At 37.2% G+C, this 134,886-nt stretch overlaps 2 protein-coding genes across 3 annotated transcripts; both read right to left on the bottom strand.

The window, feature by feature from the left end:
- Positions 1–46,820: 46,820 nt before the first annotated feature.
- Positions 46,821–64,164, bottom strand: TMPRSS5 (transmembrane serine protease 5). Its single transcript, XM_074304223.1, has 13 exons — positions 63,641–64,164; positions 60,540–60,669; positions 58,897–59,004; positions 58,250–58,348; positions 57,447–57,579; positions 56,967–57,080; positions 55,470–55,513; positions 54,440–54,602; positions 52,697–52,875; positions 51,966–52,064; positions 51,397–51,539; positions 50,840–50,993; positions 46,821–46,946 (listed from the first exon to the last, which is right to left on the bottom strand). The coding sequence occupies exons 1-13, from the start codon at positions 63,641–63,643 to the stop codon at positions 46,888–46,890; spliced, it is 1,428 nt and encodes a 475-aa protein (XP_074160324.1). The 5' UTR covers positions 63,644–64,164; the 3' UTR covers positions 46,821–46,887.
- A 31,412-nt stretch (positions 64,165–95,576) lies between these two features.
- ZW10 (zw10 kinetochore protein) lies at positions 95,577–134,139 on the bottom strand. Of its 2 annotated transcripts, XM_074304221.1 has the most exons (17): positions 133,960–134,066; positions 131,659–131,747; positions 128,004–128,138; positions 121,862–121,963; positions 121,627–121,704; positions 121,340–121,499; positions 116,628–116,777; positions 115,617–115,808; positions 109,455–109,618; positions 108,751–108,933; positions 106,919–107,157; positions 105,015–105,086; positions 100,543–100,712; positions 99,559–99,689; positions 98,750–98,881; positions 97,950–98,152; positions 95,577–96,182 (listed from the first exon to the last, which is right to left on the bottom strand). In XM_074304221.1, the coding sequence occupies exons 3-17, from the start codon at positions 128,121–128,123 to the stop codon at positions 96,062–96,064; spliced, it is 2,217 nt and encodes a 738-aa protein (XP_074160322.1). In that variant the 5' UTR covers positions 128,124–128,138; positions 131,659–131,747; positions 133,960–134,066; the 3' UTR covers positions 95,577–96,061. The 2 variants fall into 2 exon arrangements, with proteins under 2 accessions (XP_074160322.1, XP_074160321.1); XM_074304220.1 differs by lacking the exon at positions 131,659–131,747 and having other exon boundaries at positions 133,960–134,139.
- Positions 134,140–134,886: the final 747 nt, after the last annotated feature.

The raw sequence follows: 134,886 nt of genomic DNA, 5'->3' as shown, positions 1-134,886 counted from the left end.
GTCATCAGATTCAGCAAATAGGAGATTGTTAATAATTTTGGAGAGAATAGCTTCAATTGAATGACAAGGTCGGAAACCAGAGGTCAAAGATTAAGCAAAGTGAGAGGAAAGGAAGTAGAAGCATCTATTATAGATGACCTTCTCAAGGAGTTTAGCCACAAAAGAGAAACGAAATAAAGGAGGATGATAGTGGAGATGGATGGGTAAAAGGAAACTGGGTGGAAAATTGTTTGGGACTAAATATCTTAGACTGTAAAATGAAAAGCTTGCAATAGATGACCTCTAAAATCTCTTCTAAATAATAAAAGTCTCATTTTTGTCTCAGAAAGAGAAAGGGTCATTAGATTCAGCAAATAGAAAAATTGTTAGTAATTTTAAAAGAATAATTTCAGTTGAATGATAAGGTTGGAAACCAGAGGTTAAAAAGCTAAGAAGAGAGTGAAAGAAAAGGAAGTAGAAGCATCTATTATAGATGACCTTCTCAAGGAGTTTATCCACAAAAGAGAGAAGAGATAAAGGAAGATAATAGTGGATTTGGATGGGTCAAGTGAAGATTGTTGAGAAAAAGGGAGTAATTTGGGCATGTTTGTAGGCAGTAGAAACAACCAGTCTACAAGGAGAGAATGAAAATGTATTTTATATATGTATATAATTATTTTATTTATCAAGAGAGGAGATGATGAAGGGTGCAATCTGCTGGGAAGTTGAGATGGAAGGGGACCACTTGAATATTGCTTTAGCAATGAAAATTCATTATGTGAGATGGAGGAAGATCTTGGCCAAAGGTGAAAAGAAGAGGAAGCACTTAAAGAACACTGGAAAACGAATGTAGACTACTTGCACTTTTGTTTTATTCCCAGATTATTTTTACCTTCTGAATTTGATTTTTCTTCTGCAACAAGAAAACTGTACAAATCTGTATACATATATTGTATTTACGATATACTTTAACACGTTTAACATGTATAAGACTACCTGCCATCTAGGGCAGGGGGTAGAAGGAAGGGAAAAGTTGGAACAGAAGTGAGTGCAAGGGACAATGTTGAAAAATTACCCATGCATATATTCTGTCAATAAAAAGCTATAATAAAAAAGAAGAAGAGGAAGCTCTTGATGGATCATTTTAATTTTTACAGTGAAACATGAGATGAGGTTCTCAGTTGATAGAGAGAGTGAGGGAGAACTGTGGGAGGTTTGAAGATGGATGAAATATAGAAAATATATAGTGACCTGATATAAAAAGATTGCCTTGCCACAGTGAGGGTCCTGTTAAGATTATGTTACATCACCTTGCAGGGAATACCATCAGGGTCTCATAAATTTCTCTATACCTTTGTTCACAACAGATAAGTATGGTCATCCAACAGCAAGAATAATAATAATGCCTGTTTTCAGGGTTGTTCCCCTTTCTCCTTCATTCAGGGATGAAGTTAGGAAAGTTCCCTCTCCCACCATTATGGAACCTAAAGCCAGGCTGTTGTCTCACCACCCATCATGCACCTGTACATCTGTTCTCATTCCATTTGAAAATATTCCTGGTCACATCTGTGCTCTCAGATCTATAACCTCACAAACCCAACTCCATACCAAACAATTCTATCTGGATGTCAAACTGAGGCTCATCTCCCATTATTCTTCTTTATACTTATAGCTACTTGATTCTATTTTCCATCTCCCCACTCACATCCACTGTGCTTTTCTCCCCTATGTCTTTGCCTATTCTGTCTGGAACTCCAGTTTCCCACTATCAAAATCCTGTCCATCCATAAAGACAGTTTTCAGTGATTCAGTGGATAGAGAATTGGACTCTAATCAAGAAGACTCATTCAAATCTAGTCTCAAACACTTCCTAGCTATGTGACCCTGAGCAAGTCACTTCAACTCTGCCTGACTCCATTTCCTTGATTATAATAATATCACCTACCTCCCCGGGTTGTTTTGAGGCTAAAATGAAATAATACTTGTAAAGTGCACAACACAGGGCCTAGTACATAATAGATGCATAGTAAATACTAATTTGCTTCTTGTTTACCATCCTTCAAGATCTGGTTCAAAGCCCACCTCTTTCCTTAAAGTCATTCATAATCATCACATTTTAGAAATAATGCTTCTCTCCTTTGGTAGTTGTAGAACATTTAGTATATATAGCTCATAATAAATTCAATAAACAATTACTTGGGGCAGAGAAAAAGTTTGGCTGAATGGATAAGGGGTCAATCTTGGGGTCTTGCCTAATACTGGCCTAATATTAGGCCATATGGTCGTGAGGGAGTCACTCAACCTCTCTGAAAAGCCCTGGCAACCTTTTAAGTCTCTAGATTAGTTGCAGAAAATTGAAGGGAATTACATTACTGGAAGTTCTCTATGCTAAAAAAAATTCTAGATCCAAACAAAAAAAAAAAAAAAGAAAAAGAAAAAGAAAAGGGAGGGGGGGAGAAGGGGTAAGGCAACGTGCTAGGAATAGAGTAAAAAATAAGCAAAAAAGTAGCCTACCTTAAAGAAATGTGAATTCTTCTGGGAATGTGGTGTTTATTATGCTTCTTCTTGTATATTAATCAACTGGTTTTAATTTTCCCTACTAGATCATAATCTCCTTGAGGGAGGACTCACATTTTATAAGCCTTTGTATCCTACATAGCAACTAGCCCAGAGTTGTTGTTGTTGTTGTTGTTGTTGTTTTGTTTTGTTTTGTTTTGTTTTAATCAAGCTCTTCTTTTCTTCAAAAACAAAGTATCTTAGTATTTTTTCCAATTACATGTAAAGACAATTTTAACATTCTTTTTTTATAAAATTTTGAGTTTATGGGGACTGAATGTGGACTACAACATAGTATTTTCACCTTTTTTATTGTTTGCTTGCTTTTTTCTTTATCATTTTTTCCCTTTTTGATGCTTTTTGTGCAGTATGATAAATGTGGAAATATGATTAGAAGAATTGCACATCTTTAATCTATATTAGATTACTTGGTGTTTTGGGGAGGATGGGAAAGAGAAGGAGAAAAATTTGGAACACAAGGTTTTTTACAACGGTAAATGTTGAAAACTATCTTTGCATGTATTTTGAAAATAATAAGCTATTATTTAAAAAAAATAAATTCCTCAAGTTCTATCTCAGCAAAATAAAATGAAATAAAATTTTGAGTTCCAAATTTAGCTCAGTGTTTCAGAGTAGGTGCCTAATAGCTTAATTGCTGAATGAATGAGCGTCCCTTGAAAGACAATAATTACACAGTCACAGGTTGGTAGGAGTGAATTCCTAGCAGTAGTCTCCTTAGGGATCTTCACTATATTTGGATTTGTAGGATCCTAGAACTGGAAGTGACCTGAGAGATCAACTCAGTCTGAATACCTCTTTTTATAGATGGGAAAACTGAGGCACAAAGAGGTCATTCTGCTTTTCAAAAGTCATATAGTCCATTGGTAACAGAGCCTTGACTTCCTTTTCTTACTCCTTCCGTGTTCTGGCACTGACTAAGACTCAGTTCTCTCTATATGACAGTGATTCCCTCAATGTTTTTTCTAGTAGTAGATGTACCTTCTATCAAATCCCTCAAATGAATAGTCCTTTGGAATGAATTGGAATATTCCTTTCTCCCTATCACCCTTAACAACTTCCCCTTTTTGGCCACCCAGTTTTATCACCAAATCCAGATTCTGGTTTTCACTCTATACTAGGACATCCTCCCCTCCTTGCTCCAGGACCTACCCCTCCTTTATCTCGGCTCCTAACTTCATACTAGGGGACTTCGACATACCTGTTGATACTCCCTTAAATACTCAAACTCCTAGTTCTTCAATTTATTCAACGCTCATAAACTGTCACCCATTTCCACATCTTTGTATTCTGTGTCCTTCATACCTAGAATGCTTTCCTTCCAAATCTCTCGTTTTCCTTCAAAACTCATTTCAGCTATACCCAAAGGGCTATCAAACTGTGCATACCCTTTGACCCAGCAGTGTCTTTACTGGGCTTATATACCAAAGAGATCTTAAAGGAGGAAAGGGACCCGTATGTGCAGAAATGTTTGTGGAAGCCCTCTTTGTAATGTCAATGAACTGAAAAATGAGTAGATATCCATCAACTGGGGAATGGCTGAATAAGTTATGGTATATGAAAGTAATGGAATATTATTGTTCTATAAAAATTGATGAGCAGGCAGTTTTTAGAAAGGCCTGGAAAGGTTTGCATGAACTGATGTTGAGTGAAGCAAGCAGAACCAGGACAACATTGTTCAAAGCAATGATTGTGCAATGATCAACTATGATAGACTTGGTTCTTCTCAGTGGTTCAGTGATTGGAAGCAATCTCAATGAACTTCAGATGGAAAATGTCATTCACATCCAGAGACAGAAGTGAGGAGACTGAATGTAAATCAACACATGCCATGTTTACTCTTTTTTTGCTTTTTCTTCTGTTTTTTTCTTTTTTCTCTCATGATTTTTCTTTTGTTCTGATTTTTCTCTCTCAACATGATTCATAAGGAAATATAAAAAATGAATTACATGTAAAACCCCCCCAAAGTGTTGTTTTTACATGTAACTGGGAAAATATATATTTTTAATTTTTTAAAAATTAAAACAAAAACTCAGTTCAGACACCATCTTCTCTCCTGGTACTTCCAGCTCCTAGTACCTTCTCTTCTAAGGTTTGTTGTTATTCAGTCATTTTCAGTCATTTCCTATCTGGTATTTTCTTGGCAGAGAGTGCTTTGCCATTTCTTTTTCCAGCTTATTTTATAATCAGGAAACTGAGGCAAACAGGGTAAGTGACTCACCCAACATCACACAGCTAAGTGTCTGAGGCTAGATTTGAATATGGGAAATTAGTCTTCCTCACGCCAGGTCCAGCACTCTATGCACCATAGTGGTCCTTCTTTCTCAAGGACTTCATTAACCCCTAAGTTTACCTTATAGCTACTTTGTATGCATTTTATATAAACTTATATGTGGGCAGATTAGCTCTCCATTTGGAATGTACTATTCCAAAGGACAGACTGACCGGCAAACTATAGCACTTAATAAATACTTGGTGATTGATTGATGAATTAAAATGCTCTTTCCTGCTTTTCCTGGCCCTGTTCCCAGGCCCTGTTCCTCTCCAGAGGAAAGTCTCCTGGGGGCTACTCAAATCTCTGGTTAATGAATTATTTTGTAACATGTCTGGAAATGCATGAACTAGAAATCTTACACATGTCGAAGCATTTTGCCATTTCCATTAAATATGCCATTCATTTGGTGGGTAATTAAATGTGCAATAATGGGCTTTAATTTCCATCTTAAATGACTTCCTAAGAGTAGCAGAAAGGGAGATACAGGGTGTAATTTTCTGGGAGAGTCATTTTTTTTCTCCTGAAGCCTCTTAGCAAGTTGGGGAGGGGGAAATGAGTAAAATAAAGTTGTTTTTCTATAATTCTCTGTATGTGAGTCATTTTTCAATTACTTCTCACAGGGATAGGGAATAAAGGCGAGTAGGAGACAATGGAAGGATATCAGAGGCAGCCTCTAAAGTGCCATTTGCAGGAGACTCTGGCAAAGGAGAAAAGGAGCGGAATGTGAATTAACTAAGCTGCCAATATAGCCTCCTAGCAGGTAGAAGAGAACCACATAGAAGATTGAGATTCCCTGTCTTCTTTCCTTTGCTTCCACTTCCCTTTCCCTCTTGGCATTCTGTCAACATGCAGTATGGTGGTAGGAAGCCTATGGATTCCTGGTTATCTGAAACAGGCTGAAAAAGGGATTGGGGGAAGGGACAGATAGAAGAGGTTCCTTTTAGCACCAGTCTTCCCTAGAAAACAATATAATTTTAGGAACCCCAAGAAGACCATGTGACCTCAAACTGATTCTTGAAATTCTACTTTTAGTCTTTCATTTTTTTAACATTAAGTCCTTGTTCTGGTTGACATGGAAAGACCCTCCAGTCATCCTGAATAATATCATTGAGTAAAAGACTCTTAAATTGTGAATACACTGTACAGCTGGTACAAGGGATAGAGCATTGGGCCTAGAGTCACGAGAGCTGAGTTCAGATTTTCTTCCGACACGTACTAGCTGTGTGATCCTGGACAAGTCACTTTACTCTGTTTCCCTCAGGTTCCTCATCTGCAAAGTGAGCTGGCCAACGACTCCAATGTCTTTGCCAAGAAAATCCCAAATGGAATCATGAAAACTCAGATGTGACTAAACAACAGCAAAAACAACACTTGATGTAAGACATGGATGGGTTCCAACTTCGCTCTTTTCTATGTGACTTTGGGTAAACAGATTTTCTTCTCTAGACCTTCATATACAAAATGAGGGCATCGGACTAAAGCATCATTAAAGTATCCTCCAGGTCTTGGAAGTTTTTTATCTATGATGTAGGAAGGGACCTCAGAGATTATTGGTAAGGACTTCCTCACCCTCACCATCACTACAGTAAAAGGCAGGGGTTCCTAATCTGGTCTCCATGAGACCCTTGAACTTGGATTGAAAAGGTTACATCTTTATCTTCATTGATCTCTAACTGAAACTTGGCATTTTCTTTGATTTTGAATGCAGGCAACAAACCACAATAATATTGAAAACACCTAGGACTTTGTCACCAATAGAAATTACAGATATTTTCAGTTGTTAATATCTTGAATTCATTTTTACTTTTAAATTACTGTAGTCATTAGGACTATCACTAAAAGACATATTACCTCAGACTTCTATATACAAACTATATTTCAGTATAATTGGTTTCCTTTGTAATCCCATATATTTTATTTTGTGTTTAAAAATATTATCCTGAGAAGAGGTCCATAGGCTTCATTAGACCCAAGTGGTCCATGGCACAAAAAACATCCCTGATGTAGTGAGCAAAGTCCTGGGTCTGCAATCAGAAAGACTGGAATTTTCAGATTACACTTTTGACATTAAATGTGATGGGCAAGTCACTTAAACTATCTGAGTTTCAGATAAATATATCTGTACTACTACCTCAGCAGGTCATTATCTTGACACCAAAAGGAGTTAATATAAAGTCCTTTATGTGAGATATTCTTTTTATTCGCCTTGCTAACAAGGGAAAGGCATAAAAACAATCACCTTGTCCACCCAACTCCCAAACCTTCCTATGGTGCAGACACTGGTCCTCAAAATGTCCCAGACATTGCTAAAGGAAATTACCCAGACACTCCCAACTTCATTATTATGGCTGTGTGTACCAACAGAAAACCAAGGTCAGCTATATTTCAAATAGTCTTCCCTGTTCCTCAGACTCTTCTCTGTTCTGGGAAGCTGGTAAGGAGATAAGTGAAATACAAGGAGAAATCACCCTTTGTTATCTCAGACCAGGAAATGGACTGCTTACTAGCTAAAGGAACCAGGACTGTGGGGGTTATGGGGAAGAAACTTTCTAAGGCAAAATAAACATTCAAGCTGAGTCATAGCAAAACTTTAAGCAAAGTCCCCAGGAAAAAGAAGTTCAAAGGCAGGAGGAGAGTGAAAGGGATAGAAAAGAGATTGTGGGGAAAGTTTAAGGGGAAAACTGATAAGGTAAGCCAGTGTTGGAAGGGTACAGAAAGGGGACCAGATCTCTTGGAGGAAAAATGACAGTAAAATAACTTTCTTAGAGGGTTTTTATGTCTTCTTTTTTGCTATTTTTGTAGATGATCAGGTGAAAAAACTTGCCCAGATTCACATAGCTAGTGCAGGTCAAGTGCCTGAAATCAAATTTGACTTTGGGTCCTCCTGACTTCAGAACTGGTGCTCTAAACACTACTCCTCACTACAACATCACTCAGTTGTCCCATAAATTAACTTTTTTAGATCATTTCACATCTTCAGCATATTCCACAAGTCCAGTTCTTAGAGATTTTGTGACTTTTGGGGACAATCCTCTGCCCATCCCCACCCCGGAGCAACAGGATGACTTCTTGATCATTGACACAGAAAAGTTTTTCTTATTCACCCAGAAATAGATAAATAAGTAAACAAACAAATAATAGATAGATAAAAATTGTCAGGATCAAAAAGATGGCTTCTTTGGCATGATGATCCTTTCCCCCATGCAGCCTAGAACCAGTGACTTATAAAATAAGATCTTGGACTTTGCTCTTCACCATCTCTATCACACACACCACAGACCAGGTAAGCTGGCCATATTCCTGCTTCTCACACATGATGTTTTCCCATCTCCATGCCTCTACAGACCTCTGTGCCTGGAATGAACCTCCATCCTTATCTCATAGAATTCCCTATTTTCTTTCAAGTTTTACTTATGCACCATCTTCCCTAGGAAGCCTTTCCTGATCTCCTCAGCTGTTAATGCTTTTTCCTAAAAAATAATTATCTTCTTTATATTTTGAATATACAAAATGGAATAGCCTATATGGGTTTTGGGTGTGTGCATTATTTGACAACTACATTAACTTTCATGCTTTCTACCTGCTACTGGCTCATTTCCTAATTAATTCGCATCCTAGGTTCTAAGGCAATTCAAGGGTACACTTTGATAGTTCCTCTAAATTAGTAGAAATATCTGATCTTTTTCATTAATTACTCAATCATCTCTGAACCCTCAGGCCAGTTAATTATTACACTAAAGAAACTTCTTTTTCCATTTGTGCCGTGCCCAGTGTCATAGGCTTAAATAAACATTAAAGTTACTAGCAATAAATTTATTAATAGCATAACAAACAATACAAAAATGTCCTTAAATATTTCAACAACTTATCAGGCATGAGAAAGGTTACACACTACCTCTAACCATTAGCTGATTCTTCCACAGAAACTTGAACCATATTTCTATCATAGATAGAAGTCAGCATGCTTCAAGAATTTATTTTCAGAAAATCTTTTCCACATCATATCTTCTTCACAGAATAAGAATTGAGACTCCATTTTCTCCAAAAATTTCCTTTAGTTTTTCTCAAAAATGACATTTCATTCAAAATTTCCAGTAAGAAGTCCTTTTAGTCCTTTCTGTGATTCACGAAGTTGTCTCATAGCCATGTCATTTAATTCACTCCATATGGCAGTTAAAATCTGTGTTTTTTCTAAGATTCTATTTCTTCTCTCTTAAAAATAAAGTAACAATATCCAAGACTTTGTGGGAGGGACTATTGAAACTGCTGTTACATATGGATGTTCTCCTTGACCTAGATTATAAATTCTTCCAATGCAAGGGCTAGTTCACTTTTGTTTTCAAATCTCCAGTATCTAACACAGTGCCTGACACAAAATGGGCATTTAATAAATGCATGTTGACTGATTGTCTCTGACAGTTAACAATTAATTGCAAGGTTACAAAGGGAGTAAAATGTGAAGGCTAGATTTAAATTCATCTTCCCAATTCCAAGCCCAGCTTTCCAGTCACTACTTCTATGAGTTACTTCAATCCAGAGGTAATAAGGATTAATTGTAATGATAAGAATGGTTGTGTTCTTAAAGGATGTTAAACTAAGAGTTAGTAATCTGAGGAAGAATCTTGGTGAAAAAGTAAAGTTTATCTATATCAGAGTCAGATTCAATAAACATTAATTAAGTATTTTCTAAGTGCCAGATACTAAGAGGGCTAAGAGTTCCTGCCTTCAAAGAGCTCAGAGTGGGGGGGGGGCATAACACATAAAGTGAAGAGGAAGAGAGAATTGACAATATGTAAGAATAATGGTCATATCGCCAAGGTGGGAAATAATTTCAATTCCAACTTGATTTCATTTTGTAGAATTATGAATTTCTAGGGATAATGAAGTCCAGGAAAGTAACTGCATGGGAAATGAGGAGTAGAATTTTTTAAACGCCATCCATAAATGGAGGAGGATCAAAGAAGAGCAACCATAGGTCCATCTCCCACTCTCCCGATTTCATTTTTGTAGGGATTTCATGAATAAGAAAACTCCTTCTATCAGAAAGGGACACTGAGTGGATGCCCATCAGTTGGAGAATGACTTATAAATTATGGTATATGAATGCTATGGAATATTATTGTTCTGTAATAAATGACCAGCAGGATGATTTCAGAGAGGCCTGGAGAGACTTACACGCACTGATGCTGAGTGAAATGAGCAGGACCAGGAAATCATTATACACGGCAACAACAAAACTGTTCAATGATCAATTCTGATGGACATGGCTCTCTTCAACAATGAGATGATTCAAACCAGTTCCGATTGTTCAGTGAAGAAGAAAGCTTTCTACACTCAGAGAGAGAAGTGTGGGAACTGAGTGTGGACCACAACATAGCAATTTCACTCTTTTTGTTGTTGTTGCTTGCCTTTTGTTTTCTTTCTCATTGTTTTCTTTTTGATCTGATTTTTTTTTTGTGTGCAGCAAGATAATTGTATAAATATATATACAAAATTTTTAACAAGTCTAACAAATATTGGATTACTTGCTATCTAAGGGAAGGGGGAAATTAGAACACAAAGTTTTACAAGGGTCAATGTTGAAAAATTATCCATGCATATATTTTGAAAATAAAAACCTTTAATAAAAAAAAGAAAATTCCTATCAATCAATGCAAAATTCCTGGAGCAGTGGTGTTCAAACTTTTGTTCTCTGTATCTTTATATTATTAAATATTATTGAGATCTATCCAAAGAACTTTTGTTTATGTAGAATTATATCTATAGATATTTACCATATTAGAAATAAAATCTAATTTTGAATTTGTAGCTCCTCCAAAAGAGTTTCAGAGATCTCCAGGATTCTCTGGACCATATTTGGAGAATATACTAGCCATATGAACCTGCTCAGATGATTTAACTTTTTACTGTATTAAAAGTTAAATCATTTGAGCAGGTTCATATGGTTAGTATGTGTCACAGGAAGGAGTAATTCCTAAATTTTGGTTGGGAAACCAAACTAGAATCCCCAAACTAGAAGTGGACACAAGACTACTATATCAAAGTAAGTGATGTTGTCTCTAGCCTTATGAAAGGATCTGGAAAAATAGATAGTAATCTGGGATTATAGATTCCCACCTTTTAAAGGTCAGAACAATCAGGACGTCTGGAATAATACATAGCTTGTTCATGAGTTGGCTGGGAAAGATTATGTGCTCTTCTCTATGTTTCTCAGTTTTTTCAACTACCACAATGAACAGACCTTTTCCTCTCCTCCCTTCCTTTTTCATTTTTTTTTTGAGACAATGGGATTAAGTGACTTACCTAAAATCACACTGTTAGTAAGTATCAAGCCATTTTTGAATCAGATCTTTCTGATGTTAGAGCCAGTGCTCTATCCACTGTACTACCCTTCTTCCCCTTCTTCAAAAGAAACTATTCAATTTTAAACCTACTTCATTTTCTTGAGTCCTCAATCACATGGATATCATCTTTCATGCTTTCTGACCCTGTATGATTCTTGAATGTGTCTTTCCATCAATCTTCCATAAAGGAGACAGCCAACACAATGAAGGGACCATTCTCTGGTTCTTTTATTATCTTGAGGAAACCAGTACAGTACACAAGCAATCTATCACTCTCTCTACACATCCTTTTGGGTCATAAATATCCTTTGTGTCTTTTAGATCACTTCTTACATGTAAATCATCATTGATAATCTGTCATGGCCATTCACAGAAACAAGCAAGTTTTATACCCAGTGAGACGGAAAATTCTAATATGGGCAGAAACCCCAAACACTAAGCAGTTACAGGATTGAAAAAAGGGCAAAGATGAAAAGAGTGGACTAAGGAGGCCAGAAAGAATTCATATTTTATAATCATCTATTTTAATTAATTCTTTTTTGTAAAAAAAAGTGCTAAACTCTGTTATTTCTCATTACCAATACTTTCAAGTCTTCTAAATTTGGTGACATGAGACAAAAATGCTTTTACCATACCCAAGTTAGGATTCTGACGCTATTTCTGATTTTTCCTCTGGGTCTATCATCTGTGATTCACAACCCCATGTGGGATTTTGTAACTGAATGTGGAGATCATGAAATTATGATTTGTTATCAGTAAATGTTTTGTTTATATACCTTTTTTTAATATGCTTATATACCTAGGGTCATGTAAAATTTTTTCAGGTGAAAAAGGGTCACTAGTAGAAAAAGTTCAAGAAGCCTTGATTTAAAGGATAATATTAGTGATTGGTGAATTAGTGATCTAAACAACACTAATGTTTTCAAAATTTAGGTTTGGGAAGCAAACTATTCATCTAAAACCATTTAAATTAATAGGGAAGCAACAGATTCTTATCTGGCTCAATGAGGAACCATAGCCAGAAAGTATAAATCTTATAAAGATCATAGGTTTACACAAATTTATGACCATAAAGTGGCTTTTTAAAAGGGAATTAAGAAATTGCTCCTATATTTTCAAGTCATTCTCATGAGGGTAGTAACCAGGCTTTCCTCCAACATATTCCTTGATTCTCCTCCCTCCTCTAGAGGCAATCCTGGGTTAGATGGAGGCCAAGAAAGCTCAAAAGGGAGCTGTTTGTTATCTGTTATCTGATCTCTTCATAAAGGCCTAGGATACAGTTTCACATACACTTCCATGTAGTTTTTTAATTTTGATTTTATAATGGTAATGATTGGTGTCCCATAAAAGACTCACAGAACTGGAGAGTTGGAAAGGCCGTCGGTAACCATCTTGTAGGACTCATACCAGAAAATTAACCCCCACTACAATGCATTGAACAAATAGTTATCCAGCTTCTGCTTGAACACTTTTTCAATCAGTACATTCTTCTTCTGTGCAGCCTAATAGTGGGGAAGCTTTCCTTGAGCCCACATTAGTCTTGTAGCAACTTCCGTGGTTCTTTCCTCTCTGGAGGCAAACAGAAAGCCTAATCCCTCTTTCACATGACAGTTCTGCTAATGATTGAAGACAACCATCTTCCTTTCCTCCTGCCAAGCCTTCTTTTCTCCAGGGTAAATTTGCCAAGTTCCTTTACCCAGTCCTCACATGAGATAGCCTCAAGGGCTTTCACCAGTCTGGTTTCTCTACACACTTATTGATGTCTAACTTAAACTATGGCACTCAGAACTCAAGGCGGTATTGCACATGTGATCTAACCAAGGAAGAGCACAATTGGACTATCACTTTATTACTGGATGCCATGTCTCTCTTAAAACAATCCAAGATTGCAGTCACTTCTTTTGGCTACCACATCACACTTAAGACTCATTTTCAATTTGAAGCCCTTTTCAGAAAAACTGCTATCTAACCATCCCTCTGCATTTTATCATTGTGATGTTGAGTTTTGTACCTAAGTTTAACATTTTTCCCTACTGAGCTTCATCTTATTAGATTCAACTAGTTTGTTATATTTCTGTCAAAATCCTTTTGAATCCTAACTCTGTCATTCAATATCCTAGCTATCTCTTCCTAGCTCTATAAATCTGATGAGCATGGTATCTATGCTTTATCCAAATCACTGATAATAATGCTAAATAGCATAGGACCAACACAGACCTCTGGTGTACTGTACTGAAGACTTCCTGCTACATTTACACTGGACCATTAACAGCTACTCTTCCAGTCAGTTTTGAACTCATCTGACCACAGTATCATCTAGTCCACATAATTCTATTTTCTTCATAAAAATAACATTAACTGCTTTATCAAAAGCTTTTCTCAAAAATCTGATTAAATCTTGTCTATGTCATTCCTTTCATCTACAAGTTTAATAGTCCTTGGCAAAAATGGAAATGAGATTAGTTTGGCGTGACTTGTTCCTGATAAAGTCATTTTAACTCTTTGTGATCAGTTTTCCCAAGTAGATATATTAACAAATCACTTCTTTAGTGATCTGTACATACACATATCATATCTATACACAGATATAGTTGGTGTATATATATACACAGACACAAATATGGTTTATATATTTATCAAGATATAGTTAGTATAGATATAATTGGTATATAAATAGATATAGTTGATATAAACACAGATATAGCTGGAATATATGTAATACAGATATAGTTAGTGTATATATATATATATATATACACACAGATATAGTTGGTATATCTACCTATAGATATGTGTGTATATATACATATATATATATATATATACACATACAGATATAGAATTTACACTCAAGAGAGAGGCTCAATCTGAATAAATGGGCCTGTGAGTCAGTCATCAGCACAAAAATAATAATCAAAACTATATGAATTAATGAATTCATAGAGAAAATAGCAAGAAAAGATAAGCCAGAATAGTATTTGAGACAACATTCACCGTAAGAGTGCATGATATGGAGGATGACCCCACAGAGGAAACTAAGGAGAGATCAGACAATTAGAAGGAAAACCAGGAAAGAACCATGTCACGAAATTCCAGAAAGAATCTTCAGGAGGAGAGTGTCAAATGCAATAGAGAAGATGAGGATTGAGAAAATCCCATCAGATTTAGCAGCTGAGAGATTGTCGACAACTTTATAGAAAATAGTTTTAGCCCAGAGATGAGACCAGAAGGGTTGGAAGCCAAATTATGAAAAATTGGGGGGAGGCGAGAAGGGGATGGCTGCCATGAATCCTGAGGCCATTCTTTTCAATTGGCTGTCAGTGAATCCAAAGAGATTACTAGGGCTGGCTGACAAAGTTTTAGTTTAGAGAGATAGAATTTACAGGTGAAATTTGCCCCAGGGCCAGAAATACAAAGAGCATCTGTATGGAGAGTGTTTGAACTGTACAAAGGAAGACAAAAGTAGAGCAATGGACCAATGGAACTGGTAACTACTCTTAAGAGTCCTGAAGGGGAAAGTAGTTCAATTGGATCACAAGAATCTGGTCAAAGGGAGCAAGAGAGCAGAAGCTTGGTTCCCAGACTAGAGTTGGAAAGGGAGAACCCAGCCCTGACCCACTGAGCCCCTCTCTATACTATGAGCGCAGTAATAAACCTTCAGTAGCTCCCCCCTCCCCAAATGCTTCTCACTGTCTAAGGATAGAGGACAGCACAATAGCCAGTCAGGTGAGCTAGTGTTGGGCTGGTAAGTGTACCCCTCCCCACGGTGATTCACAGATAGGAGGTCCCTCAGGCTAGACAAGGTGAGAGAAGGTAGACAGCCCAATCCCAGGGTGAGGGATTTATCATTCTAACAATGTCTCTGCCTCCCTGATGCTGTGAACCTTTTTTCCTCTTCTTTGATTTTTCCCCCTTTCCAAATTTTCCCAAAATTGAAACAAAGAAGTAGAAAGAAATGGGTGATAAACTTGGGAAGCTCTAAGGAATACCCTCTCTATTCTTCCAGAAGAACTAGCTTCCTCATGTCTCCGTCTTTTCCCGAAAGAGAAGCAAATTTCACCACCCAGACTTAAAAAGCAAGACCTGGAAGACAGCACTGTGTTCTAGTTCTGCTCTGACCCTAAACGTGGATCTCTCTTTCCTCTATAAAATGGTATCATTGGGCAAAATAATCTCTTAAGTCCCTTCCAACTCAAACAGTCCTAGACATTTGGGTTTCAATATATAGTGCACTTCTGCTCATTATAAATTTCAGTGAAAATTGAAAGTTTTCTTTCAATTGAGCAGCTAGAGGGTACAATGAATATAGCTCGGGGCCTAGGATTAGGAAGACCCAGTTCAAATTCTAAATGCAAACAGGTTTTGCTCCCTGGGCATGTGACTCTGGACAAGTCACTTAACCTATATCTATTTCAGTTTGCTCATCTGTAATGTGGAGCTAATAATAGCTCCTACTTCTTAGTGCTGTTGTGAGGATAAAATGAGGAAAATATTCATAAAGCATTTTGCAAACCTTAAATCTTTATACAAATGAGATCCTTATTATTATTCTGAGGCCTTGACCATTTCCCCTATTTGAGACCTTAGTTTCTTTCTCTGTGAAATCAAGGGATAAATGGACTATCCGAGGTCTTTTAACCTTTCTGAAAATCTGGATAAGTCTGTGGACCCCTTCTTATTATATTTGTTGCCTATATTCACAATTGAAGGAAATGCTAGATTACATTAAAAGATCAGTAAAAATAAAGATGTAATTTTTTTTTCATCCAAGTTCATGGACCCCTTGAAATTTATCCAAAGAACACCTTCCCTGTAAGGTTTTAAATTTGTGAGCATCCCTAAGGTCCCATCCAGCTCTAACATGATGCTGTAAAGACTGGCTTCATTTTGGAGGGAGGCATTGACTTCAAGCTCTTTTTCAGCCCCCACTCCCATAATACCTTTTTGCTACAATGAGTTAGTATCCTCATCCCCTCCCACAATCCTTTAACTCACAATTATAAGAAAAAAATCTGATTTTAGCACCTAGTTATCAATAATAATTAGTTGTAATAGGAAGCCATCAAAGGCTTGATTGTTGGAGTGAAGGAGAGCAGCTTCTGCACAAGTGGCCTCCAGGTGTTCCTTCTCTCCACCCATCCCCCTTGGTGTCTACCATTATAATCCCCTTTAACAGTGATTTTCAGACATTTACCTCTTCATGGTACATGGCTCAGATGCAAAAATGTTTCATTTATAGGTTCTGATCTTTGCAAAATGTCAACTAATACTTAAGGCATTTGCTGGTTGGAAGATATTAGTCAATAACCTTTTAAGCTGAACCCTCCCATGGGTATCTGTAAAACTTGTAACTCTCCTCGTGTCTCCTGACGTTTGAATCTTTTGCCTTCCCCTAAAATGCAAATCTTTATCCATGTCTTGGATTCTGTGGTCTTATTTATGCACATTTCTACTCCAAATCCCACTCCCTGCCTCTTGTCTCTGTGCCTAGGGACCCATATATAGAGTGAGCACCCCTTAGCATGTCTTACCCAGCACTTTTGGCCCCTCTCTGATTGGACACCTCCCCTCTCCCCACTCCTACACCTTAAGAACCCTTAAAAACATAGTAGGTCTGTATTGTTTGTCCTCCATTCTCCAAGAGGACCAATGATATCAGGAAGAGGATATCTTGACTTGCAAGTGAATTGGATTTAAGTGAGTCAGGGATGGGCAAAGTCTCAGCTTCCTTCCTCCAGAGAGGTCTCATAGGCTGCCTTAGAAGAAGACTACTTTGATAATGAAACCCCCATCTGGCCAGGAAAGGGAACTGAACACTGGGAATTCAGCCAAGGTTACTAACCTGGGACACTTAGACAAAATGCACCTGACTATACAGTCTGGATTATATGAGCTCCCAGGTTCCAAGGTTGTTCCTTAAGTAAAGTCACCTTCTACAAGGAAATGAGTCTCAGGACAGCCCCAAACCAGTCACCCGTCCTGCAGCCTGTTCCTCCACCCTAGTTTTAAGGTTTTGTCTTCCAAATAATAGTTTTTTCCCCTCTGCACCTCTCCTGTGGAACATCTATGTCTCCTCAGTACTGCTCAATCACCCACTTAAAATGCATTACCCAGGTTCCTGCCTGTGAAGGAGACTCAGGGTACAGACTGCAGGTGGAATAGGCAATTAGAAACTGCTGGCTTCTCTCGAGTTTAACAAATGACCACTTAGAAGGCCTTTTTACAATCACTTACAGAGAGTTTTACTTCAATTTTCATTTTAAAAAATGTGTTAGTGCCCATTCTGTACAAGATATTAAGTTAAGTGCAGAGATATAAAAGTAGATGGACCCTAGTCCTGCTCTCCAAGAGCTTATCTTCTACTGGCAGGGAGGAAAGCAGGTGCATTAATAACAAGACAAAATGAGATAAATGGAAAAGAGAGGACCAGGCAAAGAAAATCAAAAAAAGAAATTCATGGCTTTCATCTGGGTATTCCAAGAAGTCACCAACAGGTCACCTAACTTTTCTGGGCCCCAGTTACTCAACTATAAAATAAGAGGTTTGGACCAGATGGCTTATAAAATATTATGATCCCACAGGCTGCCAAGAGAGCCACTGAGCTCTGGGCTGGTAAAGAACACACTACTGTGGAAAGTAACCTAGACATATTTGAGGTTCAGCACCAAATGATGAGATTGATGTAGACACACCAAATGTTGAGGGTTTGGTCATGGGAAGAATCCATAAAGGCCCTTCTCTTTGCCAAAAGGGACATTTATTTAGGAGAAGAGTTTATAGACAAAATGAAGAAATAAAATAGACACCAGGAGTAGTAAATTTGAAATAGATTTGGAAGAGCATATAGTTAGCAAGGAAAAGGATTTTAACAATAACAGAAAGGATAAATTCCCTAGGGGAAATCACAATTAACCAGGAGAAAGGGAATACACATGAGGTGAGAGTACTCCACTGAGTGAAAGGCTAAATCCATAGGGGAGTTTCGCATCCTAAAAGAGTTAGGGAGCCACAAGAAGGAGCCATGGTGGGAGAATGAGAGGAAAGACACCCCAAGGCAGAACACCATGGTAGGCCAACCTAAAAAACAATTAGCAAAAATGTTGCAGGCCATAGGCAGATTTATGAGGAAATTTAACCTCAGGAGTTTGACATAACTTGGATTTCTGACTGAATACAGCAAGGTGGGGTTGCCAAGACCTCCACAGAGGGAGGTGAACTGATCCCCCATCAGTACCCTTCTCCATTTGTCTTATCAGTTTTCTTACCAGTACTTTCTGGCTTTCTCTGCCAACCCTACCTGACTCTGCTTTTCATTACCCACATGCTCTTGGGCAAGATATTTAACTTCTCAGGGCCTCAGTGAATTAATGCTAAGTGAAGTATATAGAACCAAGAGAACATTGTACATGGCAACAGCAAGATTATATGATCAATTGTGATGGACGTGGCTCTTCTCAACAGCGTTCTCATAAGAGAATGAAGGGAGAGATAAATGGTCTGTTAGGACCATGTGATCCTATGTCCTCTGGTTTTACCCTCAGGAGACTTGGTTTGGAGTTTGAGCTGTGACATTTTCTAGCTGTGTGACTCAACTTCTCCAAACTTGTTTCTTCTTCTAGAAATTCAATTCAAATAAACATTTATCAAGGTCCTGTCCAAAGTAGAATGCAAGACACGGAGTGATTGTCTGTAAAAAGGAACTACTCACCCTCAAACTGAGAGATAACATGGTTAAGTGGTTGGAGTTGTCCTTGGAGTCAGAAAGGCTTGACTTTGAGTCCAAGTCTGACATGTAACTCTCTAACCCTGGGAAATCACTTCTCTTCGCAATGTCCCCAGATGACACTCAAAACCAACCAGCTCTAAAACTACCAAGTCAAGTTTCAGAAAAGGTGGGTGTCTGCCCTTCTAGAGAAAGTTCCTTAGCCAGGATGTGACTGACTTGCTCCAAAAAAAATCCTTCAGAAGATTGCTCTGAGGAAAATATTGAGGCAGTCAACTATGATGGACAAAGTACTGGACGGGGAGTCAGAAACTTGAACTCAAACCCCCTCTCAGATGCCAGTGATCTTGAGCAAATTTTCACAACGTTAGTTTCCTCATCTGTAAAATGGGGATGAAAATAATAGCAACAACCTCACAAGGTTTAAGGATAAATGAAGTAAAGAAAATAAAGTTCTTGATCCAATCTTTATGGAGAGCAATATAAAGCTATGCTCAATGGGCTATCAAACTGTGGATACTATTTGATCCAGCAGTGTTTCTACTGGGCTTATATCCCAAAGAAATCTTAAAGGAAGGAAAGGGACCCACATATGCAAAAAATGTTTGGGGAAGCCCTTTTTGTAGTGGCCAGAAACTGGAAACTGAGTGGATGCCCATCAGTTGGAGAATGGCTGAATAAGTTGTGGTTTATGAATGTTATGGAATATTATTGTTCTGTAAGAAATGATCAGGAGGATTTCAGAAAGGCCTGGAGAGACTCACATGAACTGATGCTGAATGAAATGGGCAGAACAGGTGTCATTATACAAGACTATATGATGATGGCTCTTTTCAACAATGAGATGATTCAGGAGGGTTCCATCAGTCTTGTGATGGAGAACCATCTACACCCAGAGAGAGGATCATGGGAACTGAGTGTGGATCACAACATAGTTTTTCACTTTTTTGTTATTTGCTTGCATTTTGTTTTCTTTCTCATTTTCCCCCTTTTGACCTGATTTTTCTTGTGCAGTGTAATAATTGTCAGTGTAATAATTGTGGAAATATGTATGGAAGAGTTGCACATGTTTAATATATATTGGATTACTTCCCCTCCAGGAGAGAGGATGGGGAGAAGAGAAAGAAAAATTTGGAACACAAGGTTTAGCAGGCTGAATTTTGAAGATTATCTATGCATATGTTTTGAAAAGAAATGGCTTTAATAAAACAAAAAGAGAAGAAAAAGCTTTAAAAATAAATAAAAAATATAAAACCAAAAAAAAGGTAAAATTCTTTGAACATTCTAAAGCATCATGTAAATGTTAGCTATGGACATTATTTTATTATGACTTCACCTTACTTCCACCTTACACTTTGAACTCTGGTCTATGTCAAAGGTATTTCTCTCAGTTCTTTGATCTCTGGGAAAACAGGATCCTTTCTAGCTTGAAGTTTACAAATCAAAACTTTGCTGCCTTCTGAAATCTAACTCAATAGCAACTTTTACATAAAAACGACTTTGAAGTACTCTTCTTTCTGTATGTACATTGTGCTTTAGAGATCCTTTTGAAAGTTTGTTGAAATCTATAGAATCCTCCTCAGAATCATATTTTTAAATATATAAGCTAAAATGAATAGAATTACAAAGGAACTCTATTTATTGATATACTGCTATCAAAGTATTTTTAAAAAAAGCAAACAACTTCATGGACTGAAAGTTAAAAATCTCTGCTCTAAAGGCTGCCTTCCTCCGCTGTTCATGCTCTAAAAGCTTCCATCTAGCCATCTATCTATCTATCTGTATATGTATCAATCTATCTGTATATATATATATATATCTGTATAACTATCTATCTATATGTCTGTTTATCTATCTGATGTGAACTTTGAAACCAGTTTATTCTCTTCCCTTATCAGGAAGGAGCCCACCCCACAATTATCAACCATAATAAAATCTCATATTGACCTCTTTGTATAGCTTTAGCCTAGAACTCCAATCTCTGAGATTGTCTAGTTAGCATCTTTAAACAACTTTTGAGATATTGATTAGCATATTTTAGATAGGTCTGGGTTCTGGTCAGTTAGGTAGATTTCAACTGGCTCCTCCTAGATTCTGTCTTTATCTCTCCTAATTCCTGGTTTCTCCCTTTACTTGTATATTCTAAATTTCGAACTTCTCATTCATTTATGACTATTTTGTAATTGCTTGATCCCATGAAGCTATTTTCACATAAAATAAATAGCACCCCTTTCTAACCTGTGATAGGATACCTGACTTGATTTCTTCAGTTGATTAAACTATAACCAAATCTCTATTATACTATTTTTACATAATATTCTTTTGCAAACTATTGCCCTTCCAAATCTATTTCATATTACCACTCCTGGTACCACTTCATATCTATTTCACCTACCTATCAAATTTATCTTTCTGTCTGAATCAGTAGTTTTCTTTTTTGAAGGTCCATTCTTTCATTCTATTATTATATTCAGGATCATTAACAATCCCACTAATCCCTGATTTGTAGAATCCACCTTTTTCTTCCTTTAGAAAATCAGGCCGTTATGGTCAGTCAGCTTAATAAAGGTGTTTTGATTTAATTTGACTTAAAGGCAGGAATAGATAGTATCTCCTCTCCCCCCAATCCCCTTTCACAAAGGGAGTTTTTAATTCCTGCCAGGAGAAGTAGGAAGTTGGAACCAGAGGTTACTCTGGTCTCTCCTAGGAAAGGAAGTAACAGGCTAGAATTATATCTGCTTCCTTAAGTATTATTGATCTAGATCAGGGCTTCTTAAACTTTTTCCACTCACAATCCCTTTTTGCCCAAGAAATTTTTATATGACCCTGAGTCACATAGGCACACATGAGGCATATAAAATAGGGACGCAAATCAAAAATTTACTGATAATAATCATGATTTTGCCATCCCCACATTCAGTTATAAGACTCCATATGGGGTTGTAATCCACAGTTTAAAAAAGCTTGCAGTCTAAGGAGTAAAACTTTAAAGTACAAACTAAACCCTTAATGGAGAAATTGGGGAGTGGGGACAACAAGTTCAATATTCAAGATTTAACCCTTTCCCACCAGACACCAGATCTACAATGGACACACATAGCACATAACAAATAAATCCATTTATCCAAATCAGAGACACCTCTCTCTCTCTCTCTCTCTCTCTCTCTCTCTCTCTCTCTCTCTCTCTCTCTCTCTCTCTCTCTCTCTCACTTTCTCTGTGTGTGTGTGTGTCTATTTCTGTCTCTGTCTCTGTCTCTCTCTCCCCCCTCTCTCTCTCTCTTTCTCTTTCTCTTTCTCGCTCTCTCTCTCTCTTTCTCTCTCTTTCTCTCTTTCTCTGTGTGTGTGTCTATTTCTGTCTCTGTCTCTGTCTCTCTCCCCCCCTCTCTCTTTCTCTTTCTCTCTTTCTTTCTCTCTCTCTTTTCTCTCTCTCTCTCTTTCTCTCTCTCTCTCTACATATATATATATATATATATACATATATATATATATATGATAGATAGATAGATAGGTAGGTAGGTAGATAATATATATTACAGCTCAAAGGAGCTCTTCATTGGAAGTAAAATCTGTCAGCTCAACCAAGAGAGTCCCACACCAAGAGAAAATGTCTTCAAAGTCTGAAGTTTTTAGTATAGCAATCTGGGGATAGAGACAAGATAGAATTATTTTCCTATCTTTATCTTACTACACTAGAGACTACCAACCTCTCTTATGTTGGCTTCTTCCCATAATTTTTCTCTCTTTTCAGAGGCTTGAAGGATGGATTGGGTCCATCCTTTCTCTTGAAGCTAGAAGAAAGTGTCAACCATATCTTTCTTCTCTTATTCTCTATTCTATCCTCACATGATCATGGGCATTGATTTCTACCAATAATTCCATACCAGTGAGCTTTGGGAGTTAGATTACATAATGTTCACTAGTTTCTAAGGTGTATAGTTCAAGCTAGTTCCAGTACAAACCTGGAATTTCCCCTTCGCTTGTTGTATCCTGACAAGGGTCAGGTGATTATTGCACATCTCTCACATATGGGAAAATGAGTTACAATTTTATGGGGGGAATGTTCTGTTTTTACTTTTATTACTATGTTATTTCATAAAAATATTTTTGCTTTGAACTACATGTGAATTCTAGATGTCTCATAAAAGTAAATACACAAATATGATATATTATAAGGGGAGGTTCTATGGGAGAGGAGGAAAAGAGATATTGAGGAAAACTGATGGTATTAAAAAGAGGCATCCATAAATTGGGGGGAAAGTTTATACATTGGCAAAGACTCTGGATTCTGACATCTCTTCCAGATTAGTAATCCTATGATATAACAACTCCTGAGCTATGATTTGGAGAAGATTCTGATCCACCAAGTACCAAGAATATGGGACACCTTACTGGAGGCTCATGGGTAAGATAGTCAGTATTTTTGATACCTCACTAGCCTCTGTTAGTCATTTTCCCTTTTAGAATATCAAAGCATAAAATCATGGCTATCCTTTTCCTGAAATGTTTAAAAAATACCTTTTTAAAGTGTTACATGCATCCCTACCCACAGCCAAAATCCCGCTTTTTCTATCCAGAATTCTAATATGATAGGGTCAGTTTTTCCCAAGATTCTTGTTACTTTCACTTCAATGATTAATTGTTTCTTTGGTCAAAGTTGGGTCTAAGGTAGTAGTGTTTCTTTATTGTTTATTTGACATTCTCAGAGACAAAATTGCCAGCAAAGAAGCAGTGAATTTGTCAGATGGTCTGCATTTTGGAGAATGACTCTTCCAGCAGATGTCCAGGTAACTGAAGTCCCTCATCACTCCTATTTGTCTGTCTCTGTGTCATTTTTATGATTTGAATCAGAAAGTCATCATGCATTTACTCAGATAATTGGTAGTATTTTCTCACAAAGAGGTCATTCTCCCCAAAGGTAGTATAATTCAGTCAAAAGACCATTGGTTTTAGAGTCAAAAAACAAAGTTACATTTTGGCTTTGCCACTTATTGGACATAGTACTTCAGTTTCCTCATCTATAAAATGGGACCACACTTGTGCTGCTTATTTCATCAGGTTCTTGGGAGGAAAGCACTTTCCCAACCCTAAGCCCTGAGTGCCTCAACTCATGCATTTCCTCTAAGTCTAGATGCATCACTCTCTTAAAGTTCATTGACCTAGGCTAAGGGAAGGATCACAAGGTAGAAAAGATCTTAAGGCCCTAAGAGTCAGTTTTGGTCTCATCCAACAATAACAAGTACTTTATCTGCCATGTGTTCATAAATACCATAAGATCAAATTCAGAGTAAGAAGGATTCCTCTCCTAGCCCCTCACAGGAGAGGTTAAAATAATCTTTATATATTATACAGGTGGGGAAAAGGAAGAAAATAAAGATGAATCACTCTTTTACAGTGAATTACTCTTTTACTTCTGTCCCTATTCTGTGGCCAAGAAGGCATAGCTCTAGAACCCCCCAAAGACCCCAACCCTTTGGTATGGCCAAAAGCAGGAAGAGCAACTCTTCAAATGCCTTTTGGCCCCTGTTTTCTCAGTAAAACATCAATAACATTGCCCAACCACTTGGGATGGTTATTGGGAAAAATTCTTTTGACATGTCCCCATCTCTAAGAACTCTTCCCTACCCTCAGCTCAGGCTGGAAAACATGGTATGATGCAAATAGAAGAATCAGGTTTAAATATGAATTCTACTTATTACTGATGTAACTGTGGGCAGGCTAATTAGCCTTTTTTAGGTTAAGGTTTCCTTATCCGTAAAATGGATGGATAAAATGAAAAGATACTAGATGATTTTTAAGTTCCTTTTCTACTCTAACATCCATTCTCTTCTTCCTTTCCCTCTCTTCTCCCCCAGTTCCTTCCCATATCAAACCTAAAGAATAGAAAGACTACATTAATAAAGTAGACACACACACAAATATATACACATATATATACATATATTTGTATGTATAAACAATATATGTATATATTTATACATAATATATGTGTATATATACATTACATATATAAATATACAGTATATTTATGTTATACAATATATGCAAATGTAAATACACACACATATATGTATATATAATCCCCATCTATAAAGAGAACAAGTTAACCAGTATGTGTATATGTATATAGAAAGAATTTAGATGGATAGATAAATAGATATAGTTACATATACAGTATAGCACACATATATAATATATATGTATATTGTGTACATAATTATATAACTGTATCGTTCTGCTTGCTGATCCTCTTATATCCCATCCCCTGTATTTACATTTTGATCCTTCTCTAAATGGAATAAAAAGCATATGAGTATAACAGAATGCAATAATATCATACAAAATTATGAATTGGACAGTTTCAAAGAAATTGAGGGAAACTTTATGAAACATTGCAGAGTAAAAGTAAGCAGAATCAGAAGAACAATTTAAACAATAAAAAATTACTTTAAAAACTTTAAAAGACATGAAGATTCTGATCAATGTAATGAATAATCTCAATTTCAGAAAACTGATGATAAAGAATGTTACGCGTATCCTGACAAAGAAGTGGTGTATTCAAGATAGAGAATGAGACAAATTTTTGGGACATGTTCAATATGGCAATTTATTTTTCTTGACAATGAATATTTATTATATGAATTTTCTTTTCCTTTTTTGCTTCATTTGGGGATGGAAAAAAGTAAAAGGGAGAGAAAATAAAGCTTATCATTGAAAAAATAAAAAAAAAAAGTTTTTTTTAAACATCATTTCCTACTATCCCATGTCTCCCCCACCTCACTGAAATAATCTCTCAGAATTTGAAAAAGACTTGCAAATTACTTTCTGCTTATAGTGAAAGGAACTTAGAGTCTTATCAAACCAAGCTGAGAATATTTAAGGCAATGTTTTTATCGAGAGGAAAGTAGTGGAATCCACTTAGTTTTGGTATAAAAGCTCTTTGTCTGGAAGGATCTTTTTGGAACTCAACAAGTCCTTGAGTAGGGCTGAGACAAGAAGGAGCCAAGAAGGAAATAAGAAAGGTGACACTCACTGAAGATTTATAATTCAGAGGAGTGGATTAAGGAAGAGGGGTAGATGCTTAGGAATAGTTTGTTTTGAATGGCTTTTATTTTGAAATTCATCAGTTTTTGTTGCAGTAGGGTAGAGAGGAACTGGGGGCAAATTGTGGAATAATTCAATTCAATTTAGTAAACATTTATTAAATCCCAGCTTAATAAATGTATTAGGCACCTGACAGATACCATATGAAGCACTGGGGAAACAAAAAGAGGTAAAAGATAGTACCAGCACTCAAACAGCTTATAATCTAATGGATTTTAATCAATAAGACAAATAAACCCCTAAATGAGAATTTTTCAGTTGAACAAACATGCATTAAGAACAAGGCACCAAGGTTATTCACCTTGACAAACTTTAAAGGAAACCCAAAGTGCAGGTTTTAAATTTTCACATCTTAAAGCACTATAGGGTATCTAAGGATATTCTTCAATAGAATATAAGTTTATCAAGGATGGGAATGGTTTAAATTTTTTCCTGGTATCCATAGAGGACGAGAAAGTTGTCTATTACTTAGTAAATAAATTCTAGAAAGTTACCTGAAGCTCTTAGAGGCTAGCAACTTGATTAGTCACTGACTCAATAAATATGAGAGATGGTATGTTAGCTTGAATCTTCCTAATTCCAGATCCAGCCGGCTATGTACTATACAGATACTTTGATGCCCTGTATATAGTAAAGACTTGATAAATTATTGAAGATAATTTAATTCCCAAGGGCTTATTTGTATCAATTTTCTCACCTTTTGGGAGGAAAAGGAAAGTAAAGAATATGTGAAAAGATGCATCATACAAATTTAGAGGGAAGCTCAGATGCCATTTATACTATCATTCATTTGAACTCTTATCCTTAATATCCCCGTAAATAGTTACCCAATTTCTATTTGAACACATCCAGTGATAAGTCATTACTTTACCAAGCAATCTATCTCATTGTTGAACAGCTCTAATTATTAGAAAGTTCTTCCTGTATTGAGCTGAAAATTTCCTCCTCTTAAATCACACATAGCATTAGTTCTTCTCATCCAAAAACAACTCTGACAGAGAGGTTATTTCTTAAGCTGGATCTTCCATCATCAAGATGGTCTGTTTTTAAAGGAAGAAAATGGTAATAGCTACTATCACAAAATCTATAATCCGCTTATTTCTTTCAGGTGTCCAGAGAATGACTGAGATAGAGAACATGAGAAATTCTAATAGAGATTTACAAAAAGAGATAGAGACAGAGATAGAAATCAAGAAATAGAGAAAGACCGGGAAGAGATAAAGAGAAGGAATACATGATTCTAGATGCTTTCTGGACCTGCTGTCTGGAGGAAAGACATATAATGGTATAGAAGAAAGGTTACTTTCAAATGAGATTTTGATTTCAAAATGGTTTTAATTGAGAGGACATGGATTCAAATCTGAGCTCTAATACTTAATGTGTGACCTTGGGCAGAGTACTTATCTGTAAAATAAGGATTTTAAAGGAGATGATCTTTAACATTTCTTCTATCTCTTACAATCTTATAGATGCCAGAGAGAAGTAATGTCTCTACATTGCAACACCCTTAGAGAATATGAAGATGCACCCTGAGTCCTAAGAGAGGCAAGACAAGAACCAGAGAAAAGAGATAAAGTGGTAGGTAAGAACATGCTCCATCCCAAGATAATTGTTCAAAGCTTTGAACAAGTTCTTTTGAACAAGTACTGATCTATACTTTAGGGAAAGCTAAAAGACTTTGACTTGCAGTGAGCTGTCCTCGAGGGATGGTGCTGAAAGAACATACTTTATCTCTTAAGTTATATGATAATGGTGAAATCTTCTGGGGACTTGAGACACTTCTGTCATTTGGGAGCTCTCTGCTAGCCCATTGTTGCTAGCCCTTCGTTCTCCTTACTAGAAACTTGATGGAGCTGGGAGGCCCAGAAAAGCCAAAGAGGGGAAGAGAAAGACAAGAGGAAGAAGAAGGAACTGTCAATTTTAGAAATACAAACAACAGCTCAGTCCTTATATTCCCAGCCCAGAGAAGAAGAATTAATCACACCTGTATCTACACTCATATTTATAGGATCTAGAGCCTGACCACTGGGAAGGGCAAGGGACAACATTCAAGTACTGCTGAGAAGCCTCATTTCTTTTCACTGGACTTTAAACAAACATATGCTGGATGGCTGTGTCCTCTGAGCATTTCCGCTATAAATATTTACTTCTGGTAGAACACCTTACTGATATAGCAAATAAGAGATGGTATGCTAGAAAGGTACACCTTAGGTAAATTTTAGACAGGGGGATAAGGGGAAGGGTTAGTGTTGAGGTTCTAGGAGACAGGGAAAATTCACATACTTGATGATAATGTCATTAGCAGGAAGGAATTCAAATTAGTTCAACAAGTATTTATTATACATCTGCTATGTGAAAAGCATTGTGCTCACTGCTGAGGGAAATATCCAGTTCGGATAAGATCAGGTCATCCAGTCATGATCCTGTCTCTGGCAAAGATACCAAAAGAGATGACAGGGTATTGTTCTCCTCTATGATGTTGACCTCAAAGGATTAGAAATCTCTCTCAAACTTCTTTACCTTCTTTAAATTACTCATCATGGATGTTTCCTTCAAAAATGTTTTTTTAGTTGAATGTTCTCAGTTTGTCAGAGAGAATAAGAGCTTACATTTGTTTAAATCTTTGAAAAGACCATTTCAAAACACTTTCATTTCAATTATTTAATTTGAGCTTTGTGACTATGACCTTAAGAAGTATATACCCATTTTACAGGTGAAAAAGGATCTGTTTAAGTTTATATAACTGTCAGGGTTTCCTGCCATTTATTTATAAAGTCTCACACACTGGTGACAGTGGGTCAATCACAGCTTTTCACATGCCAGTTCACAGTTGATTTAAAATGGCGTTAGGGTAGATTTAATCAATTGTTTCAAGGTAATTTGCTTGTCATGAGATATGAAACCCATTTGTCACTTTTTCAAGGTGCAAAATCAAATTGGCAGCTTTGTCAGAAGGAAAATAAAAGTCTGACCCAAAAAAGGAACAGATAAAGTTTGTTTTTTCTAGCTCAATGCTTGCAACTTTACATCTTTTCTTTGTCTCTCATATTCACTTCATTGTCAATATTGATACACTTAAGAGTCAATAATACTCAATTCACATTTTCCTAAAATATATATCTAAAAATTAACAAAGAAATGTCTTTGAATATTCATAAAGAATGTTATCAATGACTTAAATCTAGTACACTATCCATTTGTATTCACTAATATTTTGCAGGTTTAACTTCAACAATTATATAAAACCAATTAAAGTACTTCTAGAAGAGAAAAAGGTAAAGCTTATTTATGAGGCAGAGGATGAATCATTCCAATCTGTGCTTTAAAAGGTTTAAATCCTGACACCAATAACAATTGTGGGGGTGCTGAGAATATGGTGATATGAGAGCTGTAGCTATAGAATAACCACTTTCTACATAGGTACTCACCTGATGGAAACAGGAATTTAGATCAGAGCCACTACTTCATTCCCCAGTATTTTATCCCCTATATATAAGATTGAGATCTAGGAACCTGAGTTTTGAACATATCCTGACTCATTCTCTGGTCTAGAAGAGGGAAGTGAGGATTGACCTTAGTTTCATTGATAAGATTTCTTTCAATCCTAAACTTCCTATAGGAAGGAAGGAGGAAGGCACCAGGAAGTCTGTTTTTGAGTTAAAGAGAAACTGTGCAGAACTTACACCATAGAATTTACCCTTTCTTTCCCCAGCCTCCTTTTCCTGCAGATGGTTTTCTCTCCCTCTCCAGCAACAAACTGATCCATAAATCAGTCTGTCTGCCTTGGCATCCATTACCTCATCCCTCACCTTGGGCTCCAAGTCTCCCCATGCTTCCTTCACTTCTCCTAATTTTTATCCCTATGGGCATTTTGCCCAAAAAGTGACACAAACAGGTCCCTATGGTGATATATTCATTGTCCCAAGAGTTAGTATAATCTGTAATCATTTTCAGATCTATGTGGGGTTTTAAGAGACTTCGATTTCCATATTGTTCCAGTTATTATGAAGGATAAATGATAGGTCAAGATTAGATACCTTCTACCCTTTGATCCAACAGTGCTACTACTGGGCTTATATCCCAAGGAACTACTAAAGAAGGGAAAGGGACCTGTATGTGCCAAAATGTTTGTGGCAGCTCTTTTCATAGTGGCTAGAAGCTGGAAGATGAATGGATGTCCATCAATTGGAGAATGGTTGGGTAAATTATGGAATATGAATGTTATGGAATATTATTGTTCTGTAAGAAATGACCAACAGGATGAATACAGAGAGGCTTGTAGAGACTTACATCAACTGATGCTGAGTGAAACGAGCAAACTAGGGGATCATTATACACTTCAACAATGATATTGTATGAGGATGTATTCTGATGGAAGTGGATATCTTCAACATAGAGAAGAGTTAATCCAGTTCCAATTGAACAATGATGGACAGAATCAGCTACACCCAGAGAAGGAACACTGGGAAATGAGTGTAAACTGTGAGCATTTTTTTGTTTTTCTCCCCAGATTATTTTTACCTTCCGAATCCAATTCTTCCTTTGCAACAACAACAAAATTCAGTTCTGCACATATATATTGTACCTAGGATATACTATAAGATATTTAATATGTATGGGAATGCCTGCCATCTAGGGGAGGGGGTGAAGGGAAGGAGGGGAAAAATTCAGAACAGAAGTGAGTACAAGGGATAATGTTGTAAAAAAAATTACCTATGCATATTTACTGTCAAAAAATGTTATAATTATAAAATTAATTTTAAAAAAAGGAAAAAAAAAGACCAAAAAAAAAAAAAAAAAGATTAGATACCTTCTTTCTCTAGATTCTTCAGACATTGTCATTTGATTCTTGGTCTTATTATTTGGGGGGAATCATTGTCATTCTATCATAAATAAATATGTATCAATAATTAATCAATAAACATTCTATATTTTCAAATATCTCAATTTGTCTAATGCCTTGAAAGGATCAGGGAGAAGAATTATAGACCTTCTATCATAAAAAGTAGAACTATTTCCACTTATTACTATGGATGGGGAAAATCCCAGATCCCCCTTCTTCCATGTAATCATTGTTGAAATCATGAATTTAGAACAAGACGGGACCTTAGCAGAAATGTGTTGGCAAATGATCAACAACCAGGTCCCTGAGAGAAAAAAAAATACATTACTTTTACATTTAATCTACACTCTTAACAGCTTCACGTTTTTAAATCCAGAAATTAACAAAGCAATAAATCAACCCCTGATTTTTGCAATGTTTGCTGTTTTCCAGGGTATAAAATTAACAATCAGCTCTTCTAAGCTAGTCAAAACTGGGTGCAGCCCATCTTTGGATTTTAAAGATCATATAGTACCACTTGTTCTTGTTCCTTATGTTATAGATGTTGAAACTGAGATCATAGAGATTGTTGTTTTCCTCAGTAACAACAATAATATATACTTCTATCTAGTGCTTTAATCTTTCTTCACAAAACTGTGAAATGGGTAGTAAAAGTATTACCCCCATTTCACAGAAGAACTAACTGAGGCTCAGAGAGTTTAAAGGACTTGACTAAGATTATATAGTAGGCAATCACTGGAACAAGCTATAACTGGAATCCAGATCTTTAATGTGGATTTGAATCTCATCTATGCTACTTACAAGCTGCGTGACCCTGCTCATCTCTAGGGCTCCCCCAGGAACGACAGACACCCACTCCCCAGCTATTGCATACTTCTTCTACAAAGTCTCCCTACCTGTCATTTTCCACCATACCATGTAACTAGAGGAACAGTAAATCTCCCCTATTTTATTCCTAGCTTTACCTCTGCCTTATCACCTTCAATAGTAAATAAAAATAAAAATAAAATAAACCTGCATCTCTCATAAACCTGCAGCTCTCCTTTCTCCCGATTACAACCCAATCGGAGAGATTCACCAGGTTGCCTCTAGATGTGAGACCCATAAGAATGACAATAACCCAAGTCATATTCCTAGGAAATAGGAAGCAAAAGTGCATAGCCTCATAGGGCAACCTGATCTGCAGGGCCTCTCACACTTCACAAAGTTTCTTTCAGTCTCCATGATTATTTGTCAGTACCTAACTACTGGCAAGCACTCCTTCAGTTAAAGTGCAAAATAATCTAATGGCTAACTGGGGAAACAATTGCAGGCTGGAAGAAGAAGAGGTCAAGACAGCTGACATTAGGTAAGAGAAAACTTTTCTGGGATCTGAAAACTAGAGAAGCTCCTGCTGACTTAGCATCCTCCATCAAGAGGTCAGATCTGTCTGCATCACATATTCACAACCATCTTTTGTTTAGGATGAATGCTATCAGGGAAGACTCTTAAATCAAGGATCAGTCTTGGGGTTCAATCAGGTGGAAGAAGACGAAGTGGGAGTAAAGTTACAATTGACTTTGTAGTCTACATTTAAACACTATGTCTGAAGGTAAAAAAAAAAAAATCCTTATTCTTACTTGTGCATGTAGAAGGTGCTAAGGAAATCATATGAACTGAACCTAACCAACCCTTCCTAGATGACTTAAAGGCTGTTATACAAAATATTGCTGAAGACAAGAGAGAGAGAAAACTGTGTATAATAGTATCTGAGATGAGGTTACTGATGAAGAAGGGATACACAAAGAAAATGTCCTGGTTTTGCCAGGATCAGCTTCAAATGTCAGAGGCATTAAATGAATGAAAAAGAAGAATAAGTAGAATTTGCCAGTGGTTCTGAAAGAGCCGAAGAATCTAAGTCTGATGACAACTGTTTCCCAGGACTAATGGAAAAGGAACCAGGCCCATGGGACATCCCTAGAGAAAAGGCATTTTTAAAAATCCTCTTCCTGATTCCTCTAGCAAAAAATTTCAAGTGCCCCAGGGAAACAATAGCCTGAGACTTCCAGCATTTTCTGAAGTCTAGAAAAGCAAAAAGCAAAGGCTTCATTAGGTAAGTCCCCAAGGGCCTGACTCTAGTCCCCAATGTGTGAACTAGATGAGCCCTGAGGCTCTGAAGTCAGCCTGGAATTGGGAGGAAGCAAGTTCAAATAAGGTCTTACTAGTTATGTGACCTTGGCAGGCCATTTAATTAACCTCTTTTTGCCTCCATTTCCTCTTCTCTAAAATGGGGATAATAATACTTTCCAAGGTTGTCTAAGGATCAAATGAGATAATATTTGCAACATGCCTGGTACAGATCAGAAATTATATAAATGCTAGTTATTGTTATTTGTTAACCTCAGTGTGGTAGGACTGAAGAGGCAGTGTTGCATAGTGGATGGATGGTGAGCCAAACTTGGGGCCATATTGGATGAGTGAACAAGGCATTTTACCTCTACATGTACTGGGCAACTCTCAACTGGAAGGTCCCCAGTCAAGGAAATCACAAGCACAATCAAAAAAGAAAAGTCAGGATCACAGATCCTTAGAAACACTGCGAGACTTATAATTTAGAGCAAAGTTTCCACCACCATCACCACCACCAATTTTACAGATCATTGTAGCACAAGTCTAGGACTAAAGGGGACTTTGGAGGGGACTTTGGAGTCTAATCCTCTCATTTTGCATATAAGGAAACTGAAGCCCAAAAAAATAAATGAAGTTGATCAATCTGTTCACATGAATTTCTCATAGAGCAATTCAGTGGCAGAAGCAGAACTAAAGTCCAGGTTTCCTGTATCCCGAGCAAGAATTCTTTCTGCCCTAGAATTAAGAATACAAGAGAAAGCAGTTTCCAAAAGGCAGATAATCTAGCCATAGTGCATTTGGGGCAGTTCTGTGATACTGCTCATAAAACAGAATCAGAAAATCCTGAGTTCAAATCCAGCCTCAGACACTTACTAGCTGTATGGCTCTGGGACAAGTCCCTAATGTTTACTTCAGTTTCCTCATCTGTAAAGTAGAAACGATAATAGCAGCTAATCCCCAGGGTTGTGTTGAGGATTAAATGGCATAACTATAATTACTGGCACACAATGCTATTTAAATGTTATTATTGTTCTGGGCAAGCTAAAGGAATGTCAAAGAAGCTTGGCATGGGCATAAGGGATCCTGACCACCAAACCCCTTGAAAGAAGGGGAGGAAAAAAGAAAGTTTTCAAGATAAAAGATCCCAGATCAGAGGATGCACTTTGGTGAAAACTACCACCTTGTTAGGGCTCATCTATTTTTCAGAGAGAGTTCTTATATTAACGAAGGGGAGAGCTTCATCTTTCTCATCCTGTGGTTTTTTTTCTCTTGATATCATTTGATTCTCCTGCTTAGTTCCCTCTGGGCCTTGATTCCAGGTTAAAAATCCTCTGGTAGCTTCTGTTTCTTTTCTTTGCTGCAGTGTATGAAATGATGCCAAAAATCTCTGAAAAGGATGTCCTGTTCCACGAAACTCCCACAAGGTATTATAAAACAAGCCTAGCTTGTCCCTTTCTTTTGCCAAAAAGAATCTACAAGGACAGTTTCAAGGAGTGAGGTCTCTTCAAAGGATAGATACTTTTTCCTTTGCAATGTCTTTTATTTAAATTAGTTTTAGTTAACAAGCACTTCTTTTTTCCCCTTGCCTATCTTCCTTCCCCAAATGAACAAAAAAAAATCCCACCTTTGTAACAAATAAGCATAGTCAAGCAAAGCTAATTTCCACTCTGGCCATGTCCAAACTCTATGTATTATTCTAAATCTTGAGTTCATCACTTTTCTTTCAGAAAGTGAGTAGCAAACTTCCTTATCAGTCCTCAGAAATACTGCTTTGTCATCAAGTCTTTCCAAATTGTTTTTCTATTTATTATTATAGCTTTTTATTTACAAGATATATGCATGGGTAATTTTTCAGCATTGACAGTTGCAAAACCTTTTGTTATAATTTTTTTCCTTTCTTCCCCCACCCCCTCCCCTAGATGGCAGGTTGACTGATACATGTTAAATATGTTAAAGTATAAGTTAAATACAATATGTGTATACATGTCCATAGTTATTTTGCTGTACAAAAAGAATCAGACTTTGAAATAGTGTGCAATTAGCCTGTGAAGGAAATCCAAAAATGCAGGTGGACAAAATTAGATGGATTGGGAATTCTATGTAGTGGTTCATAGTCACCTCTCAGAGTTATTTCACTGGGTGTAGCTGGTTCCGTTCATTACTGCTCTATTGGAGCTGATTTGGTTCATCTCATTGTTGAAGAGGGCCACATCCATCAGAATTGATCATCATATATTACTACTATTGAAGTATATAATGTCAAATTGTTTTTCTTTATATTTTTGTTATTGTCTGTCTTCCAGTTCTTCTGACTTCACTCTGCGTCAGTTCTTTTTTTCTCATGGGGCACTATACACATAGATCAGGAATGGATAAGTGGTTCAGCACTGACTGAAGGAATATCCATAATGAAATCATTGGAAAATTGGAGTATTATTAATACTACTAATACTATTAATCTACTATTTGTACTATTTCTAAGACAGGCAGTTAGGTGTTACAATGGACAGAGAGCTGGGCTGAATCCAGGAAGACTCATCTTCCTGAGTTTATATACAACCTCGTAGCAATTCCTATCTCTGTAACTCTGGGCAAGTCACTTAATCCTGTGTGCCTCAATTTCCTCATCTGTAAAATGATCTGGAGAAAGAAATGGCAAGCTACTGCAATATCATTGACGAGAAAACCCCAAATGAGGTTATGATTAGTTGGACATGACTGAATAACAGCAGCAGTTTGTAAGAGATGAAGCCTTCTCTGACTTAGCATCATACACTTACAGCTAGAAAAGGATCTGTGAAGTCATCTAGTTCAGTGATGTCAAACTCCAATAGAAATGGACCTATGGAAAATTGAGGGAATATCCATCAAATGGGAAATAGCTGAATAAGTTGTGATAAATGATTATGATGGAATATTATTGTGCTATAAGAAATGACAAGCAGAATGATTTCAGAAAAAACCTGCAAGGACTTTCATGAACTGATGCAAAGTAAAGTGATAAGAACTAAAAAGAATATTGTACACAGTAATGGCAGTTCTCAGCAATACAATGAATCCCAAAAGATTCATGATGGAAAATGCTATACACCTCCAGAGAAAAAACTTATGGGGTCCCAATACAGAAAGAAGCACACTGTCTTTCACTTTCTTTTTTGTTGTTAGAATCTATACAAAAAGAATAATGTGGAAATGTTATATATGATTAGATATGTATAACCTATATCAGATTACTAACCATTTCAAAGAAAGGGAAGGAGAGGGAAAGAATAGAATTTGGAAATCAAAACTTTTTAAAAAGTTAAAAATTGTAACAAGTAATTGGAAAAATAAAGTATTATTTAAAAAATAAATGGATTTCTGCAGACTATATATTGACTTTTAAAAACACAAATTGACATCTATATTGCATTACATTTTTAAAAATGAAACATTTCCCAATTACATCTTATTCTGATTCTGGCTTTGCCTCTGGTCTAGTTCAGTTTCCTCAGAGTAATTAAGTGACTTACCCAAGATCATACACAGAGTAAAGGAACAGAGCTAGAATTTGAACCTAGGAAAAGTATATACTGGTAAATCTTTAACAACCAATTTTTTAAAAAATGCAATACACATTTTTGTTTTTATCTACATTATTAGCATTTTCTTCATCACTTTCATAATTCTAGACAATAAATAGATCAATCAGATTTTAATTTGTCAGATTTATTGATTTCCAAGATGTAAATACTCACACTGAAAATTTTAAAATTTGGTTTTTGTTGTTTTAGCTGCCCAAAACATCCTGAAATTTAGGTATTGTGATTCATAATCCAACTTTTGCCAACTAAGTACATAGTACTTAATGATGGCACATAAGTACTTACTTGATGGCAGAAAGTGAAGAACTAAATGAAAAAATTAAAGAGGAATTAAGAAGATGCATAAGAATGAAAGAGAAAAGTGTAAAATCTGGCTTGAAGTTCAACATCAAACAACAACAACAACAACAACAACAAAAAAGATGCTGGCACACGTGGTCCCATCACTTCCCAGAAAATAAAGGGAGTACTTCTGGACAGAATACTAAAAAGCAGAAATATCACCTTGCCAACAAATGTCCATATAATCAAAGATATGGTTTTTCCAGTAGCAATGTATGGCTTTGGGAGTTTAAGGAAAGCTGAACACCACAAAATCAATATTTTTTAATTGTGAATATGGAGAAGACTTTTGAGAGTCCCTTGGACAGCAAGGAGGTCAAATCAATCAGTACTAAAAGAAATTAATTCAAGTTACTCACGGGAAGGTCAAATATTGAAGCTGAAACTTAAATACATGGGATCATGAAGAATTGTCCACAACAGAACAACTCAACAAAAAAGTATTTTAAAAACCTTGAACTAACTTGGACCACAGCCTGCGTATTCCACCAACTACTGAAAAGGTCGGGCAAATTCTGAAATGAATTATTCAAAAAGTGGATTTCTGAGCAATTTAGAAAAGGAAGTAGCAGTTACTACAAGCTTGCCTGGGTTTATTAAGATCCTCAGTTTTCTCCTTTGTAAAGCGAAAAAGCTAGGATAGATAAATGGTGTCAAACTCAAACAGAAATGAGGACCCCCAAACTAGACACAGGGGTCCCTCTGAGCTTCATGTTGTCTTAGAAAAACCACACACGTTTGCATATTTAATGTTTTGTTAATATATTAAAATCAAATAGGAATTACATTTTTGGACTGTTCAGGCCACACTTGGGAGAAGCCAATGAGGCCTATTTTCAACATCTTTTAACGAAATAAATTCCTATGTTCCTTATGTCTCTTAAATCTGAGGATTCTGATAAGTCTTATATGTTTCTCGTTAATTTTATGCAAAGATCAATAAATGGGTAATTCAGGGAATCTATTAAAACCAGATTTAAACAAAGCATTTTTCATAATATCCTTGTAAACAAGATGGAGAGAAGAGGATGGAATGATAACATAATTAAGTGTACCACTTGAATGAACAGACTAGATGTAGAAGGAGTTTTTAAGGACAGCAGTTTAGCATAGTGGATAAAAGATTAAACTTGAAGCCAAACAGACCTAGGTCTTAAACACATCTCTGAAATTTACTAGACTCTATGAGTATTTCCACATCCATAAAATGGGTATAATAACATCTGTAATTCTACCTCTAATCTCTCAGAATAAAGGAAAAATAACAATAAACATCAAAAAAAAACAATCACTGAAAAGTCTGTGGAGGACAGATATACATCAATGCACTATTGGTGGAACGGTGAATGAGTTCAAATAGCATATAATATCAAGGCAGTCAAGAACAGAGAAACCATATATACTAAAATGTGAATAGCAGTATTACTTGTTAAAGCATAAAATGGGAAAGAAATAGATGCCTATCAGTTGAAGGATGATAGAAAAAATATGATTTATGAATGTGATGCCATTTGACGTTCAGAGAAATAGGGAAAGATTTGCATGAACTGATGAAGACTGAAATAAGCAGAACCAGAATATGCTATAACCACAATAATAATGTAAAGGGAAACAACTTTAAAAGATCTAAAACATCTAACATGGCCAATATGCGCATGTTTTTCTTGACTATACATATTTATTACAAGAGAGGGCTTCTACTTGGCGTGAAAGGTAATGAGTTGACATAGTGATAGTCATGAAAAAAGAGAATCAATAAAACATTGCACAAAAGAAAATGTACATAATAGGATTCAAATAGAACAATTTTATTATTACCTTGTTAAATGTATTTTATATGTTATATATACATTTGTATAAATATATAAAATATGTATGTGATATAAATACACACAAATGACTTTTGGAACACCCTGTATTAGTTGGTTGATTGTTTTTTGTCTTTTATGCTCAAAGACCACCAAAATATTCATCACTATGTCAAGGTCAAGGTATAGTGTGTCTGACCGATCAGCCCAAGATGAGCTTGGAAGACACTATCACAGGTCGGACACAAACAGTACATATGAATATTTTAAGTGGATATGTCTAAAAAAAGCACACCTCATATTTCCTTTGAGCTACTGCTCAAAATTTTGCTTTGCTCATAGAGCATAGTGCCTTTGATGCAGACATGCTGGGCTATCCTGTGCCAGTGTCTCCCATGTCTCCCAATCATTTCCAAAGCTCTTCAGAGACACTCCAAGAGTATCGTTAATATTGATTCTTCTGACCTGTGTGAGTGCTTGCCTTGTGAGAGTTCTCTGTAAAATAGCCTTTTAGGAAAGCACACATTTGTCATTCGAACAGCATGGCCAACCCATCAGAATTCTATTCTCTGCATTAGAGTTCAAATGCTTGATAGTTCAGTTCAAGAAAGGATCTCAATTTCCAGTTCCTTATCTTGCCACGTGATCTTCAGAATCTTATTAAGACAATCTAAATGGAAGCAATTTAGTCTCCCAGCATGATGTGGATATATTGTCCGGATTTCACAGGTATACAGCGGATCTATAGATCTTCAGTTTCGTACATAATACTTCTCTCCCACACTTCCTTCAGAGCCCCTCAAATGCTGAGATAGTTCTGGAAATGTGTGCACATATAAATATATAGATATAAATACAGATGAATAATAAAGGCATCCTTGAACTCCTGGGGAATAATTCCTTGACATATAACGGGGAAGATTTCAATCAGCTTTGGTATGAGCAATGGACCTCTTAGCTTGTAAATTTCAGTTGGGATAAAATCAGTACCTGGTCTTTTGCCTCAAGATTAGGAGTTAATAGCATCCAAAAACTACTTTCATTTGGAAGTTTGGCTAGAGGGACTGACTTCAACCTTAGGTAAACTGTCAATGGCTTCAGCATTAATTGATGACAGTCTGTAAAGAACACTATGGAAGAGCTAACCCCATCTCTCTAGGATCACATCCTTATCACTGGTCAATGTGGCTCCATCAGCACTGAGTAATAGGGATGCACAAAATCTTTTTGGTCCATAAATGGTCTCCAGGACATCATAAATTCTTTGGATTGTTACTCTCAATATGAAGCTAAAAGCTTCCTTTTTAACTGAGTTGAGAATCCTGCATGCCTTACTTACTGCATTCACTTACCCTTTACTTTTGATGGAGTTAAATACTGCCTTCTTAGAGACAGTGACCTATTGGTGAACCTTGTGACGATCTCATTTTTCATTTAGCAGTTTCTGAGTTTGCCCACCATTATAATCAAGCCAGTCTTGATGTTTGGGAGTATTCAGGCCCAGGTGAGTAAATGTAATGCTGTATACCAAATCTCTGATTCTCCTCCATTATTGTCAACTGTGTGTTGGCTCAACTTTCCCTCCAAATTAGCAACAAACTCTTCACATAACAGAGAATCACTTTAATCTATTAACATTGTCTTCTGGTTATTTGTCTTGCCTTAGAACCATTGCTTTTGTTGAATATGAATCTTGGAGAGGCTAAGTCTATGATTAGTCCAGCATTCTGCACCACACATCCTGTTTATCATTCTTACATCCTTTCTGTCTCTTTTTGTAATTACATAATTAAATGTCAATGTTTCCTGCAAGAGTACATCCATGAAATTTTTACTGCATTTAGGTAAATAGAAGACAATGCTGGTGATGATGGTCATGAGATGCACAAGTGCTCAGTACTAAGTGACCATTGCTGTGGCTATTTCCAACTCCTTTCCTCCCAAGGCCTTCCTGCCACATTTGATAGTCTCTGCCTATTCTGTCATTAAAATCACCCAGGATTAAAAGCTTGTCATCCTTTGGTACATTGATGATGAGGGTCTCCAGGTTTTTTTTTTTAATTTTTCTTTGGCACTTTTCTGAAAATGGCAATCACATTGTTATGAACTTGTCACTCCTTTTGTTAAGCAAAAAGCTTATTGACTAGAATCATCTTCACAAATGTTTTGCACATTTTTTATGTTGCAATTGCTGAATAGAATCCCTGCCTGCCACAGTAAGCAGACAAGGATTAGGGAAGGTGAATCAGACAATTCTTAGGTCATTTTTTTCTAGTCCCTTCCTCACAGTGGGAAATAATTCTTTAAAAAGGCTTGCGGTCCTTTAAGAAAGGCTGCTCAGATACCCCGTGGCTGCCAAATGCACTGCTACTTCAGTCCAATAAGATGATGATCCTATGTCCTAGATCACCAGTATGTAGAGTTTGATTAAAGATCCCAGTGTATCTGTATCTGCTGCTTTGCCACTTACCTATCATCACAGGAATCTGCGGTAGGTAAAAATGGTAAAATGGTATGAGTGCTATCTTTTGATTTGCATATAAACTGCAGAGTTGCAGAGTTCAGAGACAATATAAAAGCCAAGACTACAGATGACAACTGAAGATGCAGTGTATGAACTTAGTGTCTGATTTTAACCTAGCTCTAAGTGTTTTATAGCACCAGCCTGCACTGCCTCCATGGCCTGTTAGAACAAATTGTTTACATTCATCTATTCCTCTGCGGAAATCTTCACCTGCTTGGTGTAAACACCTCAGCCCAACTTAAAGACTTCCTTTAACTCACTGAGGGGCTTGAGACCACTTAGTTACTCTCAGAGTGGTTTAGTCCATCTACTGAAAGTTTACTGTGCATGCTACAGCTTCTAGGAGCCACAGATGGGAGTTGGGAGGTAAGGGGACACTAAGGATGGAAAGCATCCCTAAAAAGGATTTAGCAATCCTCACATTAGAAGTGCTGATCTTTCTGGGACACCTGTACATCCTAGAATAGCATATGCATATACATATATATGTATATGTACACATCTACCCACATATTTATATTTTATATAATCCATATACATACATGACATATTTAACATACATAAAGTCTGTTTCTTATACATTCTTTTCCTAGGTTCTATGTATCTTGAAATGTTTATTATGTTGATAATTATATTCAGAATAAAAAAGAAAAAAATTAAAGTGACTACAGTCACTTAGCCCCACCCCTTTCTTGCAAGAGTCAAAGGAAATAATCCCTGTTTTACAAATCTTAGTTATGTAAATGTCAACTATTATCATTAAGAGCCACAGAGTTCTGTCCTTGGCCCTCTAAATAGTTTGTTTTTTGGTTTTTGTTTTTTTTGTGTGTGTGTGTGTGTACGTGTGTGTATGTGTGTGTAGGGATGTATTTGTGTGTATTGCCCATATAGGTTATATGTATGTCCATATGCATTTGTTTAGATGTGGTTTGAAGAAAGATGTAAATAAAATATCTCTAGAATCTCCTTTTTCCAAGGGAGATTTTGATTCCTTCCAGGAGGGAGTAATAAATTGGGGCCACAAAGTTGCCCTCCATATTTTTTCAGAAAAAAAATAGGGTAGAATTACAACTATTCATCCTCAGGATTATATCTAGAGAGAATAATTTTTAAGTTCAAGCTATACTCCTGGGGAAGGAATACCCCAAGCCATATATCCAAAGACTTGGCATCAAATTCCAATTACACAAAAACCATCACACATAGTAGATGCAACCTTGTTTTTAAAAATAACTGTGAACTATTATTCTGAGTATTACCAATCTTCAAATCAACTACAAAGAACCTATGAAGGAAGATGCTATTTGCCTTGGGAGAAAGAATCGATAAATAGATGCATGCATAGTATGGTATATAAATGTGGTGTGTGTGTTTGTGTGTGTGTGTGTTAAATTCTAAGTTATCTTCCTCCCTCCATGCTCCTTACCCTTACACACAAGTAGAATGGATGAAATATTTGTGCTACTTACCTCACAGGGAGACTATGAAGTAACAGTTCTTTAGATTTCAGTGAAATTCTCCATCTAGGTAAGAACTCTAATTCTGGAACAATATGGCCTAAGAGTGGTCCTTCAAAGGTAGGTAGATCAAACACAAGAGCAAGGAAGGCATTTCATATTAACAGACAATGATGAAGAGAAAAAATTCCCGCTTAAAGCATGGGTGGGGGTCAGAGACATCATTGATATATTTGAAGAGTTCCTCCAATTAACCAAATAAAATGGCAGGGCATGAAACTTTGTGCACAAGCAGCTGAGAGGTGTTCCCTTGAAAAATGGGAGCCTCCCCAATATGGGGCTTCTGAGGTTACTTCCTTGCTGATTAGCTGACTAAAAATCAGCCAGTCTGTAACAGGGAACTGGTCAGCCTCTTGAGGACTTCATTTCTGCATGCTTTTTGGAATACAGCAAGTTAGGGGGGAAGACAGAAATTCCCTCCCAAAATGCAGTTGATGGCTACCCGTAATCAAGACACATGACAATAATGCATGTGGGCTTTCACTCTGCCTGAGAGGAGAGAAACTAAGAGTGGGCTTTTCCAGATTAATTTTTAACTGCGGCACTGAAAGATTTCTTCAGCACATGACAAAAGCAAAATTGTACATTTCTACTTAGCCTAAGAGGGCAGTTCCAGCTTTGGGAGGTACAAGAGTTTCTGCATTTGAGATCAGAATGAGAGGGATGGAAGGAAAAGGCAGACAGAGACGGAGTCAGAGAGAGTGTGTTAGAAACAGAGACAGAAAATTACGGAAACAGTATAGTTCCTAATGAAAGTAGTTCTTTGTTCAGCAGTCCCCAAACTGTGTTTGTCTTTTGGAGGACAGCTAAACCACAGGCTAACATCCACAGTAGATACCTATATTTTTCCAGTCAATGAGATAACACTGATAGCTGCTTATGGAACAGCAAAGAGAGGGGAGAATCTTCTAGTAATGATAATGCATTTGCTGCTCCCTCCCCCATAACTGAAAAAAAATGCTGATAAACTTAAAAGATTGTATTCCAGAAATTCTAATTGCATTTCCTTGTGTAAGCACCATAAAAAATTCATGTGGTTTTTAGCAACAACATGCCAATTATATTTTAAGAGCCTAGAAACAAAAAATGAGGTCTCAGAGGTACATAGGCTGTTATCCAAAGAAAATGAAAACTATATAGATAATTAGAAAATTAATAAAGAGCCTTTCTCAGAATTTGAGAGAAAAACCAAGAATCAAAGATTGTATGATGGAGTAGATAAAACGTATTTGGAGACAGGAATACATGAGTTTGAATCCTATGTCACACACTTGCTAGCTATGAAATTGTGACCAAATCCCTCCATTGTCCAAGTCTCGGTTTCCTCAACAGTCACAGAATTTCAGAGTTAGAACAGGCTTCAGAGGTCTCCCAATCTAAGCCATGCCTCAATAAGACTTCCCTTCCTACAACATACTTGATAAATAATCATCCAAACTCTCAACTGATGAAGAATTTATCACCTTTTCAGGTTCGATCCATTGTTCCTATTTCTGCTTTCTGGGATTGAAAAATTCTAATAAATATATCTTTTCTTTGTGGCAGCTCTTCAAACATTTCAAGATAACTATCATCCCACTTCTCTCAAGTCTTTTCTTCTCCACACAAAAAAATTCCCAGTTTCTTTAGGGAAATAATCTTTATATAATATTTTTCTAGTCTTTTTATACACTTTAGCCTGCCTCCAAATTTGTCAATGTGCTTTCTCAAATGTAGCATTCACAATTGAGACCCAAATTCCAGATGTGATCTGACCAGGACCAAAGTACAATAGATCATCACTCTCTTGTTCTGAACACTTTTGTTGCTGTTTCCTGCCAAATTTTTCATGACCTCACTTGGAGTTTTCCATTTGCATCTCCAGCTCATTTACAGATGAGGAAACTGAGGTAAAGGGTAAGTGACTTGCCCAGGATCACATAGCTACTAAATATCTGAGGCCTGACTTTAACTCAGAAAGATGTGTCTTTCTGATTCCAGGTCTGCAACTGCATCCACTTTGCCTGATACTTATACTTCTATTTAATATAGCTGAATATGGCCTTATTGATTCAGATTGAGCTTGTTCTCTGCCTTCAATTATTTTTCATATCTAATGTTATCTAATCAATATTATCATTTTTATTAAAGCTTTTTAATTTTCAAAAGATATGCATGGATAATTTTCAACATTAACCCTTACAAACCTTGTCTTACAATATTATAATTTCTACCTCCCAAGTAACCCTTTTTCTCTATTCATACCTTCATTCAGGCCATCGTTATTTCTTGCCTAATTGGTATTTGTAGCTCAAGTCTCCTGGCTTGTCAATCCTGCACTGTACTGCTAAAGTGATTTTTCTTAAATCCAAATCTAAGCATGTCATTCCACTATTCAAAAACTTCTAGTGACTCCCTATGGTAATAGCAATATAACATATAGGCTTCTCTGTTCAACTTTCCTCAGCTCTTCCCAACTAGGCCTCATTATTTTTTCCAGCCTTATTGTACATTATCGCCCCCTCCCTGCAAAACTGGCCTTCTCTCTGGCCCTCACACATGACACTCTTCCATCTCCATGAGCTGTCCTGGATACCTGGAATATACCTGCTCTTCAACTCTACCTCAGAGACCTTCTCTTCCTCCAGACACAGCTCAATTACCACTTTCTAAAGAATGCCTTTCTGGTTCTCCTTGTCTACCAGTAGTACCCTTCCCCTCTCCCAAACAACCATGAATTTACCTTCTTTGCATTTTTTGTATTTATTCTGTATATACCTGTATAGTTATCTTTTGTCTCCCACATTCAAATATGTCTTTGTGAGCAGGGATTGTTTCTTCAATTTTTTCTTGTATTTCTAGTGTCTTGGACAGTGCCAACTTATAATATAGGTACTTAATGTTGGATTGAAATAAATTTTTGAATCAATCAACAAATATCAATGCCTACCATATGGCAAATACTGTGCTAAGTACTTGAGATAGAAAGAAAAACAAACAAACAATTCCTAACCTTTAGGAGCTTACATTCTATTGAAGGAAACTATATAAAAATAAATATAAAGAGCAAGCAATTTGAAAGGGCATTAGAACCAACAACTGGGGGAATCAAAGAAGACTTCTTTTAGTAGGTGGCTCTTGACTTGAACCTTGGAGGGAGCTAGTGGTTCCAAGTGCATGGGGGGAGGGAATTCATTTTAGGCATGGGAAACAACTTTTACAGACAGAATATGGGATGCTGTGTATGAGACCAGCAAGCGGTCCAGTTTTACTGGAAGACAGAGTACAAGAGGAAAAGTCATGTATAATCAGCTTGGAAAAATCAATTTGAACTAAATTGTGAAAGGCTATGTACATAGGAGCTTGTACTGTTTTATCCTAAAGCAATAGTGAGCTACTGAAGCTTCATGAGCAAGGGAGTGCCATGATCAGATCTGTACTTTTGAATGTCAATTTGGTGTTACGTGAAAGATGAGTCAGAGAAAAGGGAACTGAATGCAAGGAACTGGGCACATGGCAATGGTTTCTAGGAGAGGTGAGGGTTTAAGTTAGGGTGGTAACTGGGCAAAGATATATAGATATGAGAGAGCTCAGGAAGTTATAATCTATAATTTTATATATATAAACCAAGTATAGGATTTAACATTTATCCCCATTCAATTTGATCTAATTTGACCCACTCTAGGTGCAGATTTTTTTTCTTATAATAAATATAAAAGAATATAAAGCTCCCTGAGGGAAAACAAGGTTTTTTTGTTTTGTTTTGTTTTAGTATTTTGGTAGATTCATGCACACAGTAGGCACTTAATATTTGATTATTTATTCTACCTTAGCACTCTATCCAGTCTTCTATTTTGTCTTTGCATATCCAGCATCTAGCATAGTCCCTGACACAAAGTAAGAACTTAATAAGAGCTTGTTGATTGATTCAAGGAGGATTAGAGCAAATCTAGGAGATAGTAAGAGGACTCAACCAATGATACCAAGTTATTTATTCAGTCACACAAATAATGGTAGGCAAAGGACTAAAACTCATGTGTTCTGGTCTTTAGTCCACAGCTACCTCCTAAATATACACACACACACATACACACAGGTTCATAGTAGTGAGAAGAGTAGAATCATTCTGATTTATTAGATGCAGATACTGGCCCAGTTTACAGCTGCCCATGTTCTCTTACTCTTCTACAGCGTCCTGTTTCCTTTAATATATTTGTTCTCCAGATCTTCAGGAACTAATTCACCTAGACAGACACATACCATCACCCCATCCCACCCTGCCTCCTAGAAGAGCTCTTCTAGAAATCCAAAATCCAGGATAGGAGAAGTCCCCTCAGGGAGGTTTCTTTCATCCAGAAGGCCCTACTACAACTGTGGGAGGCCTGGTCCACTTCAAGCTTCATCTAATTTAAGAGGGCAGCCACTGTCAGGCCAGGGGTGCCAAAAGGCTGTTCTTCCTCCACTGCTGCTGCTTCTGTACCTGTGGAGGGCCCCACACTGCACCCACCATCAAAATCCAGGGAAACGGAGTCATAGGTTCCACAAGGATATCCGTTTCCACCCTCCCTCCTCACACCTTGTAGACCCTTATAAGGATTATAAGAAGCTGCATTGGCTTCTATCCCATAAATCTGCCTTAAGATTTAGGAAGACCTGTGGTCAAGTCGTGTCTCAAGCATATTCTGGCCGCTACACATAGGCAAGTCATTTAACCTCTTCAAGGTCTAGCCTCCTAGGCTAGTCACATAAGTAGTTCTCCCCACACTGATTATTAAAGTCCATTGGGAGTTTTCCTGTCAAAGAGACTGGAGTGGTTTGCCATTTCCTTCTCCCGGTCATGTTACAGATGAGGAAACTGAGGGAGACAGGGTGAAGTGACTTGTCCAGGGTTACTCAGCCAGTAAGTATCTAAGGCCAGATTTGAATTCAGAAAATGAGTCTCCCTGACTCCAGGACAGGCATTCTATCCACCCTGCCATGTAATAGTAATAGTTAGGTACAGCCAAAATAGTAGTGGTAGTAATAGTAGTAGTGATAGTAGTATTAGTAATGGTGGTAGTAATAGTAGTGGTAATAGTAGTAGTAGTAATAATAATAGTGGTAGTAATAGTAGTAGTGGTAGTAGTAATAGTAGTAGTAGCAGTAATAGTAGTATTAGTAGTGGTGGTAGTAATAGTAGTAGTGGTAGTAGTAATAGTAGTAGTAGCAGTAATAGTAGTATTAGTAGTGGTGGTTGCAATAGTAGTGGTAATAGCAGTAGTAGTAATAGTCATAGTGGTAGTAACAGTAGTAGTGGTAGTAGTAATAGTAATAGTAGTATTAGTAGTGGTGGTTGCAATAGTAGTGGTAATAGTAATAGTAGTATTAGTAGTGGTGGTAGTAATAGTAGTAATAATAGTAGTAGTAGTAATGGTGATAATAGTCATAGTGGTAGTAATAGTAGTAGTGGTAGTAGTAATAGTAGTAGCAGCAGTAATAGCAGTATTAGTAGTGGTGGTAGTAATATTAGTGGTAATAGTAGTAGTGGTTATAGTAATAGTAGTAATAGTCATAATGGTAGTAATACTAGTAGTGATAGTAGTGGTAGTAGTAGTAATAATAGTAGTAGTGATAGTAGTAGTGGTGGTGGTTATAGTAATAGTAGTAATAGTCATAGTGATAGTAATACTAGTAGTGGTAGTAGTAATAGTAGTAGTCATAGTAGCAGTAATACTAGTAGTGATAGTAGTGTTAATAGTGGTGGTAGTAATACTAGTAGTAGTGGTTGTAGTAGTTGTAGTAGTGGTTGTAGTAGTTGTAGTAGTGGTTGTAGTAGTAGTTGTAATAGTGATAGTGGTCATAATAGTAGTGGTAGTAGTAAAAGTAGTAGTAGTAGTCATAGTGGTAGAAAAAGTAATAGTACTTGTAGTGGTAATAATAATAGTAGTGGTGGTAGTAATAATACTAGTGGTAGTAATAGTTGTAGAATAGTAGTAGTGGTAGTAATAGTAGTAGTGGTTGTAGTAGTAGTGGTATTAGTAACAGTAGAAGTAGTAACAGTAATAATAGTGATAGTAATAGTAGCAGAAGTAGTAGAGTAGTGGTAGTGGTAGTAATAGTAGTAGTAGTAATAGTAGTGGTTATAGTAGTAGTACTAGTAATAGTAGTAGTAGTGGTTATAGTAGTAGTAATAGTCATAGTGGTAATAATAGTAGTAGTGGTAGTAATAATAATAATTTTAGTAGTGATAGTAGTAGTAGTTGTACTAACAGTAGTAGTAGTAGTTGTAGTGGTAGTAATAGTAGTAGTGGTAGTAGTATTAGTGGTAACAGTAGTTGTAGTAGCTTAGTAGTAGTGGTAGTAATAGTAATGGAAGTAGTAGAGTACTAGTAGTGGTAGTAATAGTAGTAATAGTGATAGTAAAGTAGTAATAGTGGTAATGGTAGTAGTAGTAGTCATAATGGTAGAAATAGTAGCGATAATAGTAGTTGTAGTAATAATAGTAGTTGTAGTGATAGTAATAGTAGGAGTGCTAGTAGTAGTTGTTGTAGTAGAATAGTAGTAGTAATAGTAGTAGAAGTAGTAGAGTAGTAGTAGTGGTAGTAATAGTAGTAGTAGTCATAGTGGTAGAAATAGTAGTAATGATAGTAGTAATAGTTGTAGTAATAGTAGTAGTAGTTGTAGTGGTAATAATAGTAGTAGTGGTAGTAGTAGTTGTAGAATAGTAATAGTGGTAGTAATAGTAGTAGTAGTAGTAGAGTAGTAGTGGTAATAGTAGTAGTGGTAGTCATAGTGGTAGTAATAGGAGTAGTAGTAGTAGAAGTAGTAGAGTAGTAATAGTAGTAGTAATAGTAATAATAGTAATCATAGTGGTAGAAATAGTAGTGATAATAGTAGTTGTAGTAATAATAGTAGTTGTAGTGGTAGTAATAGTAGTAGTGCTAGTAGCAGTTGTAGTAGAATAGTAGTAGTAATAGTAGTAGAAGTAGTAGAGTAGTAGTAGTGGTAGTAATAGTAGTAGTAGTCATAGTGGTAGAAATAGTAGTAATGATAGTAATAGTAGTAGTAGTTATAGTGGTAGTAATAGTAGTGGTAGTAGTAGTTGTAGAATAGTAATAGTGGTAGTAATAGTAGTAGTAGTAGTAGTAGTAGAGTAGTAGTGGTAATAGTAGTAGTAGTAGTCATAGTGGTAGTAATAGGAGTAGGAGTAGTATTAGTAGTAGAAGTAGTAGAGAAGTAATAGTGGTAATAATAGTAATCATAGTGGTAGAAATAGTAGTGATAATAGTAGTAGTTGTAGTAATAGTAATAGTTATAGTGATAATAATAGTAGTAGTGGTAGTAGTAGTATTAGTGGTAGTAGTAGCAATTGCAGCATAATAGTGGTAGTGGTAGTAATAGTAGTAGAAGTACTAGAGTAGTAGTAATGGTAGTAATAGTAGTAGTAGCAGTCATAGTGGTAGAAATAGTAGTAGTGATAGTAGTAGTAGTTGTAGTGGTAGTAATAGTAGTAGTGATAGTACTAGTGGTAGTAGTAGTAGTAGTAGTAGAAGTAGAATAGTAGTAGTGATAGTAGTAGTGGTAAATAGATAGCAGTTATACTAGCAGGAGGAGGAGGAGGAGGAGGAGGAGGAGGAGGAGTGTTAGTAGGAGGAGTGTTAGTAAGAGTAGTAGGTACTAGAAGTAATAGTAGCAGCAGCAATAGAAGTAATTTGTACTATTTGGGCACAAAAAGCATTTCGTCTTATTTCCCCAATCACTCCCATGAACTAAGCAAAGAAAGCGTTTTTAGTTTTATTTTATGGATGAAGAAATCAAGGCCCAGAGAATAATGCACTTTAACCAGTACCATGGTTAACTATGAGCCCAGAGTTCCTAACTCCTGGTCCATCTCCGTTCCCTCATATTTGGGGAAAGGGTAGAGGGGATGGAGAGAGAGGAGTGCCACGGAGAGGCGAATTTAATTTTTTCCTTTAATCCATGGAATCCAATTGTAGACACACCGTCCTCCTATCCCCACCACCTGCACTCTAGTCACGGATGCATTGCCCAGTTTCTTCCCCAGTTCCCAACAGAAAATGGACACGCAGGAAGTTCCCAGATTCCTGCAGTCCCTTAGACCTCACATCTTGTCCCTCCCCATTGCTTCCCCACTCACCCGCAATTTGATGGTGAATCCAGTCCAAGAACACAGCCACCTTGGTATAGACTCCTGGCCTGTGGTGTATCCCACAATCCCAGCCCCAGCTCACTATCCCCACCAATCGCCACATCCCTTGGTCCAGACACACCAGGGGACCTCCGCTGTCTCCCTTAGAGACCGCAGGGACAGAAACAGAGAAGGGAGCAGTTGGTTGACTTTTCCCAGGTGAAGGGTACGACTTGTGGCCACTGCCACATGCCCAGTGACTCATGTCCTATCCCATCCCACTTCCCTTTCAGGGAGGATCCTTCAAGACACCCACCTCACCCAAAGTCTCCTGCAGGCCAGCCTCCCATTCACTGGCTCCTTCAGAAGGCTAGTGTCAGTGGTGATTCCCTATAAATTACTTCCAGTTGAATTAATACCTCATATGCACTCATCACTTTACCTGCCCCTTCTCAAAAGGCCTCCTACCCCCGCCTCGTCCCCCCCCAGATCCCGTGATCCCCTGAGCTCCCTAGCCTGGGCCCTCTGTGTGCCAGCCCCTCCAACCCAACCCCCTGGTCTAGCACCTGGCATGAGTCGGCGTGCCCGTCCAGGTAGCCAGCACAGAGCATCTGAGGAGTGATCAAGCCATTGTACATGCAGGAGCTATTGCAGAGCTGAGAGCTGATCAAGGGGACCAAGACATTCTGGAGGATGTCTGAGCCAAACCCTGGAGAGGCAGAGCCCCAGACAATAATGAAACATACATGGGGACAGAGGCAAAAACAAAGGGGCAGTCTTGTCAGACAGGGGACGGTGGGGAGGGCCTGCAGAGGGTAGCATGCATGTCTAGGCCCTGGGCTTCCCCGAACAGCCTGTTACAAAGCCACAGGAGGTTGTGATATTTTGTGGAGGCCCCAGCAAGAGGGAAAAATGGAGAATTAACATACAACTGTTTTCCCAATGTGAACATGGTCCAAAGGATACCAGGTTAGTAGATTTGGCCAAAGAGGGCATCCTGGAAAAGGCAACCTGGCATACAGTGATATTGGTAAAAAAAAATGTCATGGCCAATCCATTCCCAAGGGCACAGGGGATCCCTCCTCTCAATCACCTCTTGTCCAAGACCAGCCCCCCCTTTCTGGATCTCACTCACCTTGGTGAGGGACTGTGGAGCCCCAGCCTGACACCCAGCATTTGGAGCCTTGTGGGAAATCCTGCTGCATTTCTGGCAGGCACACAGCCTGCACTGTGCCTGCAGAAGAAGTCCTTAGTCCTGCTTCCGACCTCGGCCTTTGCTAACTGCCCCCACCTCCTTAGGGCCTGAAGGCCACAACCCTCGCAAGCCTAGCCTCTATTCCTTGTGCTAAAGACATTTTCTGTCTAGGAGGGAAAGAAATCTCTTCAGGGAAGAGTCCTCACATATTTTCCTGAGAAAATACTTCTTATTTCCCACAGTCTTTTGACCACCAAAGCAAAGTCTTTGGAGAAAGCAAGGGTGAGGGGAAGGCTGAGAATGAAAGTCATCAGTGGGGCAGCCCTCACAGGGATCTGCTGGAAGCCAGACAAGGAGTATGACAGAAGCAATTACTAAAATGCTGGGGAGCTCCATTTTAGGGTGATAAAGAGTTGGGTGACACTCCATTTCTTCCAAACCCCCAATCAGGACCCTGACAGCTAATTCTACTCTCAAAATTGCTTGCACCGTTGAAACCAAGAAACAAGGGGCTCAGACCATGGTTAAAAGCTTCTATTCCAGCCCTCATTCCCTGAGTTATCGGCCCAACCAGGCCCACAACCCAGAAAGGACATTTTTCTGTCTGTAAAGAGAGACCGCTTCCCATCTCACTGAAAGGGCCAGGGTCCTTCAGATCATGTCTTACTTACTTGAGAAGTTCAGAGGGGTCTGGAGCTTCAGCAGAGCAATGTCATAGTCGTGCTTCCGCTTATGGATCCTAAAGTGGGGATGCAGGATGATTTTATCCACCATGGTCCCCATGTGCGATACGATGTCACTGTGGTTGACAATCCCCACAAAGATCCTCCATTTGGACTTGTGGGACAGCCTGCAATTGGACAAAGAGTTGATGCAAGGTATTAAGTAGGGGGCAGAAACAACTGGACCAGAGGGTCATGACTGACATGAGGGGGTGTCCTCTGAACAGCAAAGTAGTAGATAGAGGCTCCCTCTGGACAAAGTGCAGGCCTTATACACGCCTGCACCCCTTGACACATATATAGAGAACATCAGCACTTTGACTTGGAGTCAGAAAGTCCAGGTTCAAATTCTGAATCTGGGCTCAAATCCAGACACTGCCAATGAATAAATGAGCAACTCTAGCAAATTACCTAACCTCTCTGAGCACTGTCTTTCCATAGATGACGATATTCTATGTATCTTTAGAAATTGTTGTGAATAGATTAAAGGAGAAAATGAGTTGAAACTGTCAATGAGTAAAAAGAAGAAAAAAACCCTAAATGGAAGGGATTTATATAATCCAGGGGGTGGGGAACATCTAGCCCGTGCGCTTTATAAGACCCATGAAATATTTACCAAGGAAACAGCAAATAATTAGCTAAAAGAAAGGTAACCCACTGCTGGAGTTCTATAAGTAGATAATTTTGTATGGCCCATGAATGAGGTTATAAATATCACAATGATCCTTGGCAGAAAGTTTCCCTACCCCAATAAGTGTTCCTTTCTAGTATAGCTCAGATGACACCTCCTTTTGTGACCCCTCACTTAGCAGCATTTCTGTCTCTCCATTGTCTCTCTCTGTCTCTGTCTTCTCCCTTGTTCTTTCTCCCTCTTTCTCTCTCCCTTCTTCTCCTTCTTCATCTTTATCACTGTGTGTTTCTGTATTCTCTTTTTCTTCACCCTCTTCCTTTATCTGTCTCCCAATTCTCTCTCTCTTTTCCTCTCTCTGTCTGTCTCTGTCTCTATCTCTGTCTCTCTGGCTCTTGCTCTGCCTTCCTATATCTCTTTGTTTCTCTGTCTCTGTTTTTGTCTCTGTCTCTGTCTCTCTCTGTGTTTTTTTCTCTCTCTCTCGTTCTCTCTCCATTTTTGTCTCCCTTCTTCCCCTGATTAAAATTCCTTTGTATATACTTTGCACTTACTTACAGTATGCTTGTCCTCTCCCCTCCCCATAAAAGACTGTAGGCTTCTGCAGGACAAGAATAGTATTACAGTTTATTTGTTTCTCCTCAGTTCCCAGCAGTGAATGGCATTGTAGGTGCTTTAAAAATGTTATTTTGAATTAATTGAAATGGATTGATTATTGTTAGCATTCTTGAGGTAGAGATTATTTCATTGTTTGTGTTTGTGTCCCCAGTTTCTAGTACAGTGCCAGACACATACTTAATAAATACTTGTTGAATGAGTGAATCATTATAACAAAAATTGCACATGGCCCAAATCCAGTTATGCACAAAAAGGACTCCATAAACATTAACTCTTCTCTCTGGAAGTTTATAATGTGTCAAAACCTGTATAGGACATAAAGACAGAACCAAGAAAAGCATGAAGCCCACCCACAAATGAGCAGAAAGGCCCTCCCACATGCTCCATGTCTCAGGCAAAGGTTCATGGTGAGAGGTGGGGGGGGGGGCGAGGGGAGAGACACTACATACTTGTAGACACAGTGTCCTGCAGTCACCACCCAACTCGGATCCAGGACAGAGGCTCCGCAGGAGTACTGGGAACCCTTGAACATGCTGACCTGCCAGGGCCAGCGTCCAAGGACAGCGGAGGTCCCACCGATAATTCGAGAAGTCAGGTGCTGGATCCCACACTCTGGCCATCATCAGTGGAAACGGAAATCAAGGGAGAAGCAAAGACTGATGTCAGCACCAGCACTGAGTTCCTTGGGGAGGATGGCCTAGGCCTGGGAGGTCATGGAATGAGCATGGCTAACTCTTAATAATCCTTGGGGCTGAGATAGGAAACTTGGATAATGGAACTCCACACATATTCCTCCCCCCATCACTGTAACTGGTTTTGAGGCTACTAAACAGGTTGTGGAATAGACAGTTAAATTACACCTCATTTTGGTCTCTGGGAGGTGACTAGTAGGAGGGGAAGATGTCAAAAGACTTCTGATAACAGGTGCAAATAGTACCTAGGTAATGGTAAGATTTCATTATCTGTGCTAGGATCTCCATTGAAAAGGGCTCTTGTTCACTTCATCCCCATCCACCAAGGCCAAACTTAGCTCCCCCTTTTATGGGCCACAATATTTCTCCCTGGCCACCTCTAACCTCTCTTACCCCTCTCCTTCCTTCCCCCATGGTTTATTGTCTGCAAATAGAATCATCCAATAATGAAGAACCCGCCACAGATCAAATGGGATCCTTGTGCAAGACCAGTGCACAGACAAGCACACACAGTCATCAGATACTTGAAGAGGTGATTACCTCAGGAGTAAACAGTTTATATCCTTTTGTTTTACACATACACATCAGGATTGTTAGGAAAAGGAATTTTCCCATTGCTTAGTCCAGGACTCTTGCACACACTAGGTGAATATTTGGTGAATCATATATATTGAGTGGTTGAAACTAAGCTCCTAATCCCTTCTGGGACACCAATTGTTTGGGGAAGGGGTTCCTACCAAGGCCATCCATTTCCTAGTGGCTTTTCTGGTGGCTGAATGTAACTCACCTGAGCATTTGAGGGAGACAACTTGGCCCAAGGCACAGCTGTTCCTATAAAGGAAAAGGAAGAGTTAAAAAGAGGGGTTAATGTTGGAGCTTCTTGCTATACCCAAAGGCTCAAAGCCCTTTTACCTCACAACAATATAGCTGCCCTTTTACATTCTTGCCCAAAGGACTGATTAAGTAGAACCTTGGGATAGAGCACTGGGACCTAGAGTCAGGAAGACCTGAATTCAAATCCAGCCTCAGACATTAATTAGTTGGGTGACCCTGAGCAAGTCCTTTAACTCTGTTTTCCTCAGTTTCCTCATCTGTAAAATGAACTGGAGAAGGAAATGGCAAATCAATCCAATATTTCTGCCAAGAAAATCCCAAATGAAGTCATGAAGAACCAGACACAACTGAATAATCATAAAATGCTCTTGATCCACTCCTTGGAGAAGGGAATCAGAATGGCTACACACCTTCAGTCCAGTCTTCAAGACCAAAGTGAAATCCTTTATTGGAAGTGAGATTAGACATAGACTTGAACTATCTATAAACAACTAGATGATATAAGTAGATAAACTGCTGGAAGTGGAGTCAGCAAAAAAGGTCTGAGTTTGACTCCTGCCTCAAACATTCACTGTGATGTCCTAAGCAAGTCGCGTGACCTCTCTGTGACTCAATTTCCTCATTTGTAAAAAGGAAGGTGTTCTCAATAGACTCAAAGATCACTCACTGTTGGTTCTGAGCCTGTGACCCCATGATCCTATTTACAATTTAGTCATATACATAAAAGCAATACAGTTCTCAGCCTCTGTACATCACAGGTCCATATGATTCCCCAAGAAAATGATACTTTCCTTGCCTTAGTCTCAGCTGAATTCAGCCCCATCAGCACTGGAGAAGTCTTACTTTTCATTGTGCTCATCCAATCCAATCTCTTCCTTCTCTTCCCACATGATCCCTGCTTCCATCTTGTCATGTACTTTCACTAAACTTGAATGTTTCTAATCTCCCCCTGGAGAAAACAGAGGCGCTTCTCCTATTTACACACTCAGGTATTTATTTATGCCATCCCCAACACACACATATATTCACTCCTTCCTCTCTTATAGATCCTTGGGAGGAGGAAAAGTCTAGGAGAGAAAGATGTGGTGGGACAGGCACAAGAAATGTGGGTATCCCACTCAGTCATAGTGGGTTGCTGGATTGGTCCCTTGCCAACTTCCGATATTTGGGAGAATATCTTCCAGGCCTAGATATTTTTCTTCCCTCTAGGTAGCCCACTGATCTTGGCCAGAATGGGGAGATTTGTTTTTTTATCTTGTTTGGATCCTTTGCAATATCTAGTTAGGGAAAAACTCTGTCTCTTCCCCTAATTGCCCCTGGTAGCTTGACACTCCTCCCTCCCCCCTTGAAGAAAAAGAAGGATTTGTGCCTGAAGTCCCCAGGGGAAATGAGAAAGATTATTCTTTTGACTTCATCCCCCCTCTACTCAGCCCAAACTCAGCTTGCTTACCTGTGCTGCCACATCTCCTCCAGGAGATCCCCCAATTTGGGAAGAAACTGAACAAACTCCTGAGAATTGTTGACCTTGATATCAGTCAGGTTCACTTCTTTGTCATAAGTGAGTCTTAATAAAAAAAAATAACCATAATATAGAAATAAGAATTAATGGTTTAAACTGAAGCAGAAGTAATACTAATTAGATTTTAAAAATAGAATTTTTAATGGGAAAATACTGAAATGGAAAGAGATCCTTCCTCTTTTAGAGTCTTTTTTATTGCCATTGTCAAAAATAACATCAATTCTTGAAAGGCTGGGCTGAATTGGAACCTGAAGGCAAGAGAATAACCTAGATAACCTCAGAATTGGGGATATACTCTGAGAGAAATGGAAATATGAGACAAATAAAGGAATCTCCCCATCTTCCAGTTCTCTCTCTTTCCTCACTTTTCTTTCCCCAAACCCCTCTTCACTCCCACTCCCACCAAGATACCTGAGATGTCCAAGGTGCCTACAAATCTGGTTGCCTAGAGTAGGACTCCAGCCCTCATGGCACACCAGGAGCCAGTCTGGCCACTCCCTCACTTGCACTTCCAGTAAGTTTATGGTGTTTATTCTGAAAGACACTGAAACCACAGCGTGAAAAACCACATTTTCTCCTGTGTCCACCAGCATTCAGGAAGCAAGAAAGTCCAGACTCTCTGGAACCTAGCAGTGTACCCCAGGAATCTGGTCAAGATGGTACTTGGGAAGAAAAACCTGAACATAAGATATCCCACTAGGTTATTTGGAATGGAAACTGGCAGGGTGTTTTCCAAAAAGAAAATAAAATGCACAAATTGCATTCCCCAACCCCAGGCCCTTGCCCTAGTGTGGGCCAAACAGTTTACCTGTCTCCTGATACAAGAAGGGAGGCATCTGAAGCTCAGTTTTCTAAGACTGCCTAACCCTCTATATCTCTCCCAGGACCCAGCTGAGGACAAGCTTCTGGGACAAACCGGATCGCCCCAAGCAGCAGTGATTCAGCCCAGGTGTTAAAAGCTGGATTTTGTCTCCTGAAGGACAGGCCCAGCTCAGTGTCTTGTCCTTCTCCACCCCAAGGCCTCAAACTCCCCTCCCGCCCTCCCACTCAGGGAGCTTTCCATTCATCCTGGATTATGGTTCATGAGAGCAGACCCAGAATTCTCTCAACTTGTATCCAGAAGCCTGAATTGTGAAGGGGAGAATCTTGAAGGAGGGATTTCCTATCAGCACAGACTAGGGGAGGACTCAAGGAGGAGGGACGTGTTCACCCACCTGACTTGGAGATTACTGGGATGGGGGGCTTCTCTGTACAGCTCATGACGTTATTTTGTTTCAGGACCTTCAACAAGGAATGTGTCCTGAAAAGCAGGACTGAAGAAAGAGATGAGGGTTGGGGGGAGAAAGAGGGTCAGGAGAGGACCCAGAGGGGCCCGATGACAGCCAACATGGAGAATCAGGGAATTCTAAAGTGGGACGGGCCTCCTAAAAGGGGACACCTCATCCCTGACCCTGTCCAGTTAGGTAAAAGTCTTTCTCCCATTCTAGCAAAAGTGGCTAAATTCTCTGGGTTAATTATTAATCATTCAGATGACATACCCCTCACTATTGAAAAGTTCCACTTTATGTCTAACCCAAGTTCTTCTTTCTCCAGTTCTCATACATTTCCTCTTGTTCTATTCTTGGTGAAGATGAGAAATAATCCTTATCCCCTCCTCCTTTAGTGGTCATCTCTCCCAAGTACTCCATTCCTTTTCAAACCTTCCCCCCAACCACCCTGAAGTTATTTCTTTGCCCCCTTGCCCTCCCAGTCTTCCTAATGAGTCAGAAATAATTGTTTAATGCCTAGGAAAATAGGGGGCAGACTATAACTCAGTGTCCTCGGCCCCAGAGACAATCCTACTATTTACCAAATCACTGACCTAGAAGCCAGACCCCAACGCTTATCCCAGCTATCAGCCCAATGGTCATGAAGAAGATCAACCCACGCTTTCCCCACCTTGGAAAGATCCAGTAACCATTAGGGAAGTCTGTAAAAAAGAGCAGAAGAAGCCTGAAAGCCCAATCAGGCCATATGCCCAGGTTCCACCTCCCAGTGGATCCTCAAGCAAGTAACCTTGAACCCTTTGTCATGTCCCAGGAATAGATGAAATGGGAAAAGGAAGGAAACTCAGTTGTCCCCTCTTCAGGGTAACCTGGACAAGGGAGCTTTCTTTTCTCTCTTCTTCAGATTGGGAATAGGAAGAAGGGAGGATGAGTAAACCAAAATAGGGAGAAGATGTAAATGAACAAAGAATGAGGAGTTATTTATCTAACGGTCAGCTTCCTGAGATTACCTGAATTACCTACCCCACAGGGTTGTAGTGAGATATTATATATAAAGGAAAATAATGGTCTTCTGCATGTGTATAAGCTAGTGCAGCTCCTCCCCCATTCTCTCCTCTGTTTTCTTTCTTTGGGTGATTTCACTCCTCCCATGGGTTCAGTTATCATCCATATGCAGATGACTCCCAAATCTATACCTGGACCTCATCTCTCTCCCAAGTTTCAGTCTCCCATCATCAACCCCACCTGGATGTCCCTTAGGCACTGCAAACTCAATATATCCAAAACACAATCAGGATCTTTCTCTCAAACCCACTTCTTTTTCTGACTCTCCCATTTCTGTTGTGGTTACTACCTCTCTTTCAAACACTCACCTTTGAAATGTCCAAGTCTAATTGACACTTCTCATTTTGCCACCCCAGTGTACAGTCAGAAGGACTAGCCTTGCCACTCCTGCTTTTTGCAGCATGTCTCATATTTGTCCCTTCTCTCTGCCCATAGGGCTCTCATTCAGGTTCAAATTGTTGCATTCACCTCTAATTGATTTCCCTAACTCAAGTCTCCTCCCTTATCAATCCATTCTCCACACATGTGCCAAATTGATACTGACCACACTGGAGAAATACCAGTGTCCCATTATTCCCTCCAGAATAAAAATACAGAGATTTCTGTTTGGCATTTAAAGCCCCTCCAGTCTGACTTCAGCCAACCTTTCTAAGGTCACTTTACATTATTTTCCCTCATGGGACCTATGTCCCAAGTAAATTAGTCACTTGCTATTCCCTCTCTGCCTTTGAAGGCACCTCCTTAATCTCTCACAACTCCCAAATTGTGGGTATTTACTTTGTATATGTGTATAGATTTTGCATATTTAACATTTTGTTGTGTTCATGCTACTTTTTCCAATCAGAATGTAAGAATCTTGAAGGAAGGCGTTATTTCATTTTTGACTCTGTACCAACAGCACCTAGCAGGACAAGGTTCACAGAGTAACACTTAATTCTTGTTTAATTGAAGGAAAGTGCTTTGTAAATTTTTAAAAGTCACTATGGAGGAGGAGAGATGAAAATCCGGAATATAGACTATTCCAATTTAACACCTAATAGTTATCAGGTCCCAGCATACAGGCCTGCTACCCTCCCCACCTCTAAGACCTCCTTCCCAGATACGGCCCTATAGAATACACCCTTCTATCCATATTCCTTGAATTTCCCATTGTCCTCCCCAGCCCCATCCTCACGGAATTCTTCCTGGTACTCAATTATCTCTGGCCCACTTCCAGACTCTTCTTCAGGGGTTCCTTGCACCCTACTGGCGGCTTCCACCTCAGGAGGTGCTTCCAACTCATGATGGTCAACCAGATTTACATCCTAGGAAGAAAAATACATTAAAGATACATAGAATTCCCTCCCTCCTTTATCAATTAGTCTTGGACTCTCACTTGACATTTCTGGCAGTTCTAGTGAAGCCTGTATATATGGATTTCTTCTCAGAAAAATATTTTTCAGTTTATAAAATAAAATACAGAAGATTACAAAGGAAATCAATTATATTGATAATAATTGCTAGTCAAGATGTTAATAATATAGCAATATGTAAAGGCAATCTATTACATGAAATATATTATTATAAACATATAATAATAAATATATTAACAATAGCTAGTAAATAGTGCTTTAAAGTTTGCAAAATGCTCCACAAATATTATCTCATTGATCCTCACAATCACCTTATGAAGGAGTTGCTTTTATTAACCCCATTTTACAGATGAGGAAACTGAAGTGATTTCAGAACCAGTGTTTCATGTATTGCCTCAGATATAATTCTAGTCAAACACAGTTATCAATTTTTTAAAAAAGCAAATTCAGAGACATGTTCCCCCAAAATTAAGAAACCCAGGGACTCTCAAAAGGCCCAAAGCATGCAACTAAATCCCTGGTTGCAGTTCTGCAATCCTCTTCTTCTTGTCTCCTTCACCACAGCAGCTGCTGCAAGCATTTTCCCTCCATCCCTGCATCCCCAGCCCCATTCTGTGCCTCTCCCACATAGCAGACAGCTCGGCCCTGCCTCTGGAATACATCCAGGCTCCATCACAAGACCCCACAACTTCCCTCTTCCCCAGCCTGGTATTGGTCGGTAACTTCCCCCATTTTCTAATCCCGCCTACTGATCAGAGGGGGCTGACCCCAAATGAGGTCAGCTTCCAGCCTGGGACAGGTCCAAACACTTGCCTTGAACCAGACTGGGGCAGTTCAGCTTCATCTAAGGACAGGACTAACTGGTTCCTAATATGCTTTAGGCACAGGCACTGCCCAGAGAGAACTGGATTAGAGGGAGACTAGTACTTGGAAGGGGAAGAGAAAGAGAGAGAAATAGGAACAGGTCTGGTTTTTGGTGATCACCACTTCCTTTTCTGCTATTTAACATTTTTTTTAATCAATGATTTGGATAGAGGTCTAAATAATTGACTGATCATAGCTGTAAGACATTACAAACCTAGAAGGCATGGACAATAAGTATAGATGACAATCAGAATCCAAAAAAATTATCTTACCAGGCTAGAAAATTGAACTAAATCTAATAAGATGAAATATAATAGGGACACCAAAAGGAAAAAAAGAAATATAATAGAGATAATATATACTTGAGTTATATTTGGGTTATACTTGAGTTCAACAAATCTATTTCACAAGTATGTAATGGGAAAGGCATTGTTAAAAAGCTGGAAAAAGATCTGGGGTTCCTAGTAGTCAACCAGCTCAATCAATTAGCAGAGTGATAGGGCCGGAAGCCATGACCTTGGACTACATTAGGAGAGGCATAGCTTCTTTGAGTAAGGAAGGATGTAATAAGTATTGTACTCTGCCATCCTCAGAGAAAAATACAACATTGCTAAGCTAGGCAGGGTCCAGAGGAGGACAATCTGAATGATGAAGGTCTTGAGTTCATGCCATCTCAAAGTCAGGTGGAGGAACTGGAAATGTTTATCTTGGAGAAGACTGAGGGGACACATGATGATCTCTCTCCAACAATCAGAAGTATTGTCATGTAAGTAATATGGAAATATGCCTTGCTTAAATTTCACATGTATAATTGATATATTGCTTGCCTTCTCAATGGATGAAGGAGGGACTGGAAAAAGGGAGAGTTAGAATTCAAATTTTTGTAAATGCATGTTAAAAATAAATATTTTTGAAGTCTGTCATATAGAAGGAGGTTTGGATTACTCTGGTCCCAAAGGGCAGAAGTGAGAAAAAGGAGCAGAGACTCTGAAAAAGGCAAATTTGGGCTTGATACGAAGACAATTTCCCAATAGTGACAGCAATATTTCAAAGGCAGCAGATTCCTCCTCCAGGGAGGTGGACTGCCCAGGTCTGGAGATCCTGGGCTGTGCCGTCTATTTTTTTCAGACATAGGTTGAACTCAATGGCTGCTAAGGCCCATTCCCATTCCAAAGTCTGTGATGATTATTCTTGAAAAAATACTGTCTGTAATTTGGTCAATAACCAAAATCAGATTTTCTGGACTCTGGTTTGCAGACCCTTCTCGGTTTTTTTGTTTTTTAATAAGAATGTTGGTCTCTCTCTAATTCAAAAGCACCTCTCCCATCTTCTACTGAATACGATTATTTGTTTTTACTCCAGCATCTTTGCTAGTTTTGCCTTCTGACTTCACAGCTTGTTCCTTCTTGAATTTTAGCCTGATAACCTTTCATCTAATTGAGGAGGAAGCAGCAAATAGATCTGTAGAAATCTCATCAGCCTTGTCCATGTCAATACCCTGTAAATGGCCTTGTGAAATGCTCTTAGGAGACTTATAAAAAGGATCGACTCCCACAAAGGAGGCAGAAATGAAACGCTGCTACTCCTGTGAGACGATAAGTGAGACGACACAGTGTACAGAGCACTGGGGCCAGTCAGAAAGACCTGAATGCAAATCACGCTTCAGACATTGACTAGCCTGTGACCCCGAGTCACAACTTCTGTCTGCCTAAGTTTCCTCATCTGTAAAATGGGGTTAATCATATTTAAAGTTAAAAGGCTCATATTCAAAACCCAGTGTCCTGTCTGCCGCCCCACAGTAGAATGGGCCATTGACAGATATCCCAAATTGTCCTGGAAATTGTCTTTGAACCTCAGGATTCTCCACCCCCATCAATGTCCCAATGGGGAGGCCTGCAGAGTTATAGTAGGGTTGGGGGGCTGACTGTACTGAACCTCAGAAGGCAAAGAATGCCGGCTTCAGTCCCATCCCTAGAGTTAGCTGGGCAGCCTCCCCCCAACTCTGAAACAAATAGAGGGCAGAACAAGGGGGGAAAAGGATAGATAGATCAGATCTTACCATGAGAGAGAAGATAGTTTAACACTCAATGTTAAGGCTTCAGGACCTACTAAAGCAGGGTGTTTCTTCTCCCTGGTAGTGCTGACTGCTGAAGAACCATGAACCTTCAGTTGGACTGGATTGCCAGTTGTCTTCCTCTCTTATCTGCTACCCCTTCTGGATCCCCCAGGACCCCTTCCCAGATGGGCCCCTGGGTGGGCTGCTGTTCCAACAAGGGAGAAAGGGGGCTGGGTTGGCTGAGATCACCACCCCTTCCAGATGCTAATAGGATGCCCGGAGACAGAGAAGAGCGTTGGGGGTGGAGGGCAAGGAAGGAGAAGGGTGCAGAGGGGTGGCTGGTGGACTGTTGCCTAGTGCCCCAGGCTCTTGTGCCAAAAGTGGGCAGTCTTTGCATGTGCTGGGCAGTTTTCCCTTCTAACTGATGTCTTCTGGAGATGGAGCGAAGGCAATATTAGTCTTTGTTGGCATGTTTCTGAGTCAGGTTTCTAGGGTTCACCTGCTTTCTGTCTGAATTGTCATTCCCCGGTGAAGGGGTAGTTGTCATAATATGTGGGTGATGACAGGAGGGAACCCAGATGCCCCACACTCAGGGGGGAGGGGCCCTCCCTGAACTGAGTAACAGGACTGCCTGAGAGTCAGGGAGCACCATCTGAGCCCCAGCCGGGCCTGGCCAGCATAAACGGGAGGGGATTTCTGTGGGCACATGGAACTGACCCAGATGGGATGAGACTAACTGGCACCTCTCCTCTAAAATCTTCCTCTCCAATCCCTTCCTGCCTTCAAAGGCTCAGGAGAGCTCTGACATTCATCCCTAACAGAAATAGGTGAACATAGTATTCAACTTCTTGAACCCCAACTCTCTCTTCTCTAACATGGGGTGATATGGGTTAACATCTGCACTATCTAACTTGAAAGGTTGTTGTGAAGAAAACTCTTTGTAAAACTTGTATAAGTGTAAGCATTATCTCCCAATATTTAAATTCTCAAAGCCTCAGTTTCCACATCTGCCAATCAGGGATAATAACAGTCCCTTGTTATAAGGATCAAATGAGATAATATATATAGAATGTATGTATTATATATATGTAAAGCATATTTTGTTATTGTGCCATATAAAATGTAAACTATGCTTCCTACCTCCCTATTTTCCACTCAAACGAATACATATTTAGTTTTCATTTCTGAGAAGACAGGAAAAGTATACCACTCTTATAATGTCACCACAGCAAGAAGACTATGGTTACCTGATCATTTGAGGCAGTAGCAAAGAAGAGGTAGGTGCTTGAAATGTCTTGCCTAAGATTCTTAGAACTCCTGAAATGAGATTATAGTAATTTCTGGATGGTAGTTTTGAGAGACTGTCCAAGCCAGCCATCCCTCATGCTCTGAACTTTACCCACATGCCCCCAATGTGTGTCAAGCTTCTGTGAGCACCTCACTCCCTCCCCTGTTTTGTTTTTCTCTTATATGTTATCTTCCCTCATTAGAAAATAAACTAGACAGAAACCATTTTTTGGCTTGAATTGATATTCTCAGCCCATAGTTCAACTCCTAGCAAATATTAAGTGACTGATGAGTCTGCTAAGGGCTTAAGAACTAGTGAAGGAGAAAGCCTTTCCTGAAGAAGACTGGGATGGGACATCCTTAACAATTAGAACCAGCCTGGCCCTGAGTGTTATAGGATACCTAGAATCATAGGTAGAGACTTAATAAGTGATCTTCCAGTCTAAATGTCTCCTTTCTAATGGCTGTCTTTACAAATGAAGGAGCAGAAGCCCCAACACCAGTCATGCAATCATAGACCATCACAGATAGAAGGGGACTTCCAGGCCATTCTAGTCGGAACCTCAGTGTGAATCCCCTCTAATTCATGGGGAAATAAGTCATCCAGGTTTAGCACAAAAACCTTCAATGAAGTCTCCTTCAGCTCCCAAAGCTGACATAAGGTCACTTACCAAGATCACATAGCTGGTATATGGCAGAGCTGTAACAGAAACATAGATTTCCTAACTATCTCCTTTGGGGTCCTCATCAGCTCCCCAGTGATTATGTTATTTTATGCAAATGCTACCACCCCATTTCATATAAGGGGCCCAAGAAGTTGGGTTGAATGTAAGGTCAAATAACTTCATGCAATATATATGTGTATATATATACACATATATATATACATACATATATATATCTAAATATAGATATGCATAGATTTAAATACATCTCCATTCTTAGCCTTTCTCTTGAGCTCCAGTCCCACATTACCACAATCACTAATTCTTGGACACCTTAAAATGTCCTGTAGGCATTTCAAACTCCTGAGATCAAATCCCACCTCAGATACTTACTAAGTATGTAATTCTTAGTCATTTTCCTCAGTTATAAAATGGGGAATATCAGCTACCTCACAAAGTTATTTTTATGAATCAATGAGATAATATTTATAAAAGAGCTTAGCACAGTAACTGGCAAATAAGAGGTGATGTATAAATGTTTATCCCTTCCCTTTTTCTCTTCCTCTTCCAAAAAAAAAATTGTTATTTTTTCTCCTAAAACTCTACCTTCTGCCCAACTCCTCTGTCACTTCCAGCCCCAATGTCCACAAACTTGGTGTCATCTCCCATAACCAATTAGTTGTCAATCTTCTCAATATCTCTTCTATTTGTCCCTTTCTCTCTACTCATATATTTACAACCCTAGTTCAGGCCTTCATCACCTCTCATCCGGTGACTAACACTAACCTTCTAACTGTTCCTGTGGCTCAAAGTTTCTTCCCATTCTGATCCATCCTTTTCTGATTATATCATTCCCTTGCTCTGCTCAATGACCTCCAGTGATTCCCTGTTACCTCCAAGACCAAATAGAAAGGCCTTTAAAGTTCTTCATGATCTGCATATTTCTCCCTTCCCAGTCTCTTTAATTCTCTTCCCACCATCTATGATATGGTAATATTACCTTACCTGCAATTCCTTAAACACAAATACCCACCCTATATCCATGCCTTTATACTGACTACCTTTTAAATTTCCCTAGCTTCCTTCAAGACAGCTCAAATACCATTTTCTGCTGGAAACCTTTCAAGGACTTCTTCAACTGAGATTACTCCCCTTTTCAGATGATCTTCTATCTATCTGGCATAAACCTTGAATTTGGATGTTTATCCCCCATTATAATGGACTTTCTTGGAAGCAGAATCTTTTTTTGTCTTTCTTTTAAATCTTTGGAGTTTAACATAGTGCCTTAGTAAATGCTTGTTGACTGACTAGGAATAGATACAACATGCTTTAATATACACAGTGCCTGACATAGGTATAACAAAAGCAATAAAATGATGCACACGAAAACATCTGCCATGTGGCTCCATCCCCACAGTCTCTCCTAGATCCAGGGAGTCCTTGGATACATACACAAGTCCAATTACTTGGCTCTCCCCATCCACTCCCTGCAGCTGCTTCTCTCAAAATTGGGTAAAAGAAAAATTGGGTATCCAGATGATATAGCACAGTTCCCAGCTCATGATCAACTTATGCCTAGGGATGGTGAAGAGTAGACCTCAGCAAAAAATTATTTTTTCTCACCTGGATGTATAATCTCAACAACCTAGATGTCCTCTTCAATGGTGCTGATCAAACTCATCTATGCCTACCCATTCTTTGAGTCCTGATCATGCTCTCTCATAAGTTTGGGAGGTCTTACTTTTTCTTGCTACTCCAAAGAAAAAAGTGTTGCTTTCCAGCTGTCTGCTTCTCCAGCCCATCTCCCCTTCATAACATTTTCCCAGTTAACATCTTTCACTCTGTTCTTTTTCCACATTTCTCATGGGTTATTTGTTGCAGATAACCAAGGGACAGAGCTCCAGGCTGGAGTCAAGAAGGCCCAAGTTCAAATCTGGCTTTCTCTGCCAAGAAAAACCCTAAATAGGGACATGAAGACTCGCACAGGATTGAAACGATGATAATAACTGTCTTTTACACAATGCTCACTTCCATGGAGTACCTCTCTGTTGTCCTGAGACACTAATTTTAAATTCTTTAAAGACTGCTGTGTTCCATGTATTGTTTATACTCAACAAATTCCAGTAGAATATTGGTATTTAAACGATACACCTTGGTTTCCAAAAAAAGCTTTGTTTCCTGCAATTAGCAAGAATAGTCAGTTTAAAAAGCTACAATATGGTGACTTTCTTCCTCAGCCTAGGTGATACAAGCCCAGATGAGCATCTCCTCAACCTACCTTGCTCCCTCCCCTGACAACAACCCTCTCTGGAGCAAGTTCCAAGGTCCTGGGGTCTCTGCCTTCCCTAGTAAAGATGGTGTTCCAGAATATCTCTTCCCACAGACACTAGAGTGTTAAAATTCAACAACCCCAGAGTTTGTCTTGAAAAGACTCTAACCTTCATTGAAGTCTTTAAAAATGGATTTCAGGGTTTGTGCTCTGAGTTTTATACAGATTAAGTTTTACAAAAAATTTTACATACCTTTTCTCATTTCATTTCTATTCTATCCCATACAACAGTTATGCCGTTTTTTCAAAGTCCAGCACACCTGGGATTCCAAGAGGAGAGGATGTGTCATAACACTTAAGAAAGATAAACTCCAGGTGGAGAATATTAAGGAGGCAATGGATATGGGGAAGAATACAGTGCTGAAAAACTAGAGATAAGTAAGTCCTGATCTTCGTAGGCAATGCATTCCCCATCCCACTCTGGGATGCCCCTTTTAACGTAGTTTCTTTGAACAATGGATCCCTTTTTCTCTCATCTATTCCCTACCTATATAACATAACATCCTGATTCATCCAAATACCCCTGCCCCCAAACATAACCTTTTCTTATCTCCCTCAGCTGTCAGGGTTCCCTGAAGCTGGGTCTGAGGGCAAGGGGCACCCACACTAGCCTACATCACCAAAGGAACTGTTCGACATTCAACTCTGTCTGGCACTCTAGTGAATGATTTTTCTCAATAAGAGCTGAGCAATCCTAAGTCAAATAAACTGTTAGTGATAATGAGTAAAGATTGGGAAAATGATGTTGAAACATGATATATCCAATTAACTTATTCCAAGCTCATTACTGTATAAAAATAACCCAAAGTGCATATTACCATTTCACTCTCTCTTGAATGAAGAGAAATGAGTAAAAATATCCCCAAGTTTATGTTTAATGAAAAAAATATTCTCTCAATGTGGCAATCAGCTATTTAATCATTTAAATTTTAATTTCTAAGTGTTTTCTTGGATAACCTGATCTGAGTACTAGATACTTAGGGGGTGAAATAATATAAAACTGGGCAGACCCCCCCTTCTATGGATCAAATGTTTTCCCAAGGAAGTTGGACTCCATGGGATTTATTTTTTCATAATTTCATTGATGAGAGTCATCTCCCTCTCCTATATATCACAGATATTTATGAGTTCTTTCCCCCTCACCCCCAGTCAGGTTGTAGATTCCCTATGGATAGGGTTTGTCCTATGCTCTACACATAAAAGGCAATTAATAAATACCTGCTGAATTGTAGTTGTTGAATGGAAGGATGCTAAGAGTCCCAGAATCTCAGACTGGAAGGATCCCCAGTGGTTATATAGTCCAATTTCTATACAAACGGTAATCATGTTAATCATGTCCCTAACAAGTCCAATCTCCACTAGAAATCCTTCAGTAAGGAGGCGCTTACCCCTTCCCAAAGAAGCCTCTTACTCTATGGCAAAACTCTAATTGTCAGGCAGTTTTTCCTAACAACAAGCCTAAATTTTCCTCTGTACAGCTGTCCATTATTCCTAATTATTCTCTCTGGAGCCAAGCAAGTCCAATCCCTCTTCTGTGGGATGGCCAGTCTTGCAGCTTAAGGAACACTATTATTTTTCATCTTACTTCTTTTTCTACCATGTTCTACTATTTTCTCTAAACATACCCAGTTGTTTGAACCAATCTTCCTGTGGTATATGGTATGGTCTCAAGTCTCTCCTGCCGTCATGGCTGTTCTATCCCAGACATGTTTCAGCTTGTCATTGTCCTTTATAAAACATGGCTCTGCGGACTGAATACAGTATTCCAAATGTATCCTGATGAGGGAAGAATAGAGGTCTCATCTCTTGTTCTGTATTCTATACCTGGAACTTCATAAATGCTTTTTTTATTCATTCATTCATTTACTCACTGTTGTACAATATTACATTAGGGTTTTTTGGCTGCCATATTGAACCATTGGCTCATATCGAGTTTGCAATCTACTAAATTCACTAGATCTTTTACCAGTCAATCCAATAATTGATTAGACACCTTTTACGGGCCAGATACTGGGCTGTGCTAAGGATATAAGTACAAATAATCAAATAATCCCTACTGGAAAAAGAATACCTTTTAATGAACAGTGAGAAGAAATGGCAGTAAGAATATATACAAATATACGTAGCATAAAAATTAAGTGAATAAATATAAATATATACAAAGTGATTAAATACAAGGTAGTTTTGGAGAGAAGACACTAACAGTTGGGGGATTAAGAACAATTTTATGCTGAAGATATTGTCTGAACTATATCTAAAGCAAACTGCTAGCATATTGCCAACCATCTCTCTTTTATCTTGTGTTTCTGGTGTTTGTTGCTTTTTTTTCACCCAAGGTAAAGACTCAAAAATGTTCCCTATTACATTTCATCAATAAATTTGGACTATCATTATAATATATTTGGACTTTTTTGATTCTGTTATCCAACATGCTAATTAGCCCTCTCAATTGTCTGAAAAATTCAAAAATCTTTACTTTCAACTAAATCACTAATAAATTTGTTAAACAATACAAGACCAAGGGCAAATCTCAGAACGGGGAGGTGGGTACTCCACTAAAGACTTCCCTCCAAGTTAACATTAACTGACTATTCTTTTAGTTCAGTAAATCAACCAAGTTCAAATTCACCAAGAAATCTCTTTACCATGCCCATAGAAGGAAAAGGGAAAATGCTTTGTCAAATGCTTTGTTTAAATTTAGTATTACTGTGCCTGTGGAACTCCACTGATCTTAGAACTCTATCTAAAAAAAGGAATTCGGGTGTTCATTATTTGTTCTTTTTTAAGTTTTTAAATAGTTGTATTGATTTTAATACTATATTCATTTCACTTTAATGCCAGTTCCCTGCTCCACTTAACTTTTCTAACAACAAAAAACAATTAGACAAATAACACTGCTACTGTGATATGGCCAATTTTTTTAAGTTCTTAATTTTGTCTTTCTCTTCAGCCTCTTCCCAACCCATTGAGAAGTCAAGAAATATGATACTCATTTATATGGTATGTATGTAAAATCATACAAAACCTATTTCTACATCTGCTATGTTGCAAAAAGAAAAGGAAAGGAAAAAAATAAAGTGGGGGAAAATATCTTCAATCTGTATTAAGAAATCATCAGTTTTCTTCCTGGAGTGGATAGCTGTTACTATGTACAATGTTATAATATGGTGTACTTTTTATAAAGCTATTCCAGGTCTTTGAAATCACTTTTTATAAGTATGCAAAACATTTTATTCATAAGACATCTACTCTAGAATTTTGCCAGGTATCCAAGTCCCTGGATCACAAATTCCACCCACTTTGTCCTGAAGGTCATCTAACCAATGAGCAAAATAAGGTGCAGAGTGTTTCAGTACAATACAAACAATGGTTTGTCCAAAGGTACTTGACTACCTTCTCCATTGGTTTAATTTATCCTTCCTCTCCTTAGTCTTTTTTTGTTCTTGCTCATTTTATTGCTTCACTCCTCTTCTCCCCCTTTATGTGGCCTAAGAAGTTAACAGCTGGCAGGAGAATAGGGGGAAGTATATGGGCATGGGCCAGAACTTTCTCAGCTTCTTCAGACCACATTTGCTTACTGAACTCTCTCAGATTGTCCTTGTTTTAGACAGGATTGGCTATGGAAGAGGTAAGACCCAGGGGCCGGAAGAGGTAAGACCCAAGGGCCATGGCCTGGCCCTCCTCCCTTAAAGCAGAAAGAAATCCCTTTACTTTGGTCCTTGGAAAGGGGCTGCATTTGCTCAAAGGAGAAGGTTCTGTGGAGGGATTCAATGCTAGAGAAGCCTTAGAAAAGCCCCTAGGAGCATCTAGGAGAGCCCAAGGTCAGAGTAGCAAGGGAGTTACAGTTATGAAGGAAAACAGCAAGTTTCTGCATTGATGTGAGGATGAATCCCAGGAGATAGGGGTGCCAATGTACTTAGAATCAGCTTGAAAGAGATTTTTAGAGGGGCAGCTAGGCGGTGCAGTGGATAGAGCACCAGCTCTGAAGTCAGAAGGACCTGAGTTCAAATCTGATCTCAGACACTTAATGCTTCCTGGCTGTGTGACCCTGGGCAAGTCACTTAACCCCAATGAAAGAAAGAAAAACTTTTTTTAAAAAAGAAGAAAAACTTTATCAAATTGATCTTCTTGGCCTTGTGGGCTTCTCAGAATAATGTCTTTGAATGCTTAAAAGTAAATACCTGGATTAAAGTTTACCATATTGAAATACAATTATGAAAATATTAAAAATGAACCCTTAATTAAGAACATCTGCTCTAATCCTTTTAGTGAAGAAGGAACGGAGGCCAAAGAAGTTAGGATTTTGCAAAAATAGCATTGACAGTGAATGGCAAACTTGGGACTAAATCTTAGACCCCAGATCGAACTCCTTATCCAGGACTCTTTCCATCATAGAACAATTTGACATGGATTACTTTATGTAAATGCTTTGTTTCTGCTCTATAAAACTCTAATTTATCTTAGAGACATTTAAACTTACAAAATTCTCTACTGCATTTTGACAGTGAAAATAATTATCCACATCATGGGTCAATAGTGTCATCTTTGTACATAAAGGTCATTTTTCATCTACTTTAATTAAGACACAGAGGAGTTGGAGAAATATCAATCTTTCTGATGATTAAAAATAACTCTTTAGAAATATCTGCTTTATGGACTGCAACTTCAAAAGAACAGGTTAAATCGATGTCTGGTATGGGCAGGATGGTTAGACAGTTCTGAGATGATTTTCCTTTCTCCTTGTGTAATAAAACATCTCCCATCCTCTCCTTTTACCATCTTCTCCTATAGCTCCTCATTAATTCTCCTAGGCTGGCCTTCATCAATCATCCCAAACCCCTCATTATATATCTAATTTCACAGGGTGCAATGCTGAGCATTGTAAAAAAAAATCCATCCCTCTCAGAACTCATACCCATGGGCCTGAACACCATAAACTCATGAAACCAATACATGAAAGAAGAGTAAATAATCCGTGCCATCCATGTGAGGCACTGTGAATTAGGGTCAGTGCCACATACAAATCATGTGAGCCTTAGGTAAATAACAACCTCTGACTCCCAGTTTCCTCATTAGTTAAATAAGCATAAATTTAGAAACTTTCCCCATTTAATGAAATGAAAATACTTTGTAAACTGTATACAAAAATATTATTATTCAATAAAAATTAATTAAATGGCTTAAGGACTGTGGAGAAGAGAATAAGTCTGAGGACTTTGCACAGCTTTGTCTCATTTAAATCCAATTCACAACCTCATGATGTCATTGGTACTCTTCCAGAACAAAAGATGAACAACAAACAAAAGAATTTCAGGGGTTAGCAGTAGAGCTAAAAACATAAGTAGGGAGAATAATAAAAAAAATCATCATGGGAATTCTATATACTACCTGAAAGAGAGGAGTATTCTTTGTACAATGGTATTACTGCACACTTAGCTTTCTAATATCTTCTGGATCTACACTATTGCCCAGTAACTAATTTATTTGTTTTTTATTAACTCTATCATATTTCTCACAACAACCGTTTCTTAACTCCTTTTTCCTCAAACCTCTACACTGTCAGAACCCCTGCCTTCTCAGAACTTATTTCATATTTAATTTAGAAGGCTAAAGATATACGACACATAACTTTCAACTCTGCTGCTTTTCTTAACTTCCCAAAATCTTAGCCTACTCTCCAATTTGAGAAGAGGATAATATCCTCTTCTTGTATTTCCTTCTATCCCATCCCCTCTAAACCTTTATTCCATAGATCATTCTCATCTGCAAAATACAAAGGTCAGTCTTGATGATCTCTAAGATCCCTTCTGACTATAAATCCCATGATTAGCTCCCCAATTCCATGCAGCTTCCACCTCTCCCACTCTACTAGTTTTTTCCTTACTCTATAAAAATTGTCAGATCTCACCTATCCTAAAAACAAAACAAACAGAACAAAAGATCAAAAATTCCAAGGGAATTAATTTTTAAAATTGTCAATGAAGGTGGTCTACTGTACACAACCTATATAAAGCAGCAGTCACCAAAATCATTTGGTACTGGCTAAGAAATAGAGTAATCCATCAATGGAATAGGTTAGATTCACAGGACAAAATAGCCAATGAATATAGTAATCTAGAGTTTGACAAACCCAAACACCCCAGCTTTGGGGATAAAAACTTAACTATTTGACAAAAACTGCTGAGAAAAATGGAAATTAGTATGGCAGAAACTAGATATGGACCCAGACCTAACACCCTATATCAAGATAAGATCGAAATGGGTTCGTGTTTTAGACATACAGAGTGTATTATAAGCAATTTAGAAGAACAAATGATAGTTTACCTCTCAAATCTGTGGAAGAAGAATATGTGACCAAAGAAGAACTAGAGATCATTCGTTATTCAACACAAAATAGATAATTTTGATTATGTTTAGTTAAAAAGATTTTGTACAAACCAAAGTAATGCAGACATGATTAGAAGATAAATTGGGAAAACATTTTTACATTTAAAGATTCTAATGGCCTCACTTCTAAAAGATATAATTGACTCAAAAATTTAAAAGAATTCAAGCCATTCTCCATTTGATAAATGTTCAAAGGATATGAACAAACTATTTTCAGATGAAGAAATTGAAAACATCTCTAGTCATATGAAAAGGTGTTTCAAATCACTATTGGTCAGAGAAATGCATATTAAGACAACTCTGAGATACTACTACACACCCGTCAAATTGGCTAAAATGACAAGAAAAGATAATAATGAATGTGGGAGAGGATGTGGGAAAACTGGGACACTGATACATTGTTGGTAAATTGTGAACTAATTCAACCATTCTGGAGAGCAATTTGGAACTATGCCCAAATGATTATCAAACTGTGTTACCCTTTAATCCAGCAGTGTTACTACTGGGCTTATATCCCAAAGAGATCTTAAAGGAGGGAAAGAGACCCACATGTGCAAAAATGTTTGTGGCAGCCCTCTTTGTAGTGGAAAGAAACTGGAAACTGAATGGATGCCCATCAATTGGAGAATGGTTGGGTAAATTATGGTATATGAATGTTATGGAATATTATTGTTCTATAACAAATGATCAGCAGAACGATTTCAGAGAGGCCTGGAGAGATTTACATGAACTGATACAAAGTGATGCAAAGTGAAGTGGGGAGTATCAAGAAATCATTGTACACAGCAACAAGATTATACAATCATCAATTCTGATGGACGTGGCTCTTTTCAACAATGAGATGATTCAGGCCAGCTCCATTAATCTTGTAATGAAGAGAGCCATCTACACCCAGAGAAAGGACTGTGGGAACTGAGTGTGGATCACATAGCATTTTCACTTCTTTTGTTATTATTTGCTTGAATTTTATTTTCTTTCTTATTTTTCTTTCTTTTCATCAGATTTTTCTTGTGCAATGAGATAATTGTATAAAAATGTATGCCTATATTTTATTCATATACATATATTTTTACCATGTTTAACATATATTGGATTACTTGCCATCTAGGGGCAGGGTGGAGAGAAGGGGGAAAAATTGGAACACAAGGTTTTTGCAAGGGCCAATATTGAAAAATTATCCTTGTATATGTTTTGAAAATAAAAGGCTTTGATTAAAAAAAAGAAAGAAAAATAGTTACTTTACAAAGCAAAACATAGACTTCAACAAGATGTTCTCATATACATATTAAAGTCATCCAAGATTCCACAAGAAAAAAACAAACAAAAATACCTGGTTTCATTATTTTCTGAAGTTCACTATGTCTCTCTTCCTCTTCTCTGCCAAACTTCCAAAAGGAATAGTATACACTCACAACATATAGTTCTTCACTTTAGTCCCTGTAATCTGACTTGATATTTCAGCTGGAAATAAAGACATGCAACACTTTTGGTCGACCTTTTCAGCTCCCATCATGCTCTCTCATCCCAACAAGGACTCTGCCATACAAATTGCTTTCTTTTTTTTTTTTTTTTAAATAAGATTTAAGAAGAGGATGGAGAAACTACATGGAGTGAGGAACAAGCTAGAAGCTTTGGCTATCATTACTGCCACTGTCAGTCATTCAGTCAATATCCTTCTATTAAGCATCTACTATGTACCAGGCACTGTGCTAATTACTGAAGACCAAAAACAAAACAAAATAAAAAACAAGGAAAAGACTTAATCTCCTTTACAGTTGAGTGAATCCAGGAAAATTTCATAGATAAGATGACTTTTCTGAAAGAGATAGAGTGATAGACCCAAAACAGAAGGGACAAAGGAGATCAACAAATAGATGGAAGTTCCAGAAATGTTTTCTGGAAGAAATGTTTTCTCAAGAGGACAATTAATAATAAGAGTTGCAGTGCACACAACACTTGGCTTTTCTTTTTGGTCTCTCAGGTATTTAACACCATTATCAGGACAAAGATGGTCAATTATTCCTCTTTCTTCTTGACTAGTTAACTCCCTTTCTAGGAAGACATGTCTTCAATAACATCTCATAACACTGAATAAAAAGAACATATGTTTAATACACAACTCACTGCCAGACTAATGCAGTTTCTAGGGATGCTTAAGTACTAGATTCATGTCAATGAAATGTTAAAATGTCCAGGATCATGGATTGGTCCCCTACAAAGGATTTTTATAAAGACATAGACAAGAAGCCCACATAAGATGAGAAAGTATGTCCTGGTACTATTGAAGGGAATTCCTGTATCATTGAGATTACAGTTTTATCGAAATATTGAAGCCATTGACTGTCAGCTGATATTTCTAAGCAAGAACTTTGCTAATTAAATCAGACTAAGAAATAGTCTATTGACCCAAGTTTTACTTCATTTAGCAGATACCAGTTCGAAGGTTGCTCCATCGCTGTTCATTATACAGATTGAAAGTAAATGGACATGGACAATAAGGCACAACAGGAAAAGTCCAATTAAATATAAATGAAGCATTTGGAGCACTCAGACAAATGCAATCTATAGGATACAGCTGGAGAGAAGTGAATGTGTGTATTAAGTAGGACCTTGACCATGAACTGCATTGGATTTTTTTAATCTTGGAAAAGGATAAAGAACAAAAATGATAGGTGGGGCACCTCTACACAGTGGGAGACAGGTGGGAAGACTGAAGCTGAACTATGAAAAGTCTCAGCCTCCTTGAGTGGCTATCAGTCTTTCTGCAGGGAGGTTTGAACTCACCATACTCAGTGCTATGGAAGGTCATTTGTGAATAAAGTCAAGTATGTTACTTCCTGTTATGATTTTTTTTCAGTCACAAATCTACCTCTAGCAGCCAGGGTCTTAATGAACTGTAGAAAAAATAACATTCCTGGAATGATGGAAGTCAAAGGAGTAAAAAATAAGGAAGAGCTCTAAGGCAAGTGACATTTCTATAAAACCTTCCATTTTACAAGTGGATATTGACAATCATCCTCTCTCCTCTGTAGTCTCCTCAGTGTCTTATCATGCTATAATGGAGAGGATCCTGGGCTCTTAAAGATTGTTAATAGAACACATGTTCTGACAGGTACCATCAAGCTGGAAAGTCCCTAGAAATAGGATATCTATATGTTTTCTTGTCTTGATGATCACCCTCGTTTAGTTCCAAAAGGCTCATCCCTCCATGGTGGATGTAAGGGAGTAGATTTCTCTTCCACCAATCTCAGAACCATCTAAATATAGAAGAGGGGCTTCAAACTGCATTTGTGAATTAAGTGCCAGCCCTAAAGAAGATGGCTTTTTTTAATTTGTTTTGTTTTATTTTTATTTTTTTATTAATTTTATAATTGTAACATTTTTTGACAGTACATATGCATAGGTAATTTTTTACATTATCCCTTGTACTCCCTTCTATTCCGAATTTTTCCCCTCCTTCCCTCCACTCCCTCCCCTATGCATTCCCATACATATTAAATATCTTATAGTATATCCTAGGTACAATATATATGTGCAGAACTGAATTTTTGTTGTTGTTGCAAAGGAAGAATTGGATTCAGAAGGTAAAAATAATCTGGGGAGAAAAAATTCTAACAGTTTACACTCATTTCCCAGTGTTCCTTTTCTGGGTATAGCTGATTCTGTCCATCACTGATCAATTGGAATTGGATTAGCTCTTCTCTATGTTGAAGATATTCACAGCAATCAGAATACATCCTTATAGAGTATCATTGTTGAAGTGTATAATGATCTCCTGGTTCTGCTCGTTTCACTCAGCATCAGTTCATGTAAGTCTCTCCAAGCCTCTCTGTATTCCTCCTGTTGGTCATTTATTACAGAACAATAATATTCCATAACATTCATATACCATAATTTACCCAACCATTCTCCAATTGATGGACATCCATTCATTTTCCAGTTTTTAGCCACTACAAAAAGGGCTGCCACAAACATTTTAGCACATACAGATCCCTTTCCCTTCTTTAGTATTTCCTTGGGATATAAGCCCAGTAAGTAGCACTGCTGGATCAAAGGGTATGTACAGTTTGATAACTTTTTGGGCATAATTCCAAATTGCTCTCCAGAATGGTTGGATTCTTTCACAACTCCACCAACAATGTATCAGTGTCCCAGTTTTCCCACAGCTCCTCCAACATTCATCATTATTTGTTCCTGTCATCTTAACCAATCTGACAGATGTGTAGTGGTATCTCAGAGTTGTCTTAATTTGCATTTCTCTGATCAATAGTGATTTGGAAAACTCTTTCATATGAGTGGAAATAGTTTCAATTTTATCATCTGAAAATTGTCTGTTCATATCCTTTGACCATTTATCAATTGGAGAATGGCTTGATTTCTTATAAATTAGAGTCAATTCTCTGTATATTTTGGAAATGAGGCCTTTATCAGAACCTTTAACTGTAAAAATGTTTTCCCAATTTGTTACTTCCCTTCTAATCTTGTTTGCATTAGTTTTGTTTGTACAAAAGCTTTTTAATTTGATGTAATCAAAATTTTCTATTTTGTGATCATTAATGATCTCTAGTTCTCCTTTGGTCACAAATTCCTTCCTCCTCCACAAGTCTGAGAGGTAAACTATCCTATGTTCCTCTAATTTATTTATGATCTCGTTCTTTATGCCTAAATCATGAACCCATTTTGATCTTATCTTAGTATATGGTGTTAAATGTGGGTCCATGCCTAGTTTTTTCCATACTAATTTCCAGTTTTCCCAGCAGTTTTTGTCAAATAATGAATTCTTATCCCAAAAGTTGGGATCTTTGGGTTTGTCAAACATTAGATTGCTATTTTTATTCACTATCTTGCCCTATGACCCTAACCTATTCCACTGATCAACTAGTCTATTTCTTAGCCAATACCAAATGGTTTTGGTGACTGCTTCTTTATAATATAGAGCTAGATCAGGTACAGCTAGGCCACCTTCATTTAATTTTTTTTTCATTACTTCCCTTGAAATTCTCAACCTTTTATTTTTCCATATGAATTTTGTTGTTATTTTTTCTAGGTCATTAAAATAGTTTCTTGGGAATCTAATTAGTATAGCACTAAATAAATAGATTAGGGAGTATTGTCATCTTGATTATATTCACTCGGCCTATCCAAGAGCACTTAATGTCTTTCCAATTATTTAAACCTGACTTTATTTTTGTGGCAAGTGTTTTGTAATTTTGCTCATATAATTCCTAACTTTCCTTTGGTAGATATATTCCCAAATATTTTATACTATTGACCATTATTTTGGGAATTTCTCTTTGTATCTCTTGCTGTTGGATTGTGTTGGTGATGTATAAAAATGCTGAGGATTTATGTGGATTTATTTTGTATCCTGCAACTTTGCTAAAATTCTGAATTATTTCTAATAGCTTTTTAGCAGTCTTTGGGGTTCTCTAAGTATACCATCATGTCATCTGCAAAGAGTGATAGTTTGATTTCCTCATTACCTATTCTAATTCCTTGAATCTCTTTCTCAGCTCTTATTGCCTTTCTAGTACAATATTGAATAGTAATGGTGATAGTGGGTAAGCTTGTTTCACTCCTGATCTTACTGGGAAAGGTTCCAGTTTATCGCCATTACATATGATGTTTACTGACTGTTTTAAATATATGATGGGTATTATTTTAAGGAATATTCCATTTATTCCTATACTCTCAAGCATTTTTAGTAGGAATGGATGTTGGATTTTATCAAATGCTTTTTCTGCATCTATAGAGATGATCATATGGTTTTTGTTAATTTGGTTATTGATATAGTCGATTATGCTAATAGTTTTCCTAATATTGAACCAGCCCTGCATTCCTGGTATAAATCCCACTTGGTCATAGTGTATTATCCTGGGGATGATTTTCTGTAGTCTTTTTGCTAATATTTTATTTAAGATTTTAAAATCAATATTCATTAGGGAGATTGGTCTATAATTTTCTTTCTGTTTTCAGCCTACCTGGTTTAGGTATTAGTACCATGTCTGTGTCATAAAAGGAATTTGGTCAGGCTCCTTCTATCCCTATTTTTTCAAATAGTTTATATAGCATTGGAGTTAGTTGTTCTTTAAATGTTTGGTAGAATTCACATGTAAATCCATCTGGTCCTGGGGATTTTTTCTTAGAGAGTTGGTTAATAGCTTGTTCTATTTCTTTTCTGAAATGGGACTATTTAGACTATTTACTTCCTTTGTTAATCTGGGCAAGCTATATTTTTGAAGGTATTCTTCCATTTCATTTAAGTTATCGAATTTATTGGCATAAAGTTGAGCAAAGTAGCTCCTAACTATTATTCTAATTTCCTCTTCATTAGTGGTGAGTTCTCCCTTTTCATTTTTAAGACTAACAATTTCCTTTTCCTCTTTCCTTTTTTTAATCAGATTTACTAAGGGTTTGTCTATTTTTTTTCATAGAACCAACTCTTAGTTTTATTAATTAATTCAATAGTTTTTTACTTTCAATTTTATTAATCTCACCTTTTATTTTTAGAATTTCAAGTTTCGTGCTTGTCTGGGGGTTTTTAATTTGTTCCTTTTCTAGCATTTTTAGTTGTAAGCCCAATTTGTTCACCTTCTCTTCTCTATTTTATGCAAGTAGGCCTCTAGAGATATAAAACTTCCCCTTATTACTGCTTTGGCTGTATCCCACACATTTTGGTATGATGTCTCATTATTGCCATTTTCTTGGGTGAAGTTATTAATTATGTCTATGATTTGCTGTTTTACCCAATCACTCTTTAGTATAAGATTATTTAGTTTCCAATTGTTTTTTGGTCTATTTTCCCCTGGGTTTTTATTAAATGTAATTTTCATTGCATTGTGGTCTGAAAAGGATGCATTTACTATTTCTGCCTTACTGCATTTGATTTTGAGGTTTTTATGTCCTAATATATGATCAATTTTTATATAGGTTCCATGAACTGCTGAGAAGAAAGTGTACTCCTTTCTGTCTCCATTTAGCTTTCGCAAAAGATCTATCATATCAAATTTTTCTAGTATTCTATTTACCTCTTTGACTTCTTTCTTAATTATTTTGTGTTTTGATTTATCTAATTCTGAGGGTGCAAGGTTGAGATCTCCCACTATTATAGTTTTGCTGTCTATTTCTTTTTGCAGCTCTCTTAATTTCTCTTTTAAGAATTTAGATGCTGTACCACTTGGTGCGTATATGTTTAATATTGATACTGCTTCATTATCTGATGCTACCCTTTAGCAAGATATAATGCCCTTCCTTATCTCTTTTAATTAGATCAATTTTTGTTTTGCTTGATCTGAGATGAGGATGGCTACCCCTGCTTTTTTGGCTTCACCTGAAGCATAGTAGATTCTGCTCCATCCTTTTACTTTTATTTTGAATGTATCACCCTATTTCAAGTGTGTTTCCTGTAAACAACATATAGTAGGATTCTGGCTTTTAATCCAGTCTGCTAACTGCTTCCTCTTTATGAGGCAGTTTGCCCCATTCACATTTATGGTTAGAATGACTAATTCTATATTGCTTGCCTTCCTGTTAACCCCTGCTTATGCTTTTCTCCTTTCCTTCCCTTTTACCCCCCCTACTCCGTATTAAACTTGTGAACACCACTTGCTTTTCACAGCCCTCCCTCCCTTTTTAGTATCCCTCCCCCACCTTAAAGTTCCTCTTCCTATTTTACCCCTTTTTCTCACAATTTCTGTATTCCCTTCCCCTTAGCTTACTCCTTCCCTCTCACTTTTCAATGAAGTGGAAGAAGTTTCACCATAAATCGAATATGCCTATTGATACACATTATGTTCATCCCCTTCCTTTCTTTCTCTCAGATATAATAGATTACCTTTGCCTCTTCATGAGATGTAGTACCACCACTTTACCCTTTTTATGGTATAATTTCCTTTCCACTTCTAGGACAAATTATACATGTGTTCTTTACATATCTTTATGGCAGAAATATAGTTCTCAAGATTTCTTTTTACCTTTTTAGAAATCTCTTGAGTTCTGTATTTGAAGATCAAACATTTTGTGTAGATCTGGTTTTTTCATCAAGAATAGATGGAATTCATTTATTTTGTTAAATGTCCATCTTCTTCCCTGGAAAACGATGCTCATTATTCTTGGCTGTATACCAAGTTCCTTAGCCTTTTGGAATATCATGTTCCAGGCCCTTCGTTCTTTTAATGTGGACGCTGCTAGATCCTGGGTTATCCTTATTGTGGCTCCTCCATATCTAAATTGCTTTTTTCTAGCAGCTTCCAATATTTTTTCCTTCGTCTGATGATTCTTAAACTTGGCCACTATATTTCTTGGCGTTTTGATTTTAGGGTCCCTTTCAGTAGGTGATCGATGAATTTTTTCAATGTCTATTTTACCCTCTGTTTCCAAAATGTCTGGGCATTTCTCCTTGATAATTTCCTGGAAAATTGTTTCCAGGCTCTTTTTTTCCTCACATTTTTCAGGGAGTCTGATTATTCTCAAATTGTCTCTCCTGGATCTGTTTTCCAGGTCTGTTGTCTTTCCAATAAGGGACTTGACATTCTTTGCAATTGTTTCATTTTTCTGGTTTTGCTTGACTACTTCTTGGTTTCTCCTTGAGTCATTCATTTCTACTTATTTGAGTCTAATTTTCAATGATGTATTTTCTTCACTCACTTTTTTTATATCTTTTTGTAAGTATCCAATTGAGTTTTTATCTTCTATGGAATTTTTGTCCATTTCATCAATTTTATTTTTTAGAGAGCTGTTTTCTTTTTCCAGCTCACTAATTCTGTTTTCCTTTTCTAATTCACTAATTTTGTTTTTCAATGATTTGATCTCTTTATCTACTCTGGATGACTTCTCCAGGCTCTCTTGCCAAGCTTCCCTTTTCTTTTCCCATTTCTCTCCTAGCTCTCTTGTGAGAGCCTTTTTGATTTCTATGAGAGTCTTATGTATTAAGGAGTAGATCATATCCCCTTAGGGGATTCCTCTGGAGACAACCTGCTTTTAGTCTCCTCAGTGTTTGAAGTCTGCTCTCTCTCCATACAGAAGCTGTCAATGGTTAGAGCCCTTTTAAATTTTTTGTTCATTTTGTCAGAGCGGGAATCAAAGAAAACAAATTGACAGAAATAGTTGGTCTGTTTTTTTAGGGGGATGGGGCTGGATGGTGTTACCAGGCTTCTCTACAGACTGCGGGAGACAGCAGCGAGGCACTAACAGGACAGAGATGGCTTTGCTGTGTCTGCGCTCTGAGGCTCTAAGAACGTGTTGAGTCACTCCAGGTGGGGGTGGGGGTGGCCGGTCCTCAGAGACGGTAGCTTTCTGGGGTTTTATTCTTTACCTCTGGTAATTACACCTTCTCTGCTGCTCCTGGCTGCTGCCAAGATGGAATATCCACACTGGGGTAAAGGTCGTTTCACAGAAACAGAAGAGATTGCACCCCTCCCCCCTCCGGTCTGAGCTGTGTGAGCTGCCTGTCTCACTCTGGGTGCCTGCTCTTGGTCTGCACCCAGTCTGTTCGTCCCCTCCCCCAAGCAAACACAGACCTTCTCTGGTGAATTTCAAGGATGTCTCCTGTTGCTGATTATTTGTGGGTTTCTTTTCTGGTCAAGCATTAATTCCGAGGCTTGTCAGAAGTAAATCCTGAGAGAAAACACAGAGCTCAAACAGCTGTCTGCCTCCATGCCGCCATCTTGGCCAGAAGTCCAAGAAGATGGCTTTTTAAAGTCAAGGAATAAAGCCTCCACTTGCTGTTGCCCTTGGAGATAGATTATCTCTCTTTTACAGATATAGAAACTTAGGCCAGGATTAATTGAAGGGACTTGATTGCATAGTTAGAAAGCCCTAGAGCCAGGATTCAAACCAGCCCTCCAGGCTTCAGCTCACTATACCACATTGCCTCTCATTAAACTAGGCTGTGGCTTGTAGTAAATCCTATCACTGCATTGTCTCCAAGGAACCCCAGGTGCTGGCTGCCTATGACAGATAACCTATGCTAATGATAGGGAATTGCTTTTTAAACAACTACAAAATGGCACATTAGCCTGATATTGGCATATCCCCTGGTGTGACCGTGACATTATGACAAATGTTTCTGCTCTAAGATGCTTTCTGCCCCATTGAGCTTGTCTCATGCTCTCTTCTCTCTCTCTAGTCAAAAAGCTCTTTTCTTTCTATCTGCATCCACAGATTCTTATCCTAAAGGGATTTTTCCACCTTGTTTCTATGGTTAAAATATTCCAGTTGCCAAAGCTGGTTCTGAAGACATTACTTAGCAATTGCAATGCTGCAAAAAGGAAGACAGATCACCTAATGACTCTTCTAAGCACCCTCAAGAACAAGTGGGCTTTCAGAAGAATGTCAGTCATATTACCTTTACAATTTTGCCTGGTAGTACAAAATATTCTTTTAATATTTAATCTCTCCTTGAGCCTCTTTCCCCAGTAATAATGCCAATTATAAATAATAATTGACTACAGGATTATGCCTTATGGTTGGAAAATGGGGTGTTTTGGCTAATTGAATATTCTACTTAAGAGTATTATTATGTATGTAAGGAGTACCAATTTGCAAAAAATTAGAATATAATAAAATACTCTAAACTCCAACTATCCTGAACATAATTTCATCTGATGACTCAGAAAGTTTGCCATATTTCATGGTGCCTCGGGGACTCTATTATGAACACCAATTATCATAGAGCAGTACTGTAAAAATATGTGGAGTAAAGCTTTTAGGTTCTGTGGATTCTAATTTAGATAAACAAGTTGTATATGTCTCTCTGTGTGTGACTATGTGTGATTGTGTGTGTGTGCTTTGTGTATGTGTTTTTATAAATAAACAGAGAAGTAAAGAAGCATCCTTTGGATCCAAAATTAAATCATAAAATTGTGGCAAAGGTGATCCTTAACATTCCAAAGGCAAGTTGTTGCTTTCTTCCCTCCCTCCCCCCCTATTCTCAGGCTTAGTACAGCATAAAGCACATGTTAGGCCCTTAACAAATACGTATTACCTATTATTACTGACTGATTCTGGCTTAGGATTTTGCCAACATTTATCTTCACTGACCTTGGAGTCTTCCCCTATTTTCTTTTCTTTAGGGAATAGTGTGTTCCATAAATCAGTGGGATTATAGGATTTAGAGATAGAAGGAAGTTTAAAAGTTCAATCTTATAGTTAGAAGTTACAAGGTGATGAATTAGAAGTTGGGTGTGAGTCCAGAGAAGCAACATCTGCTGAAGACATCCTCGAGGAGCAGGTCCTGAGTCTTGAGGTGTATGTTAAAGAAGGGATAGGATTTGAAGAGATGGAGAAAAGTGAGCAGTGGCAGAATTCTGGTTCTTCTTTCTGCAGACTAATTATTGAACTCAATGTCATTTTATAAGGCAGTTCAAGGAAAAGATTTTAAAAGATCCATAAATAAGAGGCTTTAAGCTTCATATGGAGAAAGTCCCTTTTCACAAAGTTCCATCTCTAATGTTTTTCTTCTTATTTTCAGTATATGGGTTTCAGGGGCATAAGATGGACTGAATAAAAATAACTAATGAATGAGGAGAAATTTATGTAAAGCCAAGTCTTCCCCAGTTCCAACTCAAATATATTGTTTTCTGATTTTGACAAACTGGAGCCTAGAACTAAGAGTTAACTTATTGGCTTCTGGAGGTTGGGATGAGTTAGAGCATTAATATCATCTTTATTCCAGGGAGTCCCCTTCACAATGCATTCTAAAATGTTTGTTCCTGGATGAGGTTTGTACCTGATTTGTACAAGGTTGAGGTTTACTGAGGAGCATTTCTTTTGGGGCCATGGTGCCTAACAGAATATTTTATATTCAATCCTTATATAGGAAACTACTGAAATTTACAGAATATAGGGGTGATATAGTGGACCTGTACTTTAGGAAAACGGTTTGGCAGATATAGGATGGATTGGATGAGGGCTTGCACTAGGGTGGTGATAGGATCAGAGCAGAGAAAGAGGTATATTTGAACAAAGCTGCAAAGGTGAAATCTGAAATTCAGAGGCCTTGGCAACAGATTGGGTATGGGGGTGAGAGAGAGAGTGAGAAAGCAGGATGACACTGAAATGGCAAGTCTGAGGGATCTGGAAGGAATATAAATGGTTAAATGGCTTCCCCAGGGGATCACTTAACAAGAATGTGCTCCCAGAGGGCAGGCACTAGGATGGTTGTTTTGGTTTGGTTTTGACCTCTGTATGACTAATTCAGGGGTATGCTCTAAGTGCTTATTGAGTGATATGCTTATTGAACAGCTGAGCAAATAGGAAGCATGGGAGCAGGATTCACAGCCTAGAAGCCCAGAGTCTTCAGAGTGAAGGCAGCTAAGTGACTAAGAATGCTTACTGTAGTGACACATACTGCTTCAGACATTTACTAGTTGTGTGGCCCTAGAAAGGCACGTAATCTTTAGCCTCAGTTTCTCCCTCCATCCTTCTCTCCATCTCTCTGTCTCCTTCTCTCTCTTTCCTTCTCTCTTATTCTCTTTCTCTCATTCTCTCTTTTATTCTCTATCTCTCACATTCTTTCTGAGAAAGAAACAAAGACAGAGAGAATGAGAGAGAGAGAATAAGAGGGGAGGGAAAGAAAGAGAGAGAGGGAGGATAGGGAGAGGAAGAGGGAGAGGGAGAAAATTAGAGAGGGGGAGAAGGGAGAGAGAGGGAAGGAGAGGAAGAGGGGGAAAGGGAGAGAGGAGGGAGAGAAGAAAAGAGGGAAGGAGGGGAAGAGAAAGAGAGAGAGAGAGAGAGAGAGAGAGAGAGAGAGAGAGAGAGAGAGAGAGAGAGAGAGAGAGAGAGAGAGATATGACAGGATTATTATGAGCATCAGAAGATGAATTATAAAGGCTTAAGAAGAAAATGGGAGAAAAAATGGAGGCATCAGTTGTGGATGGCCTTTTCAAGTTTAATTACAAAGAGCAGAAAAGATATAGGACCATAGTGAACAGGAAAGGGAGGATCAAGTGAGGGTTTTTGAAGAAAAAGGGGATATGGACATGCTTATAGGCAGAAAATAAGTAGCAGAGGGAGAGATTGAAAATAAGTAACAGAGTTGAAATGACAGAAGGAGCATCTATTGGAGGAGAGATGAAAGAATGAGATGGCTTAAACAAGAAAAGGGATTAGCCTTGATAAGGAGTAAGATCACTTCATCATGTAAGACAAGAGTGAACACTGTTGGTGGAATTGTGAATTGATCCAATCATTCTGGAAAGAAATTTAGAACTATGCCCAAAGGGCTACTAAACTGTGCATACCCTTTGATCCAGCACTGGGCCTGTATCCCAAAGAGATTTTAAAGCAGGGAAAGGGACAAACATGTGCAAAAATATTTGTGGCAGCCCTCTTTATAGTGGCCAGAAATTAGACATGAGTGGATGTCCATCAGTTGGAGAGTGACTAAGTTATGGTAGATGAATGTTATGGAATATTATTTTTCTATAAGAAACAATTATCAGGATGATTTCAGAGAGACCTGGAGAGACTTACATGAAGCCAAGTGAAATGAGCAGAACCAGGAGGTTATTGTACAGGGCAACTCTTTTCCACAATGAGATGATTGAAGCCAGTTCCAATGGTCTTGTGATGGAAAGTGAGAAAACTGTGGGAACTGAGAGTGGATCACAATATAGCATATTCACTCTTTTTGTTGTTTGCTTACATTTTGTTTTCCCTTTTTGATCTGATTTTTCTTGTGCGGCCTGATAATTGTGGAAATAATGTATGGAAGAATTGCACATGTTTAACATATATTGGATTACTTACTGTCTAGGGAAGGGGGAAGAGGAAGGAAGAGAAAAAAATTTCAAACACAAGATTTTGCAAGAATGAATACTGAAAATTATCTATGCATATGTTTTGAAAACAAAAAGCTTTAATAATAAAAAATAAACTGGTTGAAAAAAAAAAAAAGATAAGGGTGAAGGGGGTTAGAAGAGCAAAACGCACCTGGGTGATAAAAGATGAGGAAAGGAGAAAACTGAGTTGTGAATGACCTGAATTTTTTCTGGAAAATATGAAGCAAGGTCATCAGTTTAGGCTGGGGTGAGAGGGAGCCAGGGGATGTTTGAGGAGCAATGAAAAGAAAGAGCCATTGTGGAAAGAGAATTAATAAGGACCATATAATAAGATTGTCCAGCTCAGTTGAGGTTGTATGACATAAATTTGTAGTGGATTCAGAACAGTTGTGTTGTTTTTCCCCAAATTTGTTCAGTAGCATGTATGTAGGAAGGAAGATACTATATAATAGGAATGATCCAAGACTGAGGTTTGGCTAAATGAAACTGGAGATATGAGAAGCTGTTTTTAGTGGCTTACAAGCCACAGAATGAAATTAAAAGTATATCCAAATTGGAACTGGAATTTTCAATATCACTCTATTGCCACTTCAAGCCTTCTACAAAGATAACATTTTAGTGAAAATCAGAAGAAATGCTAATTGTTTTGTTTCACTGAAGAACAACAAGATTCCTTTCCAAGAGCCTATGGCCATTTTCATTTAAAAAAAAAAAATGTCAAAATGGCTTGCTGTGGGGCACCTATGTTATATTCTTTTTTAAAATTTGCTTTATTAGCAGAAAATAAAATTAAAATTAAAATTTCCTCATCAATGACTCAAAATTGCATAGTTAAAAACAAGAGGGGAGAAGAGAGGGAAAGAGAGAGACAAAAATGGAGAGAGGGGGGGAAAAAAATTGTGGTGTAGTAGAAAAAGCCAGGACCCAACGTAAGAGAAATTGTGGTTTTTGAGTCCTAACTGGATGATTTCGGGCAAGTCAGGTAATCTTTTTGATTTCTGTGTGGATCAAATTAAATCATGTATATAAATCAAGTACTACACAAATGTCATTTATTACTATTATAAAAAGAGACACAAGTGATATTGTTAGGTAAAAATATTAGAGACCATCAAGTCAGAATATGAACTGTGTCTTCTGATACAGATTATAAAATTGTTACATAGTCAAGACATGGTAAAGAAATAATCTGGAGATTATCTGTGAAAAACTTCATTCCAAAAAAAAAAAAATTTAGTTGTCCTATTGACAATTTCATCCCTCATGTAAAAAAGTCAATAAAGCAACTAGTTCTTAGGATAATTCTGACCCCAAAGTAAGAATGAGTTGGTATATGGAAATAACATGAACCTTAACTGTGATTAACCATGTTGTCATAAAGTTTTTAATAATCAAAAAAAGGGAAAAATTGAGTACAGATATATATCTTAGACTTTAGGAAAGATTTCAAAACATTCAGGGAAGAGAAGACCATCCTATGGCCTAGAATCTTAAAGGGATAGTCATAATTTTTTTTTTTTTTTTAAGCTTATCATCCCTGGCTTTCTGAGAATAGAATGGCAAATGATTAACCAATCTATAAGCATCCTACTCTATGTCAAGTATTGGATAAAGCTCTGAAAATTAAAAAAAAAAAAAATCAAGGAGTCACGAAGGCAAAAACAGTACAGTGGAAAGAAGGCTAAACTGGTAAGAATCCTTATTCCATAATCTTTACTCTATTTCCTGCATGTGATCTTGGGCAAGTCAATTAACTATTTTAGCCTTCTGTTTCCTCACTAGAAAATGAGGGTATAAATTTTGATGACTATTAAAATCCCTTCCATCTCTAAATTTCTGATTCTATCATCAAAAAACACATATACTTACAAAGAGAATTTGTGCTAAGATTATTTATTTGAAAAGGCAAGTGTAGAGTGTAAGAATATGAAAAGATGAGTATGAAAGAATGGAATAGATCTGTAAAAATTATATCGAGGAGGATAAAATCCAGCACAAATTAAAGGGACAGCTCAGTTGAGTGAGAAGTTCATGACATGAGGTTAACCAACCACCAAGAGACATTAGACTTGTACTTGGTATGCTGCTTCTGCAGCTAAGGAAATGACATTCGAATTACAAAGGGTAGGTAAACATGGTGAAGAGAAAACCAATGCTCAAAGTGATGAGGAAATAGTAAGAGCCTAAGCCTCAGCTCCTTTCCAGGAGTTTAAACCTCTAAGCTCAAATGAATCACATTCCAATGTTCCTAAATAATGTGCAAGCATGACTGAACCACTGACAGTGATTCTTGAGAAATTGTAGAAAAGAAAAAGTAAGAAAGATGCAGAAAGCTGGGAGGTGAGGAAATATCCTAATATTCACAAGAGGGAAAAGGTACATATGTGAAAATGACAGACCAGCGAGCCTAACATCAATCCCCAGCAAAATTCTGAAGGGATTAATAAACAGATGGCTTCTGAACAGTGTTAACTCTGATCTTCAAAAATTGTAAATAAATCCTGCAGCTTGGAAACAAACCGAAATCATAAAGAAGTATGGTATAATAGAAAGACTACTACATTTGTTGTAAGAAGATATGACTTCAAATTCCTCTACTGATAAGCTATGTGTGACCTTGGTGTTCCTGGGTCTCTTTCCTTCTCTGTAAATGAGAGAATTGGTTTCAATCTTTCTGATCTAGATCTATGATCCTAGGTTAGTGCCAGAATCTCTATCTCTAGCCTGCTTTTCAGTCAGTAGTCTCAGATGCTCAAAGAAATAAAAGTATTCATCTTAGGCCATTATCTTAAACATTAACCAAAATAGCCAGGTTTCCAGATTCTGGAAAATAAGGAAAAGCTTATGAATCAATCGACAAGCACTGATTAAACATCTACTATGTTCTAGGTACCATGCTAGGTTGATGGGGGTACAAAGTCAAAAATGAAAAGTCTCTATCCTCAAAAAAACTTATTCTACTGAGGGAAACATGTCGATCATTCGTGCTATTCCCTTTCCAGTTGCTGCCTTTGCACAGGCTTTCCTCTCATACTTTGAATGAGCTGCTTCTTCCTCTTCATTTCATAAAATCCCTAGTTTCTTTCAAAGATCAGTTCAAGTTTCACTTCCTATTTGAAGTCTTTCATGACCCCCCCCACCCCAGCTTTCTAGTATTCCCAGACTACTTTTTATTTACTTGGTGTTTGCATGCTGCAATCATCCCATGGGATTGTGAGCACCTCTAGAGCAACAGTTTCTCTCTCTCTCTGTATTCTCAGCACTTAGCACAGTACCCTTGACAGAAATAAGTTAGTTTGAAACACCTAGAAGATATGCATCTGGAAATGTATATATAGGATCGGATGTATGTGTATGTATCTCCATAGAGATGAGAATTGAATCCATGATAGCCATTAACCCATGACAGGATACAGGGAAAATATGTAGAGCAGAGGATTAGAGGAACTCCTATTTAGGGGCTAGAACATAAATGAGTTATCCAAAAAAGAATGAGGAACTTCCAGGCAGAAGAGTATCAGGAAAGCACAAAGAGGGGAAAATATCTAGAAGTGGTACCAAACACTGCAGATAGACTAAGAAGCCTGAGAACTGGAGGAAAAGGCCATTAGAATCAGCAAGAACAAGAACACTAGTAATTGGCAAGAATACCTCTGAAGTCAAGAGGATGAAAAGTGAGGAGAGAAAACAGAATCAATAATGTTGACTCTTTAGAATGTTTTTACCTAGTTTGGATTTAGGAGACAATCATTTCCTTTTCCTGACATCTTCTAAAACAGGTCTTTTTGCAATAGTCAAGTGTCAACCCTGTCAGTGAGTGCCACAAAATTCTCACTGCCCCTCTATTCCCACACACACACACAAAAAAAGACAACATTCCACCTAAGTATAAAATTAATTTTGCCTAAATAAAGTAGCCAAAGCTAGGCTTTTGCCAAACAATAGCCTTAGAAAAGGATTCTGAAAAGGCATGTTTTAGGTGTCAAAAAATAATTTCTGAGAAACTAATACTATAAAGAGAATCTGAGTTTCAAAATTCAAAATAACTTCTTATGTGGTTTGGGGGAGTCACTTAGCCGTTCTGGGTCTGTTTTCTAACTGCAAAATGAGCAGTTTGGATTAATAATCCCTAAGGGCCTTCCAAGTCTAACCATCTGATTACATATACTCAGATAAGCAGCCAGTCAGTAAACTATAACCTTTCCATAACAAAAGGCCATCTTTGCTCCAAGACCTACCAGCCTAACCATCTGTCCTGCCTCCCGGATCCTCAGTGATTGCCATATGCCCAGCTGATGTACCCTAAGGCCCTTTGGGCCTTTTCATCTACCCTTTTCTGGGATTCTTAGGTCTTTCAATAAGCTCAGCAACTGAACCTTCCTCATATGTGTTGTTTCTTTCCATTAGAATAAGCTTCTTGAGAATAAGGTTTCACTTTTCTATTTGCACCTCTAGCATTTAACTCAGTGACTGATGCATAGCAAGTGATTTATATAAATGCTTTTTCATCCATTCATATGCTTCAAAAGCTCTGTGATTTCATAAGGGCAAGGTAGACTGTGACCCTTCAATGCCTCAGGAAAGTTTCATGAGTTGCTACAGCCAAAATTCATCACCAATCATCCATCAACTGACCAACCTCTTAACTAGGTCAGTATTTTGATAATGACATCTTGTCTGAGGAAACAGTGCCACCTGGAGGCTACCACTTACTTGTGCATCCAAACCCTCCTCAATTTCTGAATGGTGTCTTTAGGAAAGTATTCAGATTTGACTGTTACTCTGCAATTATAGCGTACCTCCAACTCAGTGGATAGTCAAAACTCAAGAACAACATTAATAAGATACTTTTTCAAAAGTTATTTTGTTGATTTACAATCGTAGATCTGTCATATTTTGAAATCAAAGCATAAAAGCCTCATTTCTGGGGATTTCAGTCTCAAAATTAAGAGCTGGAAAGGATCGGAAAAACCTCATTCAACCTTCCCATTTTATGGATGAAAGAATCAAGTCACAGAGAAGTGAACTGAATAGACTTGTTCAAGTAGTACAATAAGCTAAGAGCAGGCCTGGAAACTAGGTCTCCTGATTCTCAATTCCATATTAATTTTACCATAATCCTTTTCAGTCTCTCCTCTCTTCCTTATAGGAAGACTTCCTACAATCCCTTTTCTCAAACTCTCCAGTTAAGTTTGCTCTCTATATGGTGTCTGATTTCTTCTCAAAGCAATGCTTAACTCAAGTCTCCTTTAAAGATTTTCTTCTCCTTAACAGATCTGCCATTCCAATCCTTTCCTCAGGAGGTCCCTGATCTTAAGAGTCCCTCAGGGTACATTCTCTCCCTTCTGGGTGCTAGTAGAACAAAGCTTTTATTTGTTGTATCAAACAATTCACAGGCTACCTTATCAAAACTGACAGATATCTTACCCACCTTACCAACAAAAAAGGGGGGAATAGTCAAGAGTGTAAGCCTTGCCTATTCTATGCATCATAAGATACAAAAATATTCACTGGAAAATGATAGATTAAAGGGGCCAAGTCCTATTGAGAACACGAAATACAATCTTGTCAGTTCCTATGTTTTGGAAGTAGAGTATGCCATAAGGGATTCTTCCTCCAAAGTGCTGTACCTGTCAGATAACAGAAATAACTTCTGACAAAATAAATCACTGTTCTTTACAACAGGCCTAAGAGGCATTTATTTAAATTCTGTCCTTGGTAATTCATTTTTTCACTCTCTTGGATACTAATGCTTACTGAAATTATATTTAAAAAATAATACTAAAACAGGCATTTTTCCAAAATATGAAACTGACCTTCACTTTCTCTTTAAGAAGGTAGCCAGATTGCTTGTAAAATACTAAGTAATTTTTTTTCCTTTGGATTACAATCTTCTCACAATGAAACAAGTGGTCCTGATAAGAATCCTTAGTTAATTACAACTGGTTATTATTCCTATGAGAAACCAGATCCTTTCTTCTGACTGGTTCCTCTGACTTCTGAGTAAGGAAAAAAAGCAAGGAAAGTAGTCAGAATGAAGAGGGCTAAGCCAGCCCTGTGAACCAGAGGGGATAATTTAGGAGGGAAAGTTGGCCCTATCTAAGATAGAACTGGAAGCAAGGGAAGGGGAATAGTTTGTACTAAGAGATGAAAGAAAAATTGTGAGACAATGTAAGAAAATGATTTCAATAACAAAAATCACTCTAACTACCACCAAATAGAAGCCAACAAACACATATTAAACATCTATTATGTGCTGGGCACTAGGCTACAAAGTGGAGGGATAGGTGAAAGAAGAAAATTTTTAGTTTTCTGTACATCCGAGTTTGAAAATGTGAAGTAAAAGCCAATTTTACTTCTGACACTAGCCCAGAGAGAGTGGGCAAAATTACAATCCTGGAGTTTATTAATAATTCTTACTAACATATTTTTGGTCATGAAATAAACCAAAATTTCTGGACTACATAGGTTCAACTTTGATGCTGAAGAGGCAATCACAGAATTTCAGAATTAGAAAGTACCTAAAGGTTAGTTACCAAGTCATACCTCGAATCCAAAGAAGGAATCACCTAAGTCTACCTAGAAAACACAAGATACAACAAATGATTTCCTACTGGATGCACAAGCTAGGAACAATTGGAAAAGGTTTCTTTGTGCTGTTCTGGGCATGTTTTAACCAGAAATAGGGGCATCTTTAAATCTCTCTAATCATCTCCAGAGAGAGTCAAAATATCTCTAGACCTTTTCTGGGGTCAGTGTCAGGAAACTCACTGTCTCAAAAGACTGGTCATTCCAATTCTGGAAAGTCTAGCTATTGTTTACAATTCTCCCTTTGGAGTCACACTGTAGTTAACCCTTCTTTCATGTGGAAACTCTTCAGATATTTGAGGACAGTTACTGTGTTTTCACTAAGGCCTCTAGCAGTATAAAATTTCTTAGTGCCTTCAGCTGAGGTTCTGAATCTACTGAACATCCTGGCTGTGTTCTGATTTCCCCCTCCTCCTTCAAACATGACACAGAAAAAAATAAGATGAAATACAAATGAGAGCGTAGGGAGAGTCAAATCCTAAAATCCAGCTTTCTTAGTTCCCATTGTATAAACATTCAGAACTCAACTCAAAATTCCTAGAATAGGATGAAATGTTTCTAAAAAGGCAATGGCTAATGATGTTTAAGAGAGAAAAACAAATTAAAGAAATGTATAGTTCTCAACGTGTATGGTGATGAAATGTTTCTAAAAAGGCAGTGGCTAATGATCTTTAAGGGAAGGAAAAACAAAGAAATGCATAGTTCTTAACATGCATGATTGGACAGCTTAAAGGATAACAGACACCCCAATAAGCATAAATGAAGAGAAGACAGCAGATAATCAAGTACCCTAGTATAGCTTTTCTACTTTAATAAAGTATTTTCCTTTATATTATGCCTCAGAAAGCCTGTTGTTCCTTCTTCTCAAAGGCTCCTTGGCATCAAACACAATAGTCCCATGATTCTGAAAAGTGTCATTTATTGGAAAGGTGATGATATGCAGGAAGTCCACTTAGTAATGTTAGACCAACTAAGGTGCTGTAAACTCCCTTCAAAAAATATCCTTCCCACAGGGAAGTTGGATGCCAATTCCCCACTAAGTCAGTGTCCCTGATTTTTTAGTCTGGAATCAGAGACCACTTCCTCCTGGGATACAGCTCCCAAAAGGCCCTGGAAGCAGAAGGAAATAATATTTTTCCTGCAGATAACAGGAAGTCCCCTGAGACGCCCTGCTCCACTCCATCTCTTGTCCTGCTGATGTGGCACATTTTCTGCCAAATCTCATTCAGGCCAGGGATATAGGATAGTCTTTGTATAAAGTCAAATTCCATGATATTCTGGCAGGAAGTTCATCAAAATTAATAGGTATCTCCAGAAAATGGCATAAGTGATTATGCCAGAAGAAGATTCCTTACACTGATGGTGTGGCTTTCACTGGAAGACAGGGCTATTTAATCTTAGCAAGGGCAGCTGCTCTTCTTTCTGTGTTCTGAAACAAGGCCCGGATTAAAGCCTTCACTTCACCAGAGGAGAAGGCAGTTGCCAAGGGACCCTTCCCATCAGCCCACCTGGAAAACAAAAAATACAACAAATGATTTCCTACTGGATGCACAAGCTAGGAACAATTGCAAAGGGTTTCTTTGTGCTGTTCTAGGCATGTTTTAACTAGTACAGGAGTCATCTACTTATCACCCTAACCATTTCTAAAGAGAGTCAAAAGCAAGGAGTGATAAAGCAAATAAGGATGTCACCAGATAAAGAAAACAGAAGTCCGCAAGTTATGTAACTGAGACAGTGTTTCCCCTTACTCTGAAATCACTCAATCTGCAAACCAGAAACAATAAAACCTAGAATCAGATAGATTCAGTATTTAATAAGTTCAAGAACATAGTCTGCTGAGCAAAGGACTATTTGACAAGAGTGATTAAAAGTATAAAACAGAATGGCAGAAAATAGACTTAGACCAATAGTATTCACCATATACTACAATAAAATCTAAATGGATAATCAATCTATAAGTAAAAGGTCACATCAGAAAAAAAATTAAGAAAATGGGAGGAGTTAAACCTTTAATAACTATGATAAGAGTAAAAATATATAAGCAAGACCTTAAAGACAAAGAGACAATTTTAATTATAGAATAAAAATTTTGCACAAACAAAATGAATATAGCAAGAGCAAGGAGAAAAATTGTCAAGAGAGTAAAAGATCTTTGCTATTCTTTTGATAAAAACATAACACTGTCTCTTTCTAAAATATCCAAGAGATTCTCCCTTTTTTGTTGATCTAGGGAGAATACCAGATTTTCAGATTTTGTCACCCTTAAATGTCTATTATAGGAGTTTATATCCCACCCCCAAGTAATATTTCTTTCCCAGAGTGGTCTGATAAATAACAAATAAAGTTTATGGGTCAAAACCTTTTGCTAATTATTTAATCAGAAGTACTTTAATAAAGTAAGTAGGAATTTTGTTTACATGTCTCTATGATGGGGAATCTAAGGAAATCAGCTCAGAGACATTAAGTTTACTGGGCTGCCCTAGCCATATCAAAAGAGTGATTACAAAGAGAGAAGGATCTAGACCAATAAAAATCACAAACCACATCCCACTAAATCAACAGAGATGTAGCCTCTGAAGATAATATATCTAGCAGCAGAGGAATGTAACACCCATACCTAGAAAGACTGCCAAAAGGATGGCAAAAGCATTTGTGGCTATGTAATTGAACCAAAGCTACTGTATAACAACACACTCTATAGTCTATATACTCAGTGCACATAACCAAGATTAAATGATGGTAGTGAGCAGGAAACAGCAGAGAAAGCTGTCTTTTGCTAACGTTTTTTTCAGTATCAAATAAATAGTGAATTCTTTTCTAGAAGGATATCTACATAGTGTGTAAATTTTGAAAACACAGAACCTCATGCAGAAAAATTATCCAGAAGTCTCTGGTAGGCAGTATGCATACTGCACATATATAGCTCATATTCATTACAGTGAAAAGTCCTTGTAATTAATTCAAAATAGTCACTTTCATTCATGTTTCAGAAGACTGCAACAAAATTTTTGCTGATTACCTACACATGTCAGATTCCCAATTACTTAGCAGAAACCAAAAGAATATTAAAGAGGAGTTTGTATATTACCTAATCTAAGAAAGTAGCTTCAATAGTAAGATGTAGGATATAATTTACTAAAGGAAAGAACTCAACTACTATCATTTAAAAGGAAAAGCTTTCAAGTCTTGATAAAGTCAAGAAGTAAAGTAAATCACTCTGAATTAGAAGTATTAATGCAAAGGGATTCAAGCCACCAGAGAAAAGATACACATACCGATCTCCAATTTCTTGCAAACTTGCTTGCAGCAGCAGCATCAACTCTTTGAACGGCATCCATTTGGGCACATAGACAGGAACCTCTTCTTGAAATTTCTTATTTTCATTTTCATCAGGTAATGGTGTGAATACCTGGGGTCCTTCTTCCACTATTGTTCTACATAAAGAGTACAATCTGTCGCCATCTTGGGTAGAGATGTCCTGCCATAGAACATAAAGGGAAAGAAGTGAATTGTGTTGAAAATGGAGAAAAAACATTGATGAATCTTTGGTGCTCTCTACCCAAGCATGTTAGCTGAAACTATACATCATTCCAACCAATTTTAGCACATCATGTCAGACACTAGATTTCATCAGCTTCCTGACACTATTCCTAAGTTAGAATGACATGTAAATATGTTTCAACAGATTGTCAGCAATTTATTTTGCCTGCCTATTTCTTCAGTAGAATGTGGTGCAGCTTGCTGCAGAGCAAGAAGCATTAGTACAAATAAGGTTTGGGCAATTTATGCTTCAGGGGCAGCAGCTGGCAGAACCAAAGCAATTTTCCTATAGATATATATACAAATGACTCAAACTGATATACAGTATGGAATAGGCATTTTGGGGGGATTGAGGGTCAAATCTAAAACTAAAACAAAGAAAAAGATTACCTATGTGGGCAGATGTAAGACATGCAGTCTTTTTTTGCCTAAATGATAGAACTAGGATTGTTGCTCATTATCCTTGGCAAAAAGACAGTGTGGAAGAAGAGCTCACTTCATTTGGATGCCTAGTGAGCCAAAGCATGACACTTACCTCTAGGGTAGTGATTCTGCTGATGATCTCAGCAATGGCTGTGTTAAGTAAGGTCCCCATAGCTTTGCAATATATATTTACAGGAAGCACATCTTGCCACACAACTCCAAGTCTTTTTAACTGATGTAGTACCTAGTAACAGAACACATTTATTTACTTTGGAGTTCAGGTGTGGTTTGTTTTTTTTTTTTTTCAGATCCAAATTTAAAATATTTTCTAAGGCCTCATTTTCACATAGCTAGAGAAAGAAGTAACCAAAAACACAAGTTTTTAAAATACTTAACATTCATGTACTTCTGCTAGCTAAAAAGCAGCCCCATACACAGATGGGAAAACTACAGAAGAAATTTTAAGTCCTTAGAGTGGGGTAGGAGGAAAAGAGATCAGAATTGCAAGCTATTGATTCCAGTTTCCACAAACCTTGATCAGACCTTTAATTAGTCAGTTAACAACACACACACACACACACACACACACACATACACATATGTGTGTGTGTGTTGTTAACTGACATATATGTGTGTGTGTGTGTGTGTGTGTGTGTGTGTGTGTGTGTGTGTGTGTGTGTGTGTGTGTGTATGTGTGTTGTTAACTGACATATATATATATATATGTATCACCCTCCTGGTTAAAAAGAAATCATCTCATCCTATTGGCCCAATGGACAACAAGATAAAAGGAGGGGCTTTAAATGTGGTAGCAAAAGACATGAATATTCATTAAGGAATCTGTTTTTCACATCTTCTCTGTTACATAAAATGGGCTCTCCAAGGGCAAGAATGAAAGCATCTAGCTATGCAGTGTCTCACCTGCCGAACTGCTCTGCTTGCTGCAGAATAGTTATCTTCATCATCCATATTTGAAAAGTTCCTTGCGCTTGACAGTCGTTCTAGAAGCTCTCCTTTCTGTGCCCTCATCTGGGCCAGGAAACATTCTGTCCCTGTGTCAAGAAAGAAGACATAAAAGAAGAAATGGACACTGCTAAATTTTATGGTGCAAAGTCAAGGGGAAGGGAAGAGAAGCTAAGGGCCTGTCTTGTGTACCTGGAGACAAATGCTAGATAGCATCATCAGTCTAAGAAGTTCACCAAAAATTAACTTCTAATACAGCAGCCACTTTCTCCCAGTTCAATAAAGAATCCATCTGCAGTAGTTTGCTCAAAGACAGAATCAGCAAAGAAAAATCACTGCTTTAAGTCCCCTCTTTTATAGCAGGGGAGGCTACACATTATTCTGATATCTCTACACCACCTAAGGGAAAAGTCAGGAATTGAAAGACTAAGTGATCTGTATAGATTTTCTGCTTTTGTCAGGCTATCATTATAGTAAATATATTAGTTTATCCCACATTTCATTTCTTTTGATTTTTAATAATCTCAAGAACAGCTTAAGGGGGTGGGGGGTAATGCTCTCCTGGGTTTTGCAGTAGAACAAGCTCTGACATTAAAGTACCATTACCAACAATGCTAACGGAATTGTCACAATACAAATCTCATTACATGTCATTCTGCTGACATAACTCTGATCTGGTATATTCACTGCACGCCTGCAATGCAGTTGGGAACTCTAATGTACCATGAAATCATGTCATGAAAAGTGTGCTGGTACAAAGGCTGCCTTCACTTTGTAAAATTAAATAACCACTCACAATTGCAAATTAAATCACCATATACTCTCTAATCTAGCTCAGAACCACCACCCCATTTCCAACTCTTTTATTTGTAATTTACTAAGATGGTGGGCTGAGGTTTGATGCCATCAATCATGCTTTCTGATATTAAAGGTTCAAATTACCAAGTCTCCTGAAACCTGGTACAAGATCCACAAAAGTAGTGGTGCCATCACAAAGAACAGGGGCAAGGCGTAACTTGAACTGATGCCCTAGGGTCAGTAAATGATGAGCGATGAACATGCAGTTGTTGTGATGAATGGCAGCCAGCTGGGGAAGTTTCTGAAGATTCTCCCTGAGTAGAAGGAAGTAAAAAGAGGAAACCAATCAATAGTCACGTAAGGATAAATGATAAGGAAAACCTGACTCCTCTGCACAATGCGATGAGTTTCCAATTGACAAAGGTCAGGAACAGGAAGTTTAAATGCTCTAGATCACTAATAATTAGAGAAACGTAAATTAACTTTGAAATTTTATCTCCCATCCATCAGAATGGGAGAAATGATTTAAAAAAAAAATGGGTATTTTGCATATTGTCACTGGAGCTATGAACTGATTTGGCCATTCTAAGAAGTAATTTGGAATTAAGCCCCAAAAGTTACTAAATTGTGCAGCATACTAGCAATACTACTAGAACTATATCCCAAAAAGATTAAAGAATGTCTATGTATACATGTAAATACACACACACACACACACACACACCACACGCACAGAGCAGCAACAGCAGCTGCAGCTCTCTAGAAATGCTCATCAACTGTGGAATGAATGAACAAGTTGTAGTATATAAATGTAATGGAACACTACTATGCTATAAGAAATGATGAAGAAACCTAGGAAGATCTGTAGTAATGATGTAAAGTGAGCAGAACCAGGAGAACAGTTATTTATAAAATAACAATACTGTAAAGGCAAAAAACTTTGAAAGACTTAAGAAATCTAATCAATACAATTATTAACCATAGTTCCAAAGGAATCCTAATGCACTATAATACACTACCCACCTCATAAAAGAGAGAGAATGGACTCAGAATATATACACTGAGACATATATATAAACAATATTGCTCGACTATACATATTTGTTACAAAGATTTTATTTTTCTTTCTTTTTCAGTGGGGAAGAGAGAGATGGGAAGAAAGGACAGATTTGGCTTCATTTAAAAAAAATAAAATTTAGCCTTAAAAGAATGCAACGAAGTTACACATGATGCTCTTTACAATTTAATAGTGTGAATATAGTTGTCAATACAAAATGACTTTTCTCTTCTCTAAACTTTTTCAATTACAGTCAGTTTAACAGAGCTTAACATTTAATTGGTCAATAATTGTTTCTCATTTTTTCATCTAGATTTCTTGTCTCCTGAGGGCAGGAATTGATATTAAACTTCTATTGTGTTTTTCACAATAGCAGACTCTCAATTGAATTAATTCTCAATTGACTGCTAAGTCGAATAAAAAAAGGCTTAAGAGTCGAGTCAAACATCCAAGAAATATTCCCAATGTCATAAAGCCAGAAGATAGAGAAAAATTCAATATATAAAAAAGTGAAGAATACTCCTGGCCAAAGAATACCAAGATCAAAAGTCTAGATAAATACCTAGTGATGTGATTTTTAGCTTAGCCAAGGGCTTTTCTATCTTTTCATTTAAATGATTAAATGATTGGCAATAAAAACTTCAAATCCAAGCAAACAAAAGTGTCAAAAATTAAAAGTAATCAGAATTCATTTCTGCAGTAATACAGCTATTCTTACTTTAGAACAACCCCTTTTAGTGAAATATAGATATACAAATTTTTTACAAAATAATTATTTTTTCTAAAGAGCAAGTAGTTTAATTGACATGTTACTAAAAACATCTGGTTGACAAACCTTTAGAATCTTTGAGACTTAAGTGTGTAGTGAGTTTTGAATCACAAAACTTAAATTATTAAATCCTGAAGACTAAAGGAGTTTTTTTGGTTGGTTTTTGTAATTTACACTGACAGAAACTTTACTTAAGGATCAATCTCAGATAAACAGGAATGATTGTTTACACTAACAGTTAAGTACACACTGAGCCAACTGTGAAAAGTAGGAGGCCACATCTGGCAAATTTCCAAGAAAGGTCTTAAAATAGTGAATGTACAAAATCTCCCTCAAAGAGAAAATGCAATGCATTTACTAGCCATTATTCAAGCCAGCACTTACTTACAAGACACAACAATGTGTGGCCAGTTCTACAGGTCCTGTACTTTAAGTACTAGCTCCCTTCTCTTCTAGCCTCCACCAAACTTTTAAAGGGAGCACAACTTGGTCAAGCTCAAAGCTAAAGACCTCAGGCTATCCCCCATGGCTAAGAATGAAAACTATCACTATATAGTCATATAACTTGGGCTTCAAATCTTGTCACTGTCAATTACTTCCTGCAAAAACAAGTCACTTAACTTATGGGGCCTAAATTTCAACTATAAATTGGAAGAATGGGGGAAAACATGTTCTAAATGGTCTCTAAACATTTCCTTCCAGTTCTACATCTCTCTGTGTGTATAAATGTAAAGTAAATTAGGAAGGAAAAAGCACCAACAATTGAGAACAAAAAGAGAAACTTGGTATAGCTCAGGTGAGAAAATCCTTAAAGGCAGTTAAGGATTACAAGTAGATGTTGAGAGAAACAGAATCTGAGGCATGGGAGGCAGTTTGTGCCCAGAGAGAAGGGATGGCATGGCATGAGCCACATTAAGTAGGCCAGGACAGGAGGAACACAGCCAGATCAGGCTGAAGAGTGAAGCCAGGTGGTAGAGGCCAAGCAGAGCAATCTGTATTTTATCATAGGGACAAGGAAGAGCCACCCAAGATTTTTTAAGTGGGAAAGTTACATGATCAGGTCTACACTGAGTAATGTCACTCTGCAAGACACAGGGAAGACACACTAGAGAAAGCGTAGATATAAGGTAAGGCATGCAAGGGAAAATGATCAAAAGAATCTGGACAGAAGGCAACAATTATGGTAACAGCTGTGTAACTGGACAGAAGGACATCTAGAGGAGAGGTCTTGCAAAGAGAGAATCAACAAGACTGGGAACATGATTAGAAACAAAGGGGTAAAGGAGAAAAAAGAGCCAAGGATGAAACTATGGCTGTGAATCTGTGAACCTGAAAAAAGATAGTGCCCGCTACAGACTAAGGGAAGAAAAGATGAAGAATGAAATGAGAGTAATGAGATCTAAAAAAATCTCAAATTATCAATAATAATAGTCTCCATTTATTATACATGAGCTTAGAGTTTTCTAAAGTGCCTTACCTACAACAAATCTGTTACCTATATCCATTCTGCAAATGAGGAAACTGAGCTCAGCAAAGTTAAAGGCTTTCCCTGGAGCTTCCAAGTAAAGAAGTGTCAGAAATATGCTTAAATCCTAGTCTTCTGGCTCCATAGCTACTATTCCTTTCCCTCTCTCAGACCACTTTTCCATAAACATCCTAACTTGGAATTATTGAAAACTTTCAAATCAACAAGTACTTTCATATACATAATCCTCTGACCTCTTCAAAAGACTTTAAAACTGTATTAACTTATTTTTTTTTTAAATAACAAAATCAGAGAATTTTTTTTTTAAAAGACAGAAAAGGATTTCACAGGTCATCAAATTCACCTTGTACCAAAATCATGAATCTAGCTAGCAACATTCCACCCACCTGGTACATTTCCCATATACAGATTTAAAACTAGAAAGGACCTTGAAAACCATTTTGTCCAACCTCCAACATTTTACAGATAAGGAAAATGAGGCTCAGAGTACCGAATACAACCTGCCAGTGTTCCCAAAAGTCTGAAATAATATTTCTTATTCATAGCAATAAATGTGATTTATATAATGTTCCTCTCTCCAAGTAATGTTGTACTTTCTCAGGACAAATAGAAAACACTCTGAATTCCACTGAAAATAACACTAGAGGAATACAAAGATAAATAGAAATAGCTATCTGTCTGTCTGTCTGCTTGCCTGCCTAGCCATATATCTATCTATCTACCTGGATAATCTCCCTCTTCCTAAAAGACAAGATTGGGCTCATCCAAGAGGATCCTCAGAAATGAAATAGCATCATGGGTGAAGGAAATTGATGCTACACATCAAAAAAAAAATTTTTTTTCAGCAGGACCACATGATTAAGAACTTTCCTTCTCAACCACATGCCCAAGTCTATTGCCAAAGGGGCAAACAGCAGTATTTGAGACATATATTTTCCCTTTTCTCCCTATATCTTCCCAATGATGGAAGTGTAGCAGAGAAGCCAAGATATGGCTATGATAAGCATGGCACAAATGGAAGAGATAAGGAGATCGAACAACTCACCTGTGATACCTGGAACTATGAGGCAAACACTAAGGTTAATCACTTTTCTTTTAAATATGTGCTTTCAAAGGGTTTGCTGAATTCTTAAGTATGATTTATTTTAAATAAAGCCTTAGAACCAAAATCTTGTTCATGAGAACACATACCTGAATTGATATCAAAGTGAAAAGAAAAAACGTGACGTGCAAAAAAGGGATTTAGAGTAAAAGTTTCACTTAAGGTACAGCATGAAGCATTCCTCTTTTGGTTTAGTACTTACTTGTGATATGTTGGCACAACATCATGGAACAAATGAAAGATATTCCTCACTGAATAGAAAAGCTGAACGGCACTGGAAAGAGAAGAGACCAATTTAAATGAAAGGAAGTTTATTTCCAAATGCAATCATTTCAGGGAAAATGGAATCTGCTTATTCCTAATGATGTGTCAAAAATAAGAAAAATTACAATAAAATATTTCTGAAGCAATAGTCAGCTCAGGGGAGACTCCAGTTGCAAAGAATAGTTGACTCAAAACTTCTAGGAAGCACAGATAACCTAGCTGGATATAAATTGCCAGTCATAATATGCTAACTAATCTCAACTGACTAACAATTTCAACAGATGCATTAGAGACCCAAAACCTCCTTTCTCTCCATTATTCTGTGTCCTGTGGCATGCAGAGTATCTTTTCAGTAACAAATAGAGCTAAGCCTCAAGCAAATGTCACCTTCTCACTGATGCTAACAGTAAAGGGCAAAGCATAAATAAAGGCATTTGTTCAGTTCTTTCAGTAACAGTCTGATTTTCAGCATCTATCTTTACCCCCTCTTCCCACAATGCAAAAGGATGAACTAACATTTCTAATATGGATTCTGATTCATTTTCTCCCCTTCAATTTCAAACCATTATTAAAATTCATAAAAAGGGTAAAATTCAGCTTTATGTATATTACCACATTACAACACAAACTTCCAAAACTCTCCCTTCCTTCCCAAAAAGCCAGATACTGTGAATTCTAAAGAGGTCTAGGGATATTACAGTCATTATTATGCTAAAGGTATATAAATAAATATGCTTTGATGTGGAGACAAAACAAAAACTATCTCTTCTCTTCCTACCAAACTGGAAAACACAGGATCCATTAACAAATAATTGTCTACAAATTGGTGGGTACATTCTAAACAGGGTCAAGATTAAGGAATGCCAATGTACAAAATTATCTGATATAGAAGTCCAGGAGTAGCAACAAACTGATAAAGTCAAACCTAATCAAAACTAATCCTTAATAAAAATAGCTCTTTACTATTTATATACAAAACAACAATAACTAGAACACATGAATTCAAACTTTTGCAAACTTTAGCCTACAACTGAATCTGGTCTTAGAGGCATCATTTCTTTTCTTTAGCTAGGAAGATAGATAAGAACTAAGAAATTCATTGGAAAACAACTATAGTTTCATTTATTTTGCAACCTTGTGTCCCCAGAATTAAGATATAAGTAGAACTGGACTCATCCCAATTCAATAAACATTTCTCTAGCACCTACTATATGCCAAATAAAGCACTAAGAATATTTACAAATATTAATTCATTTGATCCTCAAAATAACCGTGCAAGTTATATGCTATTAATATCCCCATTTTACAGTTGAGGATACTGAGACAAAGAGCGGTTAACTGACTTGTCCAGAGCCATACAGTTCTCAATGTATGTCAGGTCACATTTAAACTCAGGTCTTCCTGATTCTGGGCCCAGTACTATATCTAAACATGCACCAACTGTTTGGTAAGTAGCTATATCCTGGCTAGTGTTGGGGTCGCTTCCTAAGTCATGATAAGTCTATAGATTTCCACTATCTATCTCTCTTAGATGCTTCTGGATGAAAGGAACCAGAGAAAGGAGACAAATGGGAGATTAAGAATACTGACAGGCCTAAGTTGGGGCAAGTAAAATTTTCCCCTACAAGAGAAATCCTAAGCAATGGCAAAGAGGCAAAGAGGCAAAGAGAAAGAAGTTCATGTGATCACTGACAAAGGACCCAGGAGAACGACCATATGTAAGACAGAATTCTTACACAACTACAAGTACAAAACTCCAATTGACTTTTTAAAAATATATTTTTGATTTAGATATCAGTTTCAAATAAATTAAGACTTTTGCAAAAAATTCAGAATTCTTACCATTGATCACTGCTAGTTGTTGCTTCCAATAAAGTCTGATAGGCCAGCTCCATCAATTTTTCCACAGATTCACTGATCCGGCATGTTGGCAAAGAGAAAGAATGCTCACCCAGTTTATTTTCAGTGTCTAGATTCATCATTTCGTTGTGCAGACTTTTGGAAGCTTTTTGCATTTTAAGCCCATTACTCTCATCAGGGGCTGGTAATTCTGGCAAAACTATCTTAGCTTCTGGACTGATCTAAAAATGAAACAAAATATTCAGTGTCTACAAAATAATTCAGAAATAAACATATAGTGGTAGGTTCCATTCAGGTTATTTCTCTGTCAAAAAAATCTATGGTTCTACAGGGCAATTTTCAGTTAGCACCTTTGGGTCTTAATGACTATCAATCATATTGTACAAGTTGTCATTAAAAACAAACAAACATCCTTAGAATGTAAACATTCTCATTTGAAGTAAAGCTATGAACCTGACCTAGCTTTTACATAAATGATATTATGTTCTTACACAAAGACAGAATTCTCAGAAATCATCTTGCTAGATAATTAAAGCTGCAGTTGGCCCAAATTTTTCTCATAAATAATGTCATATTAATTGTCCAAAATATTTACATGGACTATTTCTTAACTCTATGCTAATTTCATCTAAAAGTTTATTTATTTGCATTACATCATCCTCAAAAAATATAGTTTGAGAAACTCTAGTACAATCAGAACTGCAATAAATGAAAGGTGATTAAGTTGTAAAAATTCTTATTTGAAGAGAGTAACTAGGTTAGAAGACAAGATGAGCCTGAGGAAAGTAGAGGGGGATTTATGAAGGGATTTGGGAATGGAAACTTCAGAAAGTGATGAGAATGGGGATTGAACTCTGAACAAATTTTTCAGACAAATTGGAGATTGAAAGGGGAGAGCATTTTAGAGCAGTCATAAAAGATTTTTATGCAATAACTTCCAAGAGTTACTGCAATGGAAGTAACTCTGGGGAGCTAAAACTATGGGCTCTGTCCTCAGAGACAAACTAGTTCAATGTGGGCAAGATTCAGAGGAACTTCAAGGAGCTTTCAAGAATGTAGGACTGAAGGGTAGAACTGAGATTCAGAAAGAAAGGACCTTATTTTTTGTGACCAAGTAAAAACAACTTTAAAAACCTGACCTACATGAATATATGTCTCAAACTAAAGTAATACAATTTCATACCTGCAATCTATCTTGTTCTTTTTATAATTCATACCCTCAAGCTATAGTAAAATAATTTAAATGAGATACTAATTATTTTATGCTATGTGAACACAGTGGGAAAGAGGTAACAAAAGAGTGGGTAAGAAAGATGAAAGGACCAGGAATACGTACAAGACATCAATCATATATACAGTGGAAACAAAAACCAACATCTAAACCAAAGAAACTCCTCTTTATCCTAAGAAAAAGTTCTATTTTATTAAAATTGGCTTTAAGAAGTACATAAGTAGGGGCACTCAGTAGATATTTGATTAAAAAAATATGATGTGGAAGGAACTAAATGATCTTAAATCTAAGTTACAATCTTTAACACTCTCTCAGGGTAATTTTTAGTACCTTACAAAAACCACATGAATTTCCTTTTGAACAGTCATAAACCTGAGAGCTAATGGAGCTTGTGTTTATTTCAAAATGCTGCAATCATGGGACTTCATAACTGTGTAGGCCTATGCACATTTGTCATATGTGTATACTGAAATAAATTTCTAAATATCATACCAACCTGAACAAAAACTTAAGAATGGTCAACTGACTTCTTCCCCCAATTAGCTGCTTCCCAAATATACCATAAAAATTCTAATACTGGCACCTTTACAGTATTGTGAATCTCTGAAGTCATTAGGTTTCTGGCTGCCACAATCACATCTTGGCACTTCTTGTTAGCAAAATGAGAATTGATATTACGGGCATATTTCAACAAATCAGTAGTATCTCCTTTTAAAAATCTCATGTCTTTAAGAGCATTTTCAAATTCTTCAGTGGACTGTATCACCTAAGAGGAAGAAAGACAGAGAGAGACTGAAAAATTAAAAAGTAAAGCAAAGCAAAATTTCAATCAAAACAAAACAACAAAAGAGAATGACCAGCACATGGAGAGAAGGTATGACCGACTCATCAACCTGGTCATTTTAGAGCTTTTTATCAAAAGTAAACTATTTGTAAATATCATTGATTACAATTTCTAGGTTGAAAAGATCTTTAAAATGCATGGGTATATTTTGGAATTTTATGAAATGATGAAAACAAGTAAGAGCTATCTCACAACTAGAAAACATTTTAAAAGTATCACTATTTAAAAGACTCTGATTAGTAACTCTATAACCAGGGAAACATATGTCCAAAAGAGAGAGGAAAAATCAAAGAGGGAAAATATCATAATGAATTTTACTCTGTTTACAATTAATAATTTTGTTCATTTAAAGATCCTCTTTATTTACAATAAATTATAAGAAAAAAAATTTATCTATAGCAACCAACAGTTTACTAAAACTCCTTTGTCATCTCTGTTCTTACCTCTTCATATTGTTCTAACTTGCTGCTGTTTGTTGGAATGGAATAAACCAAACAATCTTTAATGAGACACTCAGACATATCTTCCCAGATCATGTCACCCACAATCTCTGCCAATACAATCTTAGATAATTTTTCATCTTCCAAGTCATCACCAAGAGGCAAGTCTAAATTCAAAAGAAAAAAGTATTATCTTTACAAGCAAACATCAAGGCAAGAAATTATATCATATTCCTGTGTTGTTTTTTAATCCAATTTCCCCTTTCCTTTAGTCTTCTAGAATTTTCTAAGTTAAGATAGTGAGTGGGTGAATGTAGATAGAAGGAAAGAAACAGTTCAGACAATTCTACCACCATTTAGACTGACTGTGATGGACAATGTATTTTCCACGATTACTATTATTATATTTTTGTTGCCCTAAGAAATCTGTTCTTCAAACAGCATAACTAAAAATAAGGCATAAGCCAACTACATAATAACCATCTATCATTGAACTGTAATTTGGTTCCGCAAGTGTATATAAGTGCTGCTATTTAAGTTGACATATTAGGTATTTGATGACATTTGCACTCCAATTGCTAAGGCGATAAATTTTATTTACCAAACTGTTCTTCAATTTCCACATCTATTCCAGCATCTCTGCCCCATCTTGGTGTTATCTATTTAATTAAACATTATTAAAGAGTACTCCTTTTTATTAATTTGTCAAAAGCACAATATCAAGTTTATTGAATAAGTGAATAGATTCACTTAAACTATAACCCTATTCTAATAACTGTTTTCCAACATTCTTGCATTCTTACTTGCATTACAGTGTTAATTATTTGGGGCCAAAGAGTATAACAAATATTTGTAGCATTATTGGGCTTTGTAGTAATAACTGTATCTTCAAATTTCATGAGTTCCAAGTTACTTAGTAATGTCTAAAAGAATTATCGATAAAGTTTTCTTTAACTATGTTGTTTGTCTTTTTTTCTCATGCCATCCTCATTCCCATTTTTAAATTCATCTTGCCAAAAGACTCCTACTTATCTCTACTCAAAATTAAAAAAAAAAAAAATGGTGAACCTAGATCTAGCTATTGTTTCACCTGATGCCATATATTACCTATAAAGGTAAATCAAGCTCTCATTATGTATGTTGTAATAATCAACAAGAATTTTGAAAGCAATATTCTATGTGCCAGACATTGTGCTAGAGATATAAATATAAAAATGAGACAATTACTGCCTCCCAAAGATTTACATTCTTTCAGGAGAAATAATATGTACATATGAAGAATTATATACAGAATATATTCAAAACAAATTGAATGTAGTTTGGTGAGAGGGTATTATCAACTGAACAGATCAAAAAAGGCACTGTGTAAAAGATGCAGTATATAACCACAGTCTTGAAGGAAACAAGGGATTCTAAGAAATGGAGATAAAAAGAAAATAGATTATGGGCATGGGAGTATTCACAGCAAAAGTACAGAAAAGTAATGTGAGGTATCATGTATGAAAAATGAAGGTCAGTTTGACTGAACATTAGCACATGGGAAAGAGTCTAATATTCTACTGCAGTCCCTTTGGCATCTCTGTTCTTGGTGTCAAACTATTCTGACTTGCTACTATTTATTGCAATGAAATACCCTCATACGTATCTTAACGTCGCATATCACCCATATTGACAATGAAATTGAAAACGCAGATTGAGGCCAGATTGTGATGGGCTTTAAAAAACCAAGGGAAGTTTATATTTTATCCTACTGGCGACAGAGACACACTAAAGTTTACTGAGTATGGGAAAGATAAATGCTTTGGCAATTTCATGAAAGAAGGCTGGAACAGGGAAGAGATTTGAGGCAGGGGAGACTAAAAAGGAAACTATTGAAATAGTCCAGCTCACAAGATTTAAACACTCAATTTTAAATTGCTACAACAAATATATAAGTCTCAGACCAAAAAAATAAAAAGATAAAAACTTATTGGCCAATAATTAGGCAATATATTTGAGTGAAATGATGTTCCACATGACCTGTTTGTCTTTTTGCCTTTTCTGACCACAATTACCTTTTCCATTGGGTTATATACAACATCCCAAGTTCAAATACTACAGTATCCCAATTTACTATTTTACAATAGTAAAAAAAGATTTTTTTTTTGTTTTATTTTTTTACTAATTCACAAACTTTGTGACTCGACTGATTGTAGAAGTAATCCTTTGGGAGTCCTGAAAATCCCCAGTGAAAATTATAGGCATATGTTATATTATTTATTTATAATTTCTTCCAATACTAAAATTGATGAGAGAGAGAAAGAAAAGGAAAACATCATGATGTAAACAACTAGATCCCAATCTGGTTAATATCTTTGGCAATCCTCATTTTTCTTTGAGATTTTCACCTTCATTGACTAAAGAATACCAAATCCACACCCACAGGAGGAAAAAATAACCTAAATCTCCTAATATTTCTCCTCTTCCACAACAATTTTTCATTTTAGAGCAAAACATTATTTTATGTGAAATTGTACATGAAAGAAAGAAAAAAGGCTGGGGAAATGTGGTATAGTGGAAAGTGGGCTAGATTTGAAATCAGAGAACCAAAGTTCAAATCCCAACTCTCCCACTTGCAATTTTGGGCAGCTTTTTTAGCCAAACATCAGTTTCTTTTTCGATAAAATGAGATGGTTATGATCTTATGATTCACTCTATAATCTAAATAGGAGATCAGAGAGTCAGAGATGGAAATAACCTTGAAAATTAAATCTAATCTCTTATCCAATATCCAGTGTTTTCTATAACATTCCTGGAACGTGGCTATTATATATGTGGCCTTTGTATGCATCCAGAAATGCAGAGCTATTAGAAAGTTTTTAAAGAGAATCCTTAATGAACATTTATTTAGCACTTCAAAGACATATAAGATGATAATCAAAAAAAAAAAAAAAAAAAAAAAAAAAGGTTCAAATCAAACATCAGAGTTGGAAAGGGCTTCAGGACTGCAACCCCTACAAAAAACACAGAATCTCTACAACATTCATGGCAAACCACCATTCAGTTTGAAGAAATCCAATCACGGGGGATTCACTACCTCAAGAGGTGACCAATCCATTTTTTAAATGATGTTTTTCATTATATTGTACAGAAATAACTTCCATTCATTAGCTACACTATCTTCCAGAACCAAACAAATCTAATCTTTCTTCCACATAACAACCTTCCAGAATATCAATGCTTGCCAGCCCCCACTTTTCAGATTTCTTATGTGTTGTCTTCCCCCATTGGATTATTAGCTGAGGGAAGGAACCATCTTTCTTTTTTGTCTGGCTCAGTAGGTACTCAGTAGGAAAGATATTCTTTCTTTTCAAATCTGTAAATTACAAAAGTAGAAATATCAGAAGATTTGCAGGAAGTATAACAGGGAATGGCAAAGGTCCTACATTCTTAGCCCTGGTAAGATTCTAAGGTGTCAAAGATAAACAAGATGATTAAAAAAAAAAAAAAAAAAAAATATATATATATATATATATATATATATATATATATATATATATAATCTTTACCATTCTTCTAGCCAGAATAACTTTCTTTCTTTTAATCCTGTTCATTATCTTTACCATTCTTCTAGCCAGAATAACTTTCTTTCTTTTAATCCTGTTCAGGTAACAACAAAGCTCATTTTGCTTAAAGTAGCCTAATCTGAAGTAGGAGCAGTTCTTTAGAAGTAGAATAAAAGGTGTGTGTGCCAAGAAGGGTGAGTACACACAGGATATTAACTTTTTTGATTTTTTTCTCAAAATTGGGAGGGAGTAGATTAAGATGTACAAAGAAAACTATTCTCTTTTTATGGCACGTCCAATACTTGGGTCATTAGCACTTTGATGTTACATGTTTTTAGGTTCATATAATTTCATAAAAGTAAGAAACAAAAAACTAGAACTACAAATACATTCTTTACATTAATCTTGTTATAGCTACTTATTTTAGTTCTTATTATTCCTCTCATGCCAAAACTGAGGGGTTTTATAAATTAAACAAATCCATCTACTATAATCACCCATTATTATAGAAATATACTCACTGGAGTTTCCTAAGCTATCTATTGATTTTTACTTAATAGTAATAACTAGCATTTATATAGTACTTAAGGTGTGTCACAGAAGATTGTCATAAAAATTGCTTAACAAATCCTATCTAGCCCAGTGTCCTATATAAATAGCAAGGATAATTTCAATATCTAAATCTCTAAAATGTTTTTGTAGTAAGCATTTAATAAATGTTTGCTGAGTAAATTAATCCATTCAGAGACCTATTTATACATCACTATTAATGCTTCCAATAATTTTCAACAGCTTATGGAACTATGTTTTAAATATTGAAAATTCACAGAGCTTCAAATTATCAGTGTGAAGCAATGAAGAAAGGGAGATCTCATAGAGACAGATTTGCAATTTCTCAGTCTTGATTTTTTTTTTTTTTTTTTTTTTTGCCTTTTGCCTTTTGCCTTTTGCACACCTGCAAAATTACAGGACAGGTTCTGGTAGATACTGCTTCCCCTTTTTTTTTTTTTTTTTTTTTTTTTACTCAGGATTATATACCTAGTAAGTGTTAAGTGACTGAAACTGGAAAGGAACTCAGGTCCTCCTGATTCAGGGCCTGTACTCTATCCGCTCCATCATCAAGCTGCCTCTGTAGATAATGTTTTCACAAGAACTCACAGTTTATTAATTCCAAAAAGGCAAATTCATCCGTCTATGATTTACATTTCTCAATTTATAAGTGTTTCATTGTTCAACAAGATGGCATAGAGAAAAGTTTAAAAAAAAAAAAAAAAAGACAAAAGCAAAGTAAGAAAGAATCTAAGTTAAGAGCACCAAAGCAAAACCTTCCAAAAGTGACTTTGGCAACAGAGTGACCAGGACACACATCAAGTGGCAGGAGGTGTTTCAAATGTGCTACTGAATCATACCATGTAAAAATATCAGTTACAATTTCAGTGTAAACTGAATGTTGCTGATGTGAATCAAAAGTTTACAAAGGACTGGCTTTCCATATTCTAGGCACACAGTTCTTAATGATAGTGCTTTCACTGAAACATTCCATTTATTTATCCCATTCCCATTATGGACATTTCATTTCTTATTTTCCCGTAGTTAAAGCAGAAGTTTCTGACTATGATAAATAACTAAGAGCTTAAGATACATGTATAATAGCAAATATAATAGTATATTCGACATAACATTACCTCAACCAATGTAGTTAAGAAATAACATCATGAATGTATTATTATCAAACCCTCACTTGAAAACTAACTAATCTTCACAAGTTAATATTCAAAGAAAGAAGCTGGCTCAATAAAGAGGTGAAAAATTCAAGGCAATTCTATTTGGATGAATTATAGATTATGAACAAGAATAAAGAGCTATCATAGAATCTCTTTATCTGATCCCACCTTTCTTCCCCATTTTATTTATTATCTGACCTACCCACTTCTCTCCTACCATTGTACAATAAAATAAAAATATAACAAATGCATACGATGCGACAAACAAATTCTCACATTGGCACTGACCATTTACAACATTTTTCTTACAAAACACTGACCCTCCTTTGTAATCAAAGGGTAGGCATCTAATGTCTATTGATTAATAATGTATTTCACCTAATTTCATCAATAAGTTCCATTAAGTAGATTATGATTATATTGTACACTTATGACACTGCTAGAGACTTACAATTTTAAATACTGATAATTCTGTGATGCAGGAAAAGAAAGAAAGGTTCCTTTACTCCAGGGGCACAATTCCCATCCTCCTCTCCACTACCCCTTCACCCTTCTACTTCCCCACACACATTCCCATTCCCTATGTACATTCAGACCTTGGTATGTGTCCAACTTTGGAGACTAGGAATCTTTTAAAAATAACTAAAAATGATAGCTAGCATTTATATAATGCAAGGTTTTATATAATACTGAGGAGGTAAGTGCTGTTATTACACTCATTTCACAGATGAGGAAACTGAAGCAAATAGGTTTAATAACTTGCCTAATATCATAAAGCTAATAAGTGTCTAAAGCCAAGGCTTCTTAATTTCAGGCCTGGAGACCAATCCACTGTGACACCTAATTGAGCCAATGCACCCTGTTCCAAAGTAAAGAGATGTTTCCAGGCTACATACCCAACAGCTGTTTCTGAAGAACTTCCAGCACCAGTCTGATCTTTGTAAATACCTCAGGTGGAGATGAATGTTCCAACTCAGTTGCTACAGATTCAAATCGAAAGACAACTGTATCAGGATGGGTATCAATCAGGGCATGGAGGGATGGATAAAATACCAGGGGCTTAATGATGTACTTCAGCAGCAACTGGCCTAAAAAAACAAAAATAAAGATGTTTTTAAAGTTACTAAAATTGTTAATTCGCTAAAAGAGATTTATAAAAATCAGCATTTCAACAAAGGAGAGTTAAATTACATAAAGACAAATCCATCTGCTATTATCCCTTAGTATTACAGGACATTACTGATTAGAGTTTCCTGGGCTATCTACTGATTTTTACTTAATAGTAGTAACTAGCATTTATATAATACTTTAAAGTATGAAAAGCATTTTTCCTCAACTATTCTTTGAGGAAGATGACATATAGTTGAAGAAACTGAAATATACAGAGTTAAAGTGACCTTCCTAAAGTCTTTTTTACAAAGACTATACAAATAAAGCATTAAGTTCTAGCAGATACAAGATCAACCTGGAAATGCTCTGAGTATAGAGCTCATGAAGAACTACATCAGCATCTAAGCCCTAAACAGGCTTAGAGAAGCTCACCACCAGACAGATATCTGGTGATGAATCGTTTTGGTCCCTACAGTTTCCTAAATAGTCCACAAAAGCATAGAGGACTGGCAGTCAGTACCTATACTGTTAAAATCACAGGCTTTTGAGGTATTAAAGTACAACAAATTTTCTGATAAACAAATAAATCAATCTTCAGGAATAAATGACAAAAGAGCTAGGCCTAAAGGAAGATATGAACAATTCAGGACAATTCTACTTGGGTGAACCCCAGGACTTAGGCCCATGCTCCACAAAGCAGACTCATCATAGAGAATTTCTTTTAGTTTTCATCATCTTCTTTCTTCTGTTAAGATTTTTTGAGATTTCATTCACAAGAAACAAGATCTCCAACTTACTGAAGGATTTAAGTTTGGTGTGTAGCTCGCCAACAAGAGCAAATGCCAACAATATAGAACTGATAGGAGGGGAGGGAGCTTCATCTTCTTTCTGGGAAGGTTCAGTACACAAGTGAAGTTCCGTCTGTAGGACAGATTCCAAGCTGCTAACTTCAAAGAAAAAAGCAAAACATCATGAGCCATCACACAGATGCAACTACCAAATATTTACCATTTGCAAGCATTTCCCAGAGGGGAAGACTAAGGCATATCAATGTGGTCCTCTTTCCATATAAAAATGAGATTAAGTTGCAACATGAACTTGTACCACAACCAGGCAGAAAAGAGAATGATATAATGGAAAGAGCACTAGAAAGAGGTCAAGATCCTATGTCTGCCATGACCAGTTATATGATCAAGGCAAGGTATTTAGCTTCCTTCACAGGAGCCTCAATTTCCTTCTCTTTAAAAACTGATCATAATTACAACCAGTTCTAATCATATGAGAAAATGTTCTAAATCATTATTGATCAGAGAAATGCAAATGAAGACAACTCTGAGATACCACTACACACCTCTCAGATTGGCTAAAATGACAGGAAAAGATAATGACAAATGTTGGACGGAATGTGGGAAGCCTGGGACACTGATGCATTTTTGGTGGAATTGTAAACGGATCCAACCATTCTGGAAAGCAATTTGGAACTATGCTCAAAAAGTTATCAAACTTGTGCATACCCTTTGATCCAGCAGTATCTCTACTGGGCTTATATCCCAAAGAGATCTTAAAGGAGGGAAAGGAACCCACTGTGCAAAAATGTTTGTGGCAGCCCTTTTTGTAGTGGCAAGAAACTGGAAACTGAGTGGATGCCCATCAGTTGGAGAATGGCTGAATAAGTTATGGTATATGAATGTAATGGAATATTATTTTTCTGTAAGAAATGACCAAAAGGATGATTTCAGAAAGGCCTGGAGAGTGAGACTGACATGAACGGATGTTGAGTGAAGTGAGCAGAACTAAGAGAACATTGTACACAGCAACAACAAAATTATACAATGATCAATTCTGACAGATGTGGCTTTTTTTAACAATGAGGTAATTCAGGCCAATGCCAATAGATTTGTGATGAAGAGAACCATCTGCATCTAAAGAGAGGACTATGGGGACTGAATATAGAATATAATATAGTGTTTTCACCTTTTTTTTGTTGTTTGCTTGCTTTTTATTTTCTCATTTTTTTCTCCTTTTTTGATGTGATTTTTCTTACACAGCCTGATAGTTGTAGAGATATATGTGGAGGAATTGCACATGTTTGACATTTATTGGATTGCTTCTCTGGGGGAAGGGATTAAGGAGAAAGTGGGAGAAAAAATTTGGAGCACAGGATTTTACAATAGTGAATGTATTTTGCATGTATTTTGAAAATAAAAAGCTATCATTCTGGAGAATGATTTGGAACTATGCTCAAAAAGTTATCAAACTGTGCATACCCTTTGATCCAGCAGTATTACTACTGGGCTTATATCCCAAAGAGATCTTAAAGAAGGGAAAGGGACCTGTATGTGCAAGAATGTTTGTGGTAGCCCTTTTAATAGTGGCCAGAAACTGGAAACTGAGTGGATGTCCATAAATTGAAGAATGGCTGAATAAATTGTGGTATATGAATATTATGAAATATTATTGTTCGGTAAGAAATGACCAGCAGGATGATTTCAGAAAGGCCTGGAGAGACTTACATGAACTGATGCTGAGTGAAATGAGCAGGACCAGGAGATCATTATATACTTCAACAACAATATTATATGATGATCAGTTCTGATGGATGTGGCCCGCTTCAACAATAAGATGAACCAAATCAGTTCCAATAGAGCAGTAATGAACTGAACCAGCTATACACCCAGCGAAAGAACTCTGGGAGATAACTATGAACCACTACATAGAATAACCCTAATCCTCTATTTTTGTCCACCTGCATTTTTGATTTCCTTCACAGGCTAATTGTACACTATTTCAAGTCTGATTCTTTTTGTACAGCAAATTAACTGTATGGATGTGTATACATATATTTAACATATACTTTAACATATTTAACATGTATTGGTCAACCTGTCATCTGGGAGAAGCGGTGTAGGGAAGGAGGGGAAAAGTTGGAACAAAAGGTTTTGCAATTGTCTATGCTAAAAAATTACCCATGCATGTATCTGGTAAATAAAAAGCTTTAATAATAAAAAAAAAATCACTATTGATTAGAGAAATGCAAATTAAAATAACTCTGACCTACCACTTCATACCTCTAAGATTGGCTAACATGAGGAGGAAAATTAATGATAAATGTTGGAGGGAATGCAGGAAAACTGGGCACTGATGCATTGTTGGTAGAGTTGTGAAATGATCTAACCATTCTGGAAAATAATTTGGAACTATCCCCAAAGGGCTATCAAACTATCCATACCCTCTGACCCAGCAGTGCCATTATTGGATCTGAAACCCAAGGAAATAATAAAGGAGGGAAAATGACCCACATGTGGAAAAAAAAAAAAAAAAAAAAGAACTGATCATATTGGATTAAATGATCTCTAAGAACCTTTCTAGCACCAACAAAATTCTCCAGGATCCTAATTTATATATTCAGAGAACTGCTATTCATGCTCTCTAAGAAAGTACAGATCTGCCCAGAATAAGGTAAGAGTCATGAAACAATATAAGAAATACAGGCATGATCATATTGTTCTTGTGATATCAGAATGCCTCATATTTTTTTCATCATTTCAAACAAAGTGACTTTTTTTTTACATTAAAAGCTGAAAGATGAAGTTAGGAATACAACAGATGCTTATAAATGTTGTTGAATGAATACATAAAGAAAATGAAACTTTAAGCTTCAATTTTTCTTTGATATTTCCTTTATGTTGTCCTAATACCCTGTAAAACAAGACTGTATTGTTACAGTGTGTAACTGACACAGAATTCAACCTGATTTCTATCACATCTTCTGGTGAGGCAGATCTACTCAGCAGACAAGACCTAGAAACCTAAAGGTACCTTTCCTTCAAAATATCTAATCTAAAATAAATGGGAAGAATTTTAGAGTGAGTAATGATATGAAAAAATAATTACATTTCTTCTAAAGAATGAAGACTTAATTTAATATCAATAATTTGGATGCAGGAAAATGTTGCAGTAGAATGAATGTCTTTTCATAATACCTCATTTATGTAAAGGAGTTTTTACATAAAGGCTCAAGTACTATTTTTAAAAACTGTGAATTGAAAACACTTCACAATCTGATGTTACACCCTATTTAATTTTAACAAATAATAAAGAATAGGTACTGTTCCTCACTACCTGATTCTGGATAAACCATTTAAAATCTCTGGGATTCTGTTTTCTCAGCTGTAAAAGGTGTCGGACAAGACCATTAAAATCCCTTCCAACTCTAAATCCCATGGCTTGCTTTGACTCTGATGCCTAAACTATTGTCAAGTCTCTTTTTCTCTAGCATTCCTTTCCTTAAATCAAAGGGTAATAGACCTATAGCTGAAGGGACCTCAGGGGAAAAAAAAAAAAAAAAAACCTAGTCCAACTCTGTCACCTTACAGGGGAGGATACCACAAATCAAGGTCCTGCATGGATATCATCATGGATACATGATTATCATCAGAGGTGACTAACCTAGTTTCCCTAAGCCTCAGTTTCCTCAATTATAAAATGACATGTAAATCTCCTTTAGTTAGAGTAAAATAATCCTTGTTTATGTGATAGTTTCCAGAAGGAATATTATTCCATTTCCACTCTGCCCAAATCTTTCCCATTCTTCATTATCTCACTACTCTCTTCTTTTTCTGGACTTTTACTCTCTTCATTTTTTTCCCATTTGCCAACTGGATTATCTCCCAAATGATACAGTAAGCTTCTCACCATCAGCATAGACCAGCAGTCTACTTATGCCTTAGTCACTAAGCTCTTACTGACCAATTTGCTGATTGAGCAGTTAGGTGGTGTAATAGACACAATGCCAGGCCTGGAGTTAAGAAGACCTGAATTCAAACCACTTATTAGCCATGTGATCCTGACTGTGATCTGAAAGTAAAGCCATTTAACCCTGTTTTGCTCAGTTCCCTCATTTGTAAATAAGCTGGAGAAGGAAACAACAAACTCTCCCAAGATCCTTGCCAAGAAAACCTCCAAATGGGGTCATGAAGAGTCAGACGTGACTGAAAGGAATTAACAAAATTGCCTCTACATTACCACTAAACCCCTTCTTATGGATCTGCCTGGTTTACTTAGCTCCATAATAAACTTCTTTTGAGAAGAGGGAGAGAAGTTAAAAGAATATAGAGTTACAATTTCTTTCATACAATAACAACTCACTTTATAAGGTGCTTTATTGTCCAAAGCACTTCTACTTACTTTATCTTATTTGGTCCTGACAATAACCTTGTCAAGTAGGAAGAGTGAGCACTTGGCACACTCTGCAGAGGTACATACTGAGCACAGAAGGGAGGGATGACTTGCTTATGGACACACACATAGCAAATGGCAGAGCTGAGACTGTAACCCAGATTATCTCATTCTCTAGGCATCCTCCTCAATATCATGGGCTAATTGACTAAGTATTCAATAAGTACCTTGGATGAACAAGTTACCATTTCTCTTCCTTTAATATAAAAAAACACAGATCAGATTTCCAAAGCAAAAGGGAAGCAAGGCTGGCCTGGAAGAAGAACATCACCTTTGGATGTAGGAAGCTTCCATGCAGCCAGCTTCTGCCACTCCTCCCCAAGGTGGTAGAGTATGTTCTGCTTTTGGATTGTAAGCTCCACACTGAGGGATTTGAAAATCTGTAATTCAAAGCCTTTCCTGGATTTTAACGACTTCAAGCAGTTCTGTGCCTGGTGATAAAATGGACACTGGTTAAACAATTTGGTCCAAAGAAATTAAAACATTCTTTCTATGCTGACAAAACAAAGCTAATTTAAAAGAACATTGCTTCCATTTTGAAGAGAAATCCTTTAGTACCTTTTTCAAGTGTTGAGCAGCAGCAACATATTTCTTCTCTGATAAGGCACAATTATAGTCTTCGATGGCAGTGGAAAACTGTGAGAAAAAAAGACTTATATAAGTGACTAGGTATTTTAGTCTTTTTAGCTTTCCAGAATTCAAAAAACCAAAAAGGCTCCCTCAACAATAAGGCTCATTAAATGAAGGAATCCCTCTACTACTCCCCCCCAAAAAATTCACAGTCCAAATGTACCTCTTGAAGCTGTTTAAGCATGCTCAGGACCACTGTGTCTCTTTCCAGCTGCTGCTTCAGTTGTGTAAATTCCGCAATGGATACATGAAGGTCCTGTTGTACCTAATCAGCATTTCAAAAATACATATCCTTTTATACTGTACCATCCATCACCAGTGTAACATAATATTTTAAAGTAGTTTAACTCATTTGTAATGCAAACACTATTAAATTAACACATACTTTTGAAAAGGTGTAAGTATGGGGAAATGCATTTCAATAACATCACTTGAATTATACCAGGATTACAAAACATTCTACATCTAATTAAAAATTCATTTCAACAAGTAAATCTAATGTTAATGCTTTGAGTTGGCATGGAGTTGAATCTGAGCTCTTGAATACTCTGCCAGCTAAGCAACAGCAATTTACTGAACCTAACAAATTGAAAATTCTTCAAGAAACCCAGTGTATACCCTGTCTTTAACTTAGAAGACTTACCTAGTTATCTTTGGAGTATCTTTGGACCAAAAATGTGGTCCAAAAATAGTTATTATTTTAGGCCACAGCAATTTATGAAGTTGTCTAAAGCATGTGGGACTGGTAAATAGCATTGATAAAGAAAATGATCACGTAAATGAATTAATTCACAGTTGTTTTCAAAGTATTGATGAAAGTTTGCTGAATCAAGTATTGTGAAGTCAATTTTCTGATTAGTTGAGTTACCAAAAATGTATTTATTTCAAATACTGTTTTGAAAATCTTTCTAAAATGTATTTAGCCCTATTTTCTGCTATGCAAAACACATAATTAATCTCTTAAAGGATTAAATATTCTTTAGTATCTCAAGGTCATAATTCTAATGATCAGTGATTTTTATATAACTAATGAGCAATGATTGAATATTAGAGCTTCAAATGGAACTCAGAGGTCATCTAATCCAAGGCCTACTTAAAGAATGAGTTCCCTCTACAACACTCCTGACAAATGATCAGCTTCCTTTTAATCCATATCATCACAAATGAGGAAATAACTTTACCTTGAAGACAGCCCTTTCCATTGAGGGCAACTCTTAACTGTCAGAAGTTCTACCACATACTAAGCCAAAACTCATTTTTCAGTAACCCCACCATAGGTCCTAGTTCTTTTCTCTGATTTCAAAATTTTTAAATTCTCCTTTATAATGGTAATCTTTTTAAATACAGGAAGATGGCTATTATGCCTCTTGATAACCTCTCTTCCACAGCCACTTCAATGGATCCCCTTGGAACATCATTTTGGGCTTCATTCCAAGCTAACTGCTATTGACTAAACATTCCAACTTATCAGTATACTTCTAAAATGTACTATCTTTTCTGACAGAGAGATGATAAAGCCAAGATGCAAAAAGCCATACATTTTTAGATAAGATGCAGGATTGTTTTGATAGACTATGAATATTTATTCCAAGAGCTTTGTGTATGTTTGGTTTTGGTTTTGCCAAAAGAAATAAAAGTGGAAGGGAAAGGGGAAGTAAAGAAAGCATTGCAAAAAGAAAGAAAGAAGCCCAGGCAAGCAGGGCAGTTTTGAAAGCTACATTATATAATTAAAAGGAAAAGCAAACTAAACTTAAAAGATCACACAGCTTCATGTACATTCTTCTTTTTCTGTTATACTATATAAATAGAAATGCCTAATTTATGTGATCTTTGCTAAGTTCAGAATAAATTTTAAATTTGTTTAATTTTTTTTTTTAAACAGAACAATATTGGTTGAAGCAGTACCACACTGTACAGAGGAACTATTACCACCATTAACGTCTATCTTGCTTCACCTCTCCAATCTGATACTTATACAGCTGACTTTTTTAGGACAATTACAATGCAGAGTGGTACAGTGGATAGAATGCTGGGCTTAGAATCAGGTCCCAAGCTCCTTCTATTTGTGAGAGCCTAGACAAGGCCCTTAACCTGTGTCTGCCTCATCTTCCTCAAATGAGGTTAATAACAGCACTTCCCTCCCTGAGTTGTTGTTAAGATTAAAGGAGATAATAATTGTGATCTGAATGGAAGCCAAAGAAAATGATTCAAGATAAAGGGAAAAGAAAATAGAATTTGAAAAGCAAGACTAGAAGGAAACTTGGAGAAGGCTAAAATAAATTGGCATAAGACAAAGGAAAGGAAGTTGGTATGCCTGTACAGATGTCAGCAAGTTAGAATGGAAGAGATCTTCACAAGGAATTTGCCACAGATCTTCCAGGAGAGCTACTACCTAGGACAACAAAGGCCGCAGACTTTACTTATAGAGAACAGGAAGAATTTTTGAACTTCTATCATCTACCCTTTGGGTTTTCAAGGAGAATTTTTTTTTTTTTAATGAAATGAGGACATCAATATCAAAATGAAAAAAAGGTATCTTAAGAGATCAGGCAGGATTCTGACCTGTGTCAGGAGAATGGAAGGTGGGAAAATGTCACAAAGAGAAGAAAGAGAAAAGGGAGCATAGAACTCTTTGCAGTTAAGTAATAGCTATAAGGCTGTTTCTGAAGAGGAGGGCCCTGGACTTGCTAAGAAAGCAGTTCTTTCTTTGTCTTTTGTGGAATAAGGATCCACAAGTAAGGTCAGGTGAGAGATAATCCAGAAAAGGTCAGAGGAAAAACAAATGAGTTGTGGTGACTTGGAGACTTCCAGCTGAGAGCTATGAAGGCAACTATATGTCAAGCCGTTACAAGAAAAGGGCCTCCTGTCTTCCCAAGACATGTATTTAAGATGTGACAAAGAACTTCCTAAGATTTGTCAGACTAGACAACTACTACTCACTTCTTGTAATTCACTAGGATAAAAATTATACTATATCATAAGGAATTAATGAAGCATTGCTAAAGATTATGAAGTCTGGAACAAGAAAACTGAATTCCTTAAGAGCACAGGTGACTGACAACTGAAGGCAAAAGCTATGGATGAGAAACACTCATGTAAGATTAGTGTCACGAGTGCAAAAGTGTCAGAGAAAGGCTGTCAAAGAATGTCAAAGGTCAAAAAGTGCAGGGAATCAATACCAGGGACAGGACCGGAACAAAGAAAAAAATCCAGAGGGAGGAGACTAGAGAAAGGGGAGGATCAAGGCAGGGACAGTGTACCTGCTGGGAGTGGCCCAGATACCTGCTGGGAGTGTCCTAAGCACCCCAAGATCATGGATCATAGAGGAAGTAATGTCACCCAACTCTTAGCTTCTGTCTTCTCTTCCAAGGGGAGTGTGTGGGTTAGAAATTAAAAACAAACCTTTATGTGCTGCTCTCCCAGCTCTCTGCCAGGCCTGGGTTCCTCTCCTTTCTTTTATCTATGAATCCTGAGCTTCCCTTTGAGAATCAGCTCAACCACCATTTCCCTCACAAAGCATCCCATGAGCTCAGGCCTGTGCTTATCTCTCCCTCCTCAGGTCATCTTGCACTGAGTTATGGTTTTGTCTCTCACTTTAAGTTATAAGTTCCTTGAAGGCAAAGTCTATTTTTCCTTCTGTTTCTGTATCCCCAAAGCCAGGCTCAGAGACACTAGTCTTGTAATAAATGTTTGCCAACTATGTAGTCATAAAGTACCTAGCTATTATTGATGAGTTCAAGTGTCCAGTCCCAGAAAAAACACCTCTTAAGGAACTAAAAACTGGCAGATGTGATTGGTTAGCCACTGCTAAAAGTCTCTGTAAGATGATGATATAAAACAGGATCAAATAATGGGAGAAAGACTAATGTCCCAATTTTCAAAAAGAATATAGAAATTGTAAACTATTAGCAAATAAACTTGATTTGGATTCTGCTAAAATTCCAGGTTAAAAAAATTAATAAATAATATTAAGGTAAGGTATCATTAGTGAATAACAACAAAAAAATAACCAAGTATCTATCATAAGGAGCTAGCACAGCTCCATCATGAACAGGTCATCCATCCTAAGCTCATTTCCTTTTTGAAAATGGTTACTTAGATGGCTAATTAGAGTAACAGAAAATACTGTTTACCTAAATTTCACCTAAGCATTTGACAAAGTGTCTCATGCTATTCTTGTTGATCAAAATGGATGTTGTTAGCCTGACAGCAGTTTAATTCAAGTGGATTCAGAACTGGCAATGCCCTTCAGGTCTTCGGTTTATTGCCCTAGATTGCCTAAGGACCTAACTGAACTGACCTTCAAAGGACCTAAATCTGTACCATTAATAATTCAAAATTGACCTGGAAGGGGGATTCTAGACAAGAATCCCAGAGATCTATGCTTGGCCTTGTCCAGTGCTACTTTATACTCAATTCTTTGGATAAAGATAAAAGTGAATATATTTACTAAATTTGCAATTATATTAAATTGGGAAGCACAGCAAACATGTTGGATGGGAGAATCATAATCCCACAAAACCTGGAGACAATAGGACACTGAGCAAAGTCTAATGAAATGAAATGTAAAGGGAATAAATGTAAACTCTTACCTTTACATTCCCAAAAAAACAAACAAACTCCACAAGTACAAAATCCCTACAGGTACACAGCAGTTTGTCTGAAAAAAACTTGGGAGTTTTCATGGATTGTAAATACAATGTATATCAAGATTATATTAATGAACCCAAAAAAAAAACTGGTAAGATTTTAGGGTACATTAAAAGAGGAATAGTGTTGAGACCACAGAGCTAACAGTCCTGTCGTATCCTGCTCTAGTCAGAAGACTTCTGGAAAATATTGTTTAACTGATAGGCTACAGAAGACAACCAGTGGTGAAGGACCTAAAAATCAAACTACAAGCATTAGTTGGAAGAAAATGGGGTTGGAGAAGACAATCTTTTGCAGGAAACATAACAGATGCCTTCAATTACTGGACAAGATTAGGCTTGTTTCACTTACCCTAGTGAGCAGAATTAGGAATAAAGGATGAAGATGTTAAGGGAAAATTTGCTAACCTCAGAACTCTCCAAATATAAAATGACTGCCTTGGAAAGTATAGAGCCTACTTCTCGCAAGGGACCCTCAAGCAAATGTTGATATACTGCTATTGAATATACTGCTTCCAACACAGAAAGCTGTACTCCGTTGAATCTGCATTGACCACAGAACACATATCAATACCGAGAAATGCTTTCTTTAGTTTCTCTCTCTTTGCCTATTTGCCTATTTCTTCTTGAAGCCAAAGATAATTCATGTAAAAATGTTTTGAAAATAAAAGCACCACAAAATACAAAATATTATTTGTTCCACTTTCAAACTTGTTTTGAGAATGCATCAACAGAAACACTTTTATTCTTAAATTAAAGAAGCTTAAGCATCTATTATGTGCCAGACACTGTGCTAAATGCTTTACAATTATTATTTAATTTGACCCTCACAACAACCCTGGGAGAGAGCTGCTATTATTATCCCCATTCTACAGTTGAGAAAACCAAGGCAGACCAAGATGCCTTGCCTAGGATCACACAGCTCAAAAGTGCCTGAGGCTGATCTAAATTTATCTTCCTGACTAATGTCCAATACTTTTTCCATTGTTATTGTACCACCCACGTGCTCTGTAAGAAACAGCAACACGTACAAGGCAGGTCAGATCACCTTGCCAGTTATCTCCCTTTTAAGCCTGAGCCTTGGGATCAGCAATGCTTCCAGGCCAGGGCCACCAGCTATCACCATGGCAAGCAACCAAGAGATGCTGCTTGCACGTGCTGTGGTCACAGCTGGCGAAGACCCAGAAAAGAAAGTCCTTGGCACCATAGAACAGTCTAGCAGCAGAAACTGATATGATTTTATCAGTGGAAATGATAACTAAAGAAGAGGTATTACCATTTATTTTGCCCATAGGACCCAAGAACCATAGGACTTTTCCATCAGATTCACAGCTAAAACCTTCCATTAGAATGTGAGTCCCTCTCTAAAAGTAATGACTGTCTGACTTTTCTTTTTATGTCTCCAAAATTTAGCACACAGTAAACACTTAATAAATGCTTTCACTCATTCATTCATTTTTCACTTTGGACAAGGATTTTACCGAACAATTAGAGAAGTTTAGTGTAGGAAGGAATTATCTGGGGAAATCCATTATGTCACAGATATAGAAGCTGAAGCACCAAGGGGCCACCGCCTGCTTGGGGAAACTTCAAGTTAGAACAACCCACCTTCCCCAATGAGCCAGGTGTCAGGTTGGCAGACTGAACTGTCCTTACCTCACTCTCCACCCTGGACTTCAGCAGATCAATGTCATCACACAGCTCATCAACCTGGGTTACCAAGTCCTGGGCACTTTGCATGCTGGGCAAAAATTCATTATACTTCTTATTGATCATGCTGCACACCTCACCCTGCAATGCAAAATGAAAAGATCACTGAAGATTATTGTGGAGTTAGGATTTCTATAAGAATTATCTTCCACCAAGGTCTCTCTTATCCTGGAAACTTCCAGACAATTACCCATTTCTTTTTCAGGTCAAGGTCTTTTAACTCTCCCAAACTTAAAGTTCACAGGACAAATTTAACAGGATAGAGGGGATCACTTGATACCTAACGCTGGCCAAAAGTTATCTAAACATTTAGAGAAGCAAAATACAGAACCAAATTCAAAAGGCCTCATTTTGAATTAAACAAGCTCAGATTAAAACCAATTTTCAGTTATGCATTTGTTCATGTAAAAGGGAATACACAATTAATTTTCTTTTGTTTGCCCTGCAAAAATATTTGCCTCACAACATCATGAAAAAACCAGAATAAGTATTATTACTCTCATTTTACAGATTAAGAAACTGAGATTCAGGAAGGTAAAGGGTATACCCCCTCATTTGAAAGGAAAAGACAAGATAAAAGGGGTAGTAGAGTAATTGTTCCCAAAGAGTTCAATGCCCAATTGTTTTATATCCTAGTATATTACCATTAGGCTGTTATAAAAGATCTTTAAAAAACTGGGGGGAGGGTAGAGAAGAGAAGAGGAAGGAGGGAGAGGGGGGAGAAAAGGGAGAGAAGAGAGAATACCAGATTGGATAAGGGCAAAAGTCTCATCTTAAAAATAAAAAAGTAATGAGAGTAGAATCTGCACAAGACATCCTAGTGAATTTTAGTTCAAGCAAAAAATCTGGAATGCATCACTAAAGAAATAGTTTCTGACATGTAGAAAATGACATGATGCATCACGATGCATTTATCAAGAACACGTCATACCTGACTAACTTCATTTCCTTTTCTGACAAAGTTAGTTGGACTGACAAATGAAAGGAATGCAGTAGAACAAGTATATTGAGATTTTAGCTTAGCATTTAACAACATTTCTCTCTATACTTTTGTATGAGATAGGAAAGTATGGGCTAGGAGATAGGAAATAGGTGGATTTAAAGCTGTTTGAAAAACCAGACCCAGAGTCACGATTGATGGATCAAAGCCAACTTGAACATGAAATGTCATAGGGCTCTGTCCCTAAGTTAATAACATCCAATATTTTTTATCAACAACTTGGACAAAAGTATGGATGTTACACTTATCAACTACCCAAATAATGATAAGTTGGGAGGATAACTAATATGATGATGATCAATTTGAGATCCAAAAAGATTTCAAAAAGCTAAAACTGGGCTAATTAAGTGACATGCAAAGAGGAAATATGTAAAAGTATTATACTAGTTCCAAAATCAACTGCATTAGTATAAGCAATATGGCTAAAGAGTTTTTTTTAAGGTTTTAAAGTTTTCTCTTTGAAAAGATGGCACCTTACAATGCACACAAGAAAAATGTTCTGAAATGCAAACTGTATTTACAAAACATAATCAAACATAGTTATAAGGCTTTTTTCCTTTTTTAAAAAATTTTAATTTATGGAATAAAACAAGTATTTCCATAACATAATCCAGTAAAAAATATGATTGTACATGAAACTGCAAATCTACTATGCACAACTTGCTATTCCTTTCAAATATGCAACAAAATTATTATATAAATTTCTTTATTTTCCTTCTCTCCCTACTTAACCCAATCTAGTGATGACTACCATCAAAAAAAAATTTACATATGTAAAATTACTCTATACATACTTCTATTTATCAATTATTTCTCTGGATGCAGATAGCATTTTTCTTCATATGTCCTCAATAGTTAATTTGAGTATTTATAATAGACAAAATGACATATTCACTCAAAATCATTCTAAATATTGCTGTTTACTGTATGCAACATTTTCTTGGTTGTACTCATATCACTCTTAATTATTTCAAACTAGTCTTTCCATGTTTCTCTAAAATCAATACACTCATCATTATTGAATAGGTGTCTTTTTTTTCATTGTATGCATGCTCTCACATAACTTAAAATATTATTTGGAAAAACAAATGGGGGGGAATAAAGGACAATTTATACAGTGTGTTAAATGAAAGATCCTGAGGCAGTTATCGGTCAGTTGTAATGCTCATTCAAAAATGCCACACTTCTATATACCTAATCAATGAAAAAACCTTTTAAAATGGTTACATAAGTGATGGTAAAGAAGTTACAGTAAGTTAACTTCATACCAGAAAAAAACAAATATTTCTATATCATGGTATTAATGTTTTTCAGCAGTAGTTTGAGTTCTATTATTCTATATAAGCTTTACAAAAGCATTATGTTGTTTAGAGGCACATTTTATTCTACACAAGAATAAACTTTCCAAAATCAAGCTGCCAAAAATGAAAAGGGCAGTCATAGGAAACAATAAGTCCCTATCAATAGAGGTCATCAAAAGAAAAATTTGTAAATCAATTTACCCAATGTCAGGTACAGAAGGAGGAGTTATGGAAATACTTAGTCATTTCCTCCTTTACAAATGGAACCTGGATGATTACTCCTGGGTGACCTTTTCAAGAGGAATTTCTATGCCACTGTAGGCTGGGCTAAATGACTTCTAGAAGAAAGAAATTGATGTCCAAAGAAGAACTAGAGAACATTACTAAATGCAAAAGGGATAATTTTTATTACATTAAATTTAAAAATTTGTACAAACAAAATCAATGCAACTAAGATTAGAAGGGAAGCAGAAAACAGGGGAAAAAATTTCATATCCAAAGTTTCTGATAAAGGCCTTATTTTTAAAGTACATAGAGAATTGACTCAAACGTATAAAACATCCCATTCTCCAATTGATAAGTGGTCAAAAATATAGACAATTTTCAAATGACAAAATTAAAGCCTTTTTTAGTCATAAAAAAATGCTCTAAATCATACTGATTAGAGAAATGCAAATTAAGACAACTCTGAGATACCACTTCACTCCTCTCAGATTGACTAAGATAAAAGGAAAAGATAATGATAAATGTTGGATGACATGTGGGAAAACTGGGACACTAATACATTGTTAGTGGAGGTATGAACTGATCCAACCATTCTGGAGAGCAATTTGGAACTATGACCAAAGGGCTATAAAAATGTGCATATCCTTTGATCCAGAAGCCTCACTACTGGGATGGTATCTCAAAGAGATCATAAAAAAGGGAAAAGGACCCCATGTGCAAAAATGTTTGTAGCAGCCCTTTTTATAGGGGCAAGGAACTGGAAACTGAGTGGTTGTCCATCAGTGGGGAATGGCTGAATAAGTTATGGTATACGAATACAATGGAATATTATTGTTCTATAAGAAGTGATCAGCAGAATGATTTCAGAAAGGCCTGGAGAGATTTACATGAACTGACACAAGTGAAGTGAGTAGAACCAAAAAAACATTACACACAGTAACAAGATTATGTGATGATCAACTATGATGGAACTAGATCTTTTCAAAAATGAGACGATTCAGGCCAATTCTAATACACTTGCATCCAGAGAGAGTATTATGAGGACTGAATGTGTATCACAACATAGTATTTTCACCTTTTCTGTTGTTGTTTGCTGGGGTTTTTTTTTCTCTCATTTTCCCTTTTGATCTCATTTTTCTTGTGCAGCATGAAAAATGTGGAAATCTGTTTAGAAGAATTGCACGTGTTTAATCTATATTAGATTACTTGTTGTCTAAAGGAGGAAAGAGGAGAGGAAGAAAAATTTGGAACACAAAGTTTTGCGAGCGTGAATACTGAAAATTATCTTTGAATGTATTCTTAAAAATAAAAAGCTACTATTATTAAATAAATAAATAAATAAATTATGAGTTCTTTTCCAAATCTAAGAGTCTTCCTGACTCTAATTTCAATTTTCTCCAATTCTAACAAATATCATTTAGTACCTAACATTAGTAAAGTGCTGTGCAAGGCAAAAAAAAAAAAAAAAACACAAAATACATACCACTTCTTTAAGTAACTTAAATTTTATCAAAACAGAAATAATACGCACATAAATATAAGAGTAAATAGTAAAGACAGGAATGAGCTGGAAAAGCTTCACAACAGATAATGCCCAGAATACTAGATTCAAAAAGAACCAAAACTGAAGATTATATGTTAAAGACAACAAAAAGGGCTTTTTTAGCTAGAATGAAGACAAGAGAAAAATCAAAGATAGGACAGAACATTTATCTCACAAATGGAATGATAACAAGAGACACCCTTGCTTTATTTGTTTTCTTGATCAAGAAGAATAATCTTCCAAGTGGGACATGCAAAAAAAAAAAAAAAATGTAAACAAGGAGTTAAACTCCAATAAGCATATATAGTAAGAAAGCAGTAGTTTGTCCTGGATTTTAAGTCAAAAGGCCACAGATAAATCATACCTTAGGATACATATGATATACCAAAAGAATTGATAGATATGATTGCTGAAACTGTCAATGATTTTTTTTTTTTTTTTACTAATATCAGGGCAAAGAAGAAGGCTACCAGGGCACTGGAGATGATTAAATGACCCCCCCATTTTTTTTTTTTGGAAAGGGGTGGAATCTTCAGGCTGGTGAGCTTAAATTTAATTCCTGACCAAAGTCTTCAGCATATTATTAAAGGGGTGACTGGGGAGCATTTACAATGGGAAGCAATGATCATAAACAGCTAGTATGGTTTCATTAAGTATAAGTCATGCCATACTAACCTCATTTCCTTTTTTGATTGAGTTACTAACTTGGCAGGTAGATAATGGGACAGGCCTAGCTATTAACATTATCTCACACTTTAACCTTCAGACAAGATGGAGAGATGCATGGTCTAACTCAGAATCGGTGAGACAACTGGAATAGTAGCGTCAATGTCGACCTGGACAGAAGTTTCCAGTATAATTTAATAGAGATCTAAATAGTTTGATGTTTTTATGAAAGATTCAGATGAAGAACAACTAGATGGCGCAGTGAGAAGAATACCCGCTCTGAAGTCAGGAGGACCCGAGTTCAAATGTGGTCTCAGACACTTAACACTTCCTGGATGTGTGACCCTGGGCAAGTCACTTAACCCCGATTGACTTTGCAAGAAGGAGGAGGGAGAGAGAGAGAGAGACAAAGAGGCAGACAGAGACAGAGATTCAAATGAGCACATAGGTAGCAGTTATGTGATATTTGCAGATGACACAAACTTAGGAGGATAAATAACACACTGAGTAAAGAGTCAGAACCAAAAAAACCTCCAACACGCTAGAATGATAGGCCAGATTTAGAAAATTTAAGTTAAGACGCCAGTGTGTTAGAATAGATACACAGCGGGCCCTGAGTGAAGGAGGCACGGGGCCAAGTCCAGCCTCGGACACATATGGCAGGGTGACCCTGGGCAAGTCATTTCGCCTGCGCGCCTCCGTGTTCTCACCGTCAGATGAGCTGGAGAAGGAAATACAAACCGCTCCAGCGTCTTTGTCAAGAAAACCCTCAATGGGGTCACCGGCAGTCAGACGAGATTGACAAGCACAACATGAGTCAAGGAGCTAAGCTAAGCGCTGGGAATGCAAAGAGGCAAAAGTCTCAGAGGATTTTAAACCTAATGGGGAAGACCCCGTGCAAACAAATATATACGAAAAAACTGTTGCGGGATATAGACAGCCAATGCTTAACAAACGCTAATTAACTTGACATTCACTAAATTCTCCTTTCCCTTACTCTGACTCTTTTTCTATCCCCTCCATTCCCCCAATTTATATCCACTTTCCTCCCTACCCCACAATTGCCGACCCTTTCCACCTAGTCGGACTACACCACCCCCAGCCTGGCCAACCCTGCCGCCTCCTTCCTGCACATCAGCCCACACCCCTCCCCACGCCCGTTCTCACCTTGATCTCCTCCACCCTCCTGGTCAAGCGACCGATCCGAGTACCTAGATCCTCCTTCTCCAGACGTCCTGAATGCGCCAGCACTTCAGTCACAAACGAAGACATAGTCCCACCCAAGACCGCCGACCCCGATTCCCCGGGAAAGCCACAGAGAGCGCCACCGCCTCCCGCGCCAGCGCAACAGCCCCGGTCCCGCCTCTAGTCCGTCACGCACAGCCTGCTGGGAAAGTGAGTCTCTCCAGTTCAAAGCGCGCTGAACCCAGGTGCAAGCTGAACTACAGCTCCCGAGAAGCAACGCGCCACCGGGCTCTTTGTGGGCTTCACGGTGTCCTGTTGTAATCAAATAGCAAAGGGACGCGTTGCGTTTATTTTTCCTTGAGTCAATTCCTTTTAAATCTCTGAGCGATTCCCGCTCTTTTCATACGAAAGAAAGAAGGAAGGGAGGGAGGACGGGAGGGAGGGAATGTGAGTTAGCTAATAGAAAACCCAAATGCAATTGTTTCCAGAGACCCTAAGCAAACCGACACATTTTAAAGACAAATACACCTCGTTTTCATTAGATATTAATTATTTTACAAAATCTGATAGGTGAAAAGTTATCCCTTGGACGGCTGACAGCATCTCCGAGTAACGGTTATCCATCCTTTTCGCATCGTTTGTCGAGGTCCATTGCAGTTTCCATTTCACTCCCCTTCATGAGTTCTGCTGCTCAGATGGGCCCGATCCTTCGTGAACCCCTTTTGGAAATGTTCTTGACAAAGAGATTGGAATGATTTGCATTTCCTTGTATTTCATTTTACAAATAAAGAAACTGAATCAGATAACTTTCTCAGGGTCACCCAGCTAATGAGTGTCTGAAACCCCACTGGAACTCCGGAATAGTCTTCCCGACGCCAGGCCCTGTTTGCAGTATGCTGTACGCACTAT

The sequence above is a fragment of the Sminthopsis crassicaudata genome, chromosome 3, assembly GCF_048593235.1.
Source record: "Sminthopsis crassicaudata isolate SCR6 chromosome 3, ASM4859323v1, whole genome shotgun sequence".
Classification (NCBI taxonomy): Eukaryota; Metazoa; Chordata; class Mammalia; order Dasyuromorphia; family Dasyuridae; genus Sminthopsis; species Sminthopsis crassicaudata.
The sequence above is the reverse complement of the archived record's forward strand: the minus strand, read 5'-3'. Positions and strand labels throughout refer to the sequence as shown.

Coding starts and splice junctions, on each gene's coding strand:
- TMPRSS5 (XM_074304223.1), bottom strand. Junction 58,349..58,896: donor CGTTGGGGTCTGGCTTCTAG/GTCAGTGATTTG, acceptor CTCTTTCTTCAG/TCCTGCTTTTCAGGACACAT. Junction 55,514..56,966: donor GAGGAGATGTGGCAGCACAG/GTAAGCAAGCTG, acceptor TTTCCTTTATAG/GAACAGCTGTGCCTTGGGCC.
- ZW10 (XM_074304220.1), bottom strand. CDS start 134,064: ATGTCTTCGTTTGTGACTGAAGTGCTGGCGCATTCAGGACGTCTGGAG. Junction 128,139..133,959: donor GGAGGGTGGAGGAGATCAAG/GTGAGAACGGGC, acceptor TTTGCATTGCAG/GGTGAGGTGTGCAGCATGAT. Junction 115,809..116,627: donor CACCAAACTTAAATCCTTCA/GTAAGTTGGAGA, acceptor TTGTTTTTTTAG/GCCAGTTGCTGCTGAAGTAC.